The sequence below is a fragment of the Delphinapterus leucas genome, chromosome 3 (genome assembly GCF_059928025.1).
Source record: "Delphinapterus leucas isolate spDelLeu-1000000601 "Yukka" chromosome 3, BTC_Dleu_Yukka2, whole genome shotgun sequence".
Lineage (NCBI taxonomy): Eukaryota > Metazoa > Chordata > Mammalia > Artiodactyla > Monodontidae > Delphinapterus > Delphinapterus leucas.
The window spans coordinates 99,914,702-100,058,880 of NC_143131.1; the positions used below are offsets into that span (position 1 = coordinate 99,914,702).

The window sequence follows — 144,179 nt, forward strand, 5'->3', positions numbered from 1 at the left end:
GGAGATCCTAAATTGCAAGTTTACTTACGGTGCCTGGGAATGTTTCTTCATTGGGAAATACCTAATATAATTAAAATAAATTAAATTAATTCATACTCGGCTTAGTTCCAAAGAAGAGTCAAGCTGTTATAGATGTTGCTTTCCTAAAACTTAGGATAATTCAAGGTTGCCTAAGGAGACAAAGTGCATCAGTTGTGGAATCATCTATGTGTCATCTGCTGATGTTTCACTAATGATCATTGAATCATTCAGAATTCTATAAAAAATATTCTTCCACCAGGGGAAAGAAATCCGCACTGCAGTTCACTGTTTCTTGGCAGTTGTGAAAAATGCAATCAGAGAAGTTATCAGGGACCTTAATTAAAGCTCCCTGAGTGAATCTTTTGCATATGCAAATTATCCTCATTGGTATCATTTGTGAGGAAAGTTAAGGTGAGTTAGTACTTATGCTATTAATTAAAAGAAAGGTGATCTTGGTAGTGAATCAAATAAAGTGTTTATTTTATTTATTTATTTATTTTTTGCTTGTACCTCAGACTGTAAGCAGCACCCACAATGCAGGGAAATCCTTTTCTTGATCCCTTTTGATCACTGAGAAGCCTCTGTTTACATGCTGAAGGGTCTGACAAATACTGATTGCAACTGTCCATGTATTTTGGGGTGTTTGTCTCAAGTACCACAAATACGTTTATTCTGGTGATATTCTGAAGGGAATGGTATGAAAATAAACTCTCTAATGTTTCACAAGCTGATCTGTCAGCAGCCTTGAAATTGAGAAAAATGAGCTTTGAAAGGAAGAAATGGGTAAAGTTGGAGCAGGTGATTGGGGAGCAGGAACAAGGGAAAGATAAAACATCAGTGAGTCACAGTGGTGGAAGGGCAGTGACATTTTAATGGAAGAGAGTCCAAGAAAAAAGGAAATTAGAGAAACAAAGATAAATTAACAGAAAAGAAGTATTTGTCAATTTTTAAATCAGGATTTAAACTTTTTAAAAAGTATTTACTTTCCTTTTTGCGTTAATGTTTATAAGCACTGTTAATGCAACTGGCACTGTACTAGATGCTTTATTTTAAATTTTATTATTACAACCCTGTGAGGAGGCTAATAGTGTTTAAGTGTGTTTAATAATGATTAAATGTGTGAGCCCTAGAGTTTGAGCGTCTGGAGTTGGAATACCTGAGGTGCCACTTATTGGCTCTATGATCTTGGGCATAGTAAGCTTTTTGTACCCCAGTTTCTTCATCTGCAAAATGGTGACAATAATATATAATAATAATTATTAATAATAATAGAATGCCAACATTATTATATTATATAATATATAATTGTATATTATTATTAATATAATATATTAATATTATTATATTAGTAATACTATTATTAATATTATTATTACTATAGCTCGCTTTCCGGGCGGCGGGGACGGAGGTGGGCCTGGCGGGTCCGCGCGGCCTCGGGGCCGGAACCCGGGGTCCTCGCCCGCCCCCGCGTCCGTCGCGCGCCCGTCCCCGCGCCCGCCGCGCGCCCGCCGCATGCCGAGCGCCACGCCCCGCGCTTCCGTCCTGGGTCGCGGTGGCCGGAGGCGCACCCGGGTCCGCGAGACAGGCGGGCGCAGAGGTCGCTTGTGTTGGGGGTAGTGGTGCGGCGAGGACCCAGCGCCTCCGCGGAGCATGGCGGGTCCGGGGCTGGGGGCGCCGCGGCTTGCTATGCCCTCCGCACTTTCCGGGCTCTGAAGCCTCGAGAACACGGCCAGGCAGCGGTAGTTTAATGGGGAGTTTGCCTGCTGGGAACTAGGGGCCTGCTGGGGTCTCAGTTCTTGGCTGGCCCCGAACACGAGGTTGCCAGGCCTGTGACGGCAGCAGGTAGGAGTGAGCCACTGGTGCAGTGATGAGCAGGGAAGGAAGGACACTGGCTGTTGGCCTGTGAACCTAGGCAAGAATGACCAGCCAACACAATCCAGACCAAGGTCCGTGGGCCCAGCTCGGTCCTGTGCGGCTGGTCAGTGGAATAGACCTGCAGGTGTGGCTCTTGTCACTCTAGGGCTGGCTTCAGGACAGATGAGCCCAGGGAACCGTCCTCTGTTCTCCAGGAGAGTGCTCCGGAGTGGAGCCAGGGGGGTGTGCCCAACTCAGCACGGTGGCCATGCACATCCAGTCTGCCGGCAAGGGCAGTGGGGAGCCGGGGGAAGTCATGACCTTGGGAATCTCCTTTGCTGAAAAAGAACCCGCAGGCTTATAAAATAACTTTTGTGTGGAATGTTGGTGTGTTGAAAAGCAGTTCTGTGTGCTTTCCCCCCTTAGTGTGGATCAGCAGTGCTGAGGCAGCAGGCGTCATACAGAAGTGTGAGCAGAGACCTTCTGGAATCCCCAAACTCCAGGGAAACTAGAGGTGACAGACAGCCAGCCTAGTGAAGAGGACAGGAGCTGGGGGCGGTGGCGCTGGCGGCAGCCCAGCAGGCACCCCTCGTCTCAGGGCCCTAGTCCTGGATCCAGCCGGTTGGTCAGGGGAGCTGCAAGGTCTTCTGGGCGAGCAGAGCCCACAGTCCTGAGCTGTTCTTCGCTGTGGTTGGGTCATCTCCCCCCATCCAAGGGGAGAAATCTAGATGAGGTTTAAGAATCAGTGCTTTAAGAATGTGGATCTCATAGTTGAAACCTCAGAACGCATGTTTTCAGCACAAGGTGTTAAAGTGAATGGAAGGATTCAATGCCTTTTCAAGGAGGGTGTCTCCATGTGGGCAGAATTAGAGAATAAATGGGTCTTGAATAAAAAAAATATATATATATATATGTCATAAGGTTACGGTGAGGATTAGAAGGTTAATATATGCAGAGTGTACACATGGAAGCACTCAAAAATGACTGGCCATTGTTATTATCATTTATATTAATATTCCAATTAAGTGGTTGAGCATCAGAAAAATCAAGTCACATTCTTAAAGTACACCAGTTAGTTTCAGACCCAGTTGAATGTGACTTTAGTGCCTATGCTTTTAATCACATCCCATAAGGAGACAGAAGACCTGTTTTCTAACTGCAACATTAACTGACTCTTTTTTAAGTTACTTAAACTCTCTGATTTTGTTTGGGTTCCCTTCTAAAGCAGATTCTATGACAAGGGCTTGATGAATAGTCCCCAGGGAATGTGATTTTTCTTGAAGTGTATATTAACGATTTATTAATTAACTACTGTAGCCAAATCTGATAAAGCAGGATAAGCACAGCAGATTGGGAAGAGTGGAACAGGGAAGAAAGGAAGCGAATCCAAGGATGCAATTTTAAGAAGGTGGCTGGGTGCAGCTGGGGCTCAATGCTAGCAGGGCCCCACTGGAGTTATACAGAATGTGCCTCAGAATCGTCCACCAGGGATGGGGAAAGGTGAGTGTTTATTTCCCAGTTCCTATCCTATGTTAATCAAGGTTTGCTCCAGGGGTGTTAATTTCCTTGTACTTACAGTTTTGCATATGACCCATCACAGCCCAGAATCTCAGTGGACAGAGAAGCTTGGGCCAGAAAGCAAGTGACGGGCAGTGCAGCAGAGGTGTGTCATTTTGTCAAAGGTTATATCTGCGGCACAGCTGGTTGCCACAGCCATGTGAGCAAAGCCGTGCACCAAGGGGTTATAAAGGTGTTTAGCACCCTCTGCCTACTGGAATACACGTATTGATTACATGAGATATTTGCTTCACGTTTGCATAGGTAAATTTTCTGTCATTCACACTCAGTTATTGAGGTGATTCAATGAGATGTGTGTAAAAGTGCTCTGAAAAATATGTCATGTAGACTATTACACTACACATGTGATATTGAGATCTCCAAAGCTGAAGGTCAAACAGTGGTTGAACAATTTTTTTAACCCATTAGTCTATAGGTACTTTTGAACTCAACACCTCTCTCATTTCCTGTAAGTAATAAACCTTTCATACCTTCTTGTTGTGTGTCATCAGTCTTGACGTTCCAACCAGATTTTGGGTGGGGGGTTTATTCTGTTTTTTCAGAGTGGTTACAACACAGAGAAATCTGGATTTCAGCCAAAAAAAATCACCTCAAGACCGCAACAGGGCATACTTCACTGAATTCCAAACTGATTGTTGACGTGATCCTTTGGATTGGAAAAGTCCAAACAGTTCATCTGCCCCATCCCTGGTCATTTGGCTACTGGCTGTCTTGGATGCTGGACCCTAATATTCTAAGGTAAAAATAGAAGAGAAGAGAATAAAAGTTTATGCTGATTAGGTTAAAATCTGAGCCAGTTTGGCGCTTTCTATCTTTAGTGGAAATCAATCTGTGTTCTACAGTTGTGAAATGTTGAATTTTCTTTTTTTAAAAAAATATCTATCTTTTTATTTATTTGGCTGTGCCTGGTCTTAGTTGTGACCTGTGGGGTCTTTGTTGCGGCGTGTGGGGGATCTAGTTCCCTGACCAGGGATTGAACCTGGGGCCCCTACACTGGGAGCACAGAATCTCAACCGCTGGACCACCAGGGAAGTCCCGAAATGTTGAATTTTCAATGTTATTTTTCTGCTTTGTGTTTGAATTCTCTCTTCTTCACTTACCTGCTGTGGGATGTTGGTCACATTATTTCACCTCTTTGGGCTTAAATTTCCTCATTGCAAACTTGAGATAATATTAATATTAAATCCAAAGAACTGTTATGAGGATGACTATAATGTGTTTGGAACATAAAGACATTCAATTCATGTTAGCTGCTAATATTATTGTTTTATCATTATATGTTTTGACAAAGATCTGTAGCTTTATTTTTTGAGTGTTTAAATGTAATGGTTATTTCTATTAATTCAACTTAATGATGAGCTGCTCTAATCTGACATTTATATGAAATATAGAGGCTCTTAGAATTATCTTGATGTCTTGACTGAGAGAGAAGTTTAAATGCTTTTGACCCTCTGAGGAGCCCTCTGACATCATGAAAGCACATATCCTTTTTAAAGTTGATTTTCTAAACAGAAAATTGATAGCCCTGTCCATAACTGATTTAGAAACAATTTGAAAATGTCAAGTAACTTGCAAAGGAATAATGATTTTGCTGCTGCTACTGTGTATTAATAGAGGTTGTTTCCCACTTAAAGAGCTAGAAGTGCCTTGTGTTCTTATTCCAGGTACTTCACATGTACCCTGTGGAGGTGATTTGGGCACACATGGTACCTATGTAACAGATCTCTATCTCATAGACTTATGTAAAAGAATGTAAGTGTAGCCCAGTGTAATAGTCTGACCCCATTTTTAAACATTTTAAAAACATTTTAATTAATTTATTTTTTAAAATTAAAAAATTTTTTTCTATTTTTAAAATTTTTTAAATTAAACAAATTTAAAAAATATTTTAAATTTTATCTGACCCCATTTATTTGATGTTTGCTGACATCTTAAACCTCATCCTTCCCTCCTCCCCTTCTGCCCCACTTCCGGGAAATCTGATAAGAAAGTCTGAGTGAGGGCTTCTCTGGTGGCACAGTGGTTGAGAGTCCGCCTGCTGATGCAGGGGACGCGGGTTTGTGCCCCGGTCCGGGAAGATCCCACATGCCGCGGAGTGGCTGGGCCCGTGAGCCATGGCCGCTGAGCCTGCACGTCCGGAGCCTGTGCTCCGCAACGGGAGAGGCCACAACAGTGAGAGGCCCACGTATGGCAAAAAAACCAAACAACAACAACAACAACAAAAAAAAACCCCAAAAAACCGGGACAATTTGAGCATTGAAAAGAATAATGATGGTAAGAGATTATATCACATTGAACATAAATCTATAGTGATAGAAAGAAGAGGGGAAAGAGAGGGAGAGAGAAGAAATAAGTAGGAAAGCTCTTCTTTACAGAAGATTATAGTAAATGTAGAAAAAGAGAATTTTTTAAAAAAATCACCATTTTGCACCTAAATGCAATTCAAGCAAAGATCATCAAAGAATACTAAAACTTTTGAGTAAAATGTTGTTGGAGGTGGCAAGAGGTATTATCCCATGGATTATGTGTTTTCATTGCCAAGGAAAATTAACCTTTAGAACAGATACCTGACACAATGGGAGGTATACAGCATCCCCTGTGTGCTATGTAGTACTTATGCCAAAAATATTTAACCTGATTCTCGTGGTGAAGAACAATTAAATACAGAATGTGGGGCATAATATAGGACAACTGTCCTGAATTTTTCAATGTTGTGAAAATAGAAACAGAAACAAAAAGAACGCTCTTCAGGAAAAGATTTAAGATACTAAAAGACATAATCAAAGGCAATGTGTGAACCTTGATTTGATCCTAGATTGAAAAAGTAAAACAATTAAAAAAAACAATTTTGGTCAACTGGGGAAATTTGAATGTGGATATATGAAAGTGATACTCTGATTATATAGGAGAACGCTCATTCTTAGCAGATGTGTGATATTTAGGGATGAACTGTCATGGTGTCTGGAACTTATTTTCAAATGGTAGAGCAAGAAAGTATATATATTCTTACATAAAAAAATATGATTAGTCCAGAGATAGGCAAGAAGGAAAGAAGGAAAGAAATGTTCACACAACATGGTAAATCAATAAAATAAAATAAAATAAAAAAGAAAATTCCCAGAAAAAAAACCCAAGGGTGATAAAATATTAATATTTTGATGAATTTAGATGAATGGTATTGTTCTCTTCTTTCAGCATTTTTGTAGGTTTAAAAATTTTTAAATAAAATATTTAAAGTTAAAAGCCCAATGGAACAGCAATAGAAACAACAAAAGAACTTCAGAGGACTGCTTAAGCCAGCAAAACTCTTGTTACTTACCCTGAAAACTTAACAGATTTGAACAGATTGTAATATTTGTACCTGGAAATTATTTTTAGTGTACAAAACAAATAGCAATTATTATTACGTCAAAAGACCTACTGCACAGCAACCCATGTCCATGAATCAATGCTATCTTCCCCTATCTCTGGCATCTATATGAATTATTTTGCTCTGAAAGCTGAGTAAATATGTGCTCTCTGACAACAAGGACAAATAGACAACTAACTTAGAGATCTAAAGATTTATGGTTGCTGCAAATCTCCTTATTGTGGGATGTCGTTAATACCAGATTTGATTTGAGAGCATCATGCTTGAACTGAAAATGAACCCTGACATCTGGGATTGGAGAGCCACTGGCAAGACTCACCTGTGATTAACATTTCTCTGCTCAAATATCCTTAGACTGCTTGACGATGACATTTCTGACTTGTCTGGCTTGTGCTGTTGTGTCAGAGCACAGCAGTAATTCCTCGACCTGCTCCTGTGCCCTGAGAAAATAATTGGTGTGCTCATTATCTTTTAAGAGCCTGGAGGAATTTATCCTGTTAAGATGGTGGGCAAATGAGTGGTTACCCAGCTCTCTTTGACTTTGTAATGCCTTCCCATAATGGTTATTGTGCTGCCCTTTGACAAATCTTTGTCCCTTTCTATTGTACTTTTTTTTTTTTAAGATGACAACTTATTTTTCTTTTCCTCTGCCGAAAGACTCTCATTATGAAGAGAGATTGCCAGTCAGTGTAGTGCTATGAACTCAGCGTAAAATGCAATGGTAAAAGAATTCTCCAGCATTACATATTCCATCCTCAGCCAATGTGAGATGTAACTATTACAATCATATTCCATGTTTTTTTTTCACATTTGTAACGTAGTAGTTTTTGGTACTTGGTTTTTAAAAGAATGTTCCTTGGATTTCAACCTTTATTTTATCACACATCTTTTCTCCCTAGTAGAGAACATAACTTGCTCTACATAAAAATGAAAAACCATAGGCTAGTTTAATGTATTCAGTGAGTTTAAGGAATATGAGTTTTGGTAAAAGTGAAATTTCCTTATAAAATGATTATTCATCTCTGAAAACTGGAAAATTCCTGATGAATGCATACTTTCAAAATGAAACCAAACTGTTATTTCAGTATCATACGAGTGTTTCCAGTCATCTAAAAGAGAAAAGCCTACAGTCAGATTCAGATGACACAGGTTTGAATCCTGATGTTGCTACCAGCTTAGGGTAGACTTTGAACAGGCTGCGAGGCTTCTTTGAACCACAGTTTTGTGAAATGGGTACAGTAATCCCCACCACACAAGGCTATTGTAAGGGTTAAATTATGATGATGACATCTATCAAGGAGCCTGGAAGTATTAGGCATCCAATTCATGTTGTCTGAATTTGAATCTATTGAGAATCCCTAACATCCAGATAATTAGTGTGGAAAGGAAATTCACACCCTGACTTACTGTAGCTAAACAAATAGTTTTATCTTTACCTAATAGGAAGTCTGGAGGTAGGTGTTGCTCTTCCTTGGTTCAGAGGTTCGATAGTATCAGGGTTGGCTGGCAACTCTATAGACCCCCTGGCCTTTCTTTAATAGTCATCACAAGATGAGGGCTACATCGCCCGTCATCAAATCTGTGATCATGGCAAGAGGAGGAGGGGCAGATCAGTGACTCATGTTTGTCCCTTTGATCATGAAAGCCAAGATTTTCCAGAAGCCCCAGTCAACTTCTGCTTTTACTTCTCTGGCCAGAACTGTGTCACATGGCCTGCTCTGGAAGTGATGGAAGCTGGAAAGGGAGAGTTTAGTTTTCCCAACCCCTGCCATAGAGTGGAGCAAGGGAGGAGAGGGCTGGGAATGGGACTGGGGTTAACTGAAACATGGTGCTGTCCCACAGGGTTACTTGAGGAACTGGGGAAGCAGTATAAGAGCATGGGTTTTAGATGGTCTTGATCAGCTTTGCCAGTTACCACCTGGTGGCCTTGAATGATTTACTTAATATCTCTGAACCTCAGCTTCCTTATCAATATTAAAAGGTGAATAATAATCATCTTTCAGGGTTGTGATAAAGATTATAATGTATACTATATATAATATACACTGGATATGTAGTATGCACACATACACACATACTGGATATATCCTAAATATTGCATGGGACGTACTTATACTAAAATAATATCCATTGCTTACCTGAAATTTAAATTTAACTGGGCACCCTGTATATTTATTTGCCGAATCTGAGAACACTGCCACAAGTACATCTTAAAAGCAGCTTCATCAGTTATAGGAACCTGCTTGTCCTCCGGACTCCAAAGAGAAAGCAAAACCCTTGATGAGATATCATTTTCTATTTCTCACTTTTCTGTGATAACAAATTGGTCTTCCTTTGTAGATGTAAGGGTAGCAAAAATCAAACCTCATGTGAATACTTACCCTATTAGCTGATGAACATTTCTTTGCTATGATCAATTTTATTTTTTTCTGAACTTCTAGGTAATACAACGACCTGGAGGATAGGGGCAGAGAGACACACAACAGTTTCTGCCTCAGAAAATTGTACCAGGTTTCAAGGCATAAGAGCTGAATTTTTGAGAAGGAGCCACCACAACTAATGTTGTGACTTTGTACGATGTGCTTACCCTTTATATATTTATTTTCTTCAATATATAATGGGCATAGCACTTAACTTACAGAATTTTAGTGTATATTAAATGAGGTCATTTATGTACACAACGTAAATATGAATTTTATTGAGAGTCAGAAGCTAAAACTAGGATCAACCTCAAGGGAAGTATTTGTAAAATTAGGGCTAATTTTGGCATTTGATAATTTTCTAGGGATTTATCCACTTTATCTATCTTTAAAAATTTATTAGTGTATAGTATCTAGCTGTTCATTAATTGCTGATATTGTAATTGCGTACCTAAAAGAACTAATAGAATCCAGAGACAACCTATTAGAACCAGTATGTGTTTAGCAAAGTTGCTTTATACAGCATCAACTTACAAAATCAAAAATATTTCTCTATACCAGCAATAATTAATCAGGAAACTCTAGAAAAATAATATTCCATTCATAATTGCAATAAAACTATAAGCTATCTAAGAGGTAAAGTAACCTAGAATATGTAAGACCTTTATGAAGGAACTCACCAAAGTGTGCTTTTCAAAAAGTTAAAACCACGACTTTCATGCAAATATAAAATCAACATGTTAAAGATTTAAAACCCATTCATTAATAAGGGGACCAATAAGGTGTATGGCCAGTTCAAAGAGAACTTAAGATGCCAGGTATTTATAGGCGGTTTAGCAGAGAAATATCGGGACTGCTGAATTAGTTATAAAACTAATGTCCCAAACACAGACCATAAATCTTTGGAGTCATCACTTTCATTAGACACAAAATTATTTGCATCTACTGGAAAAAACTCTAGAAGTTAACATGTAACCTCACGAAGTTTGAGACCTTTTATTAATGGTAAACAATGAGATAAACTAAATACATTTCATAACTATACATTTGTGACCTTTGCCCTCATGTGATATTGAAAGGATATCCCACTCACCTTTTTGTGGTCTTATTTCCAAGTTTCAAATAATTTTCCTGTCACACTTTAAAATTTGGGTGAAGGACATGAAAGATGATATGAAGAAAGGGAGTGACATTTCATGCTCTTGGATGGGATAAATTCATATTATTAAGATAGAGATTTTCTTTAATTTAGTATATAAATGCAATGCAATTTCAGTAACAATTCCAGTTAGATATTTTAGGGAAACAATTAAATTTGCTGTAAAATTTGTAGAGAGAAATAAAAGTTCATGGCTGTTTGCTGCTTAAAGAGAAGTCGTAAAGATGAAGTGCTTGCCCTGCCAGATATTAAGACATACTACAAGGCCAGAGTAGTAAAAGCAATGTGCTATTGCTATAAGATCAGATAAACAGATAAGTGGAAGAAAATGATGCACTCAGAATGAGACTCATATATCCATGGGAATTTAATAAACTTTAAAGGAATTACCACAAATCAGTAGAAAATGTTTAGTTGAAGTTTTTTGGGGAAATTGTCTCACTATATGGAGAAAAATTGGATCCCTACCTAAGACTACATAATGAGTTACCGCCAGATAGGTTAAACGTGTAAGTTAGAAGGGAAAAGAATACAGCTGATAGAAGAGAATGTATGAGATAATCTTTACAATCTAGGAATGGGGAGACACTTCAAAAAATTTCAAAAGGAAAAACAAAGCAAAAGATTGCTAAATACAATTATATCAAAATTAAGGCTCCCCCTGCAAATACACTGTATAGATGGGAGAATTTTATTGCATGTAAGTTATACACCAATAAAGAAAACAATCAGAAATATTGTGGGAATGTACATTTTGGATTGGTTTGTACCAGCAAGATACTTACTCATATGCATATCTATGTAAAATCTTCCAGATACTGACTTTTGGGAACGATCCACTGGGAACAATATGGAGATTGAAATCATGGAAAGAGACTGACAAACAGCTTCTGTTGCTCCACCCCACTGCAGCCCTCCTTCCCTGAGCAAGAAGGATTTTTCTTGTACACAAACCAAGTAAGTCGTGGGGGAACTGTGCACCTTAAAGAATCCAGGAGGTGAAATGACCTCTCCATAGCTCTGGGAGACTTTCTAACTTCATCCATTTGGCACTTATATATGGCACTAACCCTGGTCCAGGCATTGTTGTAGTTGTGCAGAAAGAGCATCAAACAAAACTGATCCACCCTCTGTACTTGGGCAGCTGTCATTCTGTCCCCAGCACCCTCAGGTGAGACTTCAGGCAGGGAGAGGACCACAGGGGAAGATCTCCAAGGATGAGGCTAGAAAAGAAGAAATAATCTGTGAAAGCTTCATTATGCTCAGGAAAATTAAGGTTTTTTCATTCATGAAGAACACTATGGACCAAATTAATAGATGACTAAATGGGAGAAGGTATTTTCAATGTTTAAAACTGGAAAGGAATTAATAATTAACAGGGAATTTCTGTAAATTGACAAGTCAGTTACCGCAATAGGAAAACAGGTAAAGGCTATGAGGGAGCAATTTACAGAAAAGAAAACTCTCAAAACCAAGTACTCGGGCTTCCCTGGTGGCGCAGTGGTTGAGAGTCCGCCTGCCGATGCAGGGGACACGGGTTCGTGCCCCGGTCTGGGAAGATCCCACATGCCGCGGAGCGGCTGGGCCCGTGAGCCATGGCCGCTGAGCCTGCGCGTCCAGAGCCTTTGCTCCGCAACGGGAGAGGCCACAACAGTGAGAGGCCCGCGTACCGCAAAAAAAAAAAAAAAAAAAAAGAAAAAAAAACCAAGTACTCAAAGGCATGCTGAAGATAGTAATCAGAGAAATTCAGGTTAAATTAACAGTATTAAATTGGCAAAAATTAGAAAACTGGATAATGCTGAGTGCTGTCAGGGAAGCAGCTATGCAGAAAGCTTCATGGGGAGTAGATTGATACAGCCATTCTGAAGAACAGTCTGGCATGATGTAGATAAATTAAGTGTACATACGTACTATGACACAGCAATTCTGCTACTGAGAATTTATCCCACAGAAAATTTCAAATGTTTTTATAGTGTGAAATATATAAAGATAGCTATTACAGTAATGTTTACAGTGGTGGGAGTTGGTGGCAGTTTGGGTAGAGTAAATAGGCAAGACTTGGAGAATACATACCATGGGTGGTTATGGAGCTTTAGGAGGAACATATCTGATGTACACATAGAAATAAGATTGGATCTTAAAAAGATAGTACTTAGTCCAAAAGAGTAAGAAAATGAATGAGATCTATAAGGATTTACATAGTTTAAAATAAATGCTAACAAAATCACACAACACATTTTAGAGCACTTTAAAATAAAAAGAAATAAATAGGGCTTCCCTGGTGGCGCAGTGGTTAAGAATCCGCCTGGCAATGCAGGGGACGCGGGTTTGAACCCTGGTCTGGGAAGATCCCACATGTTGTGGAGCAACTAAGCCCGTGCGCCACAACTACTGAGCCCGTGTGCCACAACTACTGAAGCCCGCACGCCTAGAGCCCATGCTCCGCAACAAGAAAAGCCACTGCAATGAGAAGCCTGTGTACCGCAACGAAGAGTAGCCCCTGCTTACCGCAGCTAGAGAAAGCCTGCGCGCAGCAATGAAGACCCAACGCGGCCATACATAAATAAATAAATTAATTAAAAAAAAAAAAGAAATACAGCAGAATGGTTACCTTGGAGATGTGGATAAGTAGAATAAATAACTGTTAAAACTAGAGAGACTCATATGGATCGATGATTATAAAGTGCCTTGAGCTGAGGCGTATTATTAATTCCGCCCTGTATATCTGATAAACAGCTAATAAAATGAAATGAAACATAGTGCACCAAAAGAACCTAAGCATACATGGCTGTTGAAGAGATATGCCTTGCTTACTCCTGGACTCTGTTTAAATTTACTGCCACGATTGCTTTCTGGGGTGTGGCCCAGCTGGGAGGCTGCTGGAGACTGATCCAGGGTTTTCACGTGCTCTAAACTCAGAGACCAACAAGGAAAATCCCGAAAGAAGGAACACAGGCACAATCAAAACAGTTCCGGTCTCTACTTTTGTGCATATTCTTAAAATGCTGCAAAATTTTTGAATATTTTCTTTGCTATGAAGCACCCCAATGTTTCTGCATTTCCGAACCCTGTTTATTTAGTAAATCATTTTCATGTTTATGCTTCTACACTTGTCTAGCATGCGAGTCGCTTTGATGAAATATCCTCTTATTTTATCTTCATTACAACTCAGCTGGAGGCCCTCTCTTTTGCAGTTGAGAAAACAAAGGCTAAAGACTCCAATAACTTTCAAAATGTCATATATCTGGGAAGTGATGCAAACAGAACTTAACATCAAGTCTCCTGGCTTCAAACCACACTTTTTTAAGCTAATACTTCAGGCTGCTTTAATGCAAAGAAATCTTCAGTTCTAACCAAATTTCAAGTAATTGAAGAAAAAATTAATGAAGTTCTTATAGAGCTTTCTATTGCTATTTATGCAGAAATTAACTAAGAATTAATTGGCGAAGAGACAGTAGGTCAGACGACCAGGGAAAGGCAGTTTTCAGGTGGAAGTCTGAAAAGCAGCCCTAAATACTGTAATTCCCTGGTCATCCACTACTATTTGGAAACCATAATGCCTTTTATTATAAATTCTGAATTTCAGGGAATTTCAACTTATCCAGATACATTAGGCTATGAATTGCAAATGCTCTAGAGTGTCATCAGAGATGCAGTTTCCAAGAAAGGAATATTTATGACATTAAACTTTTCAAAATCAGAAAATGTTTTAAGCATGTATGTAATTCAATTTTGCAAAATAACAGATATAGCAAAACTGATTAAAACAGAACTTACACACGCCGAAGAAAGAGCAACAAGAGTCTACTGTAAAGTGGCTGGTGGGTTTTCTCCAAGTGTCTTGTAAGAGGTGAGACTACAATCACCTCCCTCCTGAACCACATGTTGTCTACAGCCTCCCAGTGCTCGGTTGACACAAAATTATCAGAGAGATCTGATTAGAGTACTCTTGCACTCCCCTTCCACATTTGCTTTCAGAATGAAGACATAAATATTGCCTCATCTAGCCCCATCTACCTCTCAAACCTTATTTACACAACTCTTTTCCCACCCTAACCTTAATCTCAAGTAAATACATGGTCCTTCCTCCTCCTCAAACTTGCTGTGTTCCCTCTCATCACAACTGTCTGCATATGTGCTTCCCCTGAATGGAATGTTCTGGAATGTTCTTCAATTCCCTTCATCAGTTTAATTCTTATTCCTTCTTCAGATCCCAGGTCAGAAATCATTTCCTTAAGAAGTCCTCTGGATCTCCAGTTGATACGAGCTCTCAGAGAACCAGAACTTTCTCCTTTGGATCACTTATGCGGTTGGTAGTTATACATTTATTAATGTGATTATTTGCTTAATTTTTGTCCTGTCTTCCCCAACAGACTAAAAATTCCACAAGAATTTGTTTCTTAACATGTTATTTTATTTTTCCTTAACACTTTCTCACCCAGTATCTAATGCCCTGTTGCTTTGGCAGGGGTGGGTGGGTGGGCAGTGGTCATTTGATTCCTCAGCACCTTTGTATACCTTTTTTTGTGTGTGGGGAGTTCTTCGCCTTATTAGCCCACAGCTCACAGTGGCAGAGCCCATAACCTTACTTTTCTAGCCATCATGCTTTGCAGCCAAGCACAAACATTGACGCAGGCCAAGACATCCAGCCTTCCAGAGGCACAGTCCAAAAGACTCTAGGAGTTGTCTCTAGTACCTGGAACCACCAGTGCAAACTGTGATGTTGTACCTGGTGGTAGCCCTGGTGCTGGAACAGTCTTGTGTCTTATTTTGGAGATTGTTCTTGGAAGAGTGAACATCAAGCCTGCTTCTGGGTCTTTCCCAGAGATTCTGAAACTTACATCCTTTTAATGAAGTATTTTTTTCTGCTTTAATGAGCTAGAACAATTTCTTTGGTTTGTAACTGAGAATCTCAAGATGAATAAGTGAATAATGGAATCTCTTTGCTGCCGACACAAATTATATGTTTTAATGTCTATGCTGTCCTATGAAGTTATTGCAAATGGGACTTAAATTATAGAAGTGAGCTGTGTCTGGAGGCTTGTTGTGGCTCAGTATATTTCAACTGTAGGAGGGTACAAAAATGTTCTTAGCTTCATGTAAATATATGCATTACCTTCCTAATATCTATTGCTTAAAATCTTCTGACAAGTATTTTGGAGTTCTGTGTGACCAATTTCAGAATAATTCAGCTCTTAATGCTTTCTGTTTGTTGTTTTATTGTACATTGCTAAGCTGAAAGAAAAATGTTAGATAATTTTGTGTCAGTATTTGTAAATACTTCATCCATTGTTCTATACTGAGAAAAGATATTTCAAGCTAAACAAATAAGCCAAAAAAGAGATGTATGTATGCTGTGATTCTGTGAAACGAACAGAAAAGATTCTATGAATATACGTATTTTATAAGAAGAGAGCTATCGGGACTGCATATTTTTCTGATCATGAGCTTTGGAATGCTGGATGAAAGGCCTGGAAGGACATGAAATACAGCATAGCTTGCTTTTTATTAAATGTGTTAATTGGGGTATCAGGAAGAGTGACCTACAGTTTAATTGGCCTTTCCTTGAATCATCTACCACTGGACCCACCTCATACTCACTTATAGCAGAGGCTTTCAAGCTCAAATGTCACTGAGTCACAAAAATGTGAAACACAACTGTTAAAAGACAACTGAGAGTTGTGGGGACTGTGAAGGACTGGAGTGTTCATGCTGTTAAAAGAGTAATTGAGGCATAGTAAACATTTTGAGCTTATTTGAGCAAAAATTGATTTGAATTGGGCAATACCAAACCAGAAGTGTTTAGGAATGGTCCACCAGTAAAAGCTTGGGGAGAAGCTTTTATAGAGAAAAGGCAGAAGCAAAGTAAGGAAATTATTTATTGGCTATAACTTAAAGCCTAGTTGACTGTGATTAGTTGTCCTCAGTATTTTGATTTTGTAGTCTTGAGGCATTTATAGGCTGAGATTTTGGTTTGCTTATATAGGTCACCACAGCATTAAAGCCACGTCAGTCTAATGCCCTCCTTGTTTATTAATTAACAATTCCACCCTTTTGTTCACCCTCTCATACATGAGAGATTGACCAAAAATTGGTATTAACCCACTCTCAGTAACCATCAGAGTTAAGCTCCTTCTTGTCTCCTTGTAAAAGTTTTAGGTTATAATGCCAGATCGTGAAAGAATTGTTCTTGCTGTTCATCTCATTGTTTGTTTTGTTTCTGTTTTTCCAAGTGCAGCGAGACCATTTGATGTACTGCTGATGGCTGCAAACATGCATTTAAGACCTTTGAGAGAATATAGCCCACCAGGGAAACTATAATGATAGCTATTAGGAGGATAATACCAAGAGACTGAGTGTACTCCTTAGCCAGGGCCCCCAAGAATCAAACCAACTGGCATCAAATAAATCAAAGAAGGTACCCGAAGGAGCATCAACCTGTTTTAGCCAAGTGGCTTGTTTGATAATTTCTTGTATTTGTTGCAATACCAGAGGTGTCTATGTAGGTACGGTAAGAGATATTTACTATGGCACAGACTCCTTCTAGTTCTGCAATTTTATTATCTAAACCACCTTAGCAAGAACGTTTTAAGGAATTCTGTTGTGCAGCTATGACCTTAGCAGTACATTCAGTGAAAGATACTGGAGATAAGGAACCTTATCTTCCTGTACATTAACAGAGAGAAAAGGCAAGTAGTGAAAAAGCAAAAGGAATAAAGCTTTCATATTGGAGATTAAGATCTTGATCCACGATCTTGGGAGAACTGTCCACCTTAAGATGCCAACTGCTTCTATAGAGAAACCTCCCTAGGTCAGTTTTAACTTCAGATCTCCAGCTCGTTCCAAGAGCCTGCTGTAACCCTTTTTAATTGGGGGATGTGAACCAAAGGTTCAAGTCCCTGAAGGTGGTCTGGGTCTGATCCCAGACCCAGTCTGGTTTTTAAATCACACTTAGTCTGACACTGGTTTTCAGACCCAGTCTGGAAAAACAAATGCTCAAATAAAGTCTGAAAATGCATAAGGCAAGAACTACGGAGCTAAGATCATAGGGGGACTTAACCAATACCTCCAGAGGCAGCAAGAAACCTGAGAGCTCAAGGGCCTCAACAGGTACCTACACCTTCCCCTTTCTAGTCTTTCTGGGGGACCCCAAGAGGAAGGTTATCTTACATAAGATTTGTGCCTCTGCTTCTGTGTGCTGTAGCCACTGTTCCTGTTATCTCTCCAGGATGCTGTACAAAACATGTGCTGCTGCTGTTGTTTGTACTGGCCTGCTGTGCCACTAGCACTCTGTCCTGGTTACCCATCTAGTGATCTTGACTCACCCTTGACCTCTCAAGCTCCTTGTGGTCCTTTCTCTGTACAAATCCAGGACTATGAGTCTTCACCAACTTTCCTATGAATCTCACATGCTCACCTCTTTATCTGGCCAATAGGAAATACTTATGCCATGTTGTGTCCTACTCCTCATTTTTAGTGCTGGTAGGAGGGGATTCTACTGTAGAAGTCTTAACTTCTCAGTAACGTTATTTCTTTAGGCTTACTCACCCTCCCCCACGAGAGGGCTTGTTTGGGTAAATTGAAGTTCAAGCTTCAACTTTATGGGAGTTTTCCCACCCTACTAACACGCAGACCGTGAAGCTGAGTCTGGTCTCACAGGCGAGGCCAGTGGGTAGGAGTGGACCTCTTAGTAAAGTGAACCGATCAGCGACCCAATAATATCTCCATCTCAGCAGGGTCTTCCTGGCCTCTGCTTGTTTCAGTGTAGGCAGTGATACTGAAGATGACTATATGCACTGTGTACAGAGACATCCTGAAGATAATAATCTGAGAGCATAGTGTTATCACTTACAAGGTTTTATTAAGCTTTGTTCACACCCAGGTGCGGGGTAACTACTTTAGCGATCTAATAGAAAAAAAAAATTGCTTAGTGCCAGGAGCCATCTTGAGTTTTCTCCCTGCATAATGAATTTCTAAGTGACTTCTCTAACTTCTCAGTGAGAACATTCAGTCCATAAAAATTATTAAGAAGAATGAACTACTGATGCATGCTCTTCCTCCTTTTGTTCTGATAATAGAGTCTCACAAAAGCTGCTCTGCAGCTTTCTTCTCCAATATAGTGTTTCAAAAAAGAAAAGAAAAGATGAACTATAGCTTGTAGGGAACAGTCACTTGGAGTGAAGTGTACCCAGGCACTGCAGGCTCAGGGTAAAGGAGGAAAAGAGTCGTGCTTCTGGGAAAGCACTGCCTTCAACTCCATCTGTGAAAAGATGTGTGCCGTCAAACAGCGAGATCAACCTCTCACACCAGGATAAAATGTTGTTGGTCTTCAAATCATGGGGAAAAATGGGCTTTGCTTGGCCTAAGGGGCCTTTCTTTTCAAAGCTGGAAAGGTCATAAAACAACTGCTAGCGTTTTTTCTAACCTCTGTCCCCTTCAAGGCATAGGACTGAGAGTCATTTTGTTTTGAACCATGATAAAATATGACAACTTCTTGTTTCTCAGTCTCTGTGTCATTTATGATGTCCAATATTTTCCAGGTTCTGGTTGTTTATCGTGGTGAACCTGACTTATGAGCTAAAGCTTTCCTTCTGAAACAGTATATTATAGATGGCTATGTTTGACTCTTTGATAGCTTCTTACTTTTGTCTCAAGAACGACGTTCATCTTAAATGTCTGTTTTGTGCCTATTGAAACATCTTTATTCTTTTACAAGGTTTGCCTGGCTTTTATTGTTAGACTTTTTTTTATGATGGCAGTAGTATTGAATGAATGGCTATAGTTTCTACATTTAAATAATCTTTTTTAACCTCGTTTATATATATGAGTTTTCATAATGTGATGGTTTCTCTTTTTATTTTTGATGTGTCTACTTGGCTAAGCTACATCCCCAGTTATTCAAACACTAATCTGGGTATTGCTGTGAAGGGAATTTGCAGATGTAATTGAAATCCTTATTCAGTTGGCTTTAACTATGGGAGATTATCTGGGGTGTTCTAGGGCCTGATTAAAGCAGTTGAAAGGCCTTAGAAGCAGGGCTTCTAAGGTTTTTCAACTGCTTTTTAACTGTGTGTGTGTGTGTGTGTGTGTGTGTGTGTGTGAGAGAGAGAGAGAGAGAGAGAGAGAGAGAGAATAAATTCTGCTTGTGTTTTAAATTTTTTTCTATCTTTACCAAAATATAATTTTCATATAACATTGTGTAAGTTTAAGACATACAAATATGATGATTTGATATGTGTATATATTGCAAAATGATTACCACAATAAGGTTAGTTAACACATCCAGCACCTCACATAGGTGTTTCTTTTGGTGCGTGTGGTGAGGACCTTTGAGATTTACTCTCTTAGCAATACAGCATTGTTAACTGCAGTTACCATGCTTTATATTGGATCCCAAGAACTTACTCTTTTTTTTTTTTTTTTTTTTTTGCGGTACGCGGGCCTCTCACTGTTGTGGCCTCTCCCGTTGCGGAGCACAGGCTCTGGACACACAGGCTCAGCAGCCATGGCTCACGGGCCCAGCCGCTCTGCGGCATGTGGAATCTTCCCGGACCGGGGCACGAACCCATGTCCCCTGCATCGGCAGGCGGATTCTCAACCACTGCACCACCAGGGAAGCCCCACTTACTCTTTTTATAACTGGAAGTTTATACCCTTTGGCCACCTTCATTCATTCCCCCATCCCCTGCCCCAGGCATTAACCAGTGTACACTCTGTTTCTATGAATTCAATGTTTTTAGATTCTACACATAAGGGAGATCAGATCATAGAGTATATCATTCTTTTTTAAATTTTTTTTAAATTTTATTTTATTTACTTTGTTATACAGCAGGTTCTTATTAGTTATCCATTTTATACATATTAGTGTATATATATCAATCCCAGTCTCTACATCTGTGAATCTACTTCTGCTTGTTCTCTACGTCTGTGTCTCTATTTCTGCCCTGCAAACTGGTTCATCTGTACCACTTTTCTAGGTTCCACATATATACATTAATATACGATATTTGTTTCTCTCTTTCTGACTTACTTCATTCTGTATGACAGTCTCTAGATCCATCCACGTCTCTACAAATGACCTAATTTCATTCATTTTCATGGCTGAGTAATATTCCATTGTATATGTGTACCACATCTTCTTTATCCATTTGTCTATCGATGGGCATTTAGGTTGCTTCCATGACCTGGTTATTGTAAATAGTGCTGCAATGAACATTGGGGTGCATGTGTCTTTTTGAGTTATGGTTTTCTCTGGGTATATGCCCAGTAGTGGGATAGAGTATTTGTCATTCTTATTTCACTTAGCATGAAGCCCTCAGGTTTCATTAATGTTATTTTTTGCAAATGGTAGGATTTCCTTATTTTTAATGACTGAATAATATTCCATTGTATGTATAAAGAGAAGAGATAACAATTGCTGGCAAGGATGTAGGAAAAGGAGAATTCTTATGCATTGTTGGTGGGAATGTTAAAAGATATATATATATATATATATATATATATATATATATCTCAACATTTTCTTTATCCAGTCATCTGTTGATGGACTCTTAGGTTGTTTCCATGTCTTAGCTGTTATGAATAATGCTGCATTGAACATGGGGGTGCAGATAAATCTTTGAGATCATGATTTTATTTCCTTGAATATATAGCCAGAAATGGGATTGCTGGATTATAGGGTAGTTCTATTTTTAATTTTTTTGAGGAAGCTCCATGCTGTTTTCCATAGTGGCTGCACCAATTTACATTCCTACCTTTTTATTGACCTTTTATCAAATGCATGATTTGCAAATATTTTCTCCCATTCCAAAGGTTGCTTTTTCATTTTTGTTAATGGTTTCTCTTGATACTCTGACACTTTTAGTTTGAAGTAGTCATTTAAAAATTTGTGCTTTTGTTGCTTGTGCTTTTGGAGTTATATCCAAAAAATCATTTCTAAGACCAATGGCAAGGAGCTTACCTGCTATATTTTATTCTAGGAGTTTTACAGTTTTTAGGTATTACATTTACTTTTTTAAGTAATTTCAAGTCAATTTTTGTGAGTGGTGTAAGATCAGGATCCATTTTCATTCTTCTGCATGTGAATATCCTGTTTCCCCATCACCATTTTTTTTTAACATCTTTATTGGATGCTTTACAATGGTGTGTTAGTTTCTGCTTTATAACAAAGTGAATCAGTTATACATATACATATGTCCCCATATCTCTTCCCTCTTGTGTCTCCCTGCCTCCCACCCTCCCTATCCCACCCCTCTAGGTGTTCACAAAGCACCGAGCTGATCTCCCTGTGCTCTGCGGCTGCTTCCCACTAGCTAGCTATTTTATATTTGGTAGTGTATATATGTCCATGCCACTCTCTCACTTTGTCTCAGCTTACCCTTCCTCCTCCCTGTATCCTCAAGTCCATTCTCTAGTAGGTCTGTGTCTTTATTCCCGTCTTCCCATCACCATTTATTGAAGAGAATATTTTTTCCCCGTTGAGTATTCATGGCTCCCTTGTCAAATAATAGTTGATCTTATATATGGGGGTTTATTTCTGGGCTCTTGATTCTGTTCAATTGGTCTATGTGTCAATGTATAGGCCAGTACCATACTGTTTTGATTACTATAGCTTTTTAATATAGTTTGAAATCAGGAAGTGTGATGCCTCTACCTTTGTACTTCTTTCTCAAGATTGCTTTGATTATTTGTGGCTCTAAATGAATTTTAGAATAATTTTTTCTATATCTGTAAAAAAATGCCTTTTTTTTCTATAAAGATTACATTGAATCTATAGATGGTTTTGGGTAGTATGAAAATTTTAATAATATTAAATATTAAGAAGAATACTTCTCTCCAGTAGGGACAATTACAGGGCCACTGCAGAGAGCATGTCTGACCTCCTCCAGTGTGTCCGCAAACAGTAGTGAATGGAAACGTCTTCTACTCCCAGCTTCCTCCAAACTGTCAACCCCCCTAAGTGTGATAAGAAATAGCCAAGACTACAAGGCAGGATAAATCTCTCTCTCTCAACCCCAAAGCATGAATTCCTATACTCTGTGAACACTGGCAATGGAGAACAATAGCCCAGACAATCCAAAAATGTTTAATAAACTTTCTAAAATCCAAAACAAGAAGAATATAATTCTTCTCAATCATGAACAGGAAATATCTTTCCATTTTTTGGTATCTGCTTAATTTCTTTCATCAGTGTCTTTATAGCTTTCAGTGTACAGATCTTTCATCTCCTTGGGTAAATTTGGATGAGACCACTGTCCATGCTCTGAAGTCAGGGCAGTTACTGCTGGTTGGACTCCACAGTTGGTTGGGCCTGCTGGCTGGGCTCCACATTCAAGTGGGGCCGCTGGGTGGGCTCCCTAGTCTGGCAGAGATACTTGCTGTGCTCTGCTGTCAGGTGGGGCCACCAGCTGGGCTCTGCAATCACCTCTGGTTGGGCAGTATCACAAGCTGTGTTTCCTGGCAGGGTGGTGCCACTGGCTTGACTCTATGTTCAGGTGGGGCCACAGACAGGGTACTAAGTTGGTGCAGGGCCTCAGGCTGTGTTGTGTGATCATTGGGGCCAAGAGCTGTACCCTGAAGATGTGAAGGTTGCAGCCTAGGCTTCACTACTGGGTCGATTGCTGGCTGTGCTCCACTGTTGGTGTGATAGTTGTGATAATTTGTGGGGTGGAACTATAGAAATATCCTGTTTCTCACCAAACTCACTCACCACCCTTATCACCCAAGACTAATCTATCCATTAGCCTTATCTAAATAAATTTTTATCATGATAGTTGCATGTGATTTTCAAATTGGATCTTTCCAGATTTATTAGTTGGCATTCTAGTTAGAAAGATCTATCTATACCACTTATTTATTTATTTATCAATCATCTATTTATTGTCAATATGGATTATTATTTTATTCAATGGGTTATAATATGTTATGGGCCTTGTTTATTTTGATGCTTAAATTGTCTCTGACTTGCCCAGTGGGAATGCCTTTGAGCTGGCTCTATGTGTCCTTTTGACATGTCAATTTTTTTTTTTAACTTTTAGTGTATTTTTAGCAGTTCCTTACTTTCTGGCACAAAATGTTCAGGTTCATCTTGTACCTTCCCTGAACCAACCCTGGAATCTGTCATTTCTCCAGGGTTACCTGATTCCTTTTAATAGAGAATGGTATTTAGGAATAAAGATCTGGGTGTGCTAATTGCTCCGGGGTTGTAATTACTTCTGGGCTTCTAGGACCTTTCAGTGGACAGAGCTGGGAAAAAATTAAATACCTCTTAAACCTGAATATTAAGTCTTATTTTAGAATCCAGCTACATTGAATCTTTTTAAGTGTTTCTTGAGCTGGATAACATTTGTTTCCTTATTCTGTTGCATTTCAGTGCATATTTCTACTTCCTCACTTATTAGCACTTTATTTCCTTGGGCTTTCTCAGCCTTCCAGAATCAAGTGAAAGTTTTAAATTTGATCTTCAGTGTAGATTCTCAAAGACTTATGTGTTTCCCTGATACATAACTTAAAGTCCCACTTTACACTTCTATTCCCTATGTGTTAGTTTATCTTTTCAGAGCACACACGAGTTGATAAATATATAACTGACCCTAATATTTGAGTGAAGATTTTGTGGGTTGGTGAAACAAATGATAGTGGATGATGTTTTCATCATTTGGATTCTTTGTCAAAAGTCTAGTCAAAGTACACTTGTCTAATAAGTCTATCTTGTAATTTAATTTACTCTAATACCAGGCTTCCCCAGACGAGTTGTTATGTGTTAAACAACCAAAGGGACCTGTAATTACTACTGTAGCCTCAAATCCTAATCTGACCTGTTGCTTCTTTGGTGGGTTAAACTATATTTGAAAGTATTTTAAAAGCCTTGCAAAGGACTGCAGACAATGTGCCTTAGACAGTTATTTTGGTTATAGGGTAAAAATGTTTTTGCAAGAGGAATAAAAGCCAATTAGGGCCAGGGCATCAGAGACACTTGTGGTTTTCATTCAGCTGGGATATTTTTTTCCATTACTTCTTGCTTTACACATCAAGGGAGAAATCCGATGCTGTGCCTAAGAGCAAGTTCCACATGGGAGATTCGTTTCTGCTACTTTAATCTCTGGGAAAATAAATCCCAATTTTTATTTATTGTACTTGGATCTATAATAGGGAAAAATCCTATAATTTATAACCCTAAAGGTTTCTTCTTGTCTTAGATTTATTCGTCTTATATAAATTAGCTCCTAAATATCTTCTTCCATGAGTTACTTCTCTGTAGCTGCAAGATCCAAGCCATACATGGGAAATCCCATTCAAGAAGTGACCAGAAAACAAAACAAAAAAGAAGTTTGCTTCCCCTCTAGGGTTGTCCTTTCCGTTCATCACCAATCCACTTTATCAGGAAAGAATTATGAGAAGTTGATAATGGAATCTAAAGATATATAAAGAATTATCAAACCATGTATACCCTAAGGAAGTTTAAAATTAATTTTTTAAATTTGCAAATTATTATAATCATTATGATTTGACGAAACCAAAGAACAGGGATTTGTTCAATAGGAGAAAAATGCTTTAAGTAAATGTATCAAAATGTCTTTGATGTATTAAAAATAAATATATATATAAACATAAATGTATATATGTAGATATATTAAAAATATTTCTCAGAATTCATGAATACATAAGTGAATTTTTTTTTTTGGTGGTTACTTAATATCAAAGACAACTTTAAAAATAATTAATTAATTAATTTTGGGCTGCATTGGGTCTTCTTTGCTGTGCACGGGCTTTCTCTAGTTGCGGCGAGCGGGGGCTACTCCTCGCTGTGGTGTGCGGGCTTCTCATTGCGGTGGCTTCTCTTGTTGCGGAGCATGGGCTCTAGGCACGTGGGCTTCAGTAGTTATGGCACACGGGCTCAGTAGTTGTGGCTCGTGGGCTTAGTTGCTCCGCGGCATGTGGGATCTTCCCAGACCAGGGCTCGAACCAATGTCCCTTGCATTGGCAGGTGGATTCTTAACCACTGCGCCACCAGGGAAGTCCAAAGGCAACTTTTAATCTAGGAGATTAGCTATGCATATATACTAGGATTCTAGAATACATTTCTAAATCATTGTATAGCATAATAACATATCAGAATTTCTACCAGACTATGATCTCTTAAAGAGAGGATACTTGATTCTACTAGGTACTGGATAAACAAATGTGATAAACTTTCATTTAGAAAAGAAAATGTGAGGTTTGAAACTAGAAAAGCTATGCTTCTTTGTCTGACCTTCAGATGCATTGGCAGAGAATGGATTGTTTCTGTAGAAATAAAGCCCTAGCCAGTCCTTCACGGGTGGCAATGGCAGGGGTAACTTATTAACCCAGTGCTCCACAGGCAGATGTGCAGCTAAACGGAACAAGAGTGGTTTATCTTATGCAAGTACAGAAATAGCACAGCCTCATGCCAATTTTTGAAAATTAATTATTCGGAAAGAGGAAAACCACATCACTTTAGACATTTCCTGGAATATGCAGGAGGTCTCCATGGAGCTGCTCTCCTCATCTGATCTCAGAGACATGCAGCATGACTCCCCAGAATACTCAGCTTCCTGCCCGGGGGGCTGATTATAGCCAGCAACCCGGGGGGCATCCATGTGAAAGAAAACCCTTATACTTTATCATCAAAGCTGAGGGTAGAATGTGATGATATTCAAGAGAAAACTGCAGGTAGAAATGCACATCCTCTGAGGAAAGAAAATCACAACTTTTCCTTACATTTATAGTTAGTTTCTGTCATAACTATAAGCTACTAAAAACATTGAGCAAGGACTCTATAAAGACTCCAAATGACTATGTAGAACTTGAAAAATATGCATTTGTGTGTGATTTGATCATAAGTTTAAAAAGAAATTGTGTGTTAATTTTTAACTTTTTTTTTTTTTTCTTACCAAGAGAAGCATTTAGTTGGGCTGAGGTGAATTCTTCTTTGGGAATTCTGCTCGGTGGAGACAGCAGAACAATGGGCTTTTGAATGTATTAAGAGCTGTAACATATGTATGCTATTTTTGCTTGCCCAGCATCTATTCCCCCTCTACAGGAAAAAATATGCCAATTTTCCTTTGGGAAACTGGATTACCTATTCTCTGGCCAAGTGTCCAGATGAGACTCTAAGGCATGAAAACTGTGACCCTGATTTCCCAGGGTATAGTGTTTGTTTCAGGGAAAGTCACCTGACCTAAGTGAGCCAATCAAAGTAAATTATTTGGGTTCTAAGATGAGCTTTCTAAAAGAGATGCTCTTTATATTTTCTGCTAGACTTGAACATGAAAGGTGTGGATTAATTATCTTGCCTCATTGACATCACATTAAGCCATCACATTAAGGAACAGGGTGGAGAGAAGGAGAAAGCCTGGTTATGCTGATGTAGTTCAAGCCCTGGCCTCAAGTCATACATGAATTTTTAATCCATGTGATTCAATAACTTCCTTTATTTACCAAGTTAGCATCAGTAAGGTGTCTATTATGCAACAAAAGGTGACTTAACTGATATGGTAACTGAATAAAAAGCAGGCTCCTATTCTTATGCCCCATTGAACACAGTGAAGTGTTTACATGGAAAAACTAAAAGAAAAATTATCAGGTTACCATGCCTTACAAACCGAAAAGGTCACACAAGTATATGATTGCATTGAATGTTGGAGCCAGCAAAAATGAAACTAAAAGATCTGAAGAGGGTATTGATAGAAGCATTTATGGGATACTTATCTTGCAAAACAAGCTTAATAAAAGATAATGTTAATTAAAAAATTTAAACACGAGGAAAGTGTTATTTTCCACCTTTTTAGAGGTCTCCTCTTCTCTCGTTTATAATTCTTATTCCAAAACCCTTTGTAAAATAATTGGTTATAGTTTAATTTCCCTAAACTGTTAAAGGCTAAATAATTTTCTGCAGGTATAGAGGCAGAACATTTTCCCTCTTTCCCCTTTAGGTTTTTAAAGTAATTAAAATTGAAATAATTAATTAAATTGAAATGAGATCGATTATCAAGAGAAATATTTAATTTTGTATATATGGGACCCCCAAAGATTTGAGCCCCAAGAGCAAGTTGGGCAGTTGAGGATTATATGCCATACTGAGCTAAAGAATGGGGTAGGGGCTGGGGCTTCAAAGGGGAAGAGGGAAATTCACAGGAGAATAAGAAGAGCAGATGCTTGGTAATTAGATGTTTGCCCTGCCTACGTTTTGTCTTTCGGATAAAAAATTATCTTTGGTAATAGCTATATTTCTGGGCCAGGTCCTCCATCTAAATTCTTTTAGGTAATTAGGGGAGTAAAAGTTGCTTTTTTTTTTTTTAGGTCTGCTGGGTCTTGTTTACCTTCAGCTCATAATAATCCACATGCCAAGGTGACATATTTTGGGGTCACATATTCTGCTCCCCTCACAGGCAGCAAGCTGTCATGGTATATTTTTCTGGGCTTACAGCTTTACTTGAAGCATATCCTATGTATGTCCCTGAAAAAAAAAAGGAACATGGAAAATAATTTTTTAAGAATAATCAAAAAATGTTTTCAGGAGACTTTCACACTTGAATCAAGCTACTTGCATATACAATTCTAGATTGAAAAACAATTTCTCTCAGAGTTTTAGAGATATTATTCCATTATTTTCCAGCTTTTAGCCATGCTGCTGAGAAATATAATGCCATTTTTGGGCCCAATTCTTGGTATTTTACCTGTGCCCCACTCCCTCCCTCACCATTCATAGTGACAAAGACCAAACTTCAGTCAGGCTCCTCTGAGTCTTCTTTTCGACTAGGCCTCACTCTTGGGCCCTGCCGTTGATCAAATTTTAGAAATATTCCTGCTGGTTCAGCTTAGTGAAAACCCTGCACTCTTTTTTTTTTTGTCATTTTTATTTACTTATTTTTTTTTATACAGCAGGTTCTTATTAGTCATCCATTTTATATGTATTAGTATATATACGTCAATCCCAATCTCCCAATTCATCACAGTACCCCCCCGCTCCCCCGGCCCCCCCGTTTTCCCCCTTTGGTGTCCATACGTTTGTTCCCTACATCTGTGTCTCTAGTTTTGCCTTGAAAACCGGTTCATCTGTACCGTTTTTCTAGATTCCACATATATGCCCTAATATACGATATTTGTTTTTCTCTTTCTGACTTACTTCACTCTGTATGACAGTCTCTGGGTCCATCCACGTCTCTACAAATGACCCAATATTGTTCCTTTTTATGGCTGAGTAATATTCCATTGTATAAATGTACCACATCTTCTTTATCCATTCATCTGTCGATGGGCATTTAGGTTGCTTCCAGGACCTGGCTATTGTAAATAGTGCTGCAATGAATATTGGGGTGCATGTGTCTTTTTGAATTATGGTTTTCTCTGGGTATATGCCCAGTAGTGGGATTACTGGGTCATATGGTAATTTTGCTTTTAGATTTTTAAGGAACCTCCATACTGTTCTCAATAGTGGCTGTATCAATTTATGTTCCCACCAACAGTGCAAGAGTGTTCCCTTTTCTCCACACCCTTTCCAGCATTTGTTGTTTGTAGATTTTCTGATGAAGCCCATTCTAACTGGTGTGAGGTGATACCTCACTGTAGTTTTGATTTGCAAATCTCTAATAGTGATGTTGAGCAGCTTTTCATGTGGCTCTTGGCCATCTGTATGTGTTCTTTGGAGAAATGTCTATTTAGGTTTTCTACCCATTTTTTCATTGGGTTGTTTGTTTTCTTAATACTGAGCTGCATGAGCTGTTTATATATTTTGGAGATTAATCCTTTGTCCATTGATTCATTTGCAAATATTTTCTCCCATTTGGAGGGTTGTCTTTTTGTCTTGTTTATAGTTTCCTTTGCTGTGCAAAAGCTTTTAAGTTTCATTAGGTCCAATTTGTTTATTTTTGTTTTTATTTCCATTACTCTAGGTGGTGGGTCAAAAAATATCTTGCTGTGATTTATGTCAAAGAGTATTCTTCCTGTGTTTTCCTCTAAGAGTTTTATAGTATCTTACATTTAGGTCTTTAATCCATTTTGAGTTTACTTTTGTGTATGGTGTTCTAATGTGTGGGGAGTGTTCTAATTTCATTCTTTTACATGTTGCTGTCCAGTTTTCCCAGCACCACTTATTGAGAGACTGTCTTTTCTCCACTGTGTATCCTTGCCTCCTTCATCATAGATTAGTTGACCATAGGTGCGTGGGTTTATCTCTGGGCTTTCTATCCTGTTCCATTGATCTATATTTCTTTCTTTCTTTTTTTTTTTAAAGAAGATGTTGGGGGGTAGGAGTTTATTAATTAATTAATTTATTTTTGCTGTGTTGGGTCTTCGTTTCTGTGTGAGGGCTTTCTCTAGTTGTGGCAAGCGGGGGCCACTCTTCATTGCAGTGCATGGGCCTCTCACCATCGCGGCCTCTCTTGTTGTGGAGCACAGGCTCCAGACACGCAGGCTCAGTAGTTGCGGCTCATGGGCCTAGTTGCTCCGCGGCATGTGGGATCCTCCCAGACCAGGGCTCGAACCCGTGTCCCCTGCATTAGCAGGCGGATTCTCAACGATTGTGCCACCAGGGAAGCCCCCATTGATCTATATTTCTGTTTTTGTGCCAGAACCATATTGTCTTGATTACTGTAGCTTTGTAGTATAGTCTGAAGTCAGGGAGTCTGATTCCTCCAGCTCCGTTTTTTTCCCTCAAGATTGCTTTGGCTATGCAGGGTGTTTTGTGTCTCCATACAAACTTTAAGATTTTTTGTTCTAGTTCCGTAAAAAATGCCATTGGTAATTTGATAGGGATTGCCTTGAGTCTGTAGATTGCTTTGAGTAGTACAGTCATTTTCACAATGTTGTTTCTTCCAATCCAAGAACATGGTATATCTCTCCATCTGTTTGTATCATCTTTAATTACTTTCATCAGTGTCTTATAGTTTTCTGAGTACACGTCTTTTACCTCCTTAGGTAGGTTTATTCCTAGGTATTTTATTCTTTTTGTTGCAGCGGTGAATGGGATTGTTTCCTTAATTTCTCTTTCTGATCGTTTGTTGTTAGTGTATAGGAATGCAAGAGATTTCTGTGCATTAATTTCATATCGTGCACCTTTACCAAATTCATTGATTAGATCTAGTAGTTTTCTGGTGGCATCTTTAGGATTATCTATGTATAGTATCATGCCGTCTGCAAACAGTGACAGTTTTACTTCTTTTCCAATTTGTATTCCTTTTATTTCTTTTTCTTCTCTGGTTGCCGTGGCTAGGACTTCCAAAACTATGTTGAATAATAGTGGCAAGAGTGGACATCCTTGTCTTATTCCTGAACTTAGAGGAAATGCTTTCAGTTTTTCACCATTGAGAATGATGTTTGCTGTGGGTTTGTCATATATGGCCTTTATTATGTTGAGGTAGGTTCCCTCTATGCCTACTTTCTGGAGAGTTTTTATCATAAATCAGTGTTGTATTTTGTCAAAAGCTTTTTCTGCATCTATTGAGATGATCTTGTGGATTTATTCTTCAATTTATTAATATGGTGTATCATATTGATTGATTTGCATATATTGAAGAATCCTTGCATCCCTGGGATAAATCCCACTTGATTATGGTGTATGATCCTTTTAATGTGTTGTTGGATTCTGTTTGCTAGTATTTTGTTGAGGAGTTTTGCATCTATATTCATCAGTGATATTGGTCTGTAATTTTCTTTTTTTGTAGTATCTTTGTCTGGTTTTGGTAGCAGGGTGATGGTGAACTTGTAGAATGAGTTTGGGAGTGTTCCTTCCTCTGCAATTCTTTGGAAGAGTTTGAGAAGGATGGGTGTTAGCTCTTTTCTAAATGTTTGTTAGAATTCACCTGTGAAGCCATCTGGTCCTGGACTTTTGTTTGCTGGAAGATTTTTAATTACAGTTTCAATTTCATTACTTGTGATTGGTCTGTTCATGTTTTCTGTTTCTTCCTGGTTCAGTCTTGTAAGGTTATACTTTTCTAAGAAGTTGTCCATTTCTTCCAGGTTGTCCATTTTATTGGCATAGAGGTGCTTGTAGTAGTTTCTTATGATGCTTTGTATTTCTGCAGTGTCCGTTGTAACTTCTCTTTTTTCATTTCTAATCTTAACTGATTTGAGTCCTCTCCGTCTTTTTCTTGATGAGTCTGGCTAAAGGTTTACCAATTTTGTTTACTTTTTCCAAGAACCAGCTTTTAGTTTTATTGATATTTGCTATTGTTTTCTTTGTTTCTATTTCATTTATTTCTGCTCTGATCTTTATGATTTCTCTCATTCTACTAACTTTGTGTTTTGTTTGTTCTTCTTTCTCTAGGTCCTTTAGGTGTAAGATTAGATTGTTTGTTTGAGATGTTTGTTGTTTCTTGAGGTAGACTTGTATTGATATAAACTTCCCTCTTAGAACTGCTTTTGCTGCATCCCATAGGTTTGGATCGTCGTGTTTTCATTTTCATTTGTCTCTAGGTATTTTTTGATTTCCTCTTTGATTTCTGCAGTGATCTCTTGGTTATTTAGTAACGTACTGTTTAGCCTCCATGTGTTTGTGTTTTTTACATTTTTTCCCTGTAATTGATTTCTAATCTCATAGCCTTGTGGTCAGAAAGGATGCTTGATATGATTTCAATTTTCTTAAATTTACTGAGGCTTCATTTCTCACCCAAGATGTGACCTATCCTGGAGAATGTTCCGTGCACACTTGAGAAGAAAGTGTAATCTGCTGTTTTTGGATGGAATGTCCTATAAATATCAATTAAATGTATCTGGTCTACTGTGTCGTTTACAGCTTGTGTTTCCTTATTAATTTTCTGTTTGGATGATGTGTCCATTGGTGTAAGTGAGGTGTTAAAGTCCCCCAATATTATTGTGTTACTGTCGATTTCCTCTTTTACAGCTGTTAGCAGTTGCCTTACATATTGAGGTGCTCCTGTGTTGGGTGCATATATATTTATAATTGCTACATCTTCTTCTTGGATTGATCCCTTGATCATTAAGTAGTGTCCTTCCTTGTCTCTTGTAACATTCTTTATTTTAAAGTCTATTTTATCTGATATGAGTATTGCTACTCCAGCTTTCTTTTGATTTCCATTTGCATGGAATATCTTTTTTCATCCCCTCACTTTCAGTCTGTATGTGTCCCTAGGTCTGAAGTGGGTCTCTTGTAGACAGCATATATATGGGTCTTGTTTTTGTATCCATTCAGCAAGCCTGTATCTTTTGGTTGGAGCATTTAATGCATTCACGTTGAAGGTAATTATCGATATGTATGTTCCTATGACCATTTTCTTAATTGTTTCGGGTTTGTTTTTGTAGGTCCTTTTCTTCTCTTGTGTTTCCCACTTAGAGAAGTTCCTTTAGCATTTGTTGTAGAGCTGGTTTGGTGGTGCTGAATTCTCTTAGCTTTTGCTTGTCTGTAAAGCTTTTGATTTTTCCGTCGAATCTGAATGAGCTCCTTGCTGGGTAGAGTAATCTTGGTTGTAGGTTCTTCCTTTTCATCACTTTAAGCATATCGTTCCACTCCTTTCTGGCTTGTAGAGTTTCTGCTGAGAAATCAGCTGTTAACCTTATGGGGATTCCCTTGTATGTTATTTGTGGGTTTTTTCCCTTGTTGTTTTTAATAATTTTTTTTGTCTTTAATTTTTGTAAATTTGATTACTATTTGTCTTGGTGTGTTTCTCCTTGGGTTTATTCTGCCTGGGACTCTCTGCACTTCCTGAACCTGGGTGGCTATTTCCTTTCCCATGTTAGGGAAGTTTTGGACTATAATCTCTTCAAATATTTTCTCGGGTCCTTTCTCTCTCTCTTCTTCTGGGAGCCCTATAATGTGAATGTTGTTGCATTTAATGTTGTCCCAGAGGTCTCTTAGGCTGTCTTCATTTCTTTTCATTCATTTTTCTTTATTCAGTTCTGTGGCAGTGAATTCTACCATTCTGTCTTCCAGTTCACTTATCCATTCTTCTACCTCAGTTATTCTAATATTGACTCCTTCTAGTGTATTTTTCATTTCAGTTATTGTATTGTTCATCTCTGTTTGTTTCTTCTTTAATTCTTCTAGGTGTTTGTTCTTTAATTCTTCTAGATCTTTGTTAAATATTTCTTGCATCTTCTCTATCTTTGCCTCCATTCTTTTTCCGAGGTACTGGATCATGTTCACTATCATTATTCTGAATTATTTTTCTGCAAGGTTGTCGATCTCCACTTCATTTAGTTGTTTCTGGGGTTTTATCTTTTTCCTTCATCTGTTACATAGTCCTCTGCCTTTTCATTTTGTCTATCTTTCTGTGAATGTGCTTTTTGTTCCACAGGCTGCAGGATTGTAGTTCTTCTTGGTTAATGCTGCTAGTGTTGGAGGGTCTCCTGCAGAGGCGGGGGGCAGCTGTGGCTCAATGTGGGGACAAGGACACTGGCAGCAGAAGCTCTGGGAAGTACTCCTTGGTACAAGCCCTCCTGGAGTCCACTATTAGCCCCACCAAAGAGAAAATCCTGCACTCTTGATATCTGATCAAAATTTTCATCTCTTAGCTTTGGCATCTCACCAAATTCCTTATCCTGCACTCTAGATATCTTATCACCCTGGCCTGCCTTCAGCAATAATCCTGTCAAATTGATTATGCAGAATCTCTCCTTACTCCTGATGTTTCCTCTTAGTAATTTTCCATCCACTGATTTCCACCCTGCTCTTTGGCTATATATTTCCACTTTTTCTTGCTCTATTCAGAGTTGACCCAGTCTCTATTCCCCCACTACAAACCCCATTGTAATAGTCTCCCTGAAAAAAGTCTTTCACAAGTGTCAGAATAATCTTTTTATTTAATAGGCATTTTCTTAATTCCTTGTTTTCAACATACACCTTGTTCTCACTCTGTTAAGCCTGGGTGTGTCTGAGTCCCAAGTCTTCCTGGACTCAGTTTCTCTAAAGAGTACATTTTCTCTTTTCTTGAGGGCATGGGGAGGGAAACTCACTTGGTGCAGGGTAGAGGAGGTATGTAGTATCAAATGAATCCTTATGTAGCCCCATCCTTTTCTCTGCCTCCCAAGATACCTGGTGCCTCCAATTCTTGAGAGCTTTCCAGGGTTCTAAAGAGAGTCTCAATCTACTTGTCATCATTATCATTCTCTGGAAGTTTCAGCTTTCTTTATGCTTCAAGTCATTTACCACTTCCCAATCTGTTTTCCACCCTCTGAAGTTTTAATAAAAATATCTTGTTTGTCGTTGCCTTTTTTCCCATTTCCTTTGTCCTTTAAAGTTTATAATGTTTTTTATTCTTTTATGTTATGATGCTAAAGTTGTTTAAAGAAATAAATCCATGGAGTCAAACCACCATTTTATGTAGAACTTCCTATTTGCTATTTAAAGAATGACTTTATACATATATTCATTCTTTACAAAGTCCGTTGAGGAGGTAGACGCTGGTTGACATCTTTTGGATCTCTAGTTCCCCAAACACTGCACCTTGTGTTGTAAACTCAAAAGTGTTTAGCATTGATGAGTTAGTTTTATACATTCTGATTCTTATGTTCTCATTCACCACATTCCTGTAATATACCTAATATGCATAAGGGGAAGAGGCAGTGTGTAAGTATTTGCCTGTGTGTTTATATGTGTCTGAACTAGAAATACAGCATACTCCCTGCCTATAAGTGACTCATTATTTGGAAACAAAACTTCTATTCTTAGAATGTTAAAAACAAGATGATAATTAGAAAACAATAGGATAAAAGTAAAGAGATATCACAAGAGGGAGTTATTTGTCAAATGAGAGATCAGTGTTTGTATTCAGAAGCTGGCCAGATCTTTATCTGACTGAGGTGGAATTGAAAATTTTCACAAAAGAGCTGGATTTGAGTGAAGGCTTGGTGGATGCATAGACTTAAAACTATTTAAATTCTAGACTGATGTGTCAAGGACTGTCATGTATTCCTGAAACCCAATTTCCTAATCCACTTATTTCCTATCCTGGGCCCATGGCTAGACTATATTTCTGAGTTCAGTGGGACCATGAAAAAGTTTGATAGAAGTGATGCACTCCACACTCATCCTGTCCCTTAAAACACTCCTCAACCCTCAAGTGATCACTGTATGTTCTAAGCCTTCCCTAGTCTGTGGCCAGTCTTTGTACTCTCGTTCCTATCCAACTTGACATATGGTTGTAAATCTCCATGTGCTATTCTCTTCTTCCCTAACTACACTTGTTTCCTGCTGTCTCCTGGCTTCCTCACCTCATTGCCCCTAGGACATGGCCTGACACAAGTTGAATTGAAAGTGGTGGCAAAACACTCAACTGTCCAGTGGGCACTTAGCCTGTGGGCACTCCATTAGGAAGTTGGAGGTGTAAACTGCTTTCCACTTTGAATATTTTTCTGGATTTTAAACACCTGAACTGACTGACGTGGTCCTAGAAAGGGTGGTTTATATTGGCTTTGAAGTGAAGCATTTGATTGAAGTGAAACTTTTTTTTTGAGCCAATAGCTGTTTTCTGGGAGGAAATTTCATTCTTTTTACAAATCCTAAGTTTCTTGACACTCATCAATTGCATGGACCAATACAGATTTAAAAACTGTAGAAACACCTTGGCTGCAGGGGTTTATTTCCTTGGTAAGACTGGCCATGCACTGTGAACATCTGAGTGCCAGAGGCAGTGAGGCCCTTATGATTTGGGGCAGCTGTGAAGTAAATCTGACCTGTGTGGTGGGCATGAACTACTTGATGGAATCAGCTTTAAAAAACAGGCAATCAGGGCTTCCCTGGTGGCGCAGTGGTTGAGAGTCTGTCGATGCAGGGGACGCGCGTTCGTGCCCCGGCCTGGGAGGATCCCACATGCCGCGGAGTGGCTGGGCCCATGAGCCATGGCCGCTGAGCCTGCGCGTCCGGAGCCTGTGCTCCGCAACGGGAGAGGCCACAACAGTGAGAGGCCCGCGTACTGCAAAAAAACAAAACAAAACAAAACAAAACCAGGCAGTCGTAGGCCATGCACAACGCTCAGGCTCTACCTGCTCAATGTGAGTATTTGGAAGTAATGAGTGCATGAAGAGAATAGATTGATTTGGGTTCTTCAACATAACTTGCTCCATATGAGCAAGTCAGCTATGCATAGCTCTTAATTCAGTTAGTTGTTTTCACATTAATTAACTCCTGCATATTAAATTTCCCCCCAATCATGACTAAAATGTTAACCTGTCTTTAATTTGCGCTGTTAAGAACCACATCATGGACTGCATTTTCCATCCACTATGAACAGATTGCCTCCAATGACAGGCAAACCCAAGGGCTGTAGTTAGAGCTGCAGAAAAAAAAATTCAGGGATCTTTTGAATATTGCATAAGCACATATGGGATTCTCTGCTTTAGCATCCTATGAGAATGAGGGTGATCAGATTGTTTTGAAGGAAACAAATTACAGGAAAGCTTTCGCTAGAATCCATTGAAATCATCTTCTGTTACCCAGGGACTGTTTCTTTATTCCAGATGCTTGGAATTAATTCCACATTCAAAGCCTGTTTTCTAGAGGAAGAAAGATAGGCTTCTTTATAATTTTTTAAGAGGGTAAAGGTGGGAAAGTTTCTTAATTTATTTTCTTGGAGAAAACAAAATATAGCAAGCAGCATTATAATCCCTTTTAAGGATTTATTGAAATGTCAAACTCTGGGGGACTGAAGCTGTATGAGGAAAATGAATAAACAGCAGACTAGCATTTAGACAATATTCTTTTATTGTTTTACTACAGGAAATAATGCTCAATAGAATTAATTTGGATTTTGGCAGGAATTTGAATAGAGGTAAAGCATGCAAATAATTGAGTAAATTTGAGTCTTGTAAGAACATTTATTGGAAAAAATTAAGGAATAACATGATGACAAAAATTCTTTTGGAGGCTATAAGTACCAAAAAGCAAGAAAGTAAGAATTTTATACTTATTCAATGGTTTTATGGAATTTAAAATAGGAAGGTCTCTTTTTCTTTTGAAATCAGGACTTTTTAGCACTAGTGCAATTGAGAACTAAAATCCATCACTGGTATTGAAAGCCATCATTTTTTTTTTTTTTTTTTTTTTTTTGCGGTACGTGGGCATCTCACTGCTGTGGCCTCTCCCGTTGGGGAGCACAGGCTCTGGACGTGCAGGCTCAGCAGCCATGGCTCACGGGCCCAGCCGCTCCGCGGCATGTGGGATCTCCCCGGACCGAGGTACGAACCCGTGTCCCCTGCATCGGCAGGCGGACTCTCAACCACTGCGCCACCAGGGAAGGCCGAAAGCCATCATTTGTCATTGAGTTGTCTAGGCTAGAAAGTAAAATGATTTCAAATACTGTCTGCCCATTTTCAGTCAGGAATAGAGAAAGAATGACCCTCTATCTAGTCTTAGGATCTCTTTATATAAAGAAAGGGTATATGATTTTTTAAAAAAATAAATAAATTTATTTATTTATTTTTGGCTGCATTGGGTCTTCGTTGCTATGTGTGGGCTTTTTCCAGTTGCGGCGAGCAAGGGCTACTCTTCGTTGTGGTGCACGGGCTTCTCTTTGCGGTGGCTTCTCTTGTTGTGGAACACGGGCTCTAGAGCACAGGCTCAGTAGTTGTGGCTCACAGGCATAGTTGCGCCGTGGCACGTGGGATCTTCCAGGACCAGGGCTTCAACCCATGTTCCCTCCATCGGCAGGCGGACTCTCAACCACTGCACCAGGGAAGCCCCCGAGAAAGGGTATATAATTTTTAACATAAAGTTTTCTTCTGTGCAAGAACTATTCTGATAATTTAATTACTGTAGTTTATTGAGCATAAATTGTGAACATTTCAGCTATTTTCTCCACTTTCATTTTAGATCTAATTAGAACTAGATAGCCTATTTAAATGTATGCATGCAGAAATACTTATTTAATGGAAAAGCTTAAGAATATCCTAAATTAGAAAGCCATTTATTTTACTGATGAACTCTCCAAACTGTGCCATGTTGATCAGCTCATACAACTAAATGGAATTAATTTACTTCATTTATTCTCCTTCCTATATGGTGAGACCTTTCAGGGCATTGTTGGGAAAGCTTCTTCATTATATGTATGAAGATTCCTGGGTCTATTATCAATTTCAGTGTAGAAAATAGTGGTTCCATTTTCTTTCTTAGGCACTCAGTCTGGTAGTCTACAGAGAGAGGAAGTGGGGCTCCGCTGAATATAGTCAGGAGTAACTAAAAGGCCAAGGAGATTATGTGGGGACAGTCTGAGTTCTAGAAGGGCAGTGATGGGAACAAAACCACAGCTGGCCAGAAAGTTGTTTAGATGAGAAGTCAGAGTCTTAAGAATATTGCCCTACCTTTGCATTCCTTTCTCTCCACTCCTATTCCTTTGAGTGGGCACCTTGTGATGAGGATATCCTTGTTCTGCCTATTTTCAGAAAAAGGAAGATAAAGAGCAGGCTCGGGATCGCAGGAGCCTGGGCTACCAATGTGGTTGTGGTTGGTGTGGTTAACTGAGAGCCATAATGTTTCACCTGTTGGCAGTGTCCCCAGTTGCTTAAGAAGAAAATTTCCAAAGAGAACAGGCATCACCTTCCTTGCACGCATCCTGTGCCATCTTACTACGGCAATGCACCAATAACCCAGAGGACCACTGTGTGCGGAGAGCAATGAGAGGTGATAGGTGCCTGACCCCAGCTCCTGTTCTCTCCCTTTTTCCCTCCCTCCTTCCTTTCCTGGCTCTCCTCCTTTCCCTTCAGTCTCTTTTCTAATATTCCTTTCTGCTCCCTCTCCACTTCTCTTCACTAACCAAATGGCTGTTTTGTGATATAGACCTGATCTACTACAGACATATAATAAAACTTGCCATTTATTAAAAACAGCTCTCTTTATGGCTGTAATAATCTCATGACCTAATCTGATACTGCAGTCTATGTCCCTTGAGTACAATTACATTATTTAAGCATAATAATAGTAATTTGAATTTAAAGATCTCCTAAAGCTATGAGTAGAATTAAACACCTATCCCAGTGTAGAACTCTCAGCATAAAAAAGCCTTTTGAGGGACATGTCAAGGCCCAATGTTTTTTTTTTTTTTAATTGAAGTATGGTTGATTTACAATATTGGGTTAGTTTTAGGTGTATGGCATAGTGATTCAGTATTTTTGCAGATTATATTCCATTATAGGTTATTATAAGATAATGAGTATAGTTCCCTGTGCTACACAGTAAATTCTTGTGGCTTATCTATTTTATTTTACTTTACTTTTTTTTTTTTGATTTTTGGCCGTGCCGCACGGCATGTGGGATCCTAGTTCCCCAACCAGGGATTGAACCCATGCCCCCTGCGGTGGAAGCATGGAGTCTTAACCACTGGACCACCAGGGAAGTCCTATCTGTTTTATATATAGTAGTTTGTATGTGTTAATCCCAAACCCCTAATTTGACCCTTCCCCTTTCCCTCTTCTCTTTGGCAACCACAATTTTGTTTTCTGTATCTGCGAGTCTGTTTCTGTTTTGTATACACATTCATTTGCATTATTTTTTAGATTTCATTTAGTATTTGTCTTTTTCTGTCTGACTTATTTCCATAAGCATAATATCCTCTAGGTCCATCTGTGTTGCTGCAAATGGCAAGGCTCAACAGTTTTTCCTCAGCATGTTTGAACATGAAGTGACCAAATATCAGCATGTATATTAGATTATTTAAATGCTGAGTATAAAATTGAGAACATATTTAATTTCCTTAAGTATATTCAGGGGCCCAAAGCAATTAGAGTTTTGCAGGGCTAACAGATCTCTCTCCTCTTTGATCCAAAAGAAACTGTTGTTTGAATATGTATTACTAGTAAATGCTAGCTAGGCCTCAGATGATTTATCATAAATGATCTAAAGATTCACCCTCCTGTTGTTGGGCATGAAATACTTCCCTTTGTAAGGGATGCTTTGATGTTATAATGGAATATCTTTTATCCATTCACAGAATCCCTATTATTTTCCAGTTTAGTGAAGCCCCTTAACACTGTGTCTTTTTCTCTCTGACTTCTAAGTCCTGTCATATCTTGAGGGAATCTCTAATTATGAGTAGTCTTGGTGGAGGCAGTGTCCACTTCCCAATGTGGAAATGCAAAAGGTTAGGTCCTTATCTTGATAATACTGCTTGGGCATGACCTATACTCAGCTGACTGGATGCTCCTGCCAGGTATTTAAAACCTTAAATTAGGAAATACGAGAAAGGACAGCTGGGTTCACCGGAGTGGCAGTGACATAGAGTGTCCAGTGGTGGCAGTATCCTGGCAGATTATTACTGCTAAAAATGATGGTTGTGCTTCCAGCTCCTTCGGTTTTAGAGATGTTTATTTTATGAGCCTGATCATTAAGTTTCCATCAATTGTGTGAGTCCTCAGTATGTTTCTAATAATTTTATTTTTGGTAAATAGAGCCAGAGTTAGTATCTGTGGTAGATAGAAATACCAACCTTGGTCCTTAACCTCTCTTTTTATTCAAGCTCCTTGCCATGCGACTTTGCAGTCCTCTCCATTAGAAATGGTGTGCATTTCCTCATGTCTTGACTTTGATACGGTGTCAGTTCTGAGTTAGACCTTAGCAGGTATCACATTTCTGCCTGCCTTCTTGGGCTTCTGCTACTGACATGAGAAAGCTTCTTTGGGTACCTTGTGCTCCTTTAGCCTGTGCCCCAGAATGAATGCATATTGGATAGACCTCAGCCCAACCTGCAGTGAGGAGCTAAGTTCAGCTGAACTTTAAAGCAGTACCACCTAGCCAAGCCCAGCCTGGATTAGCTGCCTATCAAAAGAAACACAGGTCCAGCTGAGATTAATAGAACCAAATATCTTATGTTAACCTGCAGCTCTCTGAGAAATACATGATTTTTGTTTTATGCCACTGAGATTTTGTGCTTGTATGTTTTGTAGCACACAACAGCTAACATACATATCTGCTATTTGCAATTGAAAGTTTTCTAATCAATGGAATACATGGATATTGATGGTATGAGGGAAGCATGTGTGTATGATCCTATCCTTAGCCCTGTGAGGTAGATCATGTCCAGCCTTAGCAATCATGTTTTCCTATTCTTTTTCCTGTTTTGGTTGAAATGAGCATATAACTTAGTTTTCACATTAATGAGATGTATGGGAAATCTTGTGTGTGTGTGTGTGTGTATGTGTGTGCGAGTGAGTTTTTTCCTTTCCTGGTAAAAGAGGATACGTTGGAAGAGAGGTTCTCTGTTCTTTTGTTCTTCTCTCTTTCTTCCTGGAGTTGAGGAAACTGTGTCCATCGAGGAACACCTGAGTATAGCAGAGAGGGAATGAACCTGAGTGCCTGATGCCAATGAGCTACTCAATTAACCAACTCTGGACTGTCTTACCTCTGAGTTTTGTATCATTCGAAAGAATACATTTTTTTTCTGTCAATGGATATATATATTTTTTAACATCTTTATTGGAGTATAATTGCTTTACATTGTTGTGTTAGTTTCTGCTGTATAACAAAGTGAATCAGCTACACGTAAAGAATACATTTTTATTTTTAAGCTGATTGGGTTTTTTTTTTTTACTTGTTAAAAGTGTCTTAACTGATGTGGATGTGGTGTGTATGGAGTATGAGGAGGACTGAATGTGGTAAAAGTTTGGGTAAAAAGAAGAAAATAGTTCAAGTCACCCTTTATGAAACTGTAGGTACACAGCAGCAAGTGTTAAGTGGGTACAGGTGGAAAGCAGCCCACATCTACCTGGTGTTTCCTCTGTACCTTCTGCTGTGGCTTTATTTGCTCTGTATGCATCCCAAATGATGGGAGACATACCTTAATTGCTGACTCTTTTTTGCAGAGTCCATATCTAGAAGACTCTGACCCATAAAACACTTACCCTACCTTTCACTTTTGGAAGGAAGTTTGGCAGGTCAAATTGGCTCTATATCTCATGTGAAATCAGGTGGTGTATTGTTTGAACATAATTTTTACTCAATCCTGATGTCCAGGCTGTATCCCACACCAATTAGATCAGAATCTCTGGGGATGGGAACCAAGTGTGAGTGTTTTTAAAGCTTCCCAAATAAATTCCAGTATGCAGTCACAGTTGAGAACTCACTCTTCCAACTTTTGTCCTCCTACGAGTGAAGCAAACCCCAAGTCAAATGTGTAGACAAGGGGAAAGAAGGCACAGGAAAGAAAAGACTATGGAGGTATTCATTATCTATTGCTACGTAACAAATTACTCCCTAATTTAACAGCTTAGAGCAACAACCTTTCTTATTCTCATTTCTGTGGATTAGGAGTCTGGGAACAACTTAGCTGGTTGTCGTGGCTAAGGGCCTCATGCAGCTGCAGTCAAGCTATTGGCCAAGGCGGCAGTCATCTGAAAGCTTGAATGGAGCTGGTGAATCTTCTTTTAAGATGCCTAGCTCCATGGCTGTTGATAGGAGGCCTCCGCTCTTTGCTAGCTGTTGGCAGGAGGTATTAGCAACTTGCCAAGAGCTTTTCTCTCTAGAGCTGTTTAAGTGTCCTTGAAACATGGCAGCTGGCTTCCCCCAAGCAAGTAATTCAAGAGAGAGCAAAGTGGAAGCTCTGAGGTCTCCATGATCTGAGCTTCAAAGTCATACACCATCATTTCCACAATATCCTATTGGTTATACAGGTCAGCCCTATTCAATGTGAGATGGGACTACAAAGGTCTGGAGTCTGGAATCATTGGGTCTATCTAGGCTACTACACTGGGAAAAAAATAAATAAATATTTGTCTTTATTTTAAGGGTGGATGTCTGTTAAACTGAATAATATGAACCCAAGCTTATGGCTTCCTTGAAGACCCTTTGTCAGAATCAAAATGCTCTAGAGCAGCCCTACCAATTTCTCAAACACCAGGTGGCTGGGCAGAGCCTTTGGGTTATCTTAAAGGACATTATTCAAAGTCACAATGCTCTTTACCGAAGTCCAACTCTCCCGTTACTTGAACTAATTTTGTCCAGATTCAGATCGGCTGAGACTAGTAGCTGGTGCTTAGCAGCAAATAAATAAGATGTGAACTTCACTAGCACTGATTCCTCTGAAAATGATACTACTTAATGATAACTACCAATTGCATATAGCTACAAAAGAGACCTCTGACATTAAGAAGCATGACTGAATGATTTGAAATTGAGTCTTCTCCCTCACCTTTTGGATGTGGAATAACAAGGGTCTTCAGAGCAGTCTTCTTTATAATCCCTTACCAACAGAGTTACTTACTCTATCCCAACCAGATGCCACCTATATACTGATATTGCCAAATATGCGTTTCTAGCCCAGATTTCTCCTACCAAGTGCCAGACTTGCATAGGCAACTGCCTGTTTGACATCTCCTCTTGGGTGACTAATGGGAATCCCAATTTTATTTGTCCAAAACCAAATTATGTTTTTAAATTAAAAAATGTCCTGCTTTATTGAGATATAGTTGACATTAACATTGTGTAAGTTTAAGGTGTACAGTGTGATGATTTGATATACATATATATTGTGCTATATTTACCACAATAAGGTTAGTTAACACATCCTTCATCTCCCATAATTACCATTTTGTTTTTGTTGTATGGTGAGAACATTAAAGCTCTATTCTCATAGCAACTTTCAAGTATATAATACAATATTGTTAAATGTAGTCACTATGCTGTAATTAGATCCTCAGAACTTATTAATCTTATATTGAAAATTTATACCCTTTGACCAACATCTCCCTGTTTTCCCCATCCCTCAGCCCTGGCAACCACCATTCTCTCTCTGTTACCCTGAGTTTAATGTTTTTAAAGTTTACATATAAGTGATATCATACAGTATTTATCTTCCTCTGTGTGACTTATTTCACTTAGCGTAATACCCTCAGAATTCATTCATGTTGTCACAATGGGAGGATTTCCTTCTTTTTTATGGCCGAATAATATTCCATTATTTATCTATACACCACATTTCCTTTATCTATTCATCCATCAACAGACACTTAAGTCATTTCCATGTCTTGGCTACTGTGAATAATGCTACAATGAACATGGGACTGCAGATATCTCTTTGAGATGGTGATTTCATCTCCTTTGGATATATGCCTAGAAGTGGAAATGCTGTATTGTATGATAGTTCTATTTTTAATTCCATACTGTAAAATCTTTCTTTCTCTACATTTGTTCCTCTATTTTCTTCTCTTTCTTAGTATCTGCAATTCCATTCCATTCCATTCTTCTAGTTGATCATGTAAAAAATCTGGAGTCATCCTTACCTCTCTTTCTCTCATACCCCACATGCAACAATCTATCCACAACCTTCTTCTTTCTCCTTTCAAATTATTCCTCGAATCAAACTATTTCTCACTACCTCCACCACTACTATGCTGGTTCACCTCATCTATTGCTTAGAAGTGCAATAGCATTTTAATGCATCTCTCTGCTCTAACCCTGCCCTTATAACCTCTTTTCCATAGAGCATTAAAAATGAGAGACAGGTGTTGTCAGTTCTCTTTTCAAAACTTTAAGATGGTTTCATATTTTAAAAATTCTTGCTCTGGTCTACAGTTCCTAACATCTTCTACCATCTCCCCTTACACTACTCCACTCTACTCCACTCCATTCCACTCTACTCCATCACACTGGCCTCCTTGCTATTCCTTGCACATCAAGCACACTCATTTGTCCCTCAGGGCCTTTACACTACCTCTTCCCATGTCTGTAATTTTCTCCCCCATGTATCTGTTCAGTGTGCTTTCTTCCTCCTTTTAGAGCTCAGCTTAAGTATCTTTCTAAATAGGAGGCTGTTCCTTATCTTCATACGTAAAGAGTATTTTTTTCAACCTCATCTATCCCTTTACAATGCTCTAATGAAAAATAGACTCATCCTAGGAAACATACCCAAAAATACAAGCATAGTGATAAGTCAGAAAGATTTATTTGACAGCAGGTGGTGTCTGTAAGATATATCAGGAAGTACAATCAATTCTTTCCACAATTATACTGGAAGCAAAATTTGTTTTCATGTTATTGGGAGAAAACCAGTTAGCCTAGGGTTACTGGTCTGGAAGGACAAGTCAGTCAGCAAACATGGTAAGCCAAGCACCAAACTACTTCCATCAACAGGGGCATGATAGTACAAAACGTGGATGTGTAAAGCATATTTGCTCATGGAAATAAGGGGCTGGCATCACTACCCTTGTTACTGAATCAAACTTGGGTCCACTTGCCTGTGCACAGTAAAGCCAATCTGCTGACACAGGGTTGTGGTGAAGGAAAGTGCTGCATTTAATGCAGGGCGCCAAGCAAGGAGTCCAGGCAGCTAGTGCTTGAAACACCTGAACTCCCTGAAGGCTTTCAAGGAAAGGTTTTTAAAGACAGGGTGAAGAAGGGGGTCAGCTTGTGGACATTATTCTGACTCGTTGTTGGTGAGGTAATTGGGAGTCAACATCATGAACATTCTGGTTCCAACCAGTCCGTGGTCTACGTGCTTGTGGGCAACCATACAGTTAACTTCTTCCACCTGGTGGGGGTTTCAGTATCTGCAAAACAGCTCAAAGGACCTGGCTTAGAATATTATCTAGAGCCCTTAGGGAGGAATTAAAAGTCCTTGACTTTAATGGCTAAACTATTATTTTTTTGTCTTTCTTGACTGTTTTCCTTCCTTTCTGCATTTTCTCACTTCTCTGATTAAATTTATTCTTTGACTAAAGTTTTTGTACAGACAAAAGGCAGGTGGAGGACATGGTGAAGAGTCCTATTATGGGAGAGTCCCATAGGGTCTTTCTCGGTTACACCCTAAGGGAGGTAGTCCCAGAGAACAAGGATAAAGTCAAAGAAGGGACAAGGAAGGGAGGGGCTTTGGTTTTATATAAATTTATAAAACTAAGTGTGCCTTTTTGAGGATGTCTTAGGCTGTTGCAAATCTACTTCCTTGTTGTTTTGCCTTCTCTACCAGCTGGTAGAGCTTCGAAGCTAATTCTTAGACTAGGAGATGGTGGAGTTTGCTCCCTTTTTAAGTTGGTGAGTTGAACTGGGCTGCTGTGGTTATGATATGCTGTGAGCTACTGGTTTCTACCTCAGCAACGATACAGGTTGTGTCTATACAAACAAACAAGTTTTAGAGGTCAGTATCCAAAGAAATTAAGTAAAATAATTTAAAATTTGAACTGATTTGACATTTTTGGTCTGATGTATCCATCAATCCTATAAAGAGTTCACTTGTTTATGTGTATACAATCACAATTTCAGGTACTGTTATTTTCCCATGATCCTGCTCTATCAGTGATTTCAAGAACCAAGGTAAATGGGGAGAGAGAAGAATGAAGAATGGACTTTTAAAAAATTTTTGGCATACTGTAATGTGACTAGGGACAACTTTATTTTGTAATGATCCATTAGCCCTCTCTTCCTTTTTTTTTTTTTTTGCAGTTATTTTAATAGAGAAGATAGACTGGGCAATCTGTGGCTCATTCTTTTTTTTTTCTTTTTTTAATGTTTTTCTTGGAAAAGAAATTAGCCTGAAACATGTACATGAAATTGTTTTATTTTTATCTCACTATTTCTGTTATTTTCATTGCATCAGTAATGCAGAAAGCATTGTCAGTTTTTCTTTCTTGTTTTCTCTCTTGTCTCCCTTTTTTTGCTTTAAAAAGAGGTAGAAATTTAAGAAAATAAAGAGGTAAATGAGTTAACCTATAAGCATGTAAAGAAAGTGGACATTTAAGTGGAAAAATACAAAGTTCAACCTTAACTGTATTTTAACCTTATATTGCTAAAATGCACTAGTCTATTCTTAAGCCTGAAAGATTAGCAAGCTAATAGAATGGTAATGATTTTATTTTTGGATTATGATTTTAGCATTAGAGTTTTTTTAACATCTCTATTGGAGTATAATTGCTTTAAAATGGTGTGTTAGTTTCTGCTTTATAACAAATTGAATCAGGTATATATACACATATGTTCCCATATCTCTTCCCTCTTGCATCTCCCTCCCTCCAACCCTCCCTATCCCACCCCTCTAGGTGGTCACAAAGCACCAAGCTGATCTCCCTGTGCTATGCGGCTGCTTCCCACTAGCTATCTATTTTACTCTTGGTAGTGTATATATGTCCATGCCACTCTCTCACTTTGTCCCAGCTTACCCTTCCCCCTCCCCATATCCTCAAGTCCATTCTCTAGTAGGTCTGTGTCTTTATTCCTGTCTTACCCCTAGGTTCTTCATGACATTTTTTTTTTCTTAGATTCCATATATATGTGTTAGCATAGGGCATTTGTCTTTCTCTTTCTGACTTCACTCTGTATGACAGACTCTAGGTCCATCCACCTCACTACAAATAACTCAGTTTCATTTCTTTTTATGGCTGAGTAATATTCCATTGTATATATGTGCCACATCTTCTTCATCCATTCATCCAATGATGGACACTTAGGTTGCTTCCATCTCCTGGCTATTGTAAATAGAGCTGCAATGAACATTGTGGTACATGACTCTTTTTGAATTATGGTTTTCTCAGGGTATATGCCCAGTAGTGGGATTGCTGGGTCATATGGTAGTTCTATTTGTAGTTTTTTAAGGAACCTCCATACTGTTCTCCATAGTGGCTGTACCAATTCACATTGCCACCAGCAGTGCAAGAGTGTTCCCTTTTCTCCACATCCTCTCCAGCATTTATTGTTTCTAGATTTTTTGATGAGCCATTCTGACTGGTGTGAGATGATATCTCGTTGTAGTTTTGATTTGCATTTCTCTGATGATTAATGATGTTGAGCATCCTTTCATGTGTTTGTTGGCAAACTGTATATCTTCTTTGGAGAAATGTCTGTTTAGGTCTTCAGCCCATTTTTGGATTGGGTTGTTTGTTTTTTTGTTATTGAGCTGCACGAGCTGCTTGTAAATTTTGGAGATTAATCCTTTGTCAGTTGCTTCAATTGCAAATATTTTCTCCCATTCTGAGGGTTGTCTTTTCATCTTGTTTATGGTTTCCTTTGCTGTGCAAAAGGTTTTAAGTTTCCTTAGGTCCCATTTTTAAATTTTTGTTTTTATTTCTATTTCTCTAGGAGGTGGGTCAAAAAGGATCTTGCTGTGATTTATGTCATAGAGTTTTCTATCTCTGTTTTCCTCTAAAAGTTTGATAGTTTCTGGCCTTACATTTAGGTCTTTAATCCATTTTGAGCTTATTTTTGTGTATGGTGTTAGGGAATGTTCTAATCTCATACTTTTACAGGTACCTGTCCAGTTTTCCCAGCAGCACTTATTGAAGAGGCTGTCCTTTCTCCACTGTACATTCCTGCCTCCTTTATCAAAGATAAGGTGACCATATGTGCATGGGTTTATGTCTGGGCTTTCTTTCCTGTTCCATTAATCTATATTTCTGTTTTTGTGCCAGTACCATACTGTCTTGATTACTGTAGCTTTGTAGTATAGTTTGAAGTCAGGGAGCCTGATTCCTCCAGCTCCATTTTCGTTCTCAAGATTGCTTTGGCTATTCAGGGTCTTTTGTGTTTCCATACAAATTGTGAAATTTTTTGTTCCAGTTCTGTGAAAAATGCCAGTGGTAGTTTGATAGGGATTGCATTGAATCTGTAGATTGCTTTGGGTAGTAGAGTTGTTTTCACAATGTTGATTCTTCAAGTCCAAGAACATGGTATATCTCTCCATCTATTTGTATCATCTTTAATTTCTTTCATCAGTGTCTTATAATTTTCTGCATACAGGTCTTTTGTCTCCTTAGGTAGGTTTATTCCTAGATACTTTATTCTTTTTGTTGCATTGGTAAATGGGAGTGTTTTCTTAATTTCACTTTCAGATTTTTCATCATTAGTGTATAGGAATGCCAGAGATTTCTGTGCATTAATTTTGTATCCTGCTACTTTACCAAATTCATTGATTAGCTCTAGTAGCTTTCTGGTAGCATCTTTAGGATTCTCTATGTATAGTATCAAGTCATGTGTAAACAGTGACATCTTTATTTCTTCTTTTCTGATTTGGATTCCTTTCATTTCCTTGTCTTCTCTGATTGCTGTGGCTAAAACTTCCAAAACTATGTTGAATAAGAGTGGTGAGAGTGGGCAACCTTGTCTTGTTCCTGATCTTAGTGGAAGTGGTTTCACTTTTTCACCATTGAGGACGATGTTGGCTGTGGGTTTGTCATATATGGCCTTTATTATGTTGAGGAAAGTTCCCTCTATGCCTACTTTCTGCAGGGTTGTTATCATAAATGGGTGTTGAATTTTGTCGAAAGCTTTCTCTGCATCTATTGAGATGATCATATGGTTTTTCTCCTTCAGTTTGTTAATATGGTGTACCACGTTGATTGATTTGTGTATATTGAAGAATCCTTGCATTCCTGGAAAAAACTCCACTTGATCATGTTGTATGATCCTTTTAATATGCTGTTGGATTCTGTTTGCTAGTATTTTGTTGAGGATTTTTGCATCTATATTCATCAATGATATTGGCCTGTAGTTTTCTTTCCTTGTGACATCCTTGTTTGGGTTTGGTATCAGGGTGATGGTGGCCTCATAGATGAGTTTGGGAGTGTTCCTCCCTCTGCTATATTTTGGAAGAGTTTGAGAAGGATAGGTGTTAGCTCTTCTCTAAATGTTTGATAGAATTTGCCTGTGAAGCCGTCTGGTCCTGGGCTTTTGTTTGTTGGAATATTTTTAATCACAGTTTCAATTTCAGTGCTTGTGATTGGTCTGTTCATATTTTCTATGTCTTCCTGAATCAGTCTTGGCATGTTGTGCATTTCTAAGAATTTGTCCATTTCTTCCAGGTTGTCCATTTTATTGGTATACAGTTGCTTGTAGTAATCTCTCATGATCTTTTGTATTTCTACAGTATGACTTGTTACTTCTTCTTTTTCATTTCTAATTCTATTGATTTGAGTCTTCTCACTTTTTTTCTTGATGAGTCTGGCCAGTGGTTTATCAACTTTATTTATCTTCTCAAAGTACCAGCTTTTAGTTTTATTGATCTTTGCTATCATTTCCTTCATTTCTTTTTCATTTATTTCTGATCTGATCTTTATGATTTCTTTCCTTCTGCTAATTTTGGGGTTTTTTTGTTCTTCTTTCTCTAGTTGCTTTAAGTGCAAGGTTAGGTTGTTTATTTGAGATGTTTCCTGTTTCTTAAGGTAGGATTGTATTGCTATTGTATTGCTAAACTTCCCTCTTAGAACTGCTTTTGCTGCATCCCATAGGTTTTGGGTCATCGTGTCTCCATTGTCATTTGTTTCTAGGTATTTTTTGATTTCCTCTTTGATTTCTTCAGTGATCACGTCGTTATTAAGTAGTGTATTGTTTAGCCTCCATGTGTTTGTATTTTTTACAGATCTTTTCCTGTAGTTGATATCTAGTCGCATAGCGTTGTGGTCGGAAAAGATACTTGATACAATTTCAATTTTCTTAAATTTACCAAGACTTGATTTGTGACCCAAGATATGATCTATCCTGGAGAATGTTCCATGAGCACTTGAGAAAAATGTGTATTCTGTTGTTTGTGGATGGAATGTCCTATAAATATCAATTAAGTCCATCTTGTTTAATGTATCATTTAGAGCTTGTGTTTCCTTATTTATTTTCATTTTGGATGATCTGTCCATTGGTGAAAGTGGGGTGTTAAAGTCCCCTACTATGAATGTGTTATTGTGGATTTCCCCTTTTATGGCTGTTAGTATTTGCCTTATGTATTGAGGTGCTCCTATGTTGAGTGCATAAATATTTACAATTGTTATATCTTCTTCGTGGATCGATCCCTTGATCATTATGTAGTGTCCTTCTTTGTCTCTTCTAATAGTCTTTATTTTAAAGTCTGTTTGGTCTGATATGAGAATTGCTACTCCAGCTTTCTTTTGATTTACATTTGCATGCAATATCTTTTTCCATCCCCTCACTTTCAGTCTGTGTGTGTCCCTAGGTCTGAAGTGGGTCTCTTGTAGACAGCATATATATGGGTCTTGTTTTTGTATCCATTCAGCTAGTCTGTGTCTTTTGGTGGGATCATTTAATCCATTTACATTTAAGGTAATTATAGATATGTATGTTCCTATTCCCATCTTCTTAATTGTTTTGGGTTTGTTATTGTAGGTCTTTTCCTTCTCTTGTGTTCCTTGCCTAGAGAAGTTCCTTTAGCATTTGTTGTAAAGCTGGTTTGGTGGTGCTGAACTCTCTCAGCTTTTGCTTGTCTGTAAAGGTTTTAATTTCTCCATCAAATCTGAATGAGTTCCTTGATAGGTAGAGTAATCTTGGTTGTAGGTTTTTCTCCTTCATCACTTTAAATATGTCCTGCCAGTCCCTTCTGGCTTGCAGAGTTTCTGCTGCTGTTAACCTTATGGGGATTCCCTTGTGTGTTATTTGTTGTTTTCCCTTTGCTGCTTTTAATATGTTTTCTTTGTATTTAATTTTTGATAGTTTGATTAATATGTGTCTTGGCCTGTTTCTCCTTGGATTTATCCTGTATGGGACTCTCTGAGCTTCCTGGACTTGATTAACTATTTCCTTTCCCATATTAGGTAAGTTTTCAACTATAATCTCTTCAAATATTTTCTCAGTCCCTTTCTTTTTCTCTTCTTCTTCTGGGACCCCTATCATTCGAATGTTGGTGCGTTTAATGTTGTCCCAGAGGTCTCTGAGACTGTCCTCAGTTCTTTTCATTCTTTTTTCTTTATTCTGCTCTGCAGTAGTTATTTCCACTGTTTTATGTTCCAGGTCACTTATCTGTTCTTCTGCCTCAGTTATTCTACTATTGATCCCTTCTAGAGTATTTTTACTTTCACTTATTGTGTTGTTCATCGTTGCTTGTTTCCTCTTTAGTTCTTCTAGGTCCTTGTTAAATGTTTCTTTCATTTTCTCTGTTCTATTTCCAAGATTTTGGATCATCTTTACTATCATTATTCTGAATTCTTTTTCAGGTAGACTGCCTATTTCCTCTTTATTTGTTAGATCTGGTGGGTTTTTACCTTGCTCCTTCATCTGCTGTGTGTTTTTCTGTCTTCTCATTTTGCTTATCTTACTGTGTTTGGGGTCTCCTTTTTGCAGGCTGCTGGTTCGTAGTTCCCGTTGTTTTTTGTTTCTGTCCCCAGTGGCTAAAGTTGGTTCAGTGGGTTGTGTAGGTTTCCTGGTGGAGGGCACTAGTGCCTGTGTTCTGGTGGATGCGGCTGGATCTTGTCTTTCTGGTGGGCAGGTCCACGTCTGGTGGTGTGTTTTTGGGTGTCAGTGGACTTATTATGATTTTAGGCAGCCTCTCTGCTAATGGGTGGGCTTGTGTTCCTGTCTTGCTAGTTGTTTGGCATAGGGTGTCCAGCACTGTAGCTTGCTGGTCGTTGAGTGAAGCTGCGTGTTGGTGTTGAGATGGAGATCTCTGGGAGATTTTCGCCGTTTGATATTATGTGGAGCTGGGAGGTCTCTTGTGGATCAGTGTCCTGAAGTTGGCTCTCCCCCTTCAGAGGCACAGCACTGATCCTGGCTGGAGCACCAAGAGCCTTTCATCCACACGGCTCAGAATAAAAGGGAGAAAAAGTACAAAGAAAGAAAGAAAGAGGATAAAATAAAATAAAGTAAGATAAAATAAAGTTATTAAAATAAAAATAATTATTAAGAAAAAAAAATTTTTTTAAGTAAAAAAAACCCAAAAAGCGGACGGACAGAACCCTAGGATAAATGGAGAAAGCAAAGCTATACAGACAGAATCTCGCACAGAAGCATAACCATACACACTCACAAGAAGAGGAAAAGGGGAAAAAATAATATATCTTGTTCTCAAAGTCCACCTCCTCAATTTGGGATGATTCCTTGTCGACTCAGGTATTCCACAGATGCAGGGTACATCAAGTTGATTGTGGAGATTTAATCCGCTGCTCCTGAGGCTGCTGGGGGAAATTTCCCTTTCTCTTCTTTGTTCACACAGCTCCCGGGGTTCAGCTTTGGGTTTAGACCCGCCTCTGTGTGTAGGTCACCTGAGGGCGTCTGTTCTTCACTCAGAGAGGATGCGGTTAAACGAGCAGCTGATTCAGGGGCTCTGGCTCACTCAGGCCGGGGGGGAGGGAGGGGTACGGATGCGGGGCGAGCCTGCGGTGGCAGAGGCCAACGTGGTGTTGCACCAGCCTGAGGCATGCTGTGTGTTCTCCCTGGGAAGTTGTCCCTGGATCACGGGACCCTGGCAGTGGCGGGCTGCCCAGGCTCCCGGGAGGGGAGGTGTGGATAGTGACCTGTGCTCGCACACAGGCTTCTTGGTGGCGGCAGCAGCGGCTTTAGCGTCTCATGCCCGACTCTGGGGTCCGCGCTGATATCCGCGGCTCGCGCCCGCCTCTGGGGCTCCTTTAAGCAGTGCTCTTAATCTCCTCTCCTCGCGCACCAGGAAACAAAGAGGGAAGAAAAAGTCTCTTGGCTCTTTGGCAGGTCCAGACTTTTCCCCGGACTCCCTCCCGGCCAGCCATGGCGCACTAACCCCCTGCAGGCTGTGTTCACGCCACCAGTCCTCTCCCTGCGCTCCGACAGAAGCCGGATCGTCAGCTCCGAGCCCCGCCCGCCCCGGCGGTTGAGCAGACAAGCCTCTCGGGCGGAGGAGTGCCGGTCGGCCCTGATCCTCTATGCGGGAATCTCTCCGCTTTGCCCCTGTTGCTGTGCTCTCCTCCGAGGCGCCGAAGCTTTCCCCCTCCGCCACCCGCAGTCCCCGCGAAGGGGCTTCCTAGTGTGTGGAAACCTTTCCTCCTTCACAGCTCCCTCCCACTGCTGCAGGTCCCGTCCCTATCCTTTTGTCTCTGTTTATTCTTTTTTCTTTTGCCCTACCCAGGTACGTGGGGGGTTTCTTGCCTTTTGGGAGGTCTGAGGTCTTCTGCCAGCGTTCAGTAGGTGTTCTGTAGGAGTTGTTCCACGTGTAGATGTATTTCTGGTGTATCTTTGGGGAGGAAGGCGATCTCCGCGTCTTACTCTTCCGCCATCTTCCCCCTCTCCCGCCTTCTGTGTTGTTTTTAAATCTAGGACGAGAGTAACAAAATAAAGAAAAATTGTGACTGATATTGGATTCATATCAAGTATGCTCATATTCAGACTTCAAATGATATGAAATGCAAATTTCATGGCAATTAAGATTAGGATATTCAGAAAACAACATATCCTGAGATTATTATCCTTCACATTTTAATACTTAGACGTGTAATACATTTTGAGTATATAATCATGACATTGCCAGGTTTTTATGCATAAAAGGAAAAACTTCATCTGTTATTTATAACTACAAATACCTAATAATCTTTTTTGTGCCTTCCCCTAGTAAAAGAAATATCCATTCCTTTGACTTGGTGATCAGTGTTTGATGATTTACCATTTCTTTGTCCTTTTTGAGCAAATACTATACTTTCCATAGAAAGAGCTGGGATAAATTATGAGAAGCAGGATGACATGTCAAGCAACAAATAAGGAAAGTAAGTTAGGGTTTTCAAGGGTCTGTCTTCAGTGTGGGAGTGGGTTATCCTTCGGTCTCTGGGAAACACATTCTAATCTTTAGCTGGAATTGTGGCATGTTTCCTCTTGGTAACTAGAGTGAGGCAGGCTTTAAATTAGATAGCAGAGTACTTTCAGGATGGGGGCCTCGTGCTATGCATAGGGAGTTGGTTTTTTTCTCTGCTTTGGCCCTTTGTGGATGAGTTAGGCTGGAGTGTGCTCCTTAATTCTCCATTCTATAAACAGAATGCACTCACTCATATACAGAGCTTTGTTAAAGCTAAAAACACTTTCAAGAACTTATTGAAATGATTACGTGAAACTTTAAAGTATTATCCTTTACCTTAAGTCTGGCTCGTTACCAGTGTCCACCTATTTTGGAAAAGAACAATGTTTTAAAGACTAGAACCATGAAAAGAATTGGCTCCAAAAACAAGTTACAGTCTTTCTTGCTCCAAAAATATTGGGAATTCTTGGCAAACTGGGTCCATGAGTGAAAGCTGCCGATAGGAAGAGAAGTTTGAAACAGCCCACCCAATAAGTCAGAATGATGGTCAAACAGGAATGACATTTAAACAGCCCACCCAATAAGTCAGAAATTAACCCCGGATCAACAAATTACAAATTAAGTGATTTCTGCCCTAAATTAGGACTAACTGGACTCAAAAGTCATTTATATCAATTCATATCCACCCCATCCCCCCACCTCCCCTCTCAGCTACAGCTCAGGGCTGTAAGCCGAGCCCTTGGATGATACTGGTGTATGATAACTGAATCAAATTGCTTTTGTGACACTTTAGGAATCAGTAAATCTGTGTGAAAACTGGTACAGGCACTAGCTAGGCTACATCAGGGAAAATCACTTAATTATTATGAGCCTTATTTCATCTATAAAATAGGGAACTCTCTGTCACAGAACTGTTGTAAGATTGAGTTTAATATACAAAACATTTAATACTCTGAGTGACCTCTAGCAAGAATTAAAAACTGGTAGGTATTACTGTCGTCATAGTGGTTAATACCTATGTCATCCTAAATATTAACTGAGTTAATATTGGCTACACTTGTACATTTCAGGACATTTTATTTCTAAAAATGATTCATTACTCTTATTTTTCTTGTCTCTCTTGTTTTCTTTCAACACTTTCCTTAAAACCTCTGCCTACATTGCTTGTTTTTTTTCTGATTCTTTTACTCATTGCTTAGTCAATTATGCCCAGTATTGATAGTGAAGACAAAAGTTTAAGTTTAAAAGTTTATATATGCTGTGCTGTGTCCCCCTGTTTTCACAAAATGATGGTAAATGGGCAGATGGTTGACTGTGAGGCCCTTGGTGGTTGTAAGAAGGGAGATGTCAGTCGTTCTTAACTCTGCTGCACGGGAAGATAGCCTGTCTGGGCTCCACCCTTGAAGATTCTGAGTTAGTGGACCAGGTAGATACTGTGTTTAGTGGGTTTTAACAGCTCTCCAGGTGCCTTTAATATGTCACCAAGATTGAGACTCACTGGGCTGTTGGGAGGGAAACTTGGGTTTCTGCAGAATAGCTCTTAGCAAAGCATAAATCTCTGAATCTCTGTATGTTTTAAAGGGCAGTAGGGAGTAAGCACTTGGGAGTAAGTCCTATTAATTTTTTTATGTTGCTTTAGTCCAACCCCCACCGGGGATTTCAAATTCAATTGTGACTTTTAAGGAAAGTCCCTTTTTTACTATTTACATTATGGTTCCTAAGTGAAAGGCTCCTACCTCAAATGTGAGAGCTAACTGGACTCGTTCTCACGTTATTGAGCTTGTGGCCCAAATTTAGACAACCAGTAAAAATGGACCCTAGTCAGTGTGGAACCCAGTGGTGGTTTGTCATCCTTTTGCTGTCTTGCTAATGCTACCTAAACTAAATTATTTTAGAAGTACATGCTGTTGCATTTCTTTCACTCTTTGGTTAGCGAGTTTTCCCTCAAGCACAGGTGAGATCACCTTTAGTGACGGATAAATCCACAGATGAAGAGAACGTGTGATTTCCCCAAACCTTCCCATCGGTCCTATGTTGGTCCTTCTCTGCCTCTACATCTTGTTCACGCTGTGGCTGTATGAGAGGGGCCCTTCTTCCAGGACAAACTTGAAGTCTACCTCCTCCATAAACCCTTCTTCCCTCTGACTAATGCAGCCTTTGTGACCCCATCCTCCTGCGCATTCCTGTGTTCACTTACCCCGCGATCTACAGCTACTGTGGGCGATTGCTTATACTTTTTTGTGTGTCTGCATCTGTCTTCACTGCAAACTTTAAACTGTTTCAAGCTTAGGAACATGAAGCCTGATGACTTCAGGAATAAGGTCCTGTATTTCAGTAAGTACTCAATAAATGTGTGACGGTGGTGGTGAAGTAGAAATCACATTTGAGAGAGAAGGGAGGATGTGGGCTGGATTTATTAGGGAAGATCACAGAGAAGGTAGACCTTGAACAGGGATTCAGGATTGGATGGAATTTCGATTGTTGGAGGAGAGAGCCTTCTACAAAATGTTATTTTTGGTCAGATTTGAATAATCTGTGTAAAACAGACACATATGTACCTGTGGAACCCTCTGAATTCCTAGACCTTCTTAATACCTTCAGAATCTGTCCTAAAATATATATAATATATAAAAAATATATTAAATTTTTGCATATTTCAGGTATTACACATATTATATATTAAATATATAATATATAAAAAATTTACACATTTCAGGTATTTTATATGTATATATATATATGTGTGTGTATATATATATATATGTATATATATATATATATATATATATATATATATATATAATTTCCAGTCTCCACGATGAGGGCAAAACATACATCATTGAGCCTTACTACTAAATGCAAGCAAGGGAATACATTCACTTTTCTTATTTGTACACTCTCAACTGGAGGGAATTCTAAAGGTTGTTCACTATCACTTTTCCATAATGTGATTGGGGAAGAAGAAGTACTAGTATTATCTTATAACCTTATCATTTGCTCTTTCAAAATGTATAGCCCAAGCCCCTCACCCACGTGCATTTTGAACTAGCTGTCAGAAACATTGTATTGGAATTGAGAGCTCCAGTGATCTTATTCACTTAAAACGTCTGTTCAGTATTGCATGTGAAATAAGAACCTTTTAAATGTAACTGTGTATCACAGATTTGTGATGGGGGCCTTGTCATCACTCCCCAGCTCTGACAGTTACGTTAGATGAGTTATTGGAATAGGATGTTCAAGAGGAGGGATGACAAAATCAGCCAGTAACCAGTTTTCAATTATTATGACATTGATGTCTGACAGTGACAAGGTCACAAAACCATTTTCTTGTGTCCATTGGGTTTGGGGCACTAGATTTTTCTGTCCAGCAAGACATTTATTTATTCAAAATTTAAAGCTTAATTGCAGGTTGAGTGCTTTTTAAGTAGGCCCAACTTTTTTCCCCCTTTAAGGATCACTCAGTTTTCTTTACAACATATATGACCTTGAATCAGGTCTTCCTCTTAAATCTTTCTGTGCTTTTATATTCAGCATTAGCTGACTCCTCAGTAAATTCAGAGTGGCCAGTTACTTTTCATAATGAAGCTCATGTAAATTGGAGTAGAGCAGAGGTTTTATTAATGAAACTGATCTGTTATTAAAGCTGCTTCGATCATCCTTTCTGAGTAGCGAGATAAAAGTCTAATAATATAATGTCCCTTGTCAACAGGCTTGATGATGAAAATGAAGCTTGGAAAATTTACACATGTCATTTTTTTTTTGAGCAAGGCAGAGCAGTTTATTTCAACTCCTATTCCAGTGTTTTATAATCTTTTGTAGAAAATCACGATCTTCTGTAGGTGTATCAGTCTGACCTAATGAAAATTTTATTCATGTGCAACATGAAACTGAATGGTGGTGTTTTTCAGAGCCCATGAGGAGTGGATTTTCTAGGATTTTCTTACACTGTCGTATTTTCTCTTTTTTCCCATGGATATACTCATGGATGTCATGCCATAAATTTGGATTTTTAGTGGGCAAAACTTGGGCAATGTGTTTACTGTCCAGCTCACTTTTTAAAAATCAAATGGCAAGATTATTATTACTTTATTTTCATTTTTAAAAATTGAAGTATAGTTGATTTACAATGTTGTATTAGTTTCTTGTGTACAGCCAAGTGATTCAGTTATACATATATATATATTATTTTTCATATTTTTTCATTATTGTTTATTACAAGATATTGAATATAGTTCCCTGTGCTATACAGTAGAACCTTGTTGTTTATCTATGTTATATATAGTATTGTGTATATGTTAATCCCAAACTCCTAATTTATCCCTCCCCCTCCTCCTTTCCCCTTTTGTAACCATAAGTTTGTTTTCTATGTGAGTTTGTTTCTGTTTGTAAATAAGTTCATTTGTGTCATTTTTTAGATTCCATATATAAGTGATATCATATGGTATTTGTCTTTCTCTGACTTACTTTGCTTAGTATGATAATCTCTAGGTCCATCCATGTTGCTGCAAATGGTATTATTTCATTCTTTTGTATGGATGAGTGATATTCCATTGTGTATATCTATATCTAGATATAGATATATGTAGATATATATATATATCAAATGGTAAAATTACTAATGGTGGTTTCACAGGCGCTAGGATAGAAATGAGGTGGTACAGTTAGGAGGTCAAGTGGGGGCCTTCTAAGTCCTCAACCTATACTAGCTACTTGCTCTGCCTATTTTAGAATCACCGATTTGCAGGATATGGATCTCAAAGCCCCCATCAGTGACCTTATTAATTTATATGTTTGCTGTGAATTATTTCTATATGTTTTACTGTGTCTCTATTTAAAATAATTTAAAAATTTAAAGCATATTTTGGGAAATATGAAAGAAGCAGATGGACTTAAAACGTGTTCAGGGATGAATCAACATTTGAAAAATGACATTGCACAGTGCACTGGTAGATAGAGAGAAGTTGAGGATAATTAGAATAAAGCCCAAAGGTGTTTCTGGACTTTGCAGATGAAGGTTATATATCAGGCCCTGGAAAGAGGCGTGATAATGACAGCTGCAGAGCAGAGGAGGAGGCCAGGCTGACACTGGTCATTGGTTAGAGAGGAAGGCGGTTGAAGAGCATATGGTGCCCCATGGTATACCAGCTATGAATCTTTTCATTTGCAAGGGAGAGAAAGTCAGTTTCTTTTTAAAATATAAAAAAGAGGGAATTTATTAACTTACAAACTGGCTTAATTAAAAAAAAAAAACTGGCTTACATAATTAAAAATCCAGAGAAGTCGTGAATCCAGGTGCACAAGTAGTTATGTCAGAAATCTTTCTCCACCTCTTGTTCTGCTTTCCTGTATTGGTTTCCTCTTCAGGTACCCCCCCAGCCCCGCCACCAAGAAATGTCTAAGCTATATCCTTCCTGTTTAGCAACCCAAATGGAAAGAGAGTACCTTTTCTAAGGATTCCCACCAGTCCCTGGCCTGATTCTTGTGAATTCAACTTGATTCATTATTCCTTTGTGAACTAAGCACCGTAGTCAGGAGATAAAATGATCTGACTTCTCCGGCCGGAACGTGCCCATTTTTGGTGCTTAGGGTAGAGTCAGCTCCACGAACCCAGACCACAAGGACTGAGGGTGTGGGGAAGGGAATTTCCCCAAAAGAAAACAAAAGAATGGGCTATGAAGAAGATAGGCGAACAAAGCAAAACTGAAAAGCAAACAAAGAGGTCCACTGCATATGGTTACAAACAATATCACGATGGAGAATGGTCCTTGGGGAGTGAGAGCTTCAGGAAAAAAAGAAAACAGGCATTGATGTCATTAGAGGAGAATCTGATGAACATTATTCAAGAAATTATAATGCTAATACTCAGTTATGGTTATTAAGAAAATGAATAGCTAAATCAAAGAACATATTTTCATGCAGCTTTCCCAAATAACCAGAAAAACATGGAGGAAGATTGATCAAACTAAAGGATTTTTTCAAAGTTTTCTGGGGGAAACTTTTAGGTCCAAATTATTCATTATCAGCAAGAGTGGGTGTTTTTGTGAAAACAGAAAACCTCCTTGCAAAACAACATTCGTTTTTCAGTCTCTACGTCATATATGTGCCAATTAGTAAAATTGCAATGCAGGCACAAGCGGCTACATTTTGCTAAAAAAGTACTGCATGCTTGTCTAGAATAACTTAATTTGTCTGGGAGAGAAAAATGTATTGTTACCAAATCCCTTAAGGTGAACTATAGACACAAATTTGTCACTGTTACAGGGACTGGGTTAACATTTCTAAGTTAAATATTGTTTGTGAAATTAATCTAGTTTTCTTTAATTATTTTCTAATGTTTTAAAAAATGAAAATTGTGCCAAGATATAGGAGGTATATACGGCACGGCTTTTGGATTTTTGATAGTCTTTGTTTAATTTTAGAAATAATTTTCCTGAAAATTTGATATGCATATCAGAAAACTCAATGCAACACAATGCAGTTCAGACATTATTTATTGAAGATAGATGCTGCAGAGGATAAAGCAAATAGGACCTTTCCTACTTTCAAGCAATTGAAATTTAGCACAGAAAATATTTCTGTATTTTAAAATCAGGAGTATAATACATAATACATTATTATATTAAATAGTTATTATACAAAATAATATAATACATAACAGTAGTACATGATTATAATGCATAGTACATGATTGTAATACATACTAGAGAACAAGTCTATAAGAGTTGTGTAAGTCAAATATTCAGAAGAGGAGGACATTTGGCTGGGGAAAGAAAAGAGGGAAGAGTTTTTGAAGGAAGTGCACTTGCCATGTGTCAGATAGGATTATTTGGCAAAGGTTTTTCTATTAGAGTAAATAATGTAGAGGCAAGGCATGCATTATAGTATGAGAATAGGATGACAATAATGAAGAGAAGAGGCGAGAGACGAGGCTGGAGAGGAAGACTGAAACCCACAGGAGAATATATACAGTGATTCGCCATCTGGATTTTCTGTGTGGCAACAGACTTAGACCTGGGGTTTGTGGGAGAAGGTAGTAAAAAGATGCCTGAACTCGTGAGCATGGTGGAACGGGAGACAGTTGATGCCACCACTATAAAGGCAGGTCAAGAGGAATGGCCAGTTACTGTGAGAGGATGAAGATATGATAAATTTGGGATGAGTTAATTTTGAGTGGCAGGGGATATCCAAGCAGTTAGGGCTGTAACTGAAGAGTAAAGTTTAGGTTAGAAAAAGCCTTTTGCATTATTCTGTCTGGAAGTGATAGTTGAAGGCTTAAGAAGAATGGATATAAAATTATACAATGGGAGAAAATCTGGGGATAGAGACTGGAAGACTTGGAAGAAAGAAGAGTGAGAGGTGGTCTGTAGATCAGTGGAGGTCAGTTTTTCTGCACTCCGTCTCTGACCCTGTGACCAATCCCTTCTACCGGTGTTTTTGTCACAGTTTACTACCTTTCTCTCCCATCAGTTTGTTGGCTTCAGTTTGTCTTAGAATAAGCAGAGTAGAGTTTCCTTATTTAATGCAATCTTGTATCAGAATCAGGTTTTTAGTCTGGCGCTCAGATTGCTGGTAACTTGATTTATTTTTTGCCTTGCATTTCAGGATTTTCATCTACTTTGCCTCAGATACATGCTTCTTCTGAACTTGTGATCTGAGGTGTCAGAGTCCATGCAGCAAACCCATGGCAAGTTCAAAGTGGTAAGTAAAAAAGCAGCTTAACAAAGGGGCAATTTGCAATGGTGTCAGTAGGCTTAAGGGAACTGACAAAGAATGGTGAAGCATTGTTTGGTGAAGCATGCTACACCTGCACCTGAATGGACAAAAGGAGGTGGTAGCTATGAAAAGGTGGGGAGAGTTGCAGTCAGGGGAGGGAGTCCATGTGATAGGAGTTGCCACCTTGGGGACAAGAACATAGCCACAGCCAAGCATCACCAGGGAGGGATGCAGGGGGGTAAATTCCCTTACCTCTCCCTTCTCCCACCCTCCATCTCCTACCAGTGCCAAACATTAGCAAACCAATGTGGAAGCCAGAGGGCAAGGGGCCCAGGTGGTACCATCTGTAGAGTTCAGCTTGCTGGGAAAAAAGGCAGGGTAGAGTGGGTGGAGAGTATGCCTAGAAGGGCAGAAGGGGATACCCATCATGCTTGACTTCCTGGCTTCCTCTTCTCTTTTCTCCTCCTGACTTCTCATAAGAAGATGTTGCTTTACTCTTGCTTGTGCTACTTAGAAAGTGGCTTCTTGCTTCTTATGATCTCTAATAGATGAGAATGGGCGTTTCAAAGGCACTACAGACTTGTCAGAAGCTTCTCCCTTTTCATTTTCCTTCTCCCTCTTAAGCTGTGGAGTGTTAAGAGAATTTAAAGGGAAAAAAGCAGAAGTCCAAAAGATAGGAAGAGGTGCATAGAATATCAATCTTCTTTCTATGTCTGTGCACAAAAAGCTGATTCTAAACATGACTAAGGCTATTTACAGTTTGACTATTACATATGATTAAGAATTGGCTTCAGAGTTCTGTATTTTAGCTCAGTTTGATCAGAGGAAATTTATCTTTTAAAGCCACCTGTAAATACCTTCCTTGTTGTGGGCACTCCTGGCTGCCTACCCAACATCATTCCCATCCTTCTTCCTTGCTAACAGACTCTCATTTTGATCCAATATTGGTGGCCAAGGGCTTTTGAAAAGACTGGCCCTTCTCAGCACCAGGGGTGAATTTTGATTAGTCCAAGAATCGAATTGAGATAGTGTAGGAGGCTAAGTACTATTTTTTTCATGAGTTTCATAATTGTAATTCTGAAACTGAGGACAAAGAGTGTTCAGGGACGATGTATTCTAAAGAAAGGTTGTGGATCATCTATGAAGAACTTCAGATGATTGATATTCAAAACAAATCTGGTGACTCTGAGTCCATTACCCACATCAAGAGTATATAAGAAGAAATAAGAGTACTCTTAGAGAGAAGATTGTATTGGAGAGTGTATTTGTCTTCTAGTGCTGTCATAACAATATACCACAGACTGCGTGGCTTAAACAGCAGGAATTTATTTTCTCACGGTTCTGGAGGCTAAAGGTCCAGGATAAAGGTGCCGGCAGGTTTGGTTTTTGGTGATGTCTCTCTTCCTGGCTTGTAGATCGCTGCCTTCTTGCTGTGTTTTCACATGGCCTTTCCTCTCTGTGAATATGGAGAGCTGTCTGCGTTTCTTCGTCTTCACCAAGCTTATTGGATTCAGGCCCTACCTTTATGACCTCATTTAAGTTTAACTACCTTCCCAGAGGCTCTGTCTCCAAATATCATCAAATTGGGGGTTATGGCCTCAAATCATGAATTCTAGGGGGGGGGACACAATTCAGTCCATAACAGAGAGGGTTATTGAAGCTGTACTTCTGCTCACTTCAAGCTGAATGAGTAGAGGACTTGAGTAAACTACTCATAGAGTGTGAGGATGTTTTCAGGGGGAGAAATAGAGCTAGGGCATTCACAGAAGCCTGGGAGCAGTCAAGTGACCAACACAGAGTACAGGGAGATAGCTCTGTGAGAACCTAATATGGCCCCCATTGATTTGGGAAGTCAGGCATTGCAGGTGAGAGTCTCATTGGAGCTATCCAGTAAAGTGACTGGAAAGGGTTTCAGTGCATATGAGTTGTTTCCTGTTGAATCAATGTATGTATCTGTTTTTACATTACTTTGGTGACATCATTGACCATTGGTAGTAAGAGACCCACTCGTATTAATAAGTATACCTGATTTCATTCTGGGAAATGTCTTTTAAAAGACTCTAATACAGAAAACATAAAGGAAAATTCTGATATCCCTGTGTACACAAAAACTTAAAACTCTTCAAGTCGGTATCAATGATGAATCTAAAAAATTACAATATAGGAAAATCGAAAGGTTAATAATGTTAGTGAATCTCCCTCCCCAGCCAAATGTTCAAAAGACAGGCAAAATTGATTCATAAAAGAAATATAAAAATATATTTTAAATATATGTTTATTTTCATATATTTGAAACTTGAGAGTAAGCACTCTTCTATACTGCTGGTAGGAGTACAAATTGGTAAACCCAATTTAGCAATAGGTATCAAAATATGTACCCTTCGATCCACTATCTACAATAATAGCATTTTGTCTAAAGCAAATAATCAGAGATGCATGCAGAGAAATCTGTGAAAAAATATAATTGTATTATTTATATTGATGAAAAATTGAAATGACTGATATTTCCACAAAATGCTTTTTTTGCTGAACTACTATGTAGCTATTAACAATCATATTTTAATAAACTGGGAATAGTCTTGTGATATAAGTTTATTAAAAAATAAAAGGACACACATAGGACACAAAAAACACTACCTATAAAATAAAAAAGTAGTAAACAGGATCTTCATAGAAATTAAAATATTATTGTCATTCTTGTTAAAACAAAAATTGGTAGTAAAATAAAAAGGCAAGCCATAGACTGGGAGAAACCACCACAATACATATGTCTGACAATTGCTACAACTCAGTAGTGAGAAAGAAATCAACCGAATAAACAATGGGCAAAGGACTTGGATACTTCTTAAAAGAAGATATAGGAATGGCCAATAATCACCTTAAAATGGGCTCTATGTCAGTAGTCATCACAGAAATGAAAATTATAAGCACAGTAAGATACCATAATATACCCACTGGAATGGCTAAAATTAAAATGACTGATAATGCCAAATATTGGCAAAGATAAGGGACTACTGAAACTCTCATACATGGCTGGTAGGAGTGTAAAATTGTACAACTATTTTGGAAAACTGACAGTTGCTTATAAAGTTAAATATACACTTCTACTATGATCCAGCAATTCTGTTCCTAAGAATTATTCAAGAGGAACAAAATCATTTGTCTACAAAAAGACCTGTACAAGAATATTCTTAGAAGCTTTATTCATACTAACCAAATATTGGTATCAAAGCCAATATTCATCAACAGGAAAATAGATAAACAAATTGTGATATATGTCCATAAAATAGAATATTATTTAGCAGTAAAAGGAAATAAACTACTGATAAAAGCAATGCACTGGATGAATCTCGAAAACATTAAGTTGATCAAAAGAAGTCAGACACAAAGAAGACATAAGTATGATTCTATATATGTGAAGTTCAAGGCCTGGCAAAGCAAATCTGTGGTGACAGAAATCAGAATAATGGTTGCCTCTGTGTGGGAAGGACAGACAATAAACTGGAAAGGGTATGAGAAAACTTCTAGCAATGATGGAATTGTTATTTTTTATTTTTTTTAATTGAAGTATAGTTGATTTACAATGTTTCAGGTGTACAGCAAAGTGATTCAGTTATATATACGTGTGTGCATGTGTGTGTATGTATAGAAATGCTGTCAGATTCTTTTCTATTATAGGTTATTATAAGATATTGAATATACTTCTATATAGTAGGTCCTTGTTTATCTATTTCATATATAGTGGAATAGTTCTCTTGATTAAAGTGGCATTTATGTGGGCTTATAAAGTTATCAAAACATATCAAGCTGTACACTTAAAATAAATACAATTCATTGTTTGTAAATTAAAGCTCAATTAACAAAATTAATTCTAATGGTCAAGAAGTACTCAGATTTTCCTTTAGCTGAGATCCCACAGAAAGAGATCATTCACTAGTTGACTTTGTGGGTGTTTCTCATAGTGGAGATCATCGCAGACTGATGATTCTTGTGCCCCAGTGATCATCCAATACACCTACTTCCCGTTGCACTGACTGTATGTTCACTGTGAATGTTCTCGTTGTAGCTGTTGTTTCCCAATGTAGATATTCTTGTTGGAGAGAGGAGCTGATCAGTAGACACGTGCTAGGCTGCTAGGTTTCTAGCCACAGACTGACAAGTGGATATTCTCCTTAATATATTGGTTAACATCAATGGATCCTTCTTAGGAAAATTACTTTCATTAACCTTTCATCCTGATCCTGCAGTATCCCTGGCACAGGTGGGTACCTACAGAAGCCCTACCTGGATGTCCACAGGCCTCTTTTTAAAAAAGTCAATTCTCTCTGCTCAACAGCTTTGTGAAATAGTTGTTTGATTGTGGTGTACACACGCCTTCTCATATCTTTAATCTCTTTTTGAGAGTTTGGCTTGTTATATATCAGAATCAGGTACATCCCAGTTGTGATGCTGATTCTAAATTCAAGCAGGAGCCTGAGCAGGTAAGGGGTTGTAGAGTTCGAGAGGGCTGCCTTCCAATTTGAAATGTATCATATTTTTGACAGTAAGTGACTTTTCTAACATAGTGGGTTAAAGGCTTAATGTTTCTGTTGTTCACTGACATCTCACTGTAGTTGGTGCCCACTGCATTCATAGAAATAAAGGGGATGCTGTTAAAGTGATGAGGGTTAATGGAAAGACGGGGACACTGTTTTGATGGGGGGAATGATAAGAGGGAAAGCAATAACATAAGAAGTACTTCAGAGAGGCAGAGGGGCATTCTTTTCCATTTATTTTCCAACTGTAATTTAAAATAAATTGCCTTAAGAAGAATCAAAAGAGAAGTTAGTTTATTATTGCTTTCAGATAACCTGGTAATTTACCATTAAATGAACAGAAAATAAGAAGAGTATGAACATTAATAAAAGCTAAGTTTGGGAAAAATTGCTTTGTGCAGAAAGAAAATTCTGTAATTTATCCCATGTTCAACTCACCAGATTCATAGCAGGATGTAATCCTTGTCCACTACATACCCTTCAGTGTACCTAAACTTGTAAGATATTTTTCTTTGTCCTTTAAGATGAATCGTGCAGCTCAAACACTATTTTATTCTTAGAGCTTACCGAGTGTATATAAAAAGAGCACAAAATATTTACAAATATATAATATGTTCTACCTATAGGTATAGGGGAAAAAAGAGCATTTAATATTTTAAAGATGCTGTATGAGAGAAATTTTGAATATGACAGACACAATCAGAAGTTGCTCTGTGTTGAAAAGATATTTTATGCTTATACAAATTTTATATGCATATAAATTATTTGGATTATAAAAATGTTCTTTTCAAATTTCATGGAAAATTTGAAAAGCACCGAGTGACTAGTATAAGAGGGTAAAAAACACCTCAAATTCAATATCCAGATATAAGTGCTGGTAACATTTTAGTGCATTTCCACGTCAATTTTTTCAGTTTAAAAATCTTTTCCATTTAACATTATATGGTGGCATTTTCAAATGTCATAAATCTAATTCAAAAGCATTATGTTAAATGACTACCTAAGGTCTTGAGATGACATCATCAAGATTGTGACATAGGTTGTTCCTGATTTCACTTCTCCTCACAAGATGAGCAACAAGCAACTATCCACAGACACCACTGTGAAAATCCCAGAACCTGGGAGTGAGGCTGAAGCACCCCCTGGGCCATAGACCAAAAGGGCCACATTGAAAGGATCAGTGGAGGCTACACTCTGACTGCACTGTCCCTCCCCCAGACCTGCGCAGTGCACTCTCCCCGCCCAAGGTCTACAGTTTCTCCAGTTGGAAAAGAGAGCCCAAGGTGAACATCCAGCTTCTCCAGTGTTGAGAGATGCATCCCAGAAGGCTCACTCTGGTTTCGCCTCAAGAGGATCACCGGAAAAACCTGTGGGGTTCTCCTCTTGGGGATCAAAAATAGACAGAGAAGGGGGGCAGGGCTTACAACAACCAGCACTCAAATCTTGGCTGGACACATTCCTGCTTATAGTCATGCCTGAGCAGAAATGCCAGCCAGTGGCTCTACCCATTTGCAGAGCCAAGTCAGTGGCTCCATCTGGTCAGTTTGTTCAGTTGGCAGTTCTGCCAGATTTGATCCCCAGTCAATGGGCTTTAATGGCTGTGGTATATACCCAACAGCGAGATACTGCTGGAGGACCTTCTGACCAGCGAGCCAGGCCAGCGACAATGCCCAACAGTGGAGCACAGCCAGTGGCCCATAGCATCTCTAAGCCCAGTCTGTGGCCCTGTCCAACTTCAGGACACAGCCTGTAGCCTCACCTGATTGCACAGCACAACCTGAGGTCCTGTCCGACCACAGTGTCCTGCCTGTGGGCCCACCTGCATCTGCAGCACCATTTGGTTAGGAAACACAGCCTGGTAACCCACCTGATCAGGAGGGATTGTGGGGCCCAGTTCATAGCCCTGCCCAATCACAGAGTGCAACCAATGGTACCACCCTGCCAGTGAACACAGTAGGCAGCCCGGTCCAACCAGGGGTGATTGCGGCATCCAGCCAGTGGCCTCACCTGACTGCAGAACAAAGTTAGCAGTCCTGCCTGACCAGGCAGCCTACCCAGAGCCCCACTTAAACATGGAACTCATCCAGCAAGCCCACCCAGCTAGATACACATATATATATATATATATATATATATATATATGTATATACATCTCACACACATAAAATTATTCACAAAGATTAAACATAAAAAGTTCGTCTTTCTGGAAAACAATTTTTAAATTTATTTTTAAATTTTAAATTAATTAAAATGTTTTTCTGACTCAGGCAGGAATTTACCTTAATAAAATTATCAGAGGTACATACAGAAATTTATATACAAGATTATTTATTACAGAGTTATTAGCAATAGTGAGAGTATGAAAAAATGTAAAATTTCCTGAAAAGAGGAAGAAAGTAAAATAAACTACAATATAGTTAAACGTTGGATTAACAGGTAGTCTTTTGTTGTTATTTTTTGTAGGTTTATTGAGATAAAGTTGACATATAACATTGTGTGAATTTAATTTGTAAACTTGATGATTTGAAATACATATATATTGTTAAATGATTACGACAATAAGTTAGTTAACACATCCATCACTGCACATAGTTATAACTTTGTGTGTGTGTGGTGAAAACTTCTAAGATTTTTCTCTTAGCAACTTTATTCTCCATAACTCTTATTTTTCTTTCATTATTTTGCTCTCATCTTTTTTAAAACTTTCAAGAAAACTTTGAACTTGTTTCCTACCTCACTAATTTGCTGTTTTTATGGTAGCTAATTATATATTTTTTGCTTTCATGCAGTCTTAAATTTTCCACTAAAAGTTTCCATTTATGTACAGTTTTACATGATTTCAGATATATGTATATTTCTTGTGGTGACTATCTGATTTAGTTTCATGGATGCAATGTTCTCTTGAAACTTGTTGAAAACTCAAAACATTAAAAAAATATGTTTTCTTTTCATTCTAATTTTATTATTTATTTTTAACTTTTTATTTTATATCGGAGTATAGTTGATTAACAGTGTTATGTTAGTTTCAGGTGTACAGTAAAATGATTCAGTTATACATATACATGTATCTATTCTTTTTCAAATTCTTTTCCCATTTAGGTTGTTACATAATATTGACCAGAGTTCCCTGTGCTATATGGATAATCAATAAAAAATATATTAGTGGTTTCTTGAATTTATTAATCAGGAACTTATTAATTCTGATTCTGCAGAGTCATCTCTCATTTGAACTGCTTCACATAACTTAAGATTTATTTATTTATTTATTTATCCTTACAGAAGGAAGTCTACATTTGTTCATAGTGGCAGATGAAGTGAGTTTGGTAAGAAATCCATGTCCATTTCTGTGTACTGCATGCCTAGATGAAAATGAAGATGAAATTTCACATTGTCAATTAATTTTCTAGATCAGAAATCCAGAAGCCAAGGTTCCTGTGTGGTGGTGGGATGCAGGGAGATAAGGCATTGAGCAAAGTGATACCGACCAGGGTTCTTGGCCTTTCCCAATCAATAGAAATTGACTTGAGGCCAGACAAGAAATTCAGGCAAGGCCTTATTGAGACCCCTGCGCCGGCTGCAGGAGGGAGCGAAAACAAGTAACAGGTTCCCTTGCTTGCTCCCCAAGGTGGGATGAGCTCGTTGCTTATTTGGGGTGAGGGCAGGGGAGTGTCCAGTGGTCAGGCCTGAGTGGTGGCTTAGGTGGTTTGCCCACCCCTTAGGAGATGTTGAGTGCAGGGGGGCACGAGCAGTACCCTGCTTTTGATCCTGACACCCAGTTGTTTTTGCTCCCGGCTCTTCAGAAACGGCAGTTGGGTTTTTCGTCTTTTTGTATCTTTTGGTCCAGAATTTGCCCCAACTGTGCATGCATGCAGGTATTTTTAGTCCCATGCAGTTTCTTTGTATTTTGTGGCTTGAGGAGAGGTGTGTCTGAGTGCAAGCATTACAGCACTGCAGCAAAGGGTCCCAGGTCCCAGGCCTGTCTCAAAAGTACTCAGATGGAGCTGCAGTGGAGAGCCTTTCTCTGTCTAGAAGAGTTTCTCTTCATGTTTAGTTTGGCAACCAGCAGTTAGGAACATATAGTCACCTATACGCCAGGAGATGGTGTGGCTTAGATGCCTCTCTCAGTTCAGCCCTAGGGCTAGGAAGGTCTTCCGTGGCTTCTGACAAACTCCAGTTATGTTTTTCATCTCAGCTGCTTCCCCTCTCCTTGTAGCAGCAGTAGTATGTTCATTCTAGGGTCTTGTTCACTCACCTCCTGGGCTTCTCAGTCTTCTTTCTCCAGGACATGAGAGAGGATGTGATTCAGCCCTTCTTCCATAGTCCTACCTGTGATGTATCTAGTAGAAATTTTAGTTGAAAGTTTAGAAAGATTTGACATGTAATGACACCCTTCTGTAGTTTCCATTCCTTATGCTTTATTTTCCTATTTTTATGTTCTATTTCTTACTTTGTGAATTGAGGAGGGGTTAGAAGAGGTCATATTCTTTGTTATAATAACACTGAGGGTTAAGTTTCAACATATGAATTTTGGGGGGTCATAAACATTCAGTTTGTTGCAGAATCTATCTGCTCAAACTGGAAAATAATAAAACAATGGCAGCAACAAAAAAAACCAATCAATTTTGAGCTATGTCAGAATATTTTTAGCTGTTAATTTCCTAAATGTCTAAAATAATGTAAATTCAGAAGTAGTTTGAAAAGAGATAAATGTTAATGTCATATTTACCTTAATACGTGACTATTATTGATTCAATTAAATTGTTTTTGATTTGTGAATTTATTTATATGAAAAATCCTTCAAACTCATCAACAGTAAATAATGTTTAGTTATATGTTTACCAAATTCACATTATTAAAAAGAATACAGTAATGTGAAATTGAGAATATTTGGTCTTTGTGCATCTAACGATAAATCCATTTTCTTTCCTGATCAATATGCTAGGAGCATTTCTAACTTAAAGTGTTTTCCTTGTTATAGCCAAGTGGTTGTAGAAAATTTACTGGATTTTTTAATCTGAGAAATACAAATTTCCTCAGTGTTTTAACCAATAAGGCAGCTGTTCTTTAAAAAAGCTACTTCTTGAACATGAGTAAAATGCCTGCCAGAGTTTCTGTGCATTTGAGTGTGGGTTGTCATTTAACTAAATGCCCCGACCCCTCTCAAGACCATGATGGTTTGTCTGAAAATCAGGGAGAGAGGACATAATATTCTTTGTTAACCAACAGTTTTCCTTTGTTGGGGCTGAGGACAGCGTGCATCTGTTTCCAGGACATTACTCCCTAAACAGATGTTGTTCTATCTTTTCTACTTATCACTTTGTTTGTGCATTTTATGAAATGTTATAAAGCTTAAGTAAGTCGGTTGTAGATAAACCAGAAAATAGAGATTACAAAAAAAAAAGTGGCCAAAAATTCAGCCACCTAGAAATATCTGCCAATACAGATGTATACATATTCGTACATACTTCTTTTGACCAAAGTGAGATCCTACAAAAATACTATTTGTAATCTGCTTTAACTCATTAATGTATGACATTCAACTACATTTTGTTTACTTTGTAATAGCATTCATTTATTCATCCAACAGATATTTAATTAGCATGTACTATGTAGTAAATGCCATGTTAGGTACTATAGGACATTGCTAAAGAAGATAAAGAAGACACAACCTAGTAAATGCCATGTTAGGTACTATAGGACATTGCTAAAGAAGATAAAGAAGACACAACTTCTGCCTGAACCATTTTACACTCAAGGTGGAGGAAATATAATTAGCCCAAGAACCACAACGTAATATCTCAGTATTTAAAGCTAGCATATAGGTAGGATGTTTCTTCAAACAAGGGTACATGTACTCCCAGAGGGTTGTGAAGATTTTCCCGGGGGCATTTGGGCCCTCAGATTATTTTAAGACAATTCACTGTTAACTTCTCAACTCTCTTTTGTATTTTATTCTTCAGTTGGTCTGCCCTAAAGTGGTGTGATTGCGGTCAAGGTGTGTGCGTGGGGCTGTGGCCTCTCATCTTGTGTACGTTTCACAATAGCCTTTTCTTTCACTGTAGAGAAACAGAAACCTCTCACCCACTGCAACCTTAAAGTGTTGCTTTGTCTTGGGTGCAGAAACCCTTAGGCTTCCAAGCAAAAGGATGATTTGAAATCTTGGCGTTGGTGCTGAGAAAGTGAGTGTAATGCTAATGTTTCCTTAAAAAAGCAACAGTTTTATCTAAGAAAAGTCATTCTAAACAACAAACTGGCCATTCAGGAAAAATTTCTTTTTTTACTTCCTAGCATTCCATGGCGGTAACAACTATCCATTACTAGAACCTTATATTTTTATTATGGAGTAGGATAAAATGATCCGTGAAAGATGTTTAAGCATAAAAATTATTACGTTAGGATAAAATTCTGTTGGTGACGTTGAATGGAATACATGTCAAAAAAAAAGAGGAGTGATTCAAAACTTCCAACTGTTACAAAAGTATTCATTAATTCTTCAAACGGATGATGATCAAATTGCAGTCACGTTTATATTCCATTGGGTATATTTTAAAGAATAATACAATCATAAATGTGGTGTCAATATAATACATAGGGCATTTCATCTCTTACAATTACTTGAATTGTAGTGTAAAATAGATGTCATCTTAAATGTATGTATGAGTCATGCCCATTTTTTTTCCTAAATTCTATTAGGGTGTATGTTAAAAAAAAAGTATACTGTACTGTAGTACTGTTGTCACATGAATAGCTTCTGAAGGCATCAAGAATGGGGTTGAGCTCTGGATCTACTAATACCTAGTTCTAGGAACTCAAGCAAGTTGCTCAATCTTTCTTTCTAAGCCTCAGTTTCTTCATCAGTAAATAAGTTGGTAGTACTTCCTCATGAAGTTTCCACGTAATTATGTGTTTAACTGGAATGATTTTGTTCTACCGAAGGAGATTCAAAGAGAATCACATAATTGTATTTTTTACATTCATATAAAAATTAACTCTGGCTAGATGACCAATATCAATTTCCTTTTCTTTTAAAAGAAAACATTCTCAAAGAAAAGGAATTCAGGGCTTCCCTGGTGGCGCAGTGGTTGAGAGTCCGCCTGCCGATGCAGGGGACGCGGGTTCGTGCCCCGGTCTGGGAAGATCCCACATGCCGCGGAGCAGCTGGGTCCGTGAGCCATGGCCGCTGAGCCTGCACGTCTGGAGCCTGTGCAAACAAAAAAAAAGAAAAAAGAAAAGGAATTCAAGGATTCTCTTTGAATCTCCTTTGGTAGAACAAAATTTTTTAAAAAATGTTTTGGTGGGGTTGTTGGTATGAAGGGGAGGATTATTTTCCTGGGAGTCATATAAGAACCCCAGAAAAATAATACAACTCAGAAAACCTGGACATGGGTCTTCAGTATATCAAGTCTGTCACTTGGGTCTTTGAATTTCAAGTCTACAAGAGCATGAGGTATTTCTGCTCTTTTTTGCCAAGAATATGCTCTAGTTTCTTTTGATTTGGTTTTTAAAGTTAAGCCCTTAATATTTAGATTGCAAGGTATCCATATGTATCACCTGCCCTCAAGAAAAATGCTACCATACTCAATCCTGTGTTGGAGATGGGCATTGGACCCTGCTACTTGATAAAAGGCCATCCTCATTTTTTTCTTCATCTCAGAAAAGACACACTGGGCTGTTGTTCCTTTTTCATTCAATACTGTCATCTCTTCTTCCTCAAAGAAAATCTAGTTTAATACTCTTCCATGAATCTACATCTCCCCCCCACCCCACCCCACCTCAAAGCTTGAAGTTTTCCACAGGGTTCCAGCTTTGGACACAAAACTGTGGCCATCCCACCTCTAAGGGTATGGGCAGAAAAGCGTTAACATAGCAGGCCTGAGGCTACGGTCCTTAGAAAGGACTGTTTACAGGGTTGTCTCTTGGCTGGTATTTGGGAACTTGGATTTCTGGAATGTTATCATTATTCCCTACCTAATAAAAGAGTGGCTCTCTGTGCCCAATCTGTTTGTGTAAACAGTATGGTTTATGCGGAACACCTGCTTTACTTCTGGGAGCATGCGACCAGTCTCCCATAAAGCCTTGGGCATGGAGTCTCACGAGCTTCTCTGGTGGACAACACCGCATATGTGTTGTCATAATTTGATGCTAGTGGAATTAAGTCCTGTACGACTCCACTGGGACAGAACTCTTAGAAGATTGGACCTGGTTTCCTTTGGACTTTGTTACATGGGCTTTTCCCCTTTGCTGGTTTTGTTTTGTAACCTTTTGCTTTAATAAGCATTAGTCATGAACACAGCTGTATGCTGAGTCCTATGAGACTTCCTAGTGAATCTTTGAAGCTGGGTGTGGTCTTGGGGACCCCTACACAGGGAAAAAATAGGAAAAATGACCTTTTAATATTTCCTAGAATTTCTATACTAGTAATAACAGTAAAACCAAGATAAAAGTTAGTATTTTAATGACTTATAGAAACTTAAATGAAATGCCAAGGATTGTTAAACTAAAAAAAGAGTCTCCCCAAAGGAGATTATCCTTGGTAATTATGCACGTTCTAATGGTTCGTTTTTTTGCAATGTGGTTAGGGAAGTTTTCGCAGAAGAGGGAATCCTTGAGCCTATGTTTCTGTCTTTTTAGAGATTACCTGTCTTTTTTATGCAGTAATAGTATCCTAAGGCTGTGTCCATGGGATTTCAGTTGAACTTGAAATACTGCTTTTTCTATAGAGCCTATGTAGATGGAAAGGTAATGCAAGAATGCTTTTTTTAAATCCTGTTAATTTTTCTCTTTGATGTCATTGCAGTTATTTGCTGAAAATTTGTGTGTGTGGGTATACATACATATCTGTGTGTGCCTCAAAGCTTCAAGAATGGGCACAGTTATAAAAAGCCATTAAATAAATAAATAGAGAACAAAAAATCATAAAGACAATCTGGGGCATTGTTGAATCTGTGTTGTGCTTTGCTAACTAGCATATCAGACTTTTCAAAAATACCAAACAGAGCTAAAAGCTGGTGATTGAGTATATGGTAAACTTATCAAATTGCTTTTTATCTCTGAGTCTCAGTGGAATAAGTGTTGCTGATTTTTCACCTGAGCAGGTGGATATAAAATATTCAGCTTCAAGCTGGCAAATGTGGGTAAAATAAATAAGTCACTGCCTGTAGAGAGCAACCCAGGTTTTTGTTGTTTTTAGAAAGCATTGGTTTGTTTTCCGGTGAGTATTTCTTGAGAAACCTGCCTTTGTATTTCAAAACAACCACAACAAAACAAAACAAGTCAAACAAATAAACATACGGGCCCTGGCACAAAATAATATTGTCTAGATATCAGTAGCAGACAGGGTTCTTTTATCTATGTTAAAAGACTTGACATTTGCAACTAATGGCTCAGAAATGACTCAGTGTGTAGGAAAAATTAGCCTGAGTTAGAATTTTTTAAAATGAGCAGGGATAAAGATTTGATATACTTTAGTTTTTTAAATCTGCATTATAGTCATATTTACACACAACGAGCTTCATCATAATTGTCCTACGAAAAATCATTATTTTAATCATTAATGACCCTTTGCATGTTCTACTAATTATTGCAAGTGAATCCTCGGTGCTAATAGACTCTGAGTTTTGCTCTCACTCAGGGCCATGTGTAAAGTGCCTCTCCTTGGGCCTCATGTCATTCTTGTAGATTTAGTTTTCTTACCCAAGCACATACTCTGGTGCTCCCTCTTCCTCACCTTTAAACTGACATCCAAATTTTGTAGAAGTGTTTTTAGCTAAGGGTCTTTCTTCTATGCAAAAGAAAAGGTAAAAGTGCTTATGATAATACTTTCCAAAGAATATACAAAAAAGAAATATTTTATTTACTGAAGTGTTATATAATTGCTTTTTAGAAATTTTTTTCTTGTTTTTTTGTTTGTGTGTTTGATTATTTGTTTGTTTGGGTGGGAGTAGCTCCAGCTAACTTAGCTCTGTGTTAGCTTTCCTTGCTTTGTAAATAATGAGAGGCCTCATTTTCAGTTGCTAAAGTTAATTTGGGGAGAGCACCCTGCTAGCCAATTTAGTGGACCTGATTCACTCCTTCTTAGTGGTGCTTTATTTTTTATTTTAGTTTTATTTATTTATTTATTAATTTGTTCATTCATTCATAAGTATCTCAGAGACAGCCAAGGTCCTCCAGCCTGGTCTACCGCACAGATTGTTGTCTCTCTTCTGTGGAGCCTTACGGCCTTCCCACAGCTTTCCCCTCCTCCCCTCCTCCACCACAGAGGAATATGAACTGCAGTGCTGATTGAGCCCCTCTCACAGGAGCTTCTGTGTTGTTTCATATGATGTCTTAACATCTGTGAGAGCTTGCCCAGTGAAGAGCTGTCTCTTCTCCTCAGTGTTAATCCTCTACCTCCATCTTTTTTTTTTTTAATTGTGGTATAGTTGTTTTACAATGTTGTGTTAGTTTGTACTGTACAGCAAAGTGAAGTAGAGTTCCCTGTGCTATACAGCAGGTTCTTATTAGTTATCTATTTTACACATATTAGTGTATATATGTCAATCCCAATCTCCCAGTTCATCCCACCCCCTCCCACCCTGCTTTCCCCCCTTGGGGTCCATACATTTGTTCTCTACATCTGTGTCTCTATTTCTGTCTTGCAAACCAGTTCATCTGTACTCTACCTCCATCTTTGACTCTAATACCTGAAAGAAGTAACTTTAGTTACCTCCTCTTGAATTAGTGTCATCCGTTTTTACTGATTTAATTTTACTCCATTCCTTCAAAGGCAACTTTTTATAAGCTGCTGCTCTCCCTACAACTGTCATCGTCTTTATTTACTGCTGAATTTCTGGAATGAATGCTTTCTACTAATTGTCGCCATTTCCTTACCACTCATTTTTTTCCTGTTTGTAAAGGTCTTAATTTTTGCTGTTTAATGAGTATCTCCAGTGATTTCCCAATCACCAAGTTCAATGGCCCTGGTTTCCCGTTGTTCTGACATTGAATTTTGTACTTTCTTGAATCTCTCAATAACTTATGTTCATTTTCCTCTTTGAAATGTGACTCTTTCTCTTCAGCTTAGATTTTTCCTACTGCTCCTGGACTTTAATCACTGCCTTATGCCTCAGGACTCTGCTCTTCCCTGTATATACTCACCCCTTGGAGAATTTAGTGATAGACTTGACCTTGGGTGTTATTTCTTTGCTGAGTTTAACTCCTAATAATTATTTTCAGTCTTGCCCTCTAACTTGAGCAGCCAGTCTACAGCATCTAGAACAAATACACAGTAAACTTTCACTGAGTATTTATTGAGTGAACATAAAGGTAAACACAGCATGGACTTTTATATAAATATTTCTAAGAATGGCAAATTTTAGTGCCTAAGCTGAGAAGACTTCAACAAAAGAGTAATAGTAGAAATAAAATAATTCTATGCCAGCTTTCTCAGAGAAAAAGACAAAGGGGATTTTCTCTGTCCTAACATTTATGACTTTCCATTTCATATCGTGTTGACCTAAGTGCCAACTGAAACTGAGCACCCTACTTTGATTAGAGTCAGACATTTCTAAGTAATAATGAATTAGCTTCAAGTTCAACTTGAATTAGTTCTAGGGTTGGGTAAGGATAACACAGGGAGGGATACTCCAACTTTTTTCCATTAGGCATTTTTTTAAACTTTCATCAAAGAGATCAGATTTTGAAATAATTTTTTTCTATGGTGATAATTGTCTCCAAAGATTTTTAATGCTTAGTCTCAAGATTCATGTGTCTTGGGAAATTGTTTCCTTATGAGCTTTATAATTTTAAAATGTGAGATTATTTTTAGTCTGGATTGTTTTTTTCTGTGAAAATTCCTTGTGGCTTGGATTTTGGGAGCTTCACTCCAGAATGGCCCTACATTTGCTTCTGACAAACACCTCAGGGGTAGTGCCAGGTTTACATTAAATTTTTAGCTCAAGAGTTTTCCACACCTCTAAGGAACTGTATGTTTTGGTTCTAAACCCATGAGAGGTACAGGCTTGGGCTTTCCCGCCAAGGTCTTGCTTTTTCTTTCCCAGAGAAAAGCTCTCTTTATAGTCTTCTTTTTTGGAGTTTTTCTATTCCCACCTTTCAGGGTGGTGATAGTTCTCGGTGAATCCTGGCCTACAGCTGTGGTATCAATTGTAACATTGCTCTTCATGCCCCATCTCTTCACTCTGCCCTTCATGGATGTTAACACTCAGTCCCTAGTGACCATTTGGTTTAATCTCCAGGATCTTCCTGAGTATTTTGGTAAAGGGATTGTTAGTGAGAAGTGCTACCATTGCAATGGAGATTTATTATTTTACCCTTTGAAACATTATGAATAAAATATCAGATCTTTTTTTACTGCACTAGATAGGTGATCATTCTGTTGTTCTAAACCAGTGTGGGATCTCAGTGGCTGCCTAAGAAATTTATATCTGGGCAACAAGATGCTAAAGTGCAGGACACTTACTCACAGGCTTCTCTGACTTTGTACTTCCTTCATCACTTCCAGGACTGCAATGAGTATCCTAAGGGCTCAAAATCTGAGTCTATGTTAGTATTTAGAAACCAGAAATATACTAAAGGGGAACTCTGTGCCAGTTTACCTTATAGGAACAGAATCAGACTTAGATAAACCAGAAACAATTAGGAAAATTGTGCATCCCTTAGGTGGCATGATAAAGTTCGGGTTTTTGTTCACGAGGAGCATTATGGAATTGTTGAAGTCATTGGTTCAGAGCTAGATAGTCAGATAGGGTTTGAATTCTGGCTCCATATTTTACAAATTTTATGACCTTAGGTTACTAACTTTTCTGTGCCTCAGCAACTCATCTGTAAATTGGAGGTTTTAATATGATCTATCCAAGGGTAGTTGTGAGAATTAAGGAAATTAATGCAGGAGAAGTACTAAGAATGCCCATTACGAAGCAGGCATAAGCAATATTAGCTAATATCTTGACCATAAGGAGGTTGATGTTCTACAGCAGGGGTCATAAACCTAAAGGCATTCAAGTTCAAATCCTTTTCAAACATAGTGGAGGCAAATGAAATACTTCTGTGAATTTGTGTTAGTCAATGTTTACGACCTAACTAGTTTATGACCTCCATTAAGGATAGACATATGAAATTAATGGAGAGCCATTATAGGGGATGACTGGTTAATTAGAGATAAATAAAACAAAAGCCAGCAAATTTAGGAATAGGGGCACTCTTAAAATAGCATGTCTCAACAATCAATAGGACGTTACTGAGTATTGAACATGCATCTAATATTTGGTTGGGTTGATTATTCAAATGAGGCAATGAAGCCACAATGGTCAATTCAGTTGCTCATGTGTGTCATTTCACTCTTTTTGGGACCCCACACTGGCCATAACCATATGCCACTTGGAGGGTTTGTTCATGGCTCTTCCCATGTGTTGGGGAAACAGAATTTAAACCAAAATCTTCTCCCAACCTGGAAATCCTTTCCACAAAGATTGTAGAGAAAGAAACACTTTTATTAAACCAGAATGTGAGACATATCACAGGTAATCCACTAACAGATTAGAAAGGACAGAAAGAAATCTCACCCTTTTTGTAGTCAAGCAAAGACAACCCACTACGTGCATTTTTTCAAGATAAACTATAACTAGTCCTCAAGTAAGAGGACTTGACACCACCACTTGTCACACATAGATCATCCTTACTTCACCTGGTAATTGAGGTGACCATCTGTGTTAGCTAATTAGCTTTATCCAGAGGAAAACCAAACTTCTCATATCTTTATTACAGGAGATAGTTTTGTACCTGGAGCAAGAGGCCCACCAAAATTAGACTTCTACTCTCTCACTGAAACTGGGGTATAGGGGTGCTATCTCTCTTGATGTTTGCATTTCAAAGAGATGGCTCCCAGGTCCTAGAGAAAGACATTCCTAGGTCACAAAGCTGACGAAAAGCCTATCTAGTTTTCAAGAGGATTTGTATACACTTCAAACAGAGAAGAAAGTACTTACAATAACAAATTTTCTAAATTAAATGCTCAGAGAGAAAAGGAGGGAAAGGAAATTTCTTCTCTTATTTGCAGTAGGAAGAATTAAGCCTCTTATTTTTATATTTGTCCTTATACATGCACCTGAAATGCATCACCTGGACAAGGTCTGTCCCCATTTTGCAGATTAGTTGCTGAAGTACAGAGAAGTTTCTTCTAATCAACAGTTGATAGTAAAACTAAGATTTTATATATTAAAAAAATTGGCAATTGCAGGGAAGATCTTGTGATATATTTTGTGATAACCTATATGGGAAAATAATCTGAAAAAGAATAGGTTATTACAAAATATTGAGTAGAGTTTCCTGTGCTGTACAGTAGGTCCTTGTTGTTTATTTTATATATAGTAGTGTGTATATTATGTTATTCCCAAATTCCTAATTTATCCCTCCCCCCTTCCCCCCACCTTTCCCTTCTGGTAACCATAAGTTTGTGAGTCTATTTCTGCCTTGTAAATAAGTTCATTTGTATCTTTTTTTTTTTTTTTTAGATTCCACATATAAGTGATAATATGATATTTCTTTAATGGTGCATCTTGGAAAAGAAATGAAAAGACTACAGACAACCTTTCATATTAGTTAATACTTTGCTTTTATTACAAGAACCTTGGGGATAAATGCTTGCCTATTTTAATTCAGGGAGAATTGCTCATTCATTCTTTCAATATGCAGACCATTTACTGTGTTAAATCAGCCTGATATTAAAAATGTTTTATTATTACCCAGGATTAGGTTAGTAGTACTTTACCCGATAAGGAGTTTTTCAAACGTTCTCACCAACTGTGAATTTTAGGTCAACTAAACGATCTGAAAGAAAGAGAAAGCGAGGGGTAAATCCTGTGAAGAATTCCCTTTGTGTGCCTGAGTGGAGTCTGAGGCTAAAGATGAGAAAGAGGGGGTCTCAGTGCGAGGGTTAGGATGGTGGTGGGAAAGAGGGGGTGGTGGTGGGGAGCGCCGGGGGTAATGGAGAGGGTGTTGGGGGCCTTGAGACTTGACATGCTTTTCCCCTTATTTCTTATTTTTGGTTTTAGGAGATTACCTGCCTTTAGTTTCCACTAAACTGCAGTGAGGTTGTTGAATCCAGTGACTGATTTATGGAATCAAAGTTCACATGAAGCTCCCTGGTTAGTCTCTTTTTTTCAGTCTAACATTTTATTACATGAGAGGTAACCTTGGCCTGTGCGCTGTTCTAATTCAGGGTCTTTGAATTAAACAGAAACATTTGCTGTTGACGAACTGAAAATATTTGTTTGGAATAAACAGTTTTCTCCAGTTTTTTTTTTAGCTCTTATGACATTTTAAAGGCATTGCTCTTTACAAACATCAGGCAGTTCAATTTGAAAGTGGTTTTAGTGACTGCAGATGTGTTTTGCATCATCGCTGAGCTTAGAGGAGGGCAGCCTCCTAGCAGAGCAGATTTTCTTGCATCTTGAATAAGTTTGGTCGGAGAATTGGGAACTCTGGACTTATTTTTATAGCTTAAAATATTTGATGATCTTTAGAAGGTGTTTTTTCAAAAAAAAATTGTAATGATTGGTGAATCAAAAGTGTAAAACTGAAAGCTTGAATTATCTTTTATTTACTCCAGTTTAGAAGTGTGTTGGAGAACATAATTATTCGTCTCTTATCCAAGTGAGAGTGAAAGAACAGCAACTTTATTAGAGTTCAAATTGGACGGGGAACGTGCAGCTTGGATCCAAAGGCAAAATGTGACTCCTACTCCTTTTCTCCTCATTTCCAAGTCTAGATCTTGTGACCTCCTTGTGTGGAAAACTCCTCGTATGGAGGAAGCAGTAAGGGGCTGGAGTAAAATTGTTACTCTGACTGTTTCTTCTGGGTGGAGGGATGTGAAGTGGAAGTCTCACTCACCCTGTAGAAGCCCAAGTCGTGGAAAGTCAAGCGTCTCCCTGTCTCCCTCATTGTAAAGACTATTGAAGGCAGTTCACAGTTATAGGGGAAACAGAACTCACAATCCTAAACTTGGTATTTGAACAGTTTGTATGATATATTACCTTTTTTCTTGAAAAATATTCTATCTAGGTTGACTACAAATTGGGTTAGGATTTGAGTTAGTAAATTTAGCTGATCGCCTGTCTTTTCTGATTTCTCAGTCACCCTTGACAATTGCTGTTCAATGGCCATGAGTCAAAACCTCATCTCTGTCTTCTGCTAACCTGTGTGCAAGGGACAGAAACTTTATATGTCTCACTCCTCTATGCATAGCTCTATGTAAAGAGTGGTATATTTCAGAGAGAAATAGCACTAAATGCGTATCTTGATTTTCACGGTTGTCGAATGTGAAAAATAGAATATTTATAATCCTTTTTTGGAAAGCAGTGGTGGTCAAGCTGTGGAGCAAGGAAGTATATATTAGTTTTTCAGTTCTCTTGCAGACATGGTGACTAGTGGTCCTACTTACTGTTTTATTTCTATGTTAAAAAAATACCTAGGGCTTCCCTGGTGGTGCAGTGGTTGAGAGTCCGCCTGCCGATGCAGGGGACACGGGTTCGTGCCCCGGTCTGGGAAGATCCCACATGCCGTGGAGCGGCTGGGCCCGTGAGCCATGGCCGCTGAGCCTGCGCGTCCGGAGCCTGTGCTCCGCAACGGGAGAGGCCACAACAGTGAGAGGCCTGCGTACCACAAAAAAACAAACAAACAAAAAAGGTACCCAATGTCCAAATCTGGATGATGTTGTTGACTTTAGGATTGGGGCTTTGGTACATGGGGAAAAGTAACCAGACCAGGAATGATAGGTGGCTAGCAAATTCAAGAGGAACAGCTAGTTAGGCACAAATTCATTTTCCCTTTGAAGAAAATAATAGTTCCTTCTTCCATCACGTTGTATTTTTACTCTCCAAGTCTTAACCTACACATAGACGGTTGTAGGAATAATGCATGGGTCAGCTAGCTACCTAACTAGTATAAATTCGAGGATTTGAAAAGATTTCTCCTGCCTAGAATACTTGATCAACGTGATACTAATATCTGAAACATTTTAAAAGGTTTTTCTCTTATAAAAAAATATATATACTTGGGAGAGATAGTTATTGAGATTATCACAAGTTTATATCTTGTTTTAAAGGAGTTTACTAGGTAATGTCTTGAGGATTTATTGTGATGGGATGGAGCAGAATGAATTTGAGGTTCACTAGGTATCTAGAAAGGAGGTGGTGGTGATGGCCTAGTTTGTAGGGCCGGAAGGACTAAAACTATGCTTGACTCTTTTCACCATTTACAAAGAACTATTTTGGCCAAACGACTTGAATACATGCCCAGCATTTAGTCATGTCAACATGAGTTTTAATTATGATATGTTTTTCTTTGACTCACCAAAGCAAGGTGGTACTGTTAAGTAGATGGGAAAGGAAAAGTTAATTTTAGTTTAGCTGAAATAAAGGGTGACAAAGGAAAGACCAGCAAGGGGGATCTTTTGCATACCATCATCCCTGTCCCATGATCCTGTGGAGTACTATGTTGGAAAAATATATGTTTATATTTTCTTCTACAAAATAATAGATAAAAAAGTAGTAGGTGTGGGGTGGGATATATGCCTCATATTTTATTTGGTACCGAAATAACTTTTTTTTTTTTTGCGGTACGCGGGCCTCCCACTGTTGTGGCCTCTCCCATTGCGGAGCACAGGCTCCGGACGCGCAGGCTCAGCGGCCATGGCTCACGGGCCCAGCCGCTCTGCGGCATGCGGGATCTTCCCGGACCGGGGCACGAACCCGTGTCCCCTGCATCGGCAGGCGGACCCTTAACCACTGCGCCACCAGGGAAGCCCCCAAAATAACATTTTTGATATGCTATTCAAACTAATGGAAAAATATTTTGAGTGGGTTCATAAAACAATAAATAATATTTATTTATTTATTTATTGTAACTATTTTAATCCAGTGAGTTCGAACTTTTCACTTCACGGCACACATAGAAAATGATAACATCTGGGTAATTGGAGTAAAGGGAATAGGTGTTTGGGGTCAAACTGAGTGGATAAATACTCGAAGTCCAGCCTTGGAAGCCTTGCCTCAACAACTGAGTAGAATAACTTCACTGTACTTAAACCATACAATATAGTGCAGTGGTTTCAGATACTATATCAAATGACAATCATGCTTAAGAATTAAATGGTAAACCTCCTTCCAGAAGATCAGAATTGTAAAAGTAGAAAAAATTGTATTTTTTAGTTTTATAAATTTTACCTTCAAAAATCTTATGATGTAATTAACTTTGAGTATTGCTTAAAAACTCATATTTTGACCAAATCTTGTTTGAACAGAATTAACAGCTAGACTATGTATGATTAAATACACTAAGTCCTTCTTTTATATGGCTAGATCATGGAAAAATAATCTTCATACTATTACATTATTACCTGGATGTTATTGTCTCAAACTCACTATGTTTAAAATTGAACTTCATCATCCCTGCTAATCCTGCTACTCTTGTGTTTTCAGTCTTTATAAATAACTCCACAAAATTTCTGTTCATCCTGGCCATCCATCTGGCTAGATTCTTCTCTTTTTCACACCTTTTATTGAATTTGTAATTTTCCTATTGATTCTCTACACCTTCATCATTTACAAAAGTGAATGCTTTTTAAGCTCGGTGCTTTGCGACCACCTATTGGGGTGGCATAAGGAGGGTGGGAGGGAGACGCAAGAGGGAGGAGATGTGGGGATATACATATGCATATAGCTGATTCACTTTGTGATACAGCAGAAACTAACACCACTGTAAAGCAATTATACTCCAATAAAGATGTTAAAAAAAAAAGTGAATGCTTTTTAAAAAGATAATAAATTTAAATCATACACAGTGTGCAAAGCAAAAAGTGAAAGTTTCTCTCTTGTCCCCTTTGCTCCCTGAGATTCTAAGGAGCCATAGGAAATGCTTCTTAGAATTCACCCTTGGGCAGGAAGGTGTACCTGATGTGGACTATAATGAGGTCTGGTCACCTTGTACCTGTGTAAGGCTGGTCAAAACCTGTGTGGAAGCAGCAGGGGCTATAGGAAGAGCTTGTAGGTGATGGGATGATTGAAGGTGTGCACAAGAGGTGTCTGATACAATATCTTTATGGAACTGTGTCTGTATTTTTTATATATACAATCAAGCATATTTTTTAAACAAAAAACTGGATCACATTTTGTTCTACATCTTAAAAAAAATAACCAAAATTTGGCTGGTGAGTTTTCATGCCATACTTATAGAACTACCTTATTCTTTTTTCCCCCTTCAGATATAATTGACATATAACATTATGTAAGTCTAAGGTGTACACTGCATTGATTTTATACACTTATATATTGCAGAATGATTGCCACTATAGTATTAGCTAACACCTCCATCAAGTCACATAATTACCGTATCTTTTTTGTGGTGAGAACATTTAGACATACTTACTTAGCAACTTTCAAGTATACAATACCTTATTATTAGTTATAGTCACCATGTTGTACAATAGATCTGTAAAACTTACTCCTCTCATGATTGGAAGTTTGTACCTTTTGACCAACATCTCCTATTTTACCCCACTCCTCACTCCCTAGCCCTTGGTAACCACCACTCTACTCTCTGTTTCTTTGAGTTTCTATTTCATTCTTTTTAACAGGTTTTTTTTTTGTTTGTTTGTTTTTGTTTTCTTTTGGAGAGGATTCATTGTAATCACAATGCCAATTGTATTTCCTCTAGATGGACATTTGTTTCCTTTATTTTTTGGTTACATGAACATTGATACAATAAATATCCAAAAGCATATCTTTGCCTTTGTGTTATAAATCTAAATTTTCTTCTTAATGTCTATAGTACATTTTTATAGATTGTTTTTCATGAGGCTTTGTATACTTTTATCTCACAATCTTTTCTGTGTGTTATAGTGACTTCCATTGCTTTTGGATATGGAGTTTTTTCATTATAGTTTCTAATTATTTCTGAATTGTAAAAAAGGCTGATTTTTGTTTTTTGTATTTTTTACCTTATATATAGCTACCTCACTAAATAATTAGAATACTTGATTGTCCTGACTCTTCTAGGTAGAAAATTATGCAAGTGAAACATATCAAAACATATCAAAATTATTGGTGTCCAACATTGATACTTCTTACTCATTTTTCTAGTCTTATCACATTGTCTAGAACTTCCAGAACAATTTTAAATAATATTGACTATAGTGTGTAACTTTCTTGTTTGTACCTTAATGAGAATGCTTAAATATATGACTATACACCCTCCCTCCTTCGAAATAATTAATGAAAGCACCCATTTCTCTGTATCCCTTTTTATGATGGATATTTTAATCTTTATTTGTATTTCTCAGTCTCATAGATAAAAAACAATATTCCGTGACTTATTTAATTTGTATTTCCCTGATCATACATAAGGCTGAGCATGTTTTCATTTGTTTATTGGCCAGTGTGCTTCTGTGAATTCTTTTGAGTTGCTTATAAATTAGATTTGTGTGAGCTTTTTTTATGGAAATCTTTTGTTTGCTATGGACACATTGCAAATATATTCTTCAGGGGTATCAGTTTAGGGTTTCTGGCTAGACAAAAGAATCTATTCCGGCTAGCTGAAGCTGAAAGGAATTAGTTAGCTCATGCAGTTTCTAAGAGTGTCAGTAAACCATCTTTAGTGAAGGCTGTACAGTCAGAAGTAACACAGCTAAGAGAAATGCCCAAACTCCTCTCAGCTCAGCCTTGTAGAAATCCCACTGCTGCCTCTCCCTGTTCCTCAACACCAACAAAGCCAGGATCCAGTATCAGAACACCCATTATGTATGGTGTGGAATATCAAATGCCTCTGCAGTTGTTTTTGCCAGAAGAGCCTGGTGCCTCATTATCTTCAAATCTGCCTTCCAGGTCTCTCACTGGTACATCTGTTTGATGGAAACTAGTTATAAGTCTACATGCTAAAAGAATGGGATTCTGGGAAATAGAGATTTTGGATTCATCTTGAGAAACGTGAGGTTCAACAATATGGAGAACTATTACAATGGAGGGTGTCCGGAGGTGTTTGGGCTGCCACAAATGACAGGTTTCCACCATACCCAGTCTGCCATTTTGTGCAGAGCTTTGTTTTTGTTTTCTTTAATCATACAGAAATTTCAAATGTCCTGATATTTATTGTTTATTCATTAATTCAATACATATTTGTTGAGAGCTGCTTGTGCCCATCATTATACTTTTAAGTGGAGATAAAATGGTGATCTTGACTTCTGGACTTCTGAGTCTAGTAGGGGAGACAGACATTAAATTATCACAGCAATAAATTTGGCATTACAAATGTGGTCATTTAGACAAAGGGTGTGTTGAGAGCACATACTAGGGATAATTGACCCACTCAGAAAGGTCAGCTGAGAGTTTACTAATGAGGTGGTACTTGATCTGAATTTTGAAAGATGATTAGCAGTTGATTCATGAAGGGTAATGGAAGGGTGTTGGACGCAAAGCAGATAACATCTTCACAGACCAGGGGGTAGGAGAATACCTGGCAAGCGTGAGGATTTGAAAGAACATGGTCATGATTGAAGTACAGAGAGTGAGAGAAAATGTGGTTCTAAATGATGCTGGAAAGACAGGTAGAGGCCAGACCATGAAGAGCCTTGAGGCCAAAAGAAGCATTTTGGTCTTGTCCTAAGAGCCTTGGGAAGCCTCAGCCTCAGGCTTCAGTGTGGAAAATAGTTTGGAAGATTCAAGGTTACTGTGGGTGAACAAGTGAGGAGGTGACTACGGTTGTTCAGGGAAGAGATACCCAGTGCTCAGCCCAAAGAAGTGCTTGATAAATGTTGGCTGAAGGAATGAAGTAACAAAATGCCAAAGTTAATGCCAGTGTATTTTTTAAGGAATAATAAAGCAAAAACGAGTATCTGGAGGGCATTTTGTGAATGTGCAAATACAGTATAGAGAATAAAGAAGCAATTTGTTACAGATTAGCAGACATAGGATTGAAAATATTTTTATTAACTGAAAGTACCCAGTTAAAATGAAGAGAGTGTCTATGCAACATACAATTGTTATGTTTAGTTCAGGTTATTTGTTTTGATAATTTAACATGTTCATTGACTGGCTAATGAGATTTACCAGTAATAACATGTAAACAGTTCAATAGAAATCTATTAATTTTGATGATTAGGTTATTTAGGAGCTTCCTTAAGGAAATGCTCAGTGCCTAACAAATATATTGTTAACTGTGATGGTTAATAAGCTCATTTGTATAAAAGCAATAACCTGTCAGGCCTTGAGTTTACTTGTTAATGAACTCTTGCTGAATATAGTAAGAGATTTGGAGTTGTTAGTCACAGCAGTTTTTAAATTGAGAGTCATAACCTTCTTGAGCCTCCAGAATGGGTTTAAGGATAAACAGAAGATGACTTACGTGTCTTAGAATTTTTTGAATCCTAGCATGGCAGGACCTATAGATATCCACTGAGAGGATCTAGTTTGGGGGATAAATGGGCAGGAAAGCCTTTGGAAAGTCATGTTTGATGATAGTAAATAGAAGGAAAAAAGTAGAATGAGGGAATAAATACCAAGCACAGTGGATGTGATAGGAGCCTCAATTGTTGCCTCTGTCTGAGGTCTGAGCGTTGCCTTCAGAAGGATGGAGAGGATTGAGAGTTTCTTGAAAGTATCAGATGTTCTGAAGTTCTAGTGGCCTTAACCTTTCTTGGGTCCAGGTGGCTTCATAGTACTCTCCTTCTACTTTTTCCTGGGCCAACCTCGATGTCATTTACTAGACTCAGGCAAGACACCAGACTTCCCAAGAGCATCGTGCCTCCCCAGATCCCATAAGCATGATTATCATGCTAAGAATTTAGGGGTCTCATCTTGACGTGGTAGTTTATATTGACTTACAAGAAAGGGAGGATGTTAGCAACTAATCCACATGCTTCTTTTGACGGTCCCACATCTTGAATTTTGCTACCTAGATTTTTGCTACGGTAAGCAGCCACAGAGAACATCTTATTCATTGGTCTTAATACACTGGTAAGGGAATTGAGGCCTGTTAAAAGTCAAGTAAATTTCTTAATTATAAAACAGGGAGAAGGCAGAATATGATAGGAATCAATCTGTAACTTCTATTCCCTACTGAATATAAAAAAAAAGGTGTTTCAGTGGGACTATGACTGTGATGGTTTTTCATGTTTCACTAAGTTGCTCTCCATCGTGTCAAGTTTTGTCAATCCTTCCATGACAGAATTTCCCTCGGGGCCAATGAATGGCTTTCTGAACATGAGCGGAATAGCCCTCTGTACTTATAAAACCCACTTCTATGAAAATCGCGATTTTTCTTTTAAAGAAAGGGCTTTTAAAAAAGGAATTCCTTTGCAAAAGATATTAAAAACCAAGCCTAAAAGGGACACATTTATGCCTTAGGAGTTAGAAGGGAATTTAGTGGTGTAACCTGTAACCATTTTTTGTATACCCCCATAGCTCGAAAATGCTACTGATGTCAGTATAAATCAATGACCTTGAATCAAAAGCTACCATAAAAGCTACCAGCACATAAATGCAACATTTACAAGTATAGCACAGAAAATACCCAACACAGACCCCAAACCCTCTTTTTTATCAGCTACGCAAACTGAGGCGAACTCCTAGCCATATGTCCAAAAACAAACAAGCACAAACCAAGTCCAGTTACCTAAATTATTTGAATTTTTTCCTTGAAATGTCATCCAGAGAGATTTGTGCTGGAGCCTAGAGGCAACTGGTCACAGACAGCAAGTAATGCAGTTGACAAAGTTCTATAAACTCTTGTTTATTCTCATTTTTTTTGGTATAGTGAATCATCTTGCCCTCGAAAATTTGCTTGTACAAAGTAACATCATCCTCTATTTCAACTTCTCATTTTGTCCTGTTTACTTTTTCCTTTTATGACTCTTAAGTGATGGCTTCTCGTTCCCTCTGGGTGGCCTAGATTGTCCTTGGCGGAAGCAAGGTGCTGAGTGAGTGTTCCAAGCATAAGCTTCCTTGCTTGTCAACAACTCATGAATGAGTTCTGTCAAGGTAGTGATAAAGAGGAGATACAACATGGGTTCAGGAACTTTTGATTTATCTACACTGATCATAGTTATCTCAGTGAAAGTTCAATATATCTTCATTATTCAAGATTCCCTTGATCCATTGGGTTCTCTAATCCAGACTCTTCTCCAGATCTTCCTTCCAAATTGAACTAGTTAGACCTTGTGTTTTGCCACTAATTTCTGTTTACTTCATTTGCATAATAGTATCATTAATAGGAGAAAGTAGTCACTAAGCAGAATAGTAGGGGATGGTGCCTGTTCATTTAAGCTTTACTAGTATTCATGAATATCTGTTCTTTTGTTCTTCCAGACACCTTGGAAAGTGGCCTTCTCAGCTTCCTTTAGGCTGGGCAGGGTCATATGATTAATTATGACAAAGGGGTTATGAGTGGAGGTGATTTGATTTGCTTTGGGGTCAAAACATTGGATTGTCTAAGCAAGAGTCCTCAGCTCTCTTTTTCTCTGGCATGTTGGTCATGGAGACACAAGATGAAAGTAGCCTGATTGCTGAGCTACCACAGGAAAGACAGTGTCTTGGAAATTTACCTGGAACCACAGCAGACTTTATGTGAGAAATAAGCCTTTATCACGTTATACCACTGAGGTTGTAGGACTTACTCATTCCTGCAGCATATCCTTAACCATTCATTACACTGAAACTTCTGCCCTAATTAGTTAAACTTGTATTCTTGACTCACCTAGTATTTGAGGACACAGGAATATAAATCTTCTGCATATAATTTGTTTCTATATCTTTTTTATGTTCCCAGTGCCTTGCTGAATGGTACACATTTGCTAGAAATCATGCATAACGTATTTTATTTCTGCTAAATAAATATAAACCAAAACGTTTCTATTATAACTTTTCTTCTGCAAAACCTGTTACCAACTCCATGTTAAAAACATTTTTCACAACTTATTTATTTCTTCCTTCTCTGCAATAGATTTCTCTTTTAATCAAAATTATCTCCCCATCCCTAAAATTATAAATTCCTCAAGGACACATGAGAAAATGTTTTGTCAACTATTTCTAGGCTATTGTGATAGATTAGTTATATCATTTATGTTTCTTAGTAATTCTCATAGTACCCTGCAGGTATAAGCAGCAAATTATAGGCAAGATTTACATTCAATAGGTCAGAATTTACTAATAGATGTTGATTAGTTAACCTGGTGGTATTTCAAGCTAGCTGCTATTGTCATGACCCCCTTCCATTCGTTGTTCTCCATGCCTCAGTTATTCAGTTCCCAGCAGGGATAGACACACGGTAGTCAACCGCAGCATGGGAAGAAGGAACTTGCTCCCAGATGACAATTATCATAACTGATACTTACATAACTTTTGAAAGTTTTAAGTCTATATCTCATATGTATTAGTCAGGGTTCTGGAGAAACATATCCAGTAGGAAAAAAGATTTATTTTGAGGAATTGGTTCATGTGATTATGGACGCTGAGAAGTCCCAAGATTCTCCATCTGCCAATCTCCTGGGTCTCCAAGGACAGCTAGTGGTGTAATTCGGTCCAAAGCCCTGAGAAGCAGCGGGGGTGATAGTGTAAATCCCAGTCTGAAGGCCAGAGAAGATGAAATGAGATGTTCCAGCTCCATCAATGAGGCAGGAAAAATGGGGAGAATTTGTCTTTACTCTGCCTTTTATTCTATTCAGGCCCTGAAGTGACGGGATAATGCACCCATGGTGGGTAATCTACTTTACTGAGTCTATTCAATTCAAATGCTAAGCTTATCTGGAAACAGTCCTACAGACACCCACAAATAATTTTTAATCTGGATGCATTGTGGCCAGTCAAGATGACATATAAAATTAACCATGAAACCATATTATCATGAGAATAGACCTAGCAGAGATGTTGGGATGGTTGGTTGTTGTTGTTGTTGCTATTGTTACTGCTGCTCTTACTCTTGTTATTATTTTTTATCCCTAATAAAGATAGCAATAGAGATACAGACAGAAAAGGGAACTACGTTTCGGAAAAGTTACATGATTTTTGCCGATGTCCCGTACTTAGTAAGTTGCAAAGCATGGACTTGAATCTGGGTCCTTGAACTCTAAATCCTTTTTTCTTTTCCTTTTTGTTGGCAAACCTGAATGCTCACTACATTTGGCATTTGAACTTGTCTCCTTACAACAACTCACTGATAATTATAAATTTATAACAATCTTCAGGTTTTAAGAACTTAAAGCATGATGATTATGTTCCCATTCTTGATGCCCAAATAGCTTCTTCAGTTGTAGCACAATCCACAATCCAGTCCTATACTGCATATCTCTAGGTTTCTTCTTCCCTCCTTAGTTTTTATTCATCCCGATCGGCAAAGTCCAGTATTAATCTTTCCTCTCTTAGTGTCCTTTGTTGAGAAGTGTTTTCGCTGTGGGACATCTTCTCTCACTACTTTACAGGCAGCTTTTCTTTTCTTTCTTTTTTTTTTTTCTTTCAGTAGTGAACATACTGTGCTAAGGGATATGTCAAGTTTATTTTACCTTCTCTGGGTATCTGAAGTTCCAGTAAAAAGACCAACTACCTAGAGGCATCACCCTCTCTGGTAGGGTTCTATGCTGCTAGCTTAGATGAATGAAGTCCATTTAAAAGCACCATGACTGGGTTTCTCATGAAAGGATTTTTATGCTATTAAAGGTTTAAATTTTATTTTAAACCTTTCTTTTTAAAGTCGTTAAAGTTTTACTTTTATCAGAGAAGTATATGGTCTATGTTAAAAAATAAAAAAGGCAGAATAGTTCATAATAAATAAGTTTTTTTGCCCTTAACTCTACGCTGTCCCCAGTCCTACTCACCAGAGGCAACTACCTTATTTTAATTGTTTTTGTTTTTAGTTCTCCTAGTCATTGCCTCCATAATTCTAAATAATATGCTTCTTCCTTTACTTTTTGATTTATGACTGAGAATAGTTACTGACATTATCTACAGCCCTAAGGGTAAGAATTTATCTCTCTTGTACAACTCCTGCCTCTTTGCTCCTTTCTCTTCTTTCCATACTTCTAAGTAATCATAATGTTTTTATAAACATTCTATTAGTTCCTCTAACTTCCAATCATATCTATCTATCTATCTATCATCTCTCTATGTATCCATCTACCTATCTATTGTTTTATGCATCCATATATTTTTTATGTATCCTCTTTCAATAGTCTACTTTGAATCCCTGCCCTGTAAGATAGATGTTTTTGTGCTGGTAACTTTTTTACATATTGCTCTTTCCATTGTCAATTTCTGACAGCTATACCTCTACTTTTACATTTTTTCATATTGAAAACGTTTACAATTTATACTGTAACCATAATTAATCTTGTTCATTTCTATAGGTTAATTCTCGAATCTGAAAATCAGTGAAAAGTCTTTTCATCATTATGGCTATGTTAATATGTTTCCATTTCCTTCTCTGTGGGTCAAATGCCATTACCCTATGACACTTGAGAGCGAATGTAGCATCAAGGCCAAGTGGAGTATTTTTTTCTTATACTTTAGCAATCTCTCAAAATCATGCACATTTTAGTTTCCTATGCTTGGAAGTTATGATTCGTCTGTATAGCTTTTATTTTCCTAGATTTTTTTTCGTTTGTTATCCTTTCTCTAAGATTTTCTTTTTGTCTTTGTTTGTATGCAGTTTGAATATGAGATTCCCAGGTGTATTTTTTTTTTTTTTTGGTATTTATCCTGCTTGGTGTTCTCTGAGTTGGATATGTGGTTTGGTGCCTGTTTTGGAAAATTCTTAGCCATTATCACTTCAACTATTTCTTCTGTTTCTTTCACCTTTTCTTTTCCTTCTGAAATTCCTACTATACATATGTGACACCTTTTGTAATTGTGACACAGTTCTGGAACATTCTGTTCCATCTTCTAAATTCTTTTTTTTAATTTTAATTTACACTCAAGTTTGAAAGTTTCTACTGACATATCTTAAAGTTCACTGATTTTTTTCCTTGTCTGTGTCCAATCTACTGATGAACCCATCCAAAGACATTCTTCATTTCTGTTACAGTGTTGTTTATTTCTGTCATTTTCTTTTCTTAGTGTTTCCATCTCTGCTTACATTACCCACCTGTTCTTGCATGTTTCCCATTTTTTCCACTAGAACCTGCTATATTAATCATAGTTATTCTAAATTCCTGGTCTGATAATTCCAAAATCTCTGCCATATCTGATTCTGGTTCTGATGTTTGCTCCATTTCTTCAAGCTATGGTGTTTTTCTGTTTGTTTATTTTTGCCTTTTAGTACGCTTTATAATTTTTGGTTGAAAGCTAGACCTGATGTACTGGGTAAAAGAACTTAGGTATATAGGCCTTTAGTGGAATGTTTTATGCTTATCTGGCTAGAAATTAGGCTGTGTTTGCTGTTTGCTGTGACTGTGATGTCAGAGGCTAAAATTTCCTCTGGTATCCTTGTTTTTGTCTCCCCTGTTGTCTTTGGGTTTTTCCTGGACATTGCTTAAATAGTGTGATTGTTAATTTTATGTGTCAACTTGAGTGGGACATGAAATGCCCAAATATTTGGTAAAACATTATTTCTAAATGTGTCTGTGAGGGTGTTTCCAAGTGAGATTAGCATTTGAATCTGTCGACAGTGAAGCACATTGCCCTCCCCAATGTGGGTGGGCCTCATCCAATCCACTAAAGGCCTGAATAGAAAAAAAGGTTGAGTAGGAAAGAATTATTTCTCTCTGCCTGACTGTCTTTGAGCTGGGACTTTGGTCTTCTTCTGTCATCAGACTTGGACTTATACTATCAACTTACTTGAATCTACTTTGTCTCCCAGAAATTTGCTGAAATCCTTGTTGAGTGATAACCATGCCCCATTCTTCACATTGTTATTGTTCTATTCATTTAGCATCTATCTATCTATTGCTTTGTTTTCTTATTGAGATAGAATTGACATACAGCACTGTATAAGTTTAAAGTGTACTACCACATAATGACTTCACTTACATACATCATGAAATAATTATCACATTAAGTTTAGTGAACATCCCTTGTCTCATATAGATACAAAATTAAAGAAATAGAAAAAAACTTTTTTTTTTTTGATGGTAGCTCTTAGGATTTACTCTCTTCAACAATTTTCATACATAAGATACAGCAGTGTTAACTATATTTATCATGTTGTACCTTTTGACCCCCTTCCTCCAATTCTCCCTTCCCCCCACCCCCTGCCTCTGGTAACCACAAATCTGATCTCTTTTTCTATGTGTATTTGTTTTTGAAGTATAATTGACCTAAAACACTATGTTAGTTCCTGTCACACAACAGAGTAATTTGATATGTCTGCATATTTCAAAATGATCACCACTATAAGTCTAGTTACGATCTATCACCATACAAAGATATTACATAATTATTTATTTTATTCCTCACACTGTACATTTCATACCTGTGACTTGTTTATTTTGCAACTGGAAGTTTGTACCTCTTAGTCTCCCTCACCTATTTCTTTTCTTCCTCTACCCCCACCTTCTGGCAACCACCTCTTTATTCTCTGTATCTATAACTCTTGTTTTGTTTTGTTATGTTTGTTCATTTGTTTTGCTTTTTAGATTCCACATATAAGTGAAATCATACAGTATTTGTTTTTCTCTGACTTATTTCATGTAGCATAATACCCTCTAGGATAATCCATGTTATTGCATATGAAAGGATTTTATTTTTTTAATAGCTTAGTAATATTCTAGTGTGTGTGTGTGTGTGTGTGTGTGGTGTGGTGTGTGTGTGTTTATCTTCTTCTGGGCTTTTATCTTGTTCCTTCATTTGGAACATATTCCTTTGTCACCTCATTTTGCCTAATTTGCTGTTTTTATTTCTGTGTATTTGGTAGGTTGTTTGTGTTTCTCGACCTTGGAGAAGAGGCCTTTTGTAGATGTCCTGTGTGTCCCAGCAGCACACTCCCCTTTGGTCAACAAAGCTATGTATGCTCTAGGGGTGCTCCCTATGTGGGCTGCATGAGTCCTTCTGTTGTGGCAGGCTGACTACTGTGGGCAGTCTGGAAGGTGTGTCTGTCCCCTGGTTTGGTTGATTGCCAGGCCCTGCTTTGGGTGGAGGCTGCCCATCACTCTTGGGTGGGGCTGAGTCATGAGGCAGCTGGCTGTGGATCACTGGGGGATTGTGGGACTAGTTTTGGCCCAGTGGTGGGAGCTACTTTTGGGGTGGGTGATAGCAGGGCTGGGTGTCCTGGATCTAGTATCATCCTGGTAGGTGGGGCTGGTTCCTGACCTGGCTGGCTGTAGGGTTTGGGATGTTCTGAAGCTGGTGTTGACCCGCTCATGGATGGGTCTTGATCCTATGGTGGTGGCTGAGGGGCCCAAAGTGTCCTAGAGCTGGTGTTGGCCTGCTGGTGGGAAGGGCTGGGTACTGACATGGGAGGCTGTGGGGTTGGGGTGGTCCTGGGGCTGATGCCTGCCCAGTAGTGGGTGGAGTTAAGTCTGGGTGTCTCTGGCTGCAGGACTTGGGGATCCCGGTGCTGGTGTTGGCCACCTGGTGGGTAGGGCTGGGTCCCAGATTGTCCTTGGGCTGGTGCCTTCCCACTGGTGGGTAAGGCTGGTCCTGGGGCTATTGCCAGCACACTGGTGGGCCAAGCTGGGTCCTGGGGTCTCTGGCTGTGGGTTCCTGGGGATCCAGGAGTTGCTTTTGGCCTGCTGGTGGGTGGGACCAGGTCTCAACAGCTGGCTATGGGGCAATGGGGGCTCCTGGGTCTAGTGCTGGTACACTGGTGTGTGGGGCCAGGTCCTAGGCCCTCTGGTGGACGGAACCAGGTCTTGGGTTGGCTGTGGGCTCAGGGGGTCTTAAGGAAGTCAGCCTGCTGGTGGGTGGGGCTATGTCCATGCCCAGCTAGCTGCTTGGCCTGAGGCATCCCAGTACTGGTGCCCACAGGCTGGTGTGCAAGGTCAGGTCCCTTCATTAATAAGCTAGAGGAAAGGATTCCAAGATGGCTCTTGCCATCAACAGTGTCCTTGTGGTAGAACAAGCTTCCAGAAATAGCTGCTGCCAGTGTTTATGTCCCCAGTGTGAACTCCACTGGCCTCTTGCCTCTCTGGGAGGCTCTGTAAGATCAGCAGGTAGGTCTGACCTAGGCTTCTTTCAAATTACTGCTTCTTCCCTGGGTTTGGGAGCATGTGAGATTTTGTATGTGCCCTTTAAGAGTGGAACCTCTATTTCCCACAGCCCTCTGCCTCTCCCAAAAGTAAGCCCCTTTGACCTTCAAAGCTAAACATTCTGGGGGCTTGTCTTCCTGGTGCAGGACCCCTGAGTTAGGGAACCTGATATGGGGCTCGGACCCCTTGCTCCTTGGGGAGAAGCTCTACAATTATGATTATCCTCTCCTTTGTGGGTCACCCACCTGGGGTGTGGGTCTTGACTATACCATGACTCCACCCCTCCTATCTATCTTGATTGTGGTTCCTTCTTTAAATCTTTAGCTGTAGAAGATCTTTTTTGCTAGTTATCCAGTCTTTCTCATCAACAGTTGCTCTGTAAATAGCTGTAATTTAGGTGCTCCTATGAGATGAGGTGAGCTCAGGGTCTTCCTACTCTGCCATCTATGCCTTTCTAGCCCATTTACTATGTTTATGATGTTATTTCTTCAACGAAATGTGGAGGCTTAGTCTGTCTCCTTGAATCCAGAATCCTCATTATTTACAATGTGTCTTCTTTAACTAAATGAGACATGTATAATTCTCACTATAAAAATTCAAGCAACACAGAATTATATAGAACAAAAAGTTAACACTGCCTTTATCTCTTGCCCACTTTATCTTCACTTCCTCCTCATTAGCTGACCTTTGCCATATGTAATCCTCCCTTTCCTACCCACTGACCTCCTTATATAGAACCACTGTCAATAGTTTGGAATATAGCTTAGTGGACTTTTTCAATGCATTTTGAATCAAATGTAGTTATAAAGGTTTGTTTTATTTTACAATAAATGGAATCAGAGTCCATGTATTATTTATGTAGCTTGCTTTTCAGAAAGACTATTAAATGATATGTTTTTAATCTCTTGTCATAGTTAAAGAAATTTCTCCCCCAGAATTAACTGAAATAAATTTGGGTTGAATTCTTTCCTCAAACCAGTTATATTGGTTGTCATATCATACCATTATATTGGATGTCTGATATCATTTCATAATTATCTGATATCATTTCATAATTTAGAATCAACTTACTTTTAATTAAATTATCCCTCTAAAATATTTTTGTTTCACAGTGATTCGTACTGAAAAATAGAAATTAGAGAAATAGAAATTCTAGCCTACTGTAAATCAAAGAATTTCAGCTTTTATTATCCTTACTTTATGAAAGAAGAAACTGAAGCTCAGAAATTGTGGTTTTCCAAGGTTACAGGGATAACAAGTAGGATGAACTGAGCTCATGGGTTTCCTGAGTTGCGATGTGGTGCTCTTTTAGCCAGGTCATGCTTCCTTGATAATTGAAAACTCCATCTCCCACAGGAGAAAAATTAAACTAGTAATTAATGTGAAATATTTTTTAAACTTGAATAAAGTAAACCTCGTATAAGTAATAAGTAAGGAATTTATGAAAAATAGATCCAGTAGCTGTAGGCACTCAGTTAAAAATTCTCAGTACATAATAAGCAAAGATAGTCTGAAGTGTGTAGGTGAATCTCTTCCAGAAAGACTTTCCTGATGACCTGCCCATCTCCCTCCTCCCACCCAGCCGAGATAGGTAAACAGTTAACCACTTCCTTTTCTAAACTTCATTGTTGTGCTTTTGATTCTAAATTATGACTTGCTTACATGTGCATCTCCCCTCTTGGTATTAAACTCCTGGATGATAGAGACTTTGTTTTATTCATGCCTGAATCCCAGCACCTGGGGCAGTACATGGCTCACTAAATGTTTCTTGAATGAACTGACACTTTCTATTATGATGTTAAGTTCTTTAGATTTGGCCCTAAGGATAACTAACTGCAGGTTGTGGCAAATATTAATTCTATGAGTAACCTTACAAGGAGGAGATTCTAAGTAGTTCTCATGACAATTATGAGACAGGACAGTATAAATCAAGCTGGGACAGAAGGTCACATTTTTTTTTTTTCTATGTCTCTGAATTTGTACACTGAAAACACCACAGTTTTAGAACTTGTGCAAGGAATAACCCCAACATCTAATAAAAACATTCAACTATGTTTTGGGGTGAGTATATTTTTAACATCTCTCTGCTAAGCAGCACCTCTCACCTTTTGTTCATTTATATGTCAGGTTCAGAGTCTTCAATGAGCTGAAGTATCTAGCTAGGACTTAACATTTTGTTTTCTCTGTTTTTAAAATTTATTTACAGTAACCATACATTTATGATAAATGACAGTTTTTCCTGTGGTCTTAGCATATATTATCCTTTAATGATAAATTAATTTATGTTTTAAAGTGGCCCAATTTAAAGAAACATTCTAAGTAAATGATAGCATAGGAGGTACACGCACATGACAGTAATTGTGGCAGTTGTATATGAATGCCTAAAATTTGAGGCACACTGGATTACAACGTAAAGTTAGAGCTGGCTTCTAATTCTAGCAGCACATCAACCAAGGCCAAATGTGTGCAGCTAGAGAGTCTGAATCAGCAGGTTTGCTGGGACTCCTGAGTGCTGTGGTGGAGAACTTCTGGACTAAGGTGAACGTGGAGCCTTGTTAGAGCCCTGTGCAGCTTCAGGATGACCAGGGCTGTGAAGGGCTGGCCCAAGTTTGAGTCCAGAAGGCTAGTAACAGCAGACTTTTCAAGAGCCTCTTTGTTTATCTCCGATTCATCCTTCTGTGTACTCTGGTTTTGCTTCCATATTACTCCACCAATACAGCTGTCACATATTCAAAAATGACCTTTCCCAGGAGACATTTGTCAACACTCATCTTCCTTGACCTTTCACTAGCTTTCATTGTGTATTATCTCTCCACCATTCCTTAAATACTCTTTTCCCTAGGCTCCTACTGTTTGGCCTTTTAAGTCATATGGTTTCAAGAAGGCAGCCAAAGAGAGAAAAGTCACTTTTGCAGGCTGATTCTGATCTGTCAACCTACTAAATGTTGAGTTTTCTCAAAGCTGGTTTCTAGGCTCTCTTTTTCCCCCTCGGGACTCTTGCCTTGGGAAATCTAATCCACATTCAAGGCTCAATTCTCACCAGTGTGCAGAAGACTTGCAAATTAGCAGTTTCAGCCAGACCTCTTCCCCTAGACTCCAGACCCATCTCCCCAGTTGTCTTCTTGACAATTTCACCTCAGTGACACCTGAAATTTTTGTCCAGATCAACTCTTAAATTGTCCTTCTTCCTATTTCCTGAATCCCTCATCAAACCTAGTCCTTCCCTCCTGTTATCTTTCTCAGTAAATAATGCCATATTCCACACATTACCAAAGCCAGAAAGCTTAATACCTCTTATAGCCCTTATATGCTATATTTAATCCATTCCCCAATTTTGTAAGTTTTTCCTCTTAAATATTTCCCACAGATATCCCTACCTCTGGATCATTATTACTTCCATTGTCCTGTTGAAGCTACCATCTTCTTTCCTGAACCACTCCAATGGCATCTATATGACCTACTCCCTACTTTTCTTCTCTCTTTACTCACTTCCCCCTTTCTGTTGCTCATGCTCTAGTGAAAGTATTCATTTCAAATATTACCACCCCAACCCCTTGCTTGAAAATCTTTTGATGACTTCTCATTGCTCTTAGGATAAAGATCCAAACCCTTAACATAAACTTTAAGACCCTACATGATCAGACCCCACCTCTTCCCAGTAAGGCCTCATCCCACTCCCCAGCTCTGCCTGCTTTTTCACTAAACTGTGCCCTGATTGTTCTCCTTCAGTACATACTGTTCCTTCTGCCTGAGATGCTTCATCTGTCCTCCCTCCCATCCTTCCACGTTTGTTGACTCCCAACAAGTTCAAATGTCCACTTAAGCTTGATGCCTCAGAGAAAACTTACCTTTCCTCCCTGATCACAGCAAGCCCTCCTGTGATGAGTTGATATGACACCACATCTCTTCCCTTCATGGCACTTAATCATGGTAATAATTTCACCTCAATTTGTATGTTTATGAGTTTAGGTCTATCTCCTCTGCTAGATCATATTCCATGAGGGGTACCCAGACCATGTTTGCTTTTGTTATATTTGAGTCCTCACTTAGGAAAATCCTTGACACATACTAGGTGCTTAATAAGTAGGTCTGGAATAAATGAAGAACAAAGGAAGGCAATGAAGTTGAGTGTTGGAATAGTGGGAAGGTTGGGAGAGATGAACAAGCAAAATACAAATGATCTTTGTCTTCTTTGTTATCTAGCCATTGTTCTTCCTGGTGAGGATGAGTGCCTTCTCTATCTACTGAATTGGGACTGGAGATTAGAGAGTGAGATTAAGAGTGCCTAGTAGTATTGCTTCTTTGAGCCTTTCTATTCCCTATTTTGCATTTCCTTCATGGGCTAGGGTTTTGATATGAAAGTATACTTACAGGAAATGGTTAATTGTGAGAATTGAAATATAGACGCTTTGCTTGATAAAAAGTGTTCTCATTGATTGGGAAGACTTTCCTAGGATGGGAAAATGTAAAGGCCATTTATTTCTATATTCAATTGAATAGTTTTTGATGGTGTAAACTAGATCTTTTGTAAAGTACTTGCCAAAAAGTGAATCTCTGTTCATTTAAAAATCATCCATTTGTGTGCAAGTAAAATTACTTGTCATGGTTTGAAAGGATTATTTATGGTTTCTAAACATTCATCTATCCCAACTCATCTCACATATTGCCTTTACAAAATGGAAATTTAATTCCATTAGAATGTTCTGTTGTCCAATATATACATCTTGTTATAACATGATTACCTTCAATTGCTGCCCTTGCTGTATTAGAAAATGACAAAGTACATCAAGTACTTTTTAACTTTCTACTATAATATGTCCTGGTGACTGTGACTAATGCTATTGATGATCACTTCAAAATATAATCCCTAGGAGCAGTGATATTTCACATTGACCCAAGAAAAAATAGTTCATGGTAATACAGAAAAGAATAGTAGTGGAAAATGAATTGACAACGTACTTTCCAAGGTTAAAGACTTGCAAGATAGAAAACAGAGAATAAACTTTAAATGACATTTCTTTGTATTTGAATCTTAGAAACAGTTTCTTTGGCTTATATTGGATTTTATTAATTTTGATGTTAAACTTATATAAAATATTATATGAATATGATTTTTTGAAACTAAAAGTGCTGGAATTTCTTAATTCTTGAAGTATATTTCTGTATGTATGAGATGGTGCTGGTTGCAGGTGAGGGGCAGGCTGAAATCTGACAAAATGGCCTAAAAGATGTTATGTGCTTAACAAATTATGATACAGAGATGCAACCAGACTGAAGGGTACCTGTCAAACTTAAGAAATTGGCACTTTTCTTGCTGTGTGGCCAACTGCTTGCTTCATAGGAGGAGATGCCATCTGTTTTTGGCATGACTCACACTGAGGGTTGCATGAACAGTAGGGAGATACAGCATAGGTTCTTAGCAACAAAAAAAGACTTTGGAGGAATTTGATACTGTTCATGAACATATGATTAGGAAGAACACTCAGATTTAAAAGTTCGAAGGGAAATACACACGTCAAGTATTCAAAACTGAATTTATTTCTAAAGGCCAATTTGTATTTTTTAGGCAGGGGCAGTCTGTAAGGTTTTAAACATCTATGTCTTCCTTACTTTTTATCCTCTTCCACAACTGAGAGTGATCATTTTAGCAATGTCGATGTATTTTTTGACCATGATTTTTGAATTAGAATGTGTGTGGTTCCCCTTAGCTACTCTGCAAGAACAAGTGCTTCTGGGGGTTTTGTACCCTCAGCCTATACACTAACAAGGAGTTAGTTGTTAGGAGTTAGCCTGTACACTAACAAGGTCATTGGCTCTACCAGGAAGAAGGTCACTAATTGAAACTTCAAGTTTTGATCTTATCTTTCTATTGTATTCTGAGAGCCACACCATGGAGTGAATGCAATATCATCTTTCCCTCAGTTTCTGCTGGTAGCTTCAAGCAAAAAAATCTTTTCTGTCAGGGAAGAAAAGATTTATTTATTTTTTTAGTTTCAGGTAAAAGGTACAACCATGGCAAAGTCTTGGGATTATCGTAAAACTTGTCAAACCATGGCATGTTTTATTAAGTTGTCATGATAACTCATCTTAACTCTCAGGAGATTTGGGCAATTATTTCTCAGTTTTAATGACAGTGGAGATATATTATAATCAAAAGATTTCAAAAACATTATTGGGCTCCAGAAACCTCAACAGGGTCTCTATATATACTTTGAAGATTTATTTTTGTAATAATATGGCAGTTGTGTAATGTTTATTACTTGTTTTCTCCTAAACCATGAAAGCAACTGCTATTAATGATTGTGTAGTTTTGTTTTTGAAGAGAGCATATGTATTATGGGAAAACAATTTGGAATTTTAGCTGTTTGATGCTGAAATGGACTAATTCAATGAAATGAATCACAGTTACCTTGGGACGTAGGTCTTCCTAAGAGCTAGTCTGGAAACTCAGTGAGGGCAGGGGCCATGACTGTTTTGTTTATCTATGGCTCTTCATAACCTGGGACATACTATGTGCTCAATAAATACTTGTTATCTGATGGTCGAATAAGAAATAATGACAGACTGCTGACTAGTATTGTTTAGTAGATCATATATGTAATGGAGACACTTATTGAATGTACTTACTAAAGGCTCAGCATCTTGTAATATGCTATGCAGTTGTAAAATATAAGGTCCGGCCAACCATAATAGACAGAGGAAGGGAAAAACTAGGCACGGAAATAGAATATAACTTATCCAAAATGGGTTGAACTGAAGAAAACTTCATTCCTATTTGTGTTAAGTACAGATTGATGAAAAGATTTTTGAAATGGTTTGTGTTCAAGTGCTTTGTGAAATGGACGTATTTATGAAGAGTTGTGTTAGTTGATAATATATTTTAATGATCAAGGGGAAATTACTATGTAAAACAATTCCTATTGAAGATTTCCTTGTAAAACTAATGACAATGATTTATTCTCTATGTAACTTGTGATTTCATCCTTCAGAAAAGCATAAAATGTTAAAAAGCACAGTGTTACTTAGGATAAAACTAAACCATTTTTTCATGTTGCCACACAATGCCTTCTATCATGGAATTCTCATGGTTATCAGAGTCACATCTTGTTTTACAAGTGGAATGCAAATTTTATAACATGAAGCAAACCAGACAAAAATAAGCTTAATTTCGTCGGTCTTCTGTAAGACGGTCTCTTGCATTGTTTTTCCCATGAGTAAGCATCTTGATATAAAGGTTAGGTTGAAACCATCCACCTCTGTATAAAAATCTCTCTCTATAAAAAAATCTATATTTTATATATCTATATATCTATATCTATCTATCTAGTCTCTACATCTGTATACCTCTATCTATATCTATGTCTATATAGCTTGCTCTCCCCTGTCTATCCATCCATCCCTAGAAAGATTCTTGAACTCAGTACTTCGGCAAGATTTTTTTGAAGATGACCGAGCCAATAATGAGAACAATGCTCAGTTCATTATAGATGAAAATATAAAAATATGTAGAGAGTTCTAGCATCAGGTTGGAGTTCCTTCTCTCTCTGGTTCTGGTGGTAACTCTTTATCCATGCAGATAAATAGTTTTGGCCACTGCCTGATAGGATGCTTGGCACATAGCAGATGTTTAACAAACACTTGGAGAAACCGTCAATCATCCACTTTCCAAATACCTGGTGTTGTTTTGTGTGTCCTACTCTGGCTTATGCCCAGGATGTTCCCTGTGATGCCTATGTCTTACATTAGGGTCCTTATTACTTAAATAAGTGAATATTTATAAAGTTGTAAAAAGAGTGCCAGGTACACTGTAAACATTTTAGAAGTGATTTAACTAAAATAATAAGTAATAGTATTACTTATTTAAAAAAAGATAGAGTTCTTGTGATATCATAGACAGCAGTTGGGGGGAAAATAGAAAAATTCATTGATGTTTCAGTTGAAGGACACTAGGAAGTGACATGTTAGTAAGTATAAATCAAGATTGTAGAATATAAGCTAAATAAAGAGGTGGCTTTGAAGAACTGTGGAGAGACTGCAGTTTTACTCCACCTTCAAGCTGACACATTAGCCACAGTTTCATGGATGCTGATGAATGGCCTTCTGGACTCAGTCTTCTTGTTTAGAGGACTTACAGTTACCTTGAGCAGTTCTTTTGACTCCATTTCAAACCAAGTTCTTTAGCTGTCAATTGAAAAGCCATTGAAAGATTGGGTTCAGCTACACGAAGCCTAGAGCACAGCATGAGCTGTAGCTCCTGGCAACATTTGGTAGCAATTTTTTATAGCTCTCTCTCACAATTGGGTGAAAGTTAGGGCTAGAGATTCAGCACTTCATTTTTGTGTGGAGGATTTAAAAAATTCCTCTTACTCCCAGCATCTATTGTTGGCTTCAAGATTTGGGACACAGAAAATCTGCTTTGACTCCTGCTTATTAATCGGACTTTTGTTTCCTTTTAAGTTGATAAATATGTCTTTAACATATTTAAATCCACATCCTTTCTCTTGTTATATTTTACCCATTATCTATCTCTTTGGAGTAGAAAGAGTTAATGAAGTGTGAAGTTGCTGCATCATCTTGACCAGTTTACAGTTTGAGGTGATTTTAGAGCAGCGATTTTAGGCCAGAGTCATCTTCTCTTATCCCATTTTATATGCACTTCAGAAGTTCTACTTTCTAATTTGGGGTGACGGTCATTGCACACTGTACTTGTTGGTTCAGCTGATCAGTCTTAGTGGTGCGAAAGTGTGCTAAAGGGTAGTCGTTTTGGTGTTAACATCCAGCTGTAGTGGATTAAGAATGCATGTGCTTAAAAAAAAAACTAAAGACAAAATATATTATTCCTACGTTTCCTCCTACAATTGGAAAGTTCAGCTGTGTTTTATTTTTCATGACTCCAAAATGGAACATCAACCGCATATATTAGATTAAATATTAGGTTATAGAACAATGCTTCTTGGGAAATAATCTAGAAGATTGATTGCCTCACCCTACGGCAGAAGGGACTAAGTAACCTTTTGAAGTGTCTCTGTCTTAATATGTTAAGTGTGAGATGAAGACAGAATGTCGATTCTCTCTATTTACCACACAGAGTAGATGCTGCTTCCTCTATTCCGTTATTACTTTCCAAAGAGGTCTTTACCAATTAAAATTCAGCACTTAGTATAGTTCATAGCTCAATAATGAATGAATGCCTCAATGAATGACAAATTCAGTTTAAGAAAATTTTGTCGCCGTTTGGAAAAGGTTGGCATCTACATCAATTATTCTTAAAGCACCTGTGACATTAGTACATCTGCTTATTCTGGAGTTTATCATTTAATCTAATTTTTTAAGTTTTATATTTGTTGAATTTAATTTTTTAAAATAAACAACATTTAATATAGCTTTAACTGGTATGTTGGCAACCTATACTTGGTTGTATGATTATAGTGACATGTTTAACTACATATGGCATATTCACATTTTCTATTTTTAAAATAGACATCAATCATTTACCACAAATTCTTTATTGCTTCAAAGAGACATTCTTGGCAACAGTGTTGTCAAGGAAACACACTGGAACTGTTACATAAAAGGATGTCTCTTTGAGGAAAATCTTTCAAAATGATATTTCTATTTTTTCCCAGATTGTGTGAAATTATAATTTACAAGCAATTCAATTTAAGCATACAATTTATAAGCAGTCTGTGTAATGGTATAACTATGGAAATATCTGTCAAATACAGACATTTTTGAATTTTTAGTTTAAATAATTAGATGTCACTAATACAGTGCAAAGGCCTAACCAGGAGGAGATTAAAAAATAACATGATGTCTGATTCTCATGTTAATCCCATTAAATTTTAATGAAATCTTTAAGATGCAAATGACATAGGTTCTTAGAAGAATTAATAGACGAAAATTTCCTTTATTTCCATGTTGACAGAGTATCTGAGGGAGAGAAAAAAGGCAATGATTACCTTTGAAGGTATAAATTTCAAAGACTTTAGAAACTTAGTAGAAGTACCATTAAATAGCAAGTGTATATTATTTATGTGTTCAGGCAACCACATTAGAAAATATTAGTTGGAGACTAGGATAGTCACTGACTCCTATCTTTAGCACTTAGTCGCTATCTATTTTAAATTTATCTTTTAGAATTGAAGGCTATAACTTTGGCTGTAAAGTTTGGAGGAAGATATCCTGAAATATATATAACATATTTTTGCTAAAAAGCATGTATTGGTTTGCATTATGTCATAGACCATTTGTATTTGTGGGGACTGAAGAGATCCTTCAACAGGTAAGAAAATATGCCAGGAAAGGCTAAGAAACTTGCCTAAAGTTCCTTAGGATCAAAGCCAGAAATAGAACCTGGTTTCCTGATTCCTAGTTCAGTGCCATTTCTGTGATGTTGTTGGCTTAAAGAACTTGGGTTACCACTCCTATCCTATGATTCTTTCCCAACCATTAGCGCCACTGATCTTCAACTGAAATGTTAACTCCATGTAGCATTTTGGATGGTATTTAAGTCATTCCTTGTGGGAAGGAAGAAAAGAATATAAAAAACATAAAAAAGATTTTTTTTTTTGAGAAACATGTAGGGATTCTCAAAAGACCTTGATGATACACTAAGCAATAAAAGGCTATTAAGTATAAAGAAATACTATAATAATCCAAGTAGATTTTGATAGTCAAAATGGTGAAAATGGATAAGCTTTGGCTGGAGACAAAGTGAAAATAAGGTATAAGGGAGAAGCCAAAGATTAGGCTTTCTCTTGTGCATTCATATTATAAAATGTTACACAGACAAACCCTGACTAAGATGGTATTCTTACCTGGCTTGTCTGTGGGAACATCAGACTCTTGACTGGTGTTGTCAAGTAGACTCACATAGTGAATATCTACAACTGACAGAGGGGTATTTACACTCTGACCTTTATCAAGGCAGCAAAACAATTGATCAAGTGCTACTTATCAGTGGTCAGTTTGGGTCAATAATGTTATGTACTTGAAAAGACTGTATATTCTTTTTTCCTCTGGCTATTTTTAAGATTTTCTCACTGCTTGTAGGTTTCAGCAGATTTACTAGTATGTGCCCACATGTGATTTCCTTTGTAATTATCCTGCTTAGTGTTCATAGTACTTTTTTAATCTGTTACAATATTTTTTTTATCAGTTTTGGACACCTCTCAGTCAATATATCTTCAAATCTACAAATATTGTTTCTATTTTGTTTTCTCTTTCTCCTTCTGGCCCCCAAATACATGTATGTAAAAGCTTTCCACTGTATACCATTTGCTATTTACACATTTGTTTCTGTGTCTTCCATCTTTTCTCCCCCTAGATCATAGCTTGGATATTTTGTTCATACCCTTCTTCTAGGTCACTAATTCTCTCTATAGCCATATTTAGTATTGTTGGAGCCAGTATACTGATTCCAGATTTCTATTTGCTTTATTTTTGTTACGGTTTTAATTATTTGCTCTATTCTATTTACTTAATTATATAGACCTATTTATCTTAATGCACTTGCTTCAGGATCCCCTTTGTGACTATTTCTATAATATATTGTTTCTCCTGCATTTTAGACATACCATGTTGTCTAAAGTTGTTTTAGACACATAGCACCTCCTGTTTTGCCTGATAATTTTCATTAAGTTCTGGATATTACGTACCAAAAATTATGGATATAATTTAAGGATTAGGATAATTTTATCTTCTATAAGAGAGAATTTATATTTGTGTTTGGCCTGTAGTTAGGGACACTAGAAATTCCAGGTCATGTTTATACAATCAGGGTTGAAATAATTAAAAGCTGGCCTTCACTCTGTATGAAAATTGTTTTATTTGTAATTCCTAACTATTCCTAGGATGTCAGACTTTTCAGTCCCAGCCCAAGGTCTGGATGGTGTGCCAGATGACCCTCCCCTCTCTGCCCTTGGTTGATCCTTGATTTCCAATTTTTGTCCTCTTAGCCTCATGAATGTAGCGAAAGTTTTGCTCAGCATCTCAGACTTTTCTGTTAAGATGGGCAAACATCCTTAGGACACAAGCAGCTCTCAAAATCCAAGAAACCCAATCTGGGTTTTCTTCTCTTCTGAGATCTGTCCCCGTAGGTCTTCACTGCCTTATGAGTTCTTTGATGCCATTACACAGATTTTGTTTAATTTTGTCCAAAGTTTCCATTTTATTTCAGCAAGAAAACTAGTCCAGATTATCTGGTCTTCCATTACTGGTAGTGAAACTCCAAAATTTGTCTTTTAAAGTTGTCCTACTTCTATGTAATACTTGTGAAGTTTTAAATCAAGATTTTGGGGAGTGGTTTCTTTCTTTTTTTTTTTTTTTAAACCAGTGATACAGAGCTACAGCATAACAAAAAAAATTTAACTATATTTTAAATGTGTTCCTTTCAAGGTTTGCAGATAGAAATTCAGTAGAATTTCTTGGGAGTGAGGGAAGTATAGTATGCTACATCTTTTCAATGATTCATTTAATACCTTGATTGTTTCAGCTGATATCACATGTGTTTCTTCTGGAATTTCCAGTGGTATCATTTTTATTTCCTGATTGAATATTTGTATTAAGGTTCTTCAAAAAAACTAAAAATAGAGCTACCATATGATCCTGCAATCCCACTCCCGGGCATATATCCAGAATAAACCATAATTTGAAAAGATACATGCACCCCTATGTTCGTTGCAGCACTGTTTACAATAGCCAAGACATGGAAGTAACCTAAATGTCCATTGACAGATACATGGATAAAGAAGATGTGGCATATGTATACAAAGGAATATTACTCAGCCATAAAAAAGAATGAAATAATACCATTTGCAGCAACATGGATGGACCTAGAGATTACCATACTAAGTGAAGTAAGTCAGACAAAGACAAATATCATATGATATCACTTATATGTGGAATCTAAAAAAAATGATACAAATGAACTTATATATAAAACAGAAATAGACCCACAGACATAGAAAACAAACTTATGGTTACCAAAGGGGAAAGGGGGAGGAGGGATAAATTAGGAGTTTGGGATTAACACATACACACTACTATATATAAAATAGATAACCAACAAGGACCTACTGTATAGCACAGGGGACTATACCCAATATTCTGTAATAACCTATAAGGGAAAAGAGTCTGAAAAAGAATATATATATATATATATATATATATATATATATGAATCACTTTTCTGTACACCTGAAACTAGCACAATATTGTAAATCAACTATACTTCAATTAAAAAAAATTGTATTGTGGAACATAATTGGCAATTATAGAGTTTCTCTGTTGCTAACATACTGTTGAATACTGTACAATGTTAACTGAAAGCCTATTAAGAATCAAATTTTACATAATTAGAATATCTCATTTCCAGTATTCAGAAAATTACAAATGAAAGCAAAAGATATCTGCTATTGTAAATAATTTATTAGTGCATATAAACATTACGTGTACATATATAGGTATATATTTCCTTTACTGTATTTTAGATATACAAAGTTGAGTTACTCAGAATCCTTAGTGCATGCCACACTTTTATTATTGACTTATCATGGCCCACTTTTATTTGCTTTATAATTAGGTTAGTTATTTATAATAAATTAACATACATAAAACGACCATCTGATGTGAAAATTAGAACATTAACCATAACTTCTATATGTTTTTTATTAATCCCCAATCCTGTCTTTTTCTCCTCTTGATATAACCACTTTCCTAGGCTTATATTTACCATATATGCCTAAACAATATATTGCTTAATTTTCGTATCAAAATTTTTTTTCCAGAGCCTTGTCCTCTTGAAAGTATGCCATCTATAGTTCTCTGGGACTCATTTCACTTAGTATTATTCTAATATTTTTATTTTCACATGAGTTGGAGGTCACCTGTTCTCACTACTGCATAATATTTCACTGTGATTTACCATAACTTAGATATTCACCTGTTATGAACATTTAATGTGTTTGTGTTTTTTAATATAATGAACAATTCTGCTGTGAAAATTTTTTTTTTTTGCGGTACGCGGGCCTCTCACTGTTGTGGCCTCTCCCGTTGCGGAGCACAGGCTCTGGACGCGCAGGCTCAGCGGCCATGGCTCATGGGCCTAGCCGCTCCGCGGCATGTGGGATCTTCCCGGACCGGGGCACGAATCCGTGTCCCCTGTATCGGCAGGTGGACTCTCAACCACTGCGCCACCAGGGAAGACCCTGTGAAAATTCTTGATCTCTTACCTTCTATATATTTACAAGATCTTCATTGGTTATATTCAGAGAAGTAAAATTTCTGGATTTATAGTGTGTAAATGTTCATATTTAAAAAAATATGACTCTGTATTTGGCAGGCCAGGTGGGTGTGGCTTCTACTGGGTTCCTAAGTGTACACGTGTTGGGTCACTGGGTTGGTCCCTGTTTGGGCAGGCTGGCCTCTGGACCACAGTAGAGCAGGGGTGGAGCCAGGTCACAGAGCTGCTTCAGGGACAGCAGTTGGGTCCTAGGCCAGCAGGCTTGTTACCAGTGGTACAGATGGGTGTGGTTCCTCCTAGGTCCCTTGAAAGAAGGGACTGGTAGTAGGACTGTGGGCAAGTGAGGCTAGAGCTGAGTCTGTGGCAGGGTGGGCCTGTTTCTGGTCTCTGGCTAGGGCCAGAGTCACTGGGTCTGTTGCCTGTGTGTGGACCTGTCTTCTTCAGGTGACCCTCTTTAGTTGTGGGCTCCATCAGGGTTTCACAACCTCTTATTTGGGTCCCAAAGCTCCCATAAAGGCACTTCTGTCCATGGGATACCTGCCAAATATTTGTTCCTGTGGTAGGATGTGTGCTGGGTCCTCCTATTCTGCCGTGTTGCTGACATTACTCCATAAGAAATCTTACTGACTCCCATACTCTCTAAGAATTGTTTTTTTAGATTTCTTGATTTTTGCTTACTGAGTAGATACAAAATGATACCTTACTCTGGCTTAGATTTGCAATCTGTGATTATTAATGAGATTGGGCAACTCTTCAGTTCATTGACCATATGTGTTTCCTCTTCTATGGAATCCCTATTCATGTCCTTTGTCTGCTTTTTGCTCATGGGGATATTTTCACTTTTCTTTTTGTTTTGTTTGAGTTTTTTAAAATTTTTATTGGAGTATAGTTGATTTACAATGTAGTGTTAGTTTCAGGTGTACAGCAAAGTGAATCAGTTATATGTATACATATATCCACTCTTTTTTAGATTCTTCTCCCATATAGGCTATTACAGAGTATCGTGTTTGAGTTTTAATATGTATTTTTGACACTAGTATTTGAGTTTTACGTTTGAAAATGTTTTTTTCCCCAATGTATAGCTAATATTTTCACTTTCTTAAGACGTAATTCGATAAAAAATTCTTATTTTAAGATCATCCTTATAAGATATGGAATTTATTTTTACAAAGGGATAATTTGTCTGGCTCATTGGGTGGAAATCATCTGTCACTTGAATATTAGAAGGTTGTGAACGACCAGTACATCTTTCTCTGCAACATTCGCTTTCATTCTGATGTTTCCAAAAATGGGTATAAACGAACCCATAAATCTTCTCAAGTACTTATTGCTAAGCTGGTTGAACAGAAGGGTAACATTCCAACCATCTCAGGTCCATTGTTTATTCCTATCCAAGAAAAGGAGAAATTTTACTCTTTTTTAAGGCTTGCATCAAAACAGGCAGACCTTCAGCATACATGCTTAATAGGCATTGGTGGGTGGAATAATTGTGCTGCTTTTAGTGTATTTCTCAGTCAGGTCTGTAGATGGTTTGCAAAGGCAGCTAAGTCCATGTTGGCTACAAATAACGAGTATGAGTTTTATGCCTGGAATACAAATGTAGTGCTTGATAAGCTGCCCCAAATTCCATTCCTATTTATGTGAACTGCATTCATCACCAAGGCAAAGAACTGTGGAGGAGCTAAATGCTTAGACTCACGTGGATTGTGCACTGAGAATTGTCTACTCCCATCTCACTTCATGGACTCATATGGGCTCTGAAAATGCTAATTATAACAACTCTGACAATAGTTTTTATTTCATAGACCTAGATCCTGGTTTTACCCTTAGAAGACTGGAGAAATTTACTAAAGAACAAAAAAGATGGATACTCTTACTATACAGGGAATAGTGCAAAAAAGCAACAAAATTATTGTGAATCCTAAGCCTAAAGAGGAAATTCAAATAATGTGTACCTTATATACTCTCTTTCTGGAATGTCTTCATTTGGAATTCAAGAAGAATGTCTTGGTTTAAAAGTATGCTTTCGTTTTATTATTAGAACAGGAATTTTGGGAAGAATGGAAAAAAGGAAAAATAAAGCAGAACAGGCAAATTAAATTGGAGGGAGAGAGATGTATTCTTGGAAGTATGATTGAAATCTCAGAGGTCTGACTAGCTAGATATGACAAATTGAAAAAAGTAAGCTCCAATTTAATTGTTCTTGAAAGTAGAACTATAAAAGAGAGAATTTTTTCAGTCATTCTGGGATTAGATAGGATGATGGGGGCCTAAAGAAATATAGCTGTAGCACAGTAACAGGGTCACTGAGAGTGTATTAAAATTATTAACGCTAAGGGATCCCAGATCCAACAAACTCTTGAAAAATGTCCTCTTAAAGTTTTTAATAGAGAGTCCTTAATGAGAATAACCATATGGGAAAAGAATACTTGGACAGATTTGAAAGGGAATTACTGAAAAATCAGCCTAAAATAAAAAAGAGAAGTACTGAGAAGATGAGGATTATTGTACGTGGGGGTAAAGATGTTGCCTTTCTCCCAAGGGAAATAAACTTATTAAATAAGGGCTTGAAGGGAAAGTACCTATAGAGAGTACTATATACTCTAGTATAGAGAGCTAATATACCTTGAAAAGGAAAGATAATAATAGATCTAATCCAGGCTAGTTTGGACACCTGTATGATGAGACAGTGATTAGAATGATTTAACTGAGGAAGTGAGGGTGGACAAGATTTGTTTGAACAGGGGGTGTTCATGGCAGCACCAGAACTCACTGATTATATTTCTCTCATGACAGGATACCTTACAAGACAAAAGCTGGAGAAAATTATGTCAGAAAAGCAGATAACTGGGCTGAATAATAGAGACAAATGAAAAGCAAAGCAGATACTCAGATCTTGTGAATGGCCATACATGTGGTAGAGAAGGAGAAGAATCCATTTAAGAAGCAGGCTAAGCTAGTTTGAGCCTCCTGGGAGTAGGAGAAAAGCAGATAGAAAGAAAAACATTAGAGCCTTCCTCCCTGCTGCAGAAAAATGCGTAGCAGAAAAAGGTGTTGCTTGAAGTCTAGACTCTTCAAAAGGTGAGGAAAGAGAGGGCCTGTGGATGGTGATTCTCCAGCAGATACTGAGTTGGAGTAATATGGAAAGCTTCCTTACCCGGCAAGTCTCAAAGGCCTAGGACATCGCAGAGCAAGTGGCAATAGTCCCTGTGGAACAGGTCTGCCTGCTGGACATCCTTAAATGCAGCCCTGGGATGGGGGTGAGGGCAGAAAATTGAGATTCAAAGGTAACTGAAATTACAAAGTTTTTGATATACTGAATGGGACTGAAAGAACTTCAGTAAGACCTGGTGACTGGGCCTGTGACCACTGCAAATTTCAAAGCTTTGCCAGAAGTTTCCCTCACTCTCTGATTAAGGATAGAGAATGCAAAAGTGGATACCCCTCCCCTCCATCCTTGTTAAAAGTAATTAATCTCCTTATGGCAGACTTCACAATTCACTGGTTTTGGACCATGGACAAGTGACAGACGAGCTGGGAGTCTGGCGTAACAGAAATTAAATTTTTCTGCATTTACTCTGCTTTCCTCAGATAGCACTGAGCATCTTCAGGACCACTTCTTACTGGTTTCTGGGAACACTATTTTTGAATTACTTTCCTGGGATAATCACTTTGGAGCTAGGATTAGGTTGTTTTTAAACCAGCATTCTAATAATTTTATATGTCCTATTAAGTCTTTGTACTTTCTTAGTACTGGGGCTCATGGGCAAAAGAATTTAACTTTTGATGTCTTGAAGGGATCATATTCATTCCCGCGGAATACAACTCAAACTACAACTCAACTAGTCAGGCCGTTTCTAGAGAAGCTCTTGAGGAAAATTGATTCTAATATTTTTTATTGATTGATTGATTTTAGTTAAAAGTGGGATGACAACACTGAGGCCTTAATTTCTTCCTGAGAACTTCACAATGAGAGAGTATTTACATTCAAATTTGGGTCATCTTTATGTTATTGACACTGTATTATTGGAGAATAGTGATTCTTCTGCTTGATTTCATTGTGGAACCTCTAGTGTGCTATGATGGACAGTGGAACTGGACCCAAGTTAGAATGGGAAACAAAATAGGGAGTACATTTTAGCCTAAGGTACAATAGGACTTAGGAATGTTTACTGAATGTAGTATTCTTACTCGATTTATATTCCTCATGAGGGAAAGCCAAATTGGCCACAGCAGAGCAACTGTTGGTATTATGGACAAGGGAGAGGACTGTCCTGAAGTTCATCTCCTTCCCTGAGGGATGAGGCAAACCCTTCACCCATCATTTCCTTGATTGTTAAACCAAATAGGTGAAAAGAACAGAAAACGGAGGAATGTATATACATGTGTGAGATGCTTATTCTCTACTCCTTATATTTCTATAAAGGGGAAACAATATGTATTCTAATCCCCAGGAGGGAAAATAAGGGATCATTTCTTTCCCCACACCCTTACTCCTAACCAAGGTTCAAGTGGTGACCCGTGGAAGTGAAAAGGTACTGAGCAGGACCAGTTTTCCTCCTTCTGGGTTTTCCTTCTTTTGGAGGCTGGGTTTTCCTTCTTTTGGAGGCAGCCTGAAGCACACATTAGAGTTTATCAGGGCAGATTGTGTCCCTGAGGCAGAGACGTCCACCATTTTGGATGCAGTTAAGTTCAAAGGTGAAGGTGAATGTGTTGGAAGTCCATTTGGTCACTGATCCAAACCATGTTCTTCAGTTCAGTGTTATCAATAATAAAGTTGAATTTTTATATTTGTTTCCCTGACTCCCTAGTCTATGTTTCAACTCAGGGAGACTGCAGACACAAGAGTGATTCTTATCCTCAAACTTTAACAGATATAGAGAAGCACCAGTTGATGCAGGAGGAGTAGTGGGTGTGATAGGGTACAGTGAGCTGGGAAAGACTTTCACTGAGCTTCAGGCGTTCAGTGACAAGAAAGATTTGGGTCATCAAAAGCAGAATAAAAATGGTGACTTGTGACTTATGATGGCTTTTCTGATGCAGGGAATATGATCTCAAATGCCCACAAGGACCAGGTAGTTGAAAAGAAAGAGTAACACAGTGCTGGGTACATGTGTTCATTGTGAAGTGGTAGTGATAAATGGGGTGGGGGAGGGTGTGAACTGGAGAGCACATGTCCCCCTCCTCCAAAAAAAGGGAAAGTGGTTATGTGCACCAGCAGGCTGTAGCTGTGGAGGAATTATTGGATCTTCCTATTTCTAAGAGAAAGCAGAAATAAGTATTTCTCCAGAAGATGTCCCAGTTTTAAATGTTGGCTTACATTTAGGTGAGAAAACTCTTGGACAATTAAAACAGGTCTACAGACTGGATGTGGTTTGAGCATTGTTGTAATGGAGTTGATATTTCTCTCAGCATGTTGGGGACCTGCCCCCTAATGCACTTAGATTTGAGTTTTTTTATCACGAATTTACTTCATCCCGATTGGCTAAGGCAGTTTTCTCTGTTTGCTGTATTTAAACTTCTGCACTACCTCTTTTAATGCCACTGATTTAAAAGTCTGTCATATACTGCCCTAGACCAAAAGTAGAGTTTGTGACTCCAGTATTCATGGGGCTTGATTAGATCCAAAGAAGCACATATGGTGAAATGTGCCATCTCAACATTTTGTCAATTGTGCCAGCACCCTTGTGCCAGGGAAAGTGATTTCTCCCTCCGAAAGACATTTGAGCCAGAAAGAAGTTCTTTGATTTCTTGTTTTATGTGACATTCTGTCTGCATTTAGCAGGCTTCCAGATGTTCATGAATTTTATATTCAACTTATATAGTCATTTATGTTTCCCACCAGAAAGCAGAGTGGTTTATGTTCCAGAAACTCAATCAAAAATCATTTCTTCTAACTTGAACTTGAAACGACTAAATATTTCATGGTGTAACTTCTAATTATAAATGTTCTGTGAGTTTAGAGAACTTTTTTTTTGTTTTTACATGTTTATTAGAGTATAATTGCTTTACAGTGGTGGTTAGTTTCTGCTTTATAACAAAGTGAATCAGCTATACATATACATATATCCCCATATCTCCTCCCTCTTGTGTCTCCCTCCCACCCTCCCTATCTCACCCCTCTAGGTGGTCACAAAGCACCGAGCTGATCTCCCTGTGCTATGTGGCTGCTTCCCACTAGCTATCTATTTTACATTTGGTAGTGTATATATGTCCATGCCACTCTCTCACTTTGTCCCAGCTTACCCTTCCCACTCCCCGTGTCCTCAAGTCCATCCTCTAGTAGGTCTGTGTCTTTATTCCCATCCTGCCCCTAGGTTCTTCATGACAATTTTTTTTTTTAGATTCCATATATATATGTGTTAGCATACGGTACTTGTTTTTGTCTTTCTGAGTTACTTCACTCTATATGACAGACTCTAGGTCGATCCACCTCACTGCAAATCACTCAATTTTGTTACTTTTTATGGCGGAGTAATATTCCATTGAATATATGTGCCACAACTTCTTTATGCATTAATCTGTCGATGGACGCTTAGGTTGCTTCCATGTCCTGGCTATTGTAAATAGAGCTGCAATGAACATTGTGGTACATGACACTTTTTGAATTATGGTTTTCTCAGGGTATACGCCCAGTAGTGGGCTTGCTGGGTCATATGGTAGTTCTATTTTTAGTTTTTTAAGGAACCTCCATACTGTTCTCCTTAGTGGCTGTATCAATTTACATTCCCACCAACAGTGCAAAAGGGTTCCCTTTTCTCCACATCCTCTCCAGCATTTATTGTTTGTAGATATTTTGATGATGGCCATTCTGACCGGTGTGAGGTGATACCTCATTGTAGTTTTGATTTGCGTTTCTCTAATGATTAGCGATGTTGAGCATCCTTTCATGTGTTTGTTGGCAATCTGTATATCTTCTTTGGAGAAATGTCTGTTTAGGTCTTCGGCCCATTTTTGGATTGGGTTTTTGTTTTTGTTTTTTTTTTTTTGCTACTGAGCTGCTTGTAAATTTTGGAGATTAATCCTTTGTCAGTTGCTTTGTTTGAGAATATTTTCTCCCATTCTGAGGGTTGTCTTTTGGTCTTGTTTATGGTTTCCTTTGCTGTGCAAAAGCTTTTAAGTTTCATTAGGTCCCATTTGTTTAGTTTTGGTTTTATTTCCATTTCTCTAGGAGGTGGGTCAAAAAGGATCTTGTTGTGATTTATGTCATAGAGTGTTCTGCCTATGTTTTCCTCTAAGAGTTTTACAGTGTTCGGTCTTACATTTAGGTCTTTAATACATTTTGAGTTTATTTTTGTGTATGGTGTAAGGAGTGTTCTAATTTAATTTTTTACATGTAGCTGTCCAGTTTTACCAGAACCACTTATTGAAAAGGCTGTCTTTTCTCCATTGTATATTCTTGTTTCCTTTATCAAAAATATGGTGACCATATGTGCGTGGGTTTATCTCTGGGCTTTCTATCCTGTTCCATTGATCTATATTTCTGTTTATATGCCAGTACCATACTGCCTTGATTACTTTAGCTTTGTAATATAGTCTGAAGTCAGGGAGCCTGATTCCTCCAGCTCCATTTTTCTTTCTCTAAATTGCTTTGGCTATTCAGGGTCTTTTGTGTTTCCATACAAATTGTGACATTTTTTTGTTCTACTTCTGCAAAAAATGTCATTGGTAGTTTGATAGGGATTGCATTGAATCTGTAGATTGCTTTGGGTAGTATAGTCATTTTCACAATGTTGATTCTTCTGATCCAGGAACATCATATATCTCTCCATCTATTTGTATCATCTTTAATTTCTTTCATCAGTGTCCTATAGTTTTCTGCATACAGGTCTTTTGTCTCCTTAGGTAGATTTATTCCTAGGTATTGTATTCTTTTTGTTGCAGTTGTAAATGGGAGTGTTTCCTTCATTTCTCTTTCAGATTTTTCATCATTAGTGTATAGGAATGGGAGAGCTTTATGTGCATTAATTTTGTATCCTGCTACTTTATCAAATTCATTTATTAGCTCTAGTATTTTTCTGGTAGCATCTTTAGGATTCTGTATGTATAGTATCATGTCATCTGCAAACAGTGACAGCTTTACTTCTTCTTTTCCAATTTGGATTCCTTTTATTTCTTTTTTTTCTCTGACTGCTGTGGCTAAAACTTCCAAAACTATGTTGAATAATAGTGGTGAGAGTGGGCAACCTTGTCTTGTTCCTGATCTTAGAGGAAATGGTTTCAGTTTTTCACCACTGAGAACAATGCTGGGTGTGGGATTGTCATACAGTGTCTTTATTATGTTGGGGTAAGTTCCCCTATGCCTACTCTTGGAGGGTTTTTATCATAAACGAGTGTTGAATTTTGTCAAAAGCTTTTTCTGCATCTATTGAGATGATCATATGGTTTTACTCCTTCAATTTGTTAATATGGTGTATCACATTGATTGATTTGTGTATATCGAAGAATCCTTGCATTCCTGGGATAAACCCCAGTTGATCATGATGTATGATCCTTTTAATATGCTGTTGGTTTCTGTTTGCTAGTATTTTGTTGAGGATTTTTGCATCTATTTTCATCAATGATATTGGCCTGTAGTTTTTTTTCTTTGTGACATCTTTCTCTGTTTTTGGTATCAGGGTGATGGTGGCCTCGTAGAATGAGGCCTGCTATATTCTGGAAGAATTTGAGAAGGATAGGTGTTAGCTCTTCTCTAAATGTTTGATAGAATGTACCTGTGAAGCCACAGGGTCCTGGGCTTTTGTTTGTTGGAAGATTTTTAATCACAGTCTCAATTTCTGTGCCTTTGTTTGGTCTGTTTATGTTTTCTATTTCTACCTGGTTCCGTCTTGGAAGGTTGTGGTTTTTTATGAATTTGTCCGTTTCTTCCAGGTTGTCCATTTTATCAGCCTAGAGTTGCTTGTAGTAATCTCTCAAGATCTTTTTTATTTCTGCAGTGTCAGTTGTTACTTCTCCTTTTTCATTTCTAATTCTATTGATTTGAGTCTTCTTCCTTTTTTCTTGTTGAGTCTGGCTAATATTTATCAATTTTGTATATCCTCTCAAAGAACCACTTTTAATTTTATTGATGTTTCCTATTGTTTCCTTCATTTATTTTGAGATTAGAGGACTTTGATTTTTATCTTGGTAAGTCTGAATTTTATCCACATTCATTGAACAAACATTTGAAAATATTTCCTTCACTTTGGAGCTGCTTAGATCTTTTATTTCTTTTCATTGATAGGATTCTTCTGCTAAACTCCTAAAATTTTAATTGTAACTTTTAATCTCATTTAAAAAATCATATTTGTTCTGTATTATAATTGTATATTTTGTTTTTCACTAGGCTGTGAGATTCTTGAGAGGCCCTTGCAATGTTTAGAACTGAACTTTCTTATACTAGGTGCTCTAGAAATTTACTTCATGAGTATTAATTCACTCTCCCTTGAAATTCATAGAAAGGATAGCTATAGATCAATTATTTAACTGATTTCCCTTTTTAAGATCCATGGGCTATCACCATCATTCATGACTTAGCAGTGGAGGAATTTCTTCCCTTACCTATAAAACCTGAATTGCCAAGCTTGTTCTAAAAAGGGATCAGTTTAGTCTGAAGTCAAGGTGGATTAAGGCAGGGAAGCAGCCAGATTTATGACAATCCATTGAAGCATAGGAAGTTCCATTTAAAATCAGTTTTTATATAAATATATATCAGTTTTAGGATATGAAAATCAAGAATTGTGTGTACATTATTTATTAGGTTTGGATACATAAAATCATAACTTTGGGAGGCGTCATAGTGATAGTTTACTTCAGTTTTGTTCCCAACTTGATTTTATAATATTCTTTACAGAGAGCACTAACCTTCCAGAGATGAAGAACAATCTTATAATACAGGCTGTTTTTCTTTGAAGAGGGTGACAAGCAAATTTTTCCTTATATGAAATCAAATCTACCTTTTTACACTTTTGTTCATTAGTTCTAATTCTTCAAAACTGGGACAACACAAAATAAATTTTGTTCTACTCCACACAAACTTTCAATATGTCTTCCCTTGATGTTTTCTCCTCCTTTTCTGCCTCCTCCTCCTTATTCTTCTTTTAAAATGGCTTTATTGAGATATAGTTTACATACCATAAAATTTATCCACTCTAAGTATGCAAGACAATAAGTTTTGGTATATTCATTAGAGCTGTGTAATCATCATCACAATCCAGTTTTAGAATATTTCTGTACTACGAAAAGTTCCCTGTGCTTGTTTGTAGTCAGTTCCCAGCCCTGAGCAATCACTGATGTACTTTCTCTTTACATAGATTTGCCTTTCAAGAAATTTCATACAAATATTACCATGCGATATGAAGTTTTTTGTGTCTGGCTTCTTTCAATTAGAATAATATTTTTGAGATTCATTCATATTGTAGTATGTATTCATAGTTTTTTCCTTTTTAATGATGAATAGTATTCCATTGTATAGATACTTGACATTCCTTTCATCTATTCACTTATTGATTGACTTTTGGATTATTTCCAGTTTTTGGTTATTTTGTATAATACTTCTATGATCATTCACGTACAAGTCTGTGTGGACATGTATTTTCATTTCTCTTCGGTATATATCTTGTAGTAGAATTACTGCATTTTATGGTAGATATATGATTAACTTTTCAAGAATCTGACAAATGTTACCATTTTGCCATGTTTCATTCTACATCCAACCAAATGTTAGGAGTGTTACAGTTTCTCCAATAACCTTGCCAACACTTAGAATTGTCAGTTTTTTTTATTATAGCCTTCTTATTGTGGTTTCAGTTTCCATTTCCCTAATGTCTAATAATGTTGGACATCTTCTCATGTGTTTATTTTTCATTTATATATCTTATTTGGATAAATGTCTAGTTGTTAATATACTCTTCTTTGGTGAAATATATTGACCATTTTAAAATTACATTGTTTGTAACTTATAATTTGTTTTCTTTTAAGTTAAGAGTTCTTTAGATATTCTGGATATCTAAAGTTCTTTTTTAGATATATGATATGCAAATATTTTATTCTAATCTGTAGCTCATTATTTCAATTTCCTGTTGTCTTTTGAAGTGTTTTTAATTTTGATGAAATCTAATTTATAATTGAATGATGACTTCATCATAAGATTTGAAATTGGGTAGGTTAAATCTTCCAACTTTGTTCTATTTAAAATTTTTTTTGGCTATTCTAAGTCCTTTGCATTTTCATATAAATTTTAGGGTCTGCTTGTAACTTTCTACAAACAAGCCTACTTGGAATTTGATAGAGATAGCATTGAATCTATAGATCAGTTTGAGGAGAATTGACATATTACCAGTAGTAAACCTCCAACATAAACATGGAATGTCTCTCCATTTATTTAGATCATCTTTAACTTCTTGTAAAGATGTCATTTCACTGTCTTACATTTCCATTGTTAAATGTATTACTAAATATTTTATTGTTTTTGATGCTGTTATAAAGAGAATTATTTTCTTGATTTCTATTTCTACTTGTTTGTTGCTAGTATGTAGAAACAGCTGGGTCTTCTTTTGAAGTTAATTTATGTGTTCCTCGTTGTTTTTAATTGTCAAGGGAGGATGCAGGAAAAAGCCTGAGATTGTTGTGTTCTGGGCTTCCTCTCTCCACTAAGTTGCCTTGTAAGGGCTATTATTTTCCCAAGATCACTGAATATTGATGAGAATCTGAGTTACCTGTGTTCAGAATATATAAACATTACATATGAAAATTGCACTCATATTGGGAGGGTCAGCAATCAATCTGTTTAGCTTGATAAGCATCTCTCAGCCTTGATCAGGGTGATAAACCAGAGAAGATATTGAACAGGATACCCATTAGTCAATAGGCTATGTACCCTGAGGGCCCCGTATGCAAGGCCATCATTCACCAGCCCAGAGTGTGATGAAAACCTGCTACCTTTCTGTGGTTAGTGAAATGTTACAGTAACTCTGTGTAAGCGTTCTCTTTGTGACACTCCCATGACCTGCCTGCCTCCATTGTCCTATCATTCCCTCAGGAAGAAGAATATTCTGTGCATCCTATACCCCTCCCTTCATCAGGTGTTGGAGACCTTGCCCCCAAATGACCATAGAGTTATCTTCCTCCATATATTTGTGTTATTAATTTCTTCTTCAATTGTGATTATTCATTTTTTCCACTAGAGTTGCTCGATTATTTTATTAAAAGGGAAATCAGTGAGAATCTTTTGTTCTCTTATATCCTCTCTTGAACCTAGAAGAAACTTTGCATTATATAAGATTGAGTTTGACCAAACATAGCAAAAGTCTGGATCTATCTAGGTATCTACGTATGTATGTATGTATGAATATATATATGTATGTATCATCTATCAATCAATATTTATATCTATCTATTATCTATCTATGTATGTATCTATCTGTCAATCTATAGCAAAAAGTCTGTAAAGTAGTTTGAAGGTGATCAGTTCAGGGATATTTTGGCTATTCAAAAAGTCATCAAGGAGTAACGTTGTCCCAGCCGCATAGCACAGGGAGACCAGCTCGGTGCTTTGTGACCACCTAGAGGGGTGGGATAAGGAAGGTGGGAGGGAGACACAAGAGGGAGGGGATATAGGGATATATGTATACGTATAGCTGATTCACTTTGTTATACAGCAGAAACACAACAATGTAAGGCAATTATATTCCAATAAAGATGTTTAAAAAAAAAGTCATCAAGGAGTTAGAGCTCCTCCTAGCTCCTGTTCCACCATGTTTAGTACATGGCTCTTGTCCTCGTGGTTCAGTGTCTGCAGGCATTGTGCCTATGTCCTAGTTGGAAGAATAGGAGGGTATGGAGGGCAAAGGAAACATGTGGAGTCCACTTTCTTTATCAAGCTTTACTGGTGAAAACTTCCACTTACATCTCATTTGCCAGATTCATGTCACGTGGCCAATCCTAGAAGCCTGGAAGTCTGGAAATTTAAAGCTGACACATTCCTAGTCAGAAAAAATAGTGATTCTGTTGGTAAATGTTATAAATGTTACCAGTGCTTACCATAGCTGATTCTTCTGCCCTCCTTGGTACACTGAAGCCTGCACTTCTCAGCCTCCTTTTGATTGTATGAGGCAATGTGACCAGTCCTGGCTAATGAAATGTGAGCAAAGTGTTGTATGTCACTTCTAAACGAGGAAGTCAAAAGTCCACTTAAGTTTTTTCAGTCTTGTCTCAGGTGCTGGTGTCATCTAGAGGCTCTGTGTTTCAGACAGTAGCTTACAAGAGGGCAGAGTCTTCATCAGCCTGGTCCCCTTTGCCAACCCATATGGGACATGTGGCATCACCAAGAAATGAGCTTTTGTTAAGCTGAGATTTCAGATCTGTTACTGCAACATAACCTTGTCTGTTCTGATTAAAATACTAAAGAAAAGGGTTAATAGATATTGGCCAGGCGGCTAGCTGGATCTGCCACACTCTTCCATAGAGCCTATTTCCTGGAGCTGTGGTGGTCATCATTTTTCCCTCTAAGTTTATACTTAATCAAATTTCAGGCATCACATAATTTCATGTGTAAATATTTAAGTATCTATCTTTTTAAGATAAATAATATTTTAAACTTAGCTGAAATACTATTTTCACAACTAAATAATTAACAATAATTCCTTAATATCATCAAATATGTTTCGCATTTCACTAATTGTCTTAGAGGGGATTTTTTTTTTTTTTTACAATTTATTTGTCCAAATTGGGATCCAAAGTTGATAATTTTGATTCTCTAATACATCTTTGAATTGTCTGTTAATTTATTTCCTGCTTTAGTTCTAAAAGTTGTGTGTTTTGTCTTGGAGAGTTTCCCACACTTAGGATGTTGCTCTGGGTCCTCATGGTGTCTGATCAAGGGACTTCTCTGTCCATTGCATTTTCTACCAATGGCTAATTAGATCTAGAGACTTTGTCAGATTGAGTTAATTTTATTTATTGATTGATTGTTTGGCAAGAGCACCTCATAGGTGATACTGTGTACTTTCATCGGTATGCACATGTCTGCTTGTCTTTACCACTCTCTCCCCACCCATGCTTCTTTAAAATGTCTTGAACATCTTAGATGTAGCTTCTATTCTTGACAATGAGGATGCATGATGAAACTTTTAGTAGAATCCTGATTGTATTGGCAGAGCCATCCTCTAATTTTTAAACACAATTGAACTCTCTCTTGCTTTTAAAAATCAACTTTCATGTAACTATTTCCACAATTGAGGTATAGAACAGTTCTATCATCCCCAAATCCCTTGCTCCCTTTCCGAGCAATTCCTAAACATATACACTTGCACAACTAGTACTCCCCAAACTCTAATCTTTGTTTCCTCAAGTCACAAACTTTCTGTGCTCTGCTTAGGATTCTCTTCCCAGCTTCAGGATCAAGAATGTTCCACTACACAGAGAGCCAAAGTGATTTTGAGGCTCACTCATTTGTTTTTGTACTCTTAGGATCATATGTCAGCATTGTTTATTATGCAGTGTCTGAAAACAATTATTTCACATATTTTCCCCACCTATTAGTTGTTTATGGTATGAGGTTAAGTATGTTCTTTGTTACTCCAAATGGTAATAGCAAAAATCCTACAACTCCTTTTTTTACATATTCTTAAACTACTTATACTCAACTAAACCCTCAAAGTTTGGCTTATCAGAATTTACTCATTCTAAAATTGTTCCTTTTCCTTTTACCTACAGTAAATGTTCCTGATTTCCATTTTTCTCCTTTAGGCTCCACCTAATCTTTTTTTCACTTATTTTTGCAGAATTCTAGAATCTTTTTTCGCTGAAGAAGTAGAAAGGATCAAGCATGAATTCCCTCAATATTACTCTCTCAATACGACATCTTTTTCTCTATTTTAAAGTGTGGTGATCTCATTTGACCAACATTCATGAATTTGATTTTTTTAACTGTTTGTATCCTCAGAATTACATTTTCCTTATTCTAGTCTTCCGTTCTTTCAGTTACCCTCTATACTGACATCTCTCTCCATCTATTGCCATGTCTTTATCTTGCCACTTGAATTAACGCATGATATTGTCTCAGATCTTTTTCTGGCTATTGGTTGCCAGTTTCCCCCTTTGAGCAGCACATTTATGAATGACCCATAGGGTAACAGTGTATCATGGCTAAATTCAGCCATTGAGGCTCTTATACATTTTTACCACATATTTCTTCCATTCTTTCTCAGAATAATTTACATTAGGGATACTTATTGTCATTCGGGGCCAGATAATTCTCAGTTGAGGGGAATGTTCTGTGCATTTTAGGACGTTTAGTAACATCTACAGCCTACTCCTACAACATGTCAGCAACATGTGCCCCTAACCCCTCAGTTGTGATGAAATGTTTGCAGACATTGTCAAATGTGCCCTGGGGGGGTAGGGGTGGCACAAAACCACCCTCAGTCAAAAACCACTGACAGACCAATTTTCTCTGAGTCTTTCAGAGAAAATATTTTCTCAGTTAGACTCATTTCCTCAATAGTAAAATGAGGATAATGAAATGTGTTTACCAGTTCTATTCTGGGGAATCTAGGCGATGCATGGAAGTTTTTAGCATATTATCTATTTAGAAAATGTTTGCTATGATTATAATTATTATTAGCCTTTGTATCAATACACTGACCCCACACTCTCCTTACCTCTTTTTTTTTTTTTTGCTGTACGTGGGCCTCTCACTGTTGTGTGGCCTCTCCCGTTGCGGAGCACAGGCTCCGGACGCGCAGGCTCAGCGGCCATGGCTCACGGGCCCAGCCGCTCCGCAGCATGTGGGATCTTCCCAGACCGGGGCACGAACCTGTGTCCCCTGCATCGGCAGGTGGACTCTCAACCACTGCGCCACCAGGGAAGCCCCTCTCCTTACCTCTTAAAAATCCTATTTTGGTTTTGCCAGCAGACTTGGCTCCACACACAGCTGACAGGAGCCCTGTCTCCTCAGGACCCCCTGGGGCTTTGGCTTCTGGGACACTCAGGGCTGAGTCCATGCTGATGGCCTGGGTCTCAGGACAGCCTGGAGTCGAGTCCACACTGATGGAAGCTGGTCTCCTCAGGACCCACTGGGGCATTAGCTTTGGGACATTGTGGGGTCCAGTTCTCTCTGACAGGAGTCTGGTCTCCTCAGGACCTGCCAGAAGGTGATGCCACTGAAGGAAAAGGTAATCCACAGGACCTAAGACATGGTAGCTACTAATATACTCCTCTCATGGTGCCTCTTAATACCATGTAGACTCCGACAAGGGAAATAAGTATCACAACTTTGGTTGAACTTGGTCTGGTCTCGATTTACCTGATGGTCACCACTCAGAGTTCCCACAGAGCCCAGAGATTTCTCCTTGAAGGGAAGGTTCCAGAAAAATCAGAGGGATAAATAAAGAATACAGCTGATTGCCACCTTGTGCTGATGTCCAAGAGGGTGATAAGACCATGTGGCAGACAGGGTCTTGGTGCTCCAGCCTAGTGTCAGGCCTGAGGCTCTGATGTGGGAGAGCCGAGTTCAGTATATTGGACCACCAGAAACCTGCTGGCCGTGTGTAATATCAGTCGGCGAGAGCTCTTCCAGAGATCTCCATCTCAATGCTAAGATCCAACTCGCCTCAATGGCCAGAAAGTTCCAGTGCTGGATGCCCCATGCCAAAGAACTAGCAAGACAGGAACACAACACCACCCATTAGCAACGAGGCTGTCTAAAATCATACTAATTTCACAGACACCCCAAAACACACCACCAGGCTCAGCTCTGCCCACCAGAAAGACAAGATCCAGCCCCACACACCAGAACAAGACACCATTCCCCTCCACTAGGAAGCCTACACAAGCCACTGAAACAACCTCACCCACTGGGGGCAGACACCAAAAACAACGGGAACTACGAACCTGCAGCCTGCGAAAAGGAGACACCAAACACAGTAAGTTAAACAAAATGAGAAGACAGAGAAATATGTAGCAGATGATGGAGCAAGGTAAAAACCAAGCAGACCAAAAAAATGAAGAGAAAATAGGAAGTCTACCTGAAAAAGAATTCAGAGTAATGATAGTAAAGATGATCCAAAATCTTGGAAATAGAATGGAGAAAATAAAAGAAACGTTTAACAAGGACCTAGAACTAAAGAGCAAGCAAACGATGATGAACAACAAAATAAATGAAATTAAAAATTCTGTAGAAGGAATCAATAGCAGAATAACTGAGGCAGAAGAACGGATCAGTGACCTGGAAGATAAAATAGTGGAAATAACTCCCACAGAGCAGAACAAAGATAAAAGAATGAAAAGAATTGAGGACAGTCTCAGAGACGACTGGGACCCCATTAAATGCACCAACATTCGAATTATAAGGGTCCCAGAAGAGTAAGAAAAAAAGAAAGGGTCTGAGAAAATATTTGAAGAGATTATAGTTGAAAACTTCCCTAATATGGGAAAGGAAATAGTCAAGTCCAGGGAGCACAGAGAGTCCCATACAGGATAAATGCAGTAGAAACACACCAAGACACATATTAATAAAACTGTCAAAAATTAAATACAAAGAAAAAATAGTAAAAGCAGCAAGGGAAAAGCAAACAGTAACATACAAGGGAATCCCCATATGGTTAACAGCTGATCTTTCAGCAGAAACTCTGTAAGCCAGAAGGGAGTGGCAGGACATATTTAAAGTGATGAAAGGGAAAAAACTACAACCAAGATTACTCTACCCAGCAATGATCTCATTCAGATTTGATGGAGAAATTAAAACCTTTGCAGTCAAGCAAAAGTTAAGAGAATTCAGCACCACCAAACCAGCTTTACAACAAATGCTAAAGGAACTTCTCTAGGCAGGAAACACAAGAGAAGGAAAAGACCTACAAAAACAAAACAAAAACAATTTGATAATAGGAACATATATATTGATAATTACCTTAAATGTAAATGGATTAAATGCTCGAACCAAAAGACTTAGACTGGCTGAATGGATACAAATACAAGACACGTATATATGCTGTCTACAAGAGACCCACTTCAGACCTAGGAACACATACAGACTGAAAGTGACGGGATGGAAAAAGATATTCCATGCAAATGGAAATCAAAAGAAAGCTGGAGTAGCAATTCTCAAATCAGACAAAACAGACTTTAAAATAAAGATTATTACAAGGGACAAAGAAGGACACTACATATGGATCAAGTGATCAATCCAAGAAGAAGATATAACAGTTGTAAATATTTATGCACCCAACATAGGAGCACCTCAACACAGAAGGCAAAGGCTAACAGTCATAAAAGGGGAAATCAACAGTAACACAATCATAGTAGGGGACTTTAACACTCCACTTTCACCAATGGACAGATCATCCAAAATGAAAATAAGTAAGGAAACACAAGCTTTAAATGACACATTAGACCAGATGGGCTTAAATGATATTTATAGGACATTCCATCCAAAAACAACAGAATACACTTTCTTCTCAAGTGCTCTTGAAACATTCTCAAGGATCATATCTTGGGTCACAAATCAAGCCTTGGTAAGTTTAAGAAAACTGAAATTGTATCAAGCATCTTTTCGGACCACAACGTTATGAGACTAGATATAATTACAGGAAGGTAACTGTAAAAATAAAAACATATGGAGGGTAAACAATACGTTACTAAATAACCAAGAGATCATTGAAGAAATCAAAGAAGAAACAAAAAAATACCTAGAAACAAATGACAATGAAAACACGATGATCCAAAACCTATGGGATGCAGCAAAAGCAATTCTAAGAGGGAAGTATATAGCAATACAATCCGACCTCAAGAAACAAGAAACATCTTAAATAAATAACCTAACCTTACACCTAAAGCAATTAGAGAAAGAAGAACAAAAACCCCCAAATTTAGAAGAAGGAAGAAATCATAAAGATTAGATCAGAAATAAATGAAAAAGAAATGAAGAAAACAATGGCAAGATCAATAAAACTAAAAGCTGGTTCTTTGAGAAGATAAACAAAATTGATAAACCATTAGCCAGACTAATCAAGAAAAAAAGGGAAAAGACTCAAATCAACAGCATTAGAAATGAAGAAGGAGAAGTAACAACTGACACTGCAGAAATACAAAGGATCATGAGAGATGACTACAAGCAATTCTATGCCAATAAAATGGACAACCTGGAAGAAATGGACAAAGTCTTAGAAAAGCACAACCTTCCGAGACTGAACCAGGTAGAAAGAGAAAATATAAACAGACCAATCACAAGCACAGAAATTGAGAATGTGCTTAAAAATCTTCCAACAAACAAAAGCCCAGGACCCTGTGGCTTCACAGGTACATTCTATGAAACATTTAGAGAAGAGCTAACACCTATCCTTCTCAAACTCTTCCAGAATATAGTAGGGGGAGGAACACTCCCAAACTCATTCTATGAGGCCACCATCACCCTGATACCAAAACCAGAAAATTATGTTACAAAAAAAGGAAACTACAGGCCAATATCACTGATGAATGTAGATGCAAAAATCCTCAACAAAATACTAGCAAACAGAATCCAAAAGCACATTAAAAGGATCATACACCATGATCAAGTGGGGTTTATCTCAGGAGCACAAGGATTCTTCAATATACACCAATCAGTGTGATTCACCATATTACCAAGCTGAAGAATAAAATCCATATGATCATCTCAATAGATGCAGAAAAGGCTTTTGAAAATATTCAACACCGGTTTATGATAAAAAGGCTACAGAAAGTGGGTATAAAGAGAACCTGCTTCAACATCATAAAGGCCATATATGACAAACCCACAGCCAGCATCATTGTCAATGTTGAAAAACTGAAACCATTTCCTCTAAGATCAGGAACAAGACAAGGTTGCCCACCCTCATTGCTTTTATTCAACATAGTTTTGGAAGTTTTAGCCACAGCAATCAGAGAAGAAAAAGAATTAAAGGAATACAAATCAGAAAAGAAGAAGTAAAACTATCACTGTTTGCAGATGACGTGATACTATACATAGAGAATCCCAAAGGTGCTACCAGAAAACTACTAGAGCTAATCAATGAATTTGGTAAAGTAGCAGGATACAAAATTAATGCACAGAAATCCCTTGCATTCCTATATACTAATGATGAAAAATCTGAAAGAGAAATGAAGGAAACACTTCCATTTACCACTGCAACAAAAAGAATAAAATATCTAGGAATAAACCTACCTAAGGACACAAAAGACCTGTATGCAGAAAACTATAAGACACTGATGAAAAAAATTAAAGATGATAGGAACAGATGGAGAGATATACCATGTTCTTTGATTGGAAGAATCAACATTGTGAAAATGACTCTACTACCCAAAGCAATCTACAGATTCAGTGCAATCCCTATCAAACTACCAATGGTATTTTTCACAGAAGTAGAACAAAAAATTTCACAATTTGTATGGAAACACAAAAGACCCTGAACAGCCAAAGTATTCTTGAAAAAGAAAAATGGAGCTGGAGGAATCAGGGTCCCTGACTTCAGACTGTACTACAAAGCTACAGTAAAGAAGACGGTAAGATACTGGCACAAAAACAGAAGTATAGATCAATGGTACAGGAAAGAAAGCCCAGAGATAAACCCATGGACATATGGTCACCTTATCTTTGATAAAGGAGGAAAGAATATACAATGGAGAAAAGATAATTTCTTCAATAAGTGGTTCTGAGAAAAGTGGACAGCTACATATAAAAGAATGAAATTAGAACATCCCATAACACCATACACAAAAATAAACTCAAAATACGTTAAACACCTAAATGTAAGGCCAGACAGTATAAAACTCTCAGAGGAAAACATCAGAAGAACACTCTATGACATAAATCACAGCAAGATCCTTTTTGACCCACCTCCTAGAGAAATGGAAATAAAAACAAAAATATACAAATGGGACCTAATGAAACTTAAAATTTTTTGCACAGCAAAGGAAACCATAAAGAAGACGAAAAGACAACCCTAAGAATGGGAGAAAGTATTTGCCAGCAAAGCAACTGACATAGAATTCATCTACAAAATATACAAGCATCTTTTGCACCTCAATATTAAAAAAACAAACAACTCAATCCAAATGGGCAGAAGACCTAAATAGACATTTCTCCACGAAGATATACAGATTGCCAACAAACACATGAAAGGATGCTCAACATCACTAATCATTAGATAAATGCAAATCAAAACTACAATGAAATATCACGTCACACTGCTCAGAATGGCCATCATCAAAATATCTACAGGGCTTCCCTGGTGGCGCAGTAGTTGGGGGTCCGCCTGCCGATGCTGGGGACGCGGGTTCATGCCCCAGTACGGGAAGATCCCACATGCCACGGAATGGCCGGGCCCATGAGCCATGGCTGCTGAGCCTGCGCGTCCAGAGCCTGTGCTCTGCAGTGGGAGAGGCCACAACAGTGAGAGGCCTGCGTACCTAAAAAAAAAAAAAAAAATCTACAAACAATGCTGAAGAGGGTGTGGGGAAAATGGAACCCTCTTGCACTGTTGGTGGGAATGTAAATTCATACAAGTACTATGGAGAACAGTATGGAGGTTCCTTAAAAAACTAAAAACAGAACTACCCAGCAATCCCACTACTACTGGGCATATACCCTGAGAAAACCATAATTCAAAATGAGTCATGTACCAAAATGTTCATTGCAGCTCTTTTTACAATAGCCAGGACATGGAAGCAGCCTAAGTGTCCATTGGCTGATGAATGGATAAAGAAGATGTGGCACATACATACAGTGGAATATTACTCAGCCATACAAAGAAACGAAATTGAGTTATTTGTAATGAGGTGGCTGGACCTAGTGTCTGTCATACAGAATGAAGTAAGTCAGAAAGAGAAAAACAAATACCATATGCTTACACATATATATGGAATCTACAAAAAATGTGGTCTGACAAACCTATGTGTAGGACAGGAATAAGGATGCAGATGTAGAGAATGTACTTTACGACAGAGGGAGGGGGAAGGGTAAGCTGGGACGAAGTGAGAAAATAGCATTGGCATATATACACTCCCAAATGTAAAATAGATAGCTAGGGAAGCAACTGCATCGCACAGGGAGATCAGCACGGTTCTTTGTGACCACATAGAGGTGTGAGATAGGGAAGGTGGGAGGGAGACACAAGAGGGAGGGAATATAGGGATATATGTATACATATAGCTGATTAGCTTTGTTATACATTAGAAACTAACACAACATTGTAAAGCAATTATACTCCAATAAAGATGATTAAAAAAAAAGTTCACTCTCACCACACCTATTCAACATTATAGTATAGACCTTAGTGCATGAAAGCAGGGGGAAAAAAAAGTCATGCATAATGGAAAGAAAAGATAAAAGCATCTCTATTTGGTGATGACATGATTAACTACTTAGAAAACACCAGTTTATACAAAAAAACTGATAAAACAATAATGGGTCTATCAAGGTAAAGTTATGCAAAGATAATATAAAAATTAATTCTAGTTCTATATACTAGGAATGAACATTTGGAAATTTAAATTGAAATATGGTATTTTCACTAATACTAAAAACATGAAAAATAAGAATGATTCTAACAAAATACGTAAAAAAATGTCTCTTCTGAAAGCTATAAAGCGTTGACTCCAACTATGTAAGTCAGAGGAGACTTATTTTCGTGGAAAGTTAAACCATTTTCATGGAGTAGAAGACTCAGTGTTGTTAAAATATCTACTTCCTCAAAAATCCACCTATTGATTCAATGAAGTTCTAATTAGAATTCCAGCAAGCTCTTTTTTGGTGGGGAGAGTGTAAAAATTGACCAGCTGATTTTAATTTTTATATGGAAAGCAAAGAACTTAGAACATCCAAATTTTTGAATGGAAGCAAAGATAGAAGACTGATGTTACCTGATTTCAATTTTTAGTATAAAGTGACAATCATGAAGTCAATGTGGTACTTTTTCAAGGGTAGACACATAGATTAATGAATCAGAATAGAGAATATAGAAACAGACTTGCCCTTATGGTTGATTGATTTTTTATAAAGATGTCAAGACAAGTCAATAGAGTAATGATAGTTTTTAACATATAATGCTCAGCTATTTAGACATCCATATGGAGAACAATGAACAATGACAAGTACCTCACTCCATATAGAAAAATTATCTCAAAATGAATAATAGAAGTATATGTACAAGATAAAATTATAAAATTTCCGGAAGGTAATGTAGAATAAAGCCTCTTGGCATGTGGTGAGATAAAGTTTTTTAAAGCAGGACTCAAAAACCATAAACTACAAAAAGAAATATTGATAAATTGGGCTTTATCAAAATTTTAAAAAACCCACTTTTCCTCTGTGATATAAAATGTTACAAAAATGAATAGAAACAGATTTGGAGAAAATATTTGTAAAACATAGATCTGATAAAATATTTTTAATAAGTATAATAAAGAACTCTCACAGCCCAAAATAAAAAAAAAACAAAAAACTGAATTAAAATGAGTAAAAGATTTGAACAGACACTTGATCAAAGAGATGGGAATGTCAAACAAGCACATGAAAAGATTTTCAACGTCATTACTCAACATCATTTCGGCATATTCAAAATCATTTTGCTTTAGGGAAATGCAGATTAAATCCTCAAGGGGTAACCACTACATACCTATTACAATAACTAACACCAAAAAATTCTGATTAATATGCAGAACAGGGGCTTCCCTGGTGGCGCAGTGGTTGAGAGTCCGCCTGCTGATGCAGGGGACACGGGTTCGTGCCCCGGTCCGGGAAGATCCCACATGCCGCGGAGCGGCTGGGCCCGTGAGCCATGGCAGCTGAGCCTGCGCGTCCGGAGCCTGTGCTCCGCAATGGGAGAGGCCACAACAGTGAGAGGCCCACGTACCACACACACACACACACAAATATATATATATATATGTATATATATATATGCAGTAGAACTATCTTTCATTATTGTTGTGAATATAAAATAGTATATCTACTTTGGAAGACAATTTGGCAGTTTCTTATAAAGTTAGACATACACATACTACATGATCCAGCAACTCCATTCCTAGGTATTTATCTAACAGAAATGAAGGTCTGCATAGAGGTTTACACAAAAATATCTGTATAAATGTTTATGGTAATTTCATTCATAATTGCATGAACTGTAAACAACCTAAATATCCTTCAGCTGATGAGTTTTGTACACAAAATTTAGGTACATTTGTACAATTGAATATAACTCAGCAGTAAAAAGAATGAACTACTGATAAGTCTAAGAATACTAATGAATCTTGAAAGTGTTATTCCAAGTGAGAACAGCCAGACTCAAAAAGGCTACATAGTGAATGATTCCATTTATATGACATTCCAGAGTAGACAAAACTGTGGATAGTAAACAGATCCATGGTTCCCGGGGCTGCAATTCCCTTCCATTGTATTTTTCTTCTCAGACATTGTACTTTTCAATTCTATTAGTTTGATTTGGACCTTTTTTATATCTTACATGTTTCTGTTTTTTGAACATGTGGAATACAATTATAATAAGTGTGTTAATGTCGTTGTCTAATTCTTATACACGTGTCAGTTCTGGGTTGATTTTTTTGTTCTCTTCATTACAGCTCATGTTTTCTTCCTTTTCATGTCTGATAACTTTTGAAATTCACATTGTGGATTTCATCCTTTTAGGCCTTGATTTTAAGCTTTGTTAGGTTGGAAGCTTTTTTAGATAGTAGAGCAATGTTTGTTCTAGGGCTAATTATTCTCCACTATTGAGACAAGAAGATTTTGTATAGTCTACACTATGCACCATGAATCTTGAGACTTTCCATCTGGTTGGTATGAACAAACACTTATTAGATTCTGTGAGCTTGGCAGTGTTACCTCTAATCCTTCCATGGACTTCTTCCTCAGCCTTGGTAATTTCCTTATACATATACACAGATCTCTAGAATTCTTTTGCTGTGAGGCTATGTGCCCTCAAGTACTCTGTTTCATGAACTCTAGCTGCCTTGGTATCCTTGAACCCCAACTCTGTCTCCTTAGCTTTCTGGGTTTCTTTCCTCTGTGCTTGAAAACTCTCAGCACAGTAAACTGGGCAGTAAATCACAGGGCTCATCTTACTTGTTTCCTGTCTCTTTCAGGGATCACTGCCCTTTGTTGCTTGTTGTGCAATGTCTTGAAAAACCATTTTTTTCTGTATTTTATATGGTTTTCTGATTATTTAAGGTGAGAAAATAAATCTGGTCCCTGTTACTCCATCTCGGTCAAGAATAAAAATCTATAGTATATGTTTTTGATACTGTTATAGTTCCTTGTGTTTTATCATTGAATGAATGTTTTTTTCCTACATTAGCTTTTTTCAAGAAATTCCCTGAGAGGGCCAGGTGGAGGTCAAGATAGTGTTCCAGTTTTACTTTTGTTCACAATGCAAAAGTTCTCTTCCTTTCTGTTGCCAAAGAGCAGTCTGCTTCATTTAACTACAGCTTTTTCTTTTCTTTTTTTTAGTAGCCTGTTTATTCTACTTTAATGAAGCAAGTACAGTGGAGGAGAAATTCAGTTACTAACCTATTTATACCCAGTTCCGCACTCCCTATATATCAGGAGATACAGTTTTTGAACATCAATTTGTACCTCTAACTTTTACAAATGCATTTTGAGAGCACTTTTAGGTATGTTCTCCATTAAGGAAATTCCACTCTGAATTTTATACCAAGATTCTTCACTGTCCATTCTCTTAACCTTAGCTACTTTAGATGATCCTTACATATAGTTTAGAAACTGGAGATTATTCAGTCTTCAATGGAAAGAATGTTTGCATTAAAAATTCTCCTTGTTGGTTTTGGATGATTTCTATAAGGAGAATATGAGATATTGATTTACAAAAATTGTTCATTCTGGAATCCTATCATTTAAAACTTTTTTTAATTAAATTTTATTTTTTTACATCTTTATTGGATTATAATTGCTTTACAATGTGTTAGTTTCTGCTGTATGACAAAGTGAATCAGCTATACTATCCTGTTTTTAAATTAAAAATTGGAAGCTAAAGTGTCTTAATATGAAGGGGGTACATATATTAAAGTAATGGTGTAGAAATGCCTTTATTGAGATAAAAACATTTATATGATTTTATTAAGTAAAAAATAAGGTTACAAATGGCATTTATAGTAGATACTATTTTAGATAATATAGTAAAGAAAAATGAGGAAGGAAAAGTGAGAGAGACTATCGTCAAACTGTTAACTATGGGCATGTTTGACTGTTGAACTTATGGGTGATTTCAGTTTTCTTCTCTGTGATAACCTCTCTTTAGTAATTTTTAAATAGAAAAAATCGTGTATTCCTAGTGTAAAATTGCCATGCCCCAAATTACAATGTGCAGAATTCATGTCAAAAACATAACAGCTTAGATTAAAGTATAAATTAGGTGTTATATCATTACTCCATATATTCCTCCAAGAAAATATTATTCTGAATATATACGTGGGCTTATATTAGAATATTGACATCAATTAAAAATGGCAATAATTCTCATTTCTACCTATAACGAATAATTTATTTTAAAAATAATGTCATCAATGAGACCATCTCATAGAGTCAGATTTAGTGGGGATCAAACTATAATGTAGACCACATTTTACCTTATACTAAAGACTTGAAGGGAAAAAAGTGACAATCAGCTTTAAAGATTAGTATAAAGGTAGATGATGAGATTTTTTTATTTCTCCTAGAAATGATACAGAGCCTCATTATTTAATGTGTGTATGAGAGTTTCTTCCAACTATCACAAAAATATCTGTGTTCTATGGATCATTTACACTGTTTTAATCTATCAAATTATTTTCTATCAGCTGGATTGGCTGCCAGTTTAAGTTACTACTGGAATTTCATTATGTCAGTTTTCTCTTCTCTACATACAATTGTACACCAAAATAGGGCATTGCACCAAGATGGCAATTGTCCAAACTTGATTTCCAAGAGTACCGTGACAACCTGGGACAGCCCTCTTTACACAATGCACATAAGATGATTATGGTTCTTTGATTTGTAGTAGCATCTGTCATTGCAGAATCTGTACTATTCACCAGTTTGTCATTTTAGAGTTGTATTTGAGCCTTTCATTTATTGTTCTTCATTACTGCTATTGATGGCAAGATGCTTAAAACTATGATATTTAGATGTGTATCTCAATTTCACCTAACATTCTTGTCCTATGCTTAGTAGGTATCTGTGTATCTTCAGTTATTGTACCGACTACAAATGTGAAAAGCACCGGCATCAGCCATTAAACACAATCAAGATCTTTGGAACTAACTTGTATCTGGGGTTAATTTCTTCATTCAAAAAACTCTTATGAAATGCCTACTACAACTTAGGCACTGAGAGTACAGGAGTGAATAATCTCTGTGTCAAAGCCTTCTGACCAAAGACCATCAGAAATATATCTGTAGTCAAATGAAGGTTAATTTATTGGTGTATTGCAATGGGGGAGATCATAAACTATGGAGAAGCATGGGACTTCACAATAGAAGAGGGTTAAGAAGGATTTATTATAGGCTTTGTGCTTGTGTCAGGTTATTTTTTGAGGAAGTTTCAAGGAAGTGGGGTTCGCTATGAATTGGGTGCTGTCTGGGAGCAGGGTGATTATATAATTGGATTTTTAAATAAATCTCATCCAGACGGCAGGAAGAATAATGTGAGGCTAAGCCTATAATTGGCAAAGAAGCATTTGTTAGTCATGTTAGCCAGGAGATGAGGATGTTTGGTAATTTTTGTTGTTCACACTGTGATCTCGTTTGCTCTCTGTTCTGACAAGATCATGGAATGGTCATTTTCATCTTACTTTATTACAGTCACACCTTATCTGATGTCAGTGCTCTGTGAGGTTAATTTCAAGGAAAGAATGCCACAGTTTAGCTGTGAATGCCAGGCCATCTTGTAATAGCACCTAGATCTAGCTGTTAGTCTTAGGTGAGTTCTTGTATGTCAGAGTTTGTTTTTATTTTTCTCATCTGATTGATTAGCTAGTGAGGAATATAGGCCCTTAATCTGATAACTAAAATAATAACATAGTAACAGCAACAACAGCAGCAGCAGTAAAAACAATAACAACTAACATGTATTAAGTTCTTATGTTCCAGGCACTGGAACACTTTACATATATATTTCATATATTACATATATTATTTCTGAGCACTTTACAGGTATTATTTCATTTAATTCTCATGACAACAGTATGCTATAGATATTGCTATTATTATCCCTATTTATAGATATGGGAACTGAAAATTTAGAAAAGTTAAGTTGTTCGCACAAAGATGCATAACTATATGTAGGATTCAAATCTACAGGCACTCTGATTTAAGAGCTCATGTTCTAGCACAGTATTTTAAACATTTACTGGAGTGTGATAAATGTTATGTGGTGTAATGGTTACTTTTGATGTCCAGCATAGATTCCCTTTGCTGGCTTGGTACACTCTCCCCCAGTTGCTGTGAGTATGGCTGCTAATGGCTAACAGCTGCCTCTTTCTTCTAAGAATTGCCATCTTATCACAGAGGTTATGCCCTTTCTCAGGACAGGCCAAGGGTAGTGATCTTGACTGGAAGGCAGGAGGGTGTGGGTTGTTGAGGGGGAAAAGGATGGTCCCTTGCCTTAGGATGGGATCAACCCTGTGATGCAATTAATACTCTGGGGTTCCCCAGGGGTCGGACCGAAGCTAGGTGCTAGCTGAGACCCAAGACCAAATTCTCTCCTGGGTTTTTCCCCTGCACAATTATGTGTTCTCCCCTTTTTCTGTGAGCAACCTGTGATAAATTACTTAGGCAATAGTCTCCATCTTAGACTCTGTGTTAGGTAACAGACAGGTGGTAACAGGCTAACGTTATTGATATGGAGAGGTATCAGCATGGAAGCAGAGAGGAGAGACACCTACACTCTCCTGGCGGGAAAAAGTTGAGGAGTGGTACTGGTGAGAGAAGGCTTCCTAGATGAAATAATTCCTAAATATAGTCTTCAAGGGTGAATTGGATTAGGGAGGTGAAGAAGTTATCTTTGAAGTCAGCCATTTTATTTGTAAAATCTGTGCTAAAGATTAAGGTGTGTAATATAAAATGTTTTGTGATTAAGTTAATGTTGTTGCAGGAATTTTAGTTTTAAAATTCTTATATTTTAAGTGATAACTTTTATTCAGGGAACAGAAAAGGAAACTCACTTTCACTGAGCCCTAAATGTGAAATGTTATCCTGTGAGGTACTTTCTTATATACTGCCTCTAATATTTCCACTCAAAACAAGAAGAAATGGGATTCAGAGGTGAAGGAAATTCTTCAAATTTCAAATTCATGAAATTTGTCTTTTAAAAAATCTATTTTATTTCAGTACACTTTACATGCAATAAAATGTGCACATTTTAAGTACAAATTCTGATGAGCTTTGACGAATTTCTGCATCCATTTAAATATGCTACCATCCATATATAGTCTATTTCATTTAAGTCATCACATTTGTAGGCATAGAGTTATTCATACTAGACCTTTGTTATGTATTTAATTTCCATGCAGTCAGTGTTGATGACCTCTCTTTCATTTGTGATATTGGTAATTTGTGTCTTCTCTTTTTTCTTTTTCTTGGTTAGTCTGAGTAGAGATGTTTATCAATTAATTGATCTTTTCAAAGTGTGCCTTTTGGTTTCATTGATTTTTCTGTTTTATTTTCAAGTCTGCAATATCATTGCTTTCTGCTTTTTAAATTATTATTATTTTCTTCTGCTTACTTTAGGCTTAAGTTCCTCTTCTCTCTCTAGTTTTCTAAAGTGGAGGCTTAGGTTATTGATTTTATACCTTTCCTATTTTCTAATATATGTATTTTATTTTCCTTTTGTTAAAGTATATTTCAACACTTTTTGAGGCTTCTTTAACTCATGAGTTATTTGTATTATTTAATTTCCAAATACTTGGAGTTTATTATTTTTTTTTCCCAGTTATCTTTTTTCTCCTTTTCCCACTTCTGGTATTCCAATTATATTAAAGGTGCATGTCACACCTTTTGACATTGTCCCACAGTTCTTAAATGCTCTGCTTTGTTGTTTTTTAGTTCATTTTTCCTCTTACATTTCAGTTTGGGAAGCTTGTATTAATCTATCTGTAAGCTCACTGATTTTTTTTTAACATTTATTGTACTATAATGCTTTACAATGTTCTGTTAGTTTCTGCTGTATGACAAAGTGAATCAGGTATACATATGCATTTATCATAATTTCTCCTCCAGCTTGCGTCACCCTCCCACCCTCCTTATCCCACCCCTCTAGGTGGTCACAAAGCACCGAGCTGATCTCCCTATGCTATGTGGCTGCTTCCCACTAGCTATCTATTTTACATTTGGTAGTGTATATACGTCCATGCCACTCTCTTCGTCCCAGCTTACCCTTCCCCCGTGTCCTCAAGTCCATTCTCTATGTCTGCATCTTTATTCCTGTCCTGCCCCTAGGTTCTTCAGAACCATTTTTTTTTTTTTAGAATCTATATATATGTGTTAGCATACGGTATTTGTTTTTCTCTTTCTGACTTACTTCACTCTGTATGACAGAGTCTAGGTCCATCCACCTCACTACAAATAACTCAATTTCGTTTCTTTTTATGGCTGAGTAATATTCTACTCTATGTATGTGCCACATCTTCTTTATCCATTCATCTGTCAATGGACAATTAGGTTGCTTCCATGTCCTGGCTATTGTAAATAGAGCTGCAATGAACATTGTGGTACATGACCCTTTCTGAATTATGGTTTTCTCAGGGTATATGCCCAGTAGTGGGATTGCTGGGTCATAAGGTAGTTCTATTTTAAGCTTTTTAAGGAAGCTGCATAGTGTTCTCCATAGTGGCTGTATGAATTTACATTCCCACCAACAGTGTAAGAGGGTTCCCTTTTTTCCACACCCTCTGCAGCATTTATTGTTTGTAGATTTTTGATGATGGGCATTCTGACTGGTGTGAGGTGATACCTCATTGTAGTTTTGATTTGCATTTCGCTAATGATTAGTGGTGTTGACCATCCTTTCATGTGTTTGTTGGCAATCTGTATATCTTTTTTGGAGAAATGTCTATTTAGATCTTCTGCCCATTTTTAATTGAGTTGTTTGTTTTTTTTTTAATATTGAGCTGCATGAGCTGCTTGTAAATTTTGGAAATTAATCCTTTGTCAGTTTGTTTGAAAATATTTTCTCCCATTCTGAGGGTTGTCTTTTGGTCTTGTTTATGGTTTCCTTTGCTGTGCAAAAGCTTTGAAGTTTCCTTAGGTCCCATTGTATATTTTTGTTTTTATTTCCATTTCTCTAGGAGGTGGGTCAAAAAAGATCTTGTTATGATTTATGTCATAGAGTGTTCTGCCTATGTTTTCCTATAAGAGTTTTACAGTGCTTGGCCTTACATTTAGGTCCTTAATCCATTTTGAGTTTATTTTTGTGTATGGTGTTAGGGAGTGTTCTAATTTCATTCTTTTACATGTAGCTGTCCAGTTTTCTCAGAACCACTTACTGAAGAGGCTGTCTTTTCTCCATTGTATATTCTTCCCTCGTTTATCAAAGATAAGGTGACCATATGTGCGTGGGTTTATCTCTGGGCTTTCTATCCTGTTCAGTATTTCTGTTTTTGTGCCAGTACCATACTGTCTTGATTACTGTACCTTTGTAGTATAGTCTGAAGTCAGGGAGCCTGATTCCTCCAGCTCCGTTTTTCTTTCTCAATGTTGCATTGGCTATTCTGGGTCTTTTGTGTTTCCGTACAAATTGTGAAATTTTTTGTTCTAGTTCAGTGAAAAATGCCATTGG

General features: G+C 37.8%; 1 long non-coding RNA gene across 2 annotated transcripts; it reads left to right on the top strand.

Annotated features, from left to right (window-relative positions):
* The first annotated feature begins 1,645 nt into the window (after positions 1-1,645).
* LOC111183310 (uncharacterized) lies at positions 1,646-62,476 on the top strand. Of its 2 annotated transcripts, XR_016392753.1 has the most exons (6): positions 1,646-3,375; positions 3,476-3,538; positions 3,996-4,191; positions 11,218-11,359; positions 14,613-14,711; positions 62,359-62,476. It is a non-coding gene; the product is annotated as an uncharacterized LOC111183310 (long non-coding RNA). The 2 variants fall into 2 exon arrangements; XR_002646952.2 differs by having other exon boundaries at positions 1,646-3,538.
* Positions 62,477-144,179: the final 81,703 nt, after the last annotated feature.